The sequence below is a fragment of the Podarcis cretensis genome (genome assembly GCF_951804945.1).
Source record: "Podarcis cretensis genome assembly, chromosome: 6".
Classification (NCBI taxonomy): domain Eukaryota; kingdom Metazoa; phylum Chordata; class Lepidosauria; order Squamata; family Lacertidae; genus Podarcis; species Podarcis cretensis.
Genome location: NC_137175.1, coordinates 16460783 through 16579001, shown reverse-complemented (window position 1 = coordinate 16579001; position 118219 = coordinate 16460783). Strand labels below are relative to the sequence as shown.

The 118219-nt window shown below is 44.4% G+C and overlaps 1 protein-coding gene across 3 annotated transcripts; it reads right to left on the bottom strand.

The window, feature by feature from the left end:
* Positions 1-22536: 22536 nt before the first annotated feature.
* Positions 22537-107295, bottom strand: LOC307217616. Of its 3 annotated transcripts, XR_013839631.1 has the most exons (18): positions 106965-107295; positions 79961-80095; positions 78164-78250; positions 73176-73349; positions 72825-72973; positions 58774-58947; positions 56977-57376; positions 54617-54779; positions 50861-50972; positions 49285-49375; positions 48042-48128; positions 44025-44177; positions 40217-40346; positions 40056-40088; positions 37926-38029; positions 35775-35858; positions 23973-24064; positions 22537-22789 (listed from the first exon to the last, which is right to left on the bottom strand). XR_013839631.1 is itself a non-coding variant. In XM_079979197.1 (17 exons), exons 1-17 carry the CDS (start codon positions 106998-107000, stop codon positions 22685-22687), a joined length of 2217 nt encoding a protein of 738 aa, XP_079835323.1. In that variant the 5' UTR covers positions 107001-107295; the 3' UTR covers positions 22537-22684. The 3 variants fall into 3 exon arrangements, 2 of the variants coding, with proteins under 2 accessions (XP_079835323.1, XP_079835324.1); XM_079979197.1 differs by lacking the exon at positions 23973-24064; XM_079979198.1 differs by lacking the exons at positions 23973-24064; positions 79961-80095.
* Positions 107296-118219: the final 10924 nt, after the last annotated feature.

Genomic DNA, 118219 nt, shown 5'->3' with positions numbered 1-118219 from the left:
AACAACCCTCAGAAAACCAGCATCTCCATGGTTGATGTTGATTTAATTGGGGTGGGTGGGGACATTTTCAGGACAATCAAACTAATCTGAATTCTTGTTCCAGTTTGTAGTACAGATGAGCACTGAAGCAGCAGTCTTGATCTCACTTAAACTGCTAGCATACATATATCTGTATGAACCTTCATTCCAAAGAGTTTGGGGCAGTATGTAGTAGATTTCTCCTTCCTCCTTTTATCTTCAAAGTAACACTGTAGGTTAGATGGCCCAAGGTCATGTAGGCAGGGTTTGTGTGTCTTAGCAAGAATTTGAATAGGTGTCTTTGTCCTAACTGCAATTTTCTGACCATCACATTACTTGGGTTTTAATGCTAAAAGAGATTATTGTCATTGATGATCTGAAAAGAGGCCTATGTAGCCTCCAGGCTTGACTACTGTAATTCGCCTCCAGGCTTGACTCCAGGCTTGACTACTGACTACTTCACCTCCAGGCTTGACTACTGTAATTCGCTCTACGCGGGGCTGACCCACCAAGCCAAAAGCAATCTCCTCACTGACCATGTGTGGTTGGCTGCTGGGTGCTTGCTTATTGCTTGCTAGCTAGTTTGCTCATTGGTTGATTGGGCTTACGTATTGCTTCTTGTCAACAAAACTCCCTCTCAAAGCAGTTTTACAATCAAATAAGCACATATCAATAAAACATCTAAAGCTAGAGTGAAAGAAAGAGCGGGGGTTATGCATAATGACTAGGGAATGTTGAGATATGCACATTCCACTGAGGCTGGTTGGAATATGCATATTAGCCAAAGAATATATAAAATGTGGTCAAGCAATGCAGATTCTTCAAAGTCCTTTGGAGAGTACATATAACGACCAGGAAATGTGGAAGATTCCATCTTCATGAGCAGATTCCCTGTGTGAACTGATAAATGGCTGGTTGTTATGAACATTAACTGCTCAACTTACATTACCCCTAAGACAGGTAGATAAGGAGAGACAGACAGACATAATACAATGCAATACAAAGTAATTCACTTAAATCAGCAGCATAACATCCAGCATCCTAAATTAATCCCTAAAAGCCAAGGTATAGAGGTGAAATTTTAAGGCCCGTTTTAAAAAGACTGAAGAGGGAGCTGGCCTGACATAATGCATAACTGAGTTCCATAATTAGGGGAACCACTGTAGAAAAACCTCTCTTCTGTGTGCTGGAGTTTGGTGGATCAATGGTCTGACTTGGTATACAGGTTGGCTTTCTATATTCCTGTGTTGCTAGGTATTTTTTTTAAATTATAAAAACAGAATTCCATTGGGCTTCATACTTCTTCCCTTTGTAATTTGCCCTACATCTATACGTGTTTACAAATTAGTTACCTGATAAGTTTGGCACATTTTGTGTGAAATGAAATATGCTGTGGTGCTTAGTAAACTGGAATAGATTTTATTTATAGAGATGTATTTTCCAGGTTTTTCTGTTAGGCTGTAAAGAAACCCAAGTTACACAACCTCCTCTTAACCCTGATGCAGCCGAAGCAGCTACTGTCACCAGTGAAAATACACAGGTACATGGCAAATGAGTAGAGAACTACAACCATTCTGGTTTTATTTGGAAACTGGACATAGATGCAGGCCTGCCTGAAGCATAATTTTGCCAGATCATCTCTGAAATCTGGGCAGTCTTCCAGTAGGAAGGTGTCATAGCACAGTGATAGAACATCTACTTTGCATGCAGAAAGTCACAGGTCAGTCCATGGCATCTCCAGGTAGACCTGCGAAAGACTCCTTGTCTGAAATTCTGGAGAGCTATTGCTAGTCAGTGTAGAATCTAGTCAGGCCTAGATTGACCAATGTTTTGACTCAGTATAAAGCATCTTCCCACATAGGACCCAAATGGATTCATTGGTGTAGTTCATGTCTACAGGCAGCCCAGGAGGATCCCCAATAGGAGGTTCTCAGACCAGTTCACTATCTGGATGTTGGACTGAGAGGCACAAACTCTGACTATGGGCATCTCTTCTGATATCTCTCTCCAGAACTTTGGGTCCAAGACAATTGGTTCCCTTTGTACCCCCCCCCCTTCTTCAATACTTGACTCTAGGTCCTAATGTGAAGCAAAATGGCACAACCGCCTCAGCTGGGAAATTTGAAATGCTATTGTGGTGGGATAATGAGCTGCTTGTGCGTTGAAACACGATCCCTCAGAGCTCACTCAGTGTAGTGAAACCCTGCCTTGAGAGGAGCCCTTGAGCATGGCTCCCTCAGTCGCTGGTAGAATCTGACAGTGGGCGTTTGCGGAAGCGTTTCCAACATAAAAGCTGTTTCACAGACATGCGCCTCCTGGATTCCCTGCGTGACAGTTTCCGGCGGGGGGTGGGAGTTCTTAAGGGCTGTTCTGATACCTCCTCGCTGTTCCCACTGGAAGTATCCCAGAGCCTCCCCTCCGACTCCCTTTCCTTTGGAGCTCTCGCACTCCCCCTACTGGTTCCCTCTTCTGCTGAAGAAGAGGCTCTCCTATTCTCCTGAAGCCTTCTCACCACCTGTCCTTCCGATGGCAGTTCCCTGACATCCACCTCCCCCCCAGGGCCCCCTTCACCCCCTCCCGCCTCTTTTCTTACTGGCGGCGAGGACGGAAATCCCTGGAAGGAACTCCCCTCATCCTCCGAGGATTCAAACACTTCTAACCACGGCCTACCGCCTCTTTCCCCCTCTTCCTCTTCTTCGTCGGAATCTGTTTCCACCTCCACTTCCGACTCTGGGAACCCTTCAAATTCCCCTTCCTCATCTGTAGTCCCGAAGTGTTCCCTCCTAAACCTTGCCACTGGTTGTGGTTTACTTGGGAAACGCCGATGAAACGTTTCTATTAAAATCTCGTCTTTGACTTCCTCTGCCGGTACCCATGCGTTTTCTGACTCTTCCTCCCCCTCCCATTCTACCAAGTATTCCACCTGATTCCCCTTCCACCTGGAATCAATGATCCCTGCCACATCCATGTTGCGTTCTCTCTCTTCTATGACGGGTGTCCGGGTGACCTCCCTCTCATGTTCCCCCCACTCACACCCCTCTCTGTATGGCGACAGTAATGACCTGTGAAATACTGGATGCAATTTCATGTGACTGGGCAATCGGAGTTTGAATGCTACTGGGTTCACCTGCTGTATGACCTCAAAGGGTCCCAACCGTTTGGGTCTCAATTTCTTACACCCTCCCTTGAACGGCAGTCCTTGGGTGGACAGCCACACCCGGTTACCCACCCTTATGGTTTCGCCTTCCCTCCTATTTCTGTCAGCTTGCTTCTTATATTCTTCTTTGGCTTTCTCTAAGTTGAGTTGGAGCTGACGGTGGATCGCTTCCATCTCTTCAACAAAATTTTCCGCTGCAGGTACACTCCACCTTCCCCCGCCCTCTCCTGGAAACGCCCGAGGATGACACCCATAATTGGCTAGAAAGGGACTCATCCCTGTGGACACGTTCTCCGCGTTGTTGTAGGCAAATTCTGCCAGAGGTAACCAGTCCACCCAATCCGTTTCTCTGTCCTTTACATAACACCTCAGATATTGTTGCAAAACCCCGTTTGCCCTTTCTGCTTGCCCATTTGTTTCTGGGTGTCTGGCGGTGGAAAAACTTACCTCCACATGCAACATGCTCATTAGTTTCCTCCAGAACCTAGAAGTAAATTGTTTTCCTCTGTCGCTCAAAACCCTCAAGGGGGCGCCATGCAACCTAAAAATGTGCTCCACAAACAACCTTGCGGTTTCTTCCGCTGTCACTGCATGTGAACAAGCTATAAAGTGGCACATCTTAGTTAGTAGATCTACCACCACCATGACCGCGGTTTTCCCTTTGGATCTCGGTAGATCGGTCATGAAGTCTATGGATACCATCTCCCATGGCCTTTCTGGGGTGGGTAAGGGTTCTAATAACCCCGCTGGCGCCAACCTCTCTCCCTTTGCTCTTTGGCACCTGTCGCATCCCCTGACATACTCCCGCACGTCCTCCCGCACCTTGGGCCACCAAAACTCCCTGGTAACCAACCACATGGTTTTGTGCTGCCCGAAGTGCCCCGCCGTGGGGCTGTCATGCAACTGCTTAAGCACCCGCCCTCTTAGTTCCCCACCTGGTATGTAGAGCGCCCCTTTGTAATATAGTTTTCCGTTCTTTTCCTCAAACCCCCCTGCGTTCTCACCTGTCTCCCTGAGTTCCCTAAGTTTCTCTTGGGCATATTCATCGTTTTCAATACCCTCTACCAGTTCTCTTTGCCCCACCAATGCCCCCCCACAAACCCAGTGGTCCTCTGAGATGATATGTCTTTCTTCCGCCCCTCCTTCCCCCTCCAAGTACTCAGGTTTTCTGGAGAGAGCGTCCGCCCTGACATTCTCAGCCCCTGGCACGTAGCGAATCTCAAAATTGAACTTGGAGAACTCTTGCGCCCATCTTACTTGTCTCTGGTTCAACACTCGGGCTGTCCTCCAGTATTCTAGATTTTTGTGGTCTGTCCGCACTTGAACCTTGTGTTGCGCTCCAATCAACAGGTGTCTCCATCTCTTGAACGCTTCGTGGACAGCGAGTAATTCTCTGTCGTACACTGTATAATTCCTCTCAGACTTGTTCAATTTCCTCGAGAAGAAGGCACACGGCCTCCATTCCGACGTATTCGCTCCTGGCTGCAGAAGCACGGCCCCCACCGCTCTGTCAGACGCGTCGGTTTCCACCCTCATCGGCTGCTGCAGATCCACGTGTAAGAGTTGTTCTTCCGAAGCAAACGCCCTCTTTAAACTTTCGAAAGCTCGCTGCGCTTCTTCCGTCCAGACAAATTTCTTCTTACTGCTGAGACAATCCGTGATGGGGGCTGTCAAATGGGCGAAGTTCTTAATGAACTTCCGATAGAAGTTTCCGAACCCCAAAAACCTCTGCACATCTTTCTTAGTTTTCGGTGGCCTCCATTCCAGCACCGCTTGCACCTTGCTAGGATCCATGGCCAGCCCCTTGTCCGACAACCGGTACCCAAGGAATTCCACCTCCCTGGTGTGGAACTGACACTTCTCCAGTTTCACCCACAGCTGGTTTTCTTGCAGTTTGCTCAGTACTTCTCGCACATCTCGCACATGCTGCTCTTCATCCTCCGAGTACACCAGTACATCGTCCAAGAACGCAGCGCAGTTCTTGTACAGCAATGGTCCTAGTACGTGATTCATGAATGATTGAAATACTGCGGAACCCGCCTGGAGGCCGAAGGGCATAACGCAGTACTCAAATGCCCCCAAGGGGGTGAACATAGTGGTTTTCCACTCATCTCCCTTTCTCATACGTATCAGGTTATACGCCCCCCTCAGGTCCAGCTTGGTAAAAATCTTCCCTTTTCTCACCCGGGTCAGAATGTCATCGATTCTGGGCATAGGGAAGCTCACGGGTTCGGACACTGCGTTTAGGGCCCTGAAATCCACAATTAATCTCGGTTTGTCCGAGTTTTTTTTGTCTACAAAGAACACTGGACTACCCCCCACCGCTCGTGACTCCCTGATGAACCCACGCTTGAGGTTTTTGTCAATAAACTCCCTTAGCTCCTGCATTTCTCTGTCAGACATTGCATACACCTTGCCCACTGGCAATTGCGCCCCTGGAAGTAAGTTGATTTGGCAGTCAAAGGGTCTGTGCGGGGGTAGTTTATCTGCTTCCCTTTCGCTGAAGACGTCGGCAAAATCTGCATATTGTCGTGGTACCCTACCTTGTTCCATTGCTTCTATCTTTGCTAACGTGGCCTGAGTCCCTACTTGGCCCCCTCTTTCTGTGCAGTGTCCCATACAATGTGCTGACCCAAAGGAAACCACTCTCTGGTGCCATCCCACAAGCGGATCATGCAGCGCTAGCCAGCTCATCCCCAAAATGATGGGCGCTCCTCCCAACGTGGCTATATTAAACGCTATCCGTTCTGTGTGTCTTGCCACCCTCATTGTCATGGGGACAGTTTGCTGGTCTACTTCTCCCCCCAACAGCGCCCTCCCATCAATCGTGGTCACCTGCAGGGGATTTTTTAAAGGAATGGTTTGTATCTGATGGGCGGCTGCAAACTCCTTACTCATAAAGTTGCAGGAGCTGCCTGAGTCTAGTAACGCCTTCACTTTTAGTGGGTGTCCGTTTGCCAGCTCCAGCAATACCTCTATTACAAGAGCTGGTCTTGGGGGTTCTGGCGTGGGCACATTTACTGTTCCTTGGCCTGGCTGCTGTGCCCCGTCGGTGGCAGCCAGGCGTTGGCTTTTACTTGCTCCTTAGCTCCTTCTCCCTCCTCCCCAACAGCTCCCGCCATTCCTTGCCATTCCTTTCTTTGCGGACAAACTCTGGCAAAATGACCTGGCTGTTGGCAGAGAAAACATTTCTTGGCGCCTTTTCCCTCCTTCTTCCGCCCTTCACTGGGGTTTGAAATTGCGCGCGCGCGCGCTGTTCCGATTTCCATCGGCTCTGCTGGCAGAGAAGGCTGCTCTGGCATCTCTGGAATGCGGAAATCCCTCCAACGCTCCCCTTTCCCTTCCCGCTTCTCCAAGGCTCTGGCCTCCTGGCGTGAGCCTATGGCCAGCGCTGATTTGGTCAGAAGGTCCATAGACTCCGCCCTGGGCCCCCGGGAAAGTTCGTCTTTCACTGCCGAAGATAGTCCTTCTTCGAACAGCATTTGTATCGGTTCCGCTGACAAATCCCATCCTAATTTATGGATCAACATGGTGAACTCAGTCCAGTACTCACGGACAGATCGGTTCCCTTGTTTACACGCCATTAACTGCCTGCGCGCCACTCCCTGCTCAATCTCGCTGGAAAACATCAGATCCATGGCGCGAAAAAACTTCCTTGTGTCCCTTAGGGCTTCATTATTGGCTGCCATTAGTGGTCTCACCCAATCTCTGGCTGGGCCTTCGAGATGCCCAATCACAAAAGCAACCCTCGAATCCTCATCAGGAAAATCATCAAACTGCAGATTGAGGGCATATTGCATCTCAGTCCTGAAGGCTTGATAATTCCTGGGATCACCCCCAAACTTCTGCACCAGTCCTGGCACTTTCCTCGAGAGCTGGGCGGCTTTCCCCTTTTCTGCATCATGAGCCCTCCTCTCCTCCAACCTCGCCGTTTGCAGAGCTAACTGTACCTCCAACATCCTGTACCTTTCTTCCAGGCTAGGACCGGCTGCAGCTGCTCCCCCATCTCCGGCTCCGGCTGGGTTGCTCATGATGCCTCTCTTTGCACAAGCTGCTTTCAGGGACTGTCAGATTGCTGTGGTGGGATAATGAGCTGCTTGTGCGTTGAAACACGATCCCTCAGAGCTCACTCAGTGTAGTGAAACCCTGCCTTGAGAGGAGCCCTTGAGCATGGCTCCCTCAGTCGCTGGTAGAATCTGACAGTGGGCGTTTGCGGAAGCGTTTCCAACATAAAAGCTGTTTCACAGACATGCGCCTCCTGGATTCCCTGCGTGACAGTTTCCGGCGGGGGGTGGGAGTTCTTAAGGGCTGTTCTGATACCTCCTCGCTGTTCCCACTGGAAGTATCCCAGAGCCTCCCCTCCGACTCCCTTTCCTTTGGAGCTCTCGCACTCCCCCTACTGGTTCCCTCTTCTGCTGAAGAAGAGGCTCTCCTATTCTCCTGAAGCCTTCTCACCACCTGTCCTTCCGATGGCAGTTCCCTGACAGCTATCAACGACAGCAGAAGCTTTCATATGCAGGCACTCACATATATTACAGCTTGTTCCACCTTCCATGTGACAGCCCTTCAGATATTTGAAGATGGCTATCAATATCACCTCTCAGTGCTCTCTTCTGCAGGCTCAACATACCCAACTCCCTCAACCAGCGGGCAGACTTTGGGCTCTCAAATTTCAGTGGCACCCTGTGCAATGCTAAAATTTGCCCACCATCACCACCTCTGTTCTACAGCATTGTTGTGAAGCTCCCTGCAGTGCAGCACCCAGTGCAAAAGCACCAGTCATGCTATCCTAAAACTGCCTCTGCCCTCAAACATTCCATAGAAAGCTTGGTTTCCAGAGTAGTTTACAACAATCAATGCATTTGTTTCCCTTCCCTGATCCAAAGGAGCCATACCATGATGACCCACTCCATTGTGTCATAGCACTGTGTCATCTCCAATTAATTTCTACATGACTAGACCCATTGAAATTAATAGGCCAAATTTGTCATGACCATTAATTCCAATGGGCCTGCTCAGAGTATGACTAGCATGAGATACAACCTGCTATCAATAGTATACAGTATGTGTGCATTAGTCATTTCCCCTCAATGTACATTACTTTTATCTAGCAATTATTGAGTGTTAGATCAAGAAAGTGCCTTTAATATTCACAAACTGTCAAATTTCCCTTTCCATCTCTTTGTCTGCAGCCAACATTTCTGCCTAATGTATTATTATTACATTTCTGCCTAATGTATTATTATTATTGCTATTATTGCTATTATTATTAGTGAAAAAGAATCGCCAACCCTTCTTAGCAAGAAGACTCATCTGTTGAAATTATTTAAAAAAGCAAAGCAAAGCAAGACTTTCCAAAGTGAACTAGCCCCTGGCATCCCTTAAAGACTGGCAGAGCGTTGTTTAGCTCAACTGCTGAATACTAATAAAATGGCAGAACTTTTTGTAGCTGAAGCATTTAGCATCCAGGCAAATAATATGCATATTTTGAGTTTTTCATCCACATGCAGAGACTTCCAGTAATACAAGGGCTTTAGCTCTTGCAGCTTCCCTTCCTTCATTTTAATGCATGTTGCTTTTTCTCATAGGAAAACAGCAGTATGAAACAGACTAGAAGAGTGTGCTTGGAGTAGGGATGGTGGAGAAATTTGAATCAGTTCACATTCAAAGCAAGTTATCTAATTCGCATAGTAGATGAATCGAAGACAAATTATCCTTCAAAATTTGCACTTCTCCAATTTGTAGCCAAGAAATGTGTGCAAAAATATTGGGGTCAAATATACATAAAAATGAATATATGGGTGGAAATTGCATGCGCGCACGCACACACACACACACACACACACACACAAAAGGTGTATATTAAGAGAAATTTGCACTTAAGCACTGGTGAATTTTTATTGGGGCTTAAAAAAAAATAATTCTCAGACTGATGTAAAAATGTGAAGAATTCAGCAAATGAGAAACTGAGAGTGGGGGGCCTAACAGATCCTTAAGAATGTAAGAAGAGCCTGCTGAATCAGGCTAATGGCTCATCTTAGTCCACGATCCTATTTTCACTGTGGCCACTCAGATGCAGGACCCAAGCACAAGAGGAATCTCACCTCCTGTGGTTTCCAGCAACTGGTATTCAGAAGCACTGCTGCATCCAGGTGTAGAGGCAGTGCATAGCCATCATGGCTAGTGGAGATCCATACATCCCTAGCTGATATATTGCTGGCATCTGTCTGTCTTGGGAGACAATGGAGGAGTGTGCCTTTGAAGATGAAGTCAAACTGCTGGAGAGTTATAGTGCCAGCTGTAGCTTTAGAGACCAATGCGAAGAGACATGCTTTGTTGCAGCTAGGGCAGATGAAGGCGTTCAGTTGTGGTGCTGCAGATGCACCATGACATTTCTTCTCTCTGCCCTCCTCCCAGTGGTCATTCCTCCTCTGGATTGTCTGTCTCCAGGCCCTGCAGTCATCTGCAAGGGATTCCCACATGGTGGAGTTGATATCGCCAGCCTTCATGTCTCATTTGCAGACATCTTTGTAACGCAGAGTTGATAGCTACAGCATGGTTGGTAGCCCAATAAAAATATGACAAAATAATCTGCAAGCTGTGGAACACTTCATCAGGGAAGATGAGTGGATGGAAAATGAAACCCTTGTGCCTGCATTGGTTCACAGTCTAAAGGTGGAATGGGGGAGGCAATAGTAGACCTTCAAATGAGACTCTTTTTTTGGTTGCACCAATTGAACCAAAACCTGATGTAAACAAGAAGCATAACAACACTGGATTCAGAACCTCTGGGAACACAAGAACTGGTAACCCAGGTCTGCCTCCATTTTTCGGTAAACACACACAAGTTCCACGGCAGGGCAGAAAATGGGGATCAAGAGAAATGAGGCAGTTTCTCTGATGTGGTCATGGATGAATGAAGGTTACACCATTGTCAGGTCTATAGTGAATATTACAAGCAGGATTTAGACAAAACTAAAGCAATGCTAAGTTCCATTGATTTCACTAAGAGAGTTTAAAGCATGTGCTTAAATCAATGGGACAGAAAAGTGCCTAAGTTTGATTATATCGTGCAGATTGTAGAAAAAGAGAAGAGAAGAAGTTGGGGGTTTCCCAAGCATACCGGAAAGAAAGACAGAGAAATAAGGGATAGGGAGAGCAATGTTACTAGGCAGATAAATAGAGGAAGGGGCATAACCCAGGAATAGAGCAGGTGAATTGGATGCAAAAGGTCCCTGGCATCTCCAGTTAAAGGAACCTCATGCATCCAGGAAAGCATGTGCATGATTCTCTTCTCTAGAGCAGTTTCCTCACCTGAAGAAAACAGAGGAACATCATGTGAGAGTCATATGCCCCTTATTTCAAGAAATGGTTCCTAATGTACTTTGTCCATTTGTTATTAGTCCTGTACTGAGATTTTATCTTGCCTCGTCACTTTAACCATTCTCCATCAGTTAATGAGAAAAGAAACTGCATTAAAAATGATCAAAAGTGGCGAGAAAATTTTAGTGAAATTCCCATAGATTCAGGTCAGGTGCTGAGGTTTAGTTGCACTTACTTTCTTTTTGAGGGGGCTGAGGATCGTTTGTGAGTGTCCTTTCTTTCAAAAGAGGGTGAGGAGAATGATACGAGGTGTGTGGAGAGGTGTATAAAATTATGCCCACAGCATGGAGAAAGCGGGTGGGGAAAGGTTTTTCTCCCATAGAACTCAAGGTCATCCAATAGCCAGTGGGAGATTCAGGGCAGACAAAAAAATGCATAAACTATGGTTTTCACTATTGCAAGATGTAGGTAGCCATGGCTGTCATGTTTGTTGTTGTTTAGTCATTTAGTCGTGTCCGACTCTTCGTGACACCATGGACCAGAGCACGCCAGGCACTCCTGTCTTCTACTGCCTCCCGCAGCTTGGTCAAACTCATGCTGTTAGCTTCGAGAACACTGTCCAACCATCTCATCCTCTGTCATGCCCTTCTCCTTTGTGCCCTCCAGCTTTCCCAACATCAGGGTCTTTTCCAGGGAGTCTTTCCCAACATCAGGGTCTTTTCCAGGGAGTCTTGTCTTCTCATGAGGTGGCCAAAGTATTGGAGCCTCAACTTCACGATCTGTCCTTCCAGTGAGCACTCAGGGCTGATTTCCTTAAGAATGGAGAGGTTTGATCTTCTTGCAGTCCATGGGACTCTCAAGAGTCTCCTCCAGCACCATAATTCAAAAGCATCAATTCTTCAGCGATCAGCCTTCTTTATGGTCCAGCTCTCACTTCCTGTCAAGTTAGATGGTTTCAAAAGGGTGTTGGACAAATTGATGGGGAACGATGCTATCTGTTGCTACTTGCCATGAAAGACCACCCCCTGCCCTACAGCAGAGGGGGTCATTTTGGTAGTTCCTTCACCCTCAGAGGCTCAGGGGGCTGGCTGCCTGGGAGATGAAATTCTCTGTGGCAGGCCCTAGGTAATGGAGCACCCTCCCCACATCTGGCACCTTCCTTATGTCTTCAGTATTCTCCAGAAGATGTGTATCTCTTTACCCCCTTGACACTTGGGGTGTATATTTTTAGGACCCACCTTATTTTTGTGATTGTGACTTGCTTTAAATTGTATTTTTAAATACTGTGTTCTAGCATTGCAACCCTCCATGGGACCTTTGGGAGAAGGGCAGGTAATTGATGGTGGTGGTGGTGTTACCTCCAGAACACCCAGAGTGTCTCTGAATATGTCCCTGGGGAGCAACAACAGGAAAGGGCTTTCATACTCAGGTCCTGCTTGTGAGCTTCCCATAGGCATCTGGTTGGTCACTGGAGGGAACAGAATGCTAGACTCAATAGAACTTAGGTCTTGAGTCAGCAGGACTGCCCTTATGTTCTTCTTATTATTAATTATTGAATTTATATACTGCCCTATACCTGAAGGTCTCAGGTGGTTTACATGTGCTCAGCATAAAAATTCTGCATGCAATCCCCGCCCCCATGCAATATTTTACCATGTGCAACTCATGCAGTCAAGGGGAGAGTGGTCCACCTGAGCTGAGCTTTGGTTTGCCTATGGCATTTGCATTCCAATAGAATTTTTTAAAAAAGAAAAAAACAACCCCCAATCATATTATTCTTTGCAGGTTCCAGTTTTCACATCTGATATGCACAGCCTTGACTATATGCCAATGAAATAATTTCATTGTTTCTCCATTGCCTGGTTTCAATGCTGGAAAAAAGTGAGGCAAACACTGAACGCTGGGTTCCTTTCTTGCGTCATTTTTCAGAGTGGGTCCTTCAACTCTGCATTTCGTTAGGGATATTTCCCTACACACACTCCCCCCCTCTCTCCCCTGCACAATAGCAGCCGTTGGTATCCATTTTTGATTGGCTAGCAGTTCCGAGATGCTTTCTGTTGGCCCCCATTCTGCCTCCTAAGGGGAAGAAGTAGTTTTATGTCATGACACACCTTAAATTGTAAGAAAGCAGTTTATGTTCACAACAAGTGGCTTTCTCACGGAATTTGAGTCAAGAGAGTGACCTGCTGCTGCATGATTTACATTGCTTTAAATATACAGAGAAGCTCTTTTAAATTCATTTGCAAATGAACTGATAGGAATTTCTATAGCCTGCCTGCTCCCTGTTTCCTTTATGCCTTTTTTTGTTTGCAGGGGTCTTTCTGCCAGTGTGTGTGTGTGTGTGTAGAAAAACATGCCAACTGGTTTTACAACTGTTAAAAATAAATAAACTCCCCCTCCTCCTTTTCTAAAGGGCCTCCTGGTGGTCCCGATAACCCAGAGGAAGGAAGAAAAAGAAAATGATCGCGACCATAGCTTATGCTGTTTGGGGATGTGGGGAATCCGGATACCATGGAAATAGCAATTGTGCTCAGTGTAGTTTTACATGATTCACATATAAATGAAGAGCATTTCAAATGGGAGGAACTTAATGAGCCACAGAAAATAATGTGCATGCTGAAATCAGCTTAACTTTGATTAAAGGTGGCATATTGCCACAAACAAGGAGAAATATTGGGAAGTGAAAGGCATGGTCCTGGGTGAGGGGAATAACTACTCAGACCCCTGGTGCAGGGCAAAACCTTTGTATATCTGCTTGTTTTTCTGTTGGCCAAACCAACATATTGTTACATGTCACCCTAATCTCCAAGTTGGGAGAGATTCCAGGGGTTCCAGGTTTGGCTTCCTTGGAATGAAGGTCAACAGAGACTGGGGTGTGTCTTTAGGATGTGTGGTTTTGTTTACACATGCAGTCATACCCCGGAAGTCGAACAGAATCCATTCTGGAAGTCCATTCGACTTCCACAACGTTCAGAAACCAAAGCGCAGCTTCTGAATGGCTGCAGGAACCTCCTGCAGCCAATCAGAAGCCCTGTCGGACATTCGGCTTTCAAAAATAGTTCACAAACCGGAACACTCACTTCTAGGTTTGCTGCATTTGGGAGCCAAAACGTTCGAGAACTAAGCTGTTCAAAAACCAAAGTATGACTGTATAGACAAGCTGAGTATAAGATGGTGGGGCTCACAGCATTTAACACCCTGAAACACAACACAGAATAAGCATGTCTCTAGCTTTCACACACTTCTCTGGCTATAGTTCTCCTACCTAGCAGCTAGGTGGGGTAGCGGAAAGACCCACCCACTTGCTGTATGGCACAGGACAACTTCTTTGGCTATGCTAATCATGGTGCTTAACCAATTATGATGTTCATCCAAGCTTGCTAGCCAACCTTGCTCTTATGCATTCTACCCCCCACAGGTACATGATCCCAAGAATTGGAAGGGACTCAGAGGATCATCTGGAGTAACCCCCCTCCCGCAACTTGTAGCATCATGCTTCCATGGCTCCCCTCCACTTCTTTGTGTGTTAAGAAGTTCCAAGGTAATACTATCCATTACTCTTGACCGTAGGCAACCACCTGAAAATAGCATCTTCCTGAAAAGTTCTCTGTTCTCTTGCTCATCACATTTCCCCACCTTGATCCAAGTGCTGGAGAAGAACTGTAGCTCAATGGCAGTGCAGGACGTCCCAATTTCAATCCCCAGCAGATAGGGGGATTGTCTGAAGCCCTGGAGAGTTGCAGTCCATGCGTACACTGCTTGCTAGGGTAGATAATATTAAACCAGGCGGACTGATCGTCTGACTTTTAGAAGACAGCTTCCTAAATCTTACCTTGTCTCCCATTGCCATTCAATATAATTGGCTGGCAAAGAAACATCACATGCAATGAAGAAGGACTAAATGCTATCGGTAATGAGAAGAAAGAAGGGGGGGAGCTCCCTGGGAGGAAAGAGTATCAGAGAACTGTTGTGCTTTGCAGTTTCTGTTTACTTAAAAATATGCAAGTGCAGCATTGGGGGAAAGTGGCTGCATAAATACCTAGACTTTTGAAATACCCCTGTTTCCTCAAAGATAGACACTATGCCTGTATCACACATGCACCCTGCAAGCACAACCGTCTCTTCCAGCTGCAAAAGTCCTACCTCTTTCTCCTTCACTCATCACATTCAAATAACTCAAAGGGTGGTACTCAACTCACTGAAAGTAATTGTCTCACTGAAAGTAATTGACCTAATTCTGTCATGTTCATCCATTTCAATGGGTCTACTCCTGAGTAAAGCCTAGCTGAATAGCGCCCAAAGTTTTGTGCTTCAGCTTTCATCGGTAGTGAAGGCAGAGGGCCTTCTCGGTAGTGGCACCCGCCCTGTGGAACACCCTCCCATCAGATGTCAAAGAGATAAACAACTACCTAACATTTAGAAGACATCTGAAGCCAGCCCTGTTCAGGGAAGTTTTAATGTGTGACATTTAAATGTATTTTTAATTTTTGTTGGAAGCCGCCCAGAGTGGCTGGGGAGACGGGGTACAAATAATAAATATTATTATCTAATTAGCTGCCACCAGCCATCAACGTTCATGTAAGCAAGCACCTTCTAGCCATCAGTGGCTACCCAGGGTACATATTTGAAGGAAAAGGTCATTTGCTATCTTTGCATGATGTAAGCATATGAAGATTTCAAACTTTTAACGTGTTCAGGTTGCAGTCCTAGCGCCACTTTACCTGAGTGTAAGTCCCACTGAATTCAATAGGGCTTAGTTCTGAGTAGGATTCCATAAAGATATCTAATTCTGCTCCCCCACCCAATGGCATAGCATTCCTCATTCATTTGATGAGGAATATGACCCACAGTAAAAGGAAAGCCTAGAAAATCCTGGAAGATTATTCAATATCTGTATTTATGCCAAACATATTTCAAAATGTATGCTGAAAAGCAAAACATTGCATTGCTTCAGATAACTATGTGCATTAAGGCTGAATGCTAATTTTAGGTCTTCAGAACTCTGCTGCGCTTGAAGATTTGAATCTAGTCATCTTAGTAATGCTGCGCCAAAAAAAAGCACCTCACATTTTTCTTCTTCTATCAAACCATTATCTATCAATGGATTAAAAAAGAAAGAAATTAAATTCTAAAATTTGCAAAGGGAAAAGAAAAATGTGGATAACTTCTCTCGGGTGGTGTGAGAGTTTTTTTGTTGCACTGGCTTTACTCTTGAGGTGGCAGTGCCCTCATTTTCATTCTACAAATCATCTCTCTACATCCTTGATGGTCCCACTTAATGAAAACCCTGTCAGTTCCTCAGCTAAGGTTACCTGTAGAGGTTGGAAGGTGCAGAAGTTGTTTGCCACGTACCCAACAGCTGTCCCTGAGTAAAGTCTTCTTTGCTTTTAAAGAAATCACAGCGGTAACCTTTTTGTTTTTAAAACAAAGGACTTCACTTAAAAAAAAAGTTTCCCTGGCTTCCCATCCCTCAGTTAAAGCTTAGAGAACAATATCATGAGACATAACCTATTTCCCATCATGGGATCCAATGTGGTAGTAGTGGTTAGAGTGCTGGACTAGGGCTAAGACCTGGGAGACCAACGTTCAAATCCCCATTCTTCCCTGAAGCTCACTGGGTGACTTTGGACCAGTCACTGTCTTTTAGCAGGGTAGGGATGCGGGTGGCGCTGTGGTCTAAACCACTGAGCCTAGGGCTTGCTGATCAGAAGGTCAGCGGTTCGAATCCCCACGACGGGGTGAGCTCCCGTTGCTCGGTCCCTGCTCCTGCCAACCTAGCAGATCGAAAGCACGTCAAAGTGCAAGGAGATAAATAGGTACCGCTCTGGTGGGAAGGTAAACGGCGTTTCCGTGCGCTGCTCTGGTTCATCAGAAGTGGCTTACTCATGCTGGCCACATGACATGGAAGCTGTATGCCAGCTCCCTCAGCCAATAAAGCAAAATGAGCACCACAACCCCAGAGCCGGTCATGACTGGACCTAATGGTCAGGGGTCCCTTTACCTTTACCTTATCTCACAGGGTTGCTGCAGGGATCAAATGGAGAGGCAGGTAAACCATGCCTGCTGCCATCTTGAGCTCCTTGGAGGAAATCTGATAAATAAAGACCTGCAGTTCCCATCTGAGCACTGATCGGTTCCCATCCCAAGCAGTTTCCCATCCGAGCACGGATGAGACCCAGGGCTGCTTATATTCCTATATCTTCAAACCATACCTCCAAACCAGCTGTGGAGGCTGCAGAGAGCTGGCGATGTTCTTAATGGAAAATCACACACACACACACAACCCTTGGCCATCTCATACCGCTAATGAAAGCTGAACCCTGCACCCATCCTTTTTTAAAAAAATAAAATAAAATCTAAATCACCGTGCAAATGAGGCAGAAAAACAAAGGCCACTTTCTCAGGGGAAGAAAGCTTCTAAAAAATTGAAGGGCGAAGCACAGAGTAGTGCTACTTCTTAATGTGTGGGTAGATGAACTAAGGTCTTCCGAAATCTGTCTACCGGATATAGAGCCAACCTATCCAGCTATCTTCTTAAGTTTAGCGAAGTTTAATTAACACTCCGCTGAGAGTTGAACTTTGATATAATTTAGCAGTTGAGGCTCATTTTAGGCTCATTTTAATTAGCTGGCAAGTAGCGGCTTGTTCCACAAAGTGCATAGGTTCACAGCCAATGATAGTTTTAGTTAGTTAAGATTTACTTGCTACTCTATCCTGAGGGCTCAGGCTGGATTACAGCTAAGTGAAAATTAGGGCTGAGCTAAAACTACTCACTGCGTCATATTCATGATTGCAAGCTGGAAGGATCCTTCAGTTCTCAGAAGTTTAGCAAGTTCATTTTTAAAATGTTAGCATTGCTTTGGTGCTGCTCAGCACCCTTTTATTACTCTGCCTGCTGCCACTTCTTGATGCCCCTTTCTATGCCCTCACTGCCCCTGGGCCTTGCTTGCCTTCACTGCCAATAATGTCACGATTCTATGCGGTGACATCATGGGTAGCCATAAGTAGAATATTGTGGGTTGTTACAACCTATAAAACAGCAATGAAGGGAAAGAAGAAAGCGACGAGAAAAGGTGGTTAGAATGTGTTGGACCATAACAACAATGTTAGTGTTTGGCAAAGTGATTTCTTTATAATAATAATAAAAAAATAGTCCAGCTGCATCACATAAACTACCGTATTTTTCGCCCTATAGGACGCACTTTTTCCCCTCCAAAAATGAAGGGGAAATGTGTGTGCGTCCTATGGGGCGAATGCAGGCTTTCGCTGAAGCCTGGAGAGCGAGAGGGGTCGGTGCAGGCTTCAGGAAGCTATCCGCAAGCCTTGGGAGCCCGCGGGAGTTCCTGCCGGGCTCCCACGGCTTGCGCAGAGCTGCCTGCACCCCGAAGCCCAGGCGTGCTGAGCAGTCGCGCCTGGGCTTCGGGTAGCTCTGCGCAAGCCGCGGGAGCCCTCCCATGGCTTGCGCAGAGCTGCCTCTTATCCCGAAGCCTGGGCACGCTGAGCAGTTGCGCCGGGGCTTCGGGTAGCTCTGCGCAAGCCGAGGGCTCCCACGGCTTGCGGAGAGCAGCCTGTTCTGGGTGCTGGGGTCGGGGGAAGCCCTAGCTTCCCCTGCCCCAGCCCCACGCCTGGGGGGGGGGAATAAAAAAATTTTTCTTTATTTCCACCCCAAAAAACTAGGTGCGTCCTATGGGCCGGTGCGCCCTATGGGGCAAAAAATACGGTAATTTTGAAGCAACACTGGAATTTGGAAAATGATTGATCCCAAAATGTCCCTAGTTTCCCCGCCAGTGCCAAACTTGGGGAAGAGGGTGAGCCAGCGCTTGTCCCAAGCGATGACGATGGTAGCTGCAGAGGATGTGAGGGAGTCTCCTCCCTTGGGAGGGGCAGGGGAGGAGGAGAGGCTGCCGCTGCCAAGGCCCAGCCCCACATGACACACTGGCTCAAAGGGGCAGGCAAGGCCAGGGCCGTCTTAAGCATATCCGGCGCCGTGGTGCAAAGATCCCTCCAGCGCCCCCCCCCCTTTCCCAGTGTTGTTGACCTTTTTCGAAGCCTCTGCGGGGATCACTTTCCTCCCGCGAAGGCTTGGGAGGCAAGCTTCACACCCGCCAACCATATAGTTGGTGGGGCGCAGCTTCCATCCTAAGCCTCTGCAGGGATTACTCTCCTCCCGCGGAGACTTGGGAGGCAAGTTGCACGCCCGCTGGCCATATGGTTGATGGGGCACAGCTGGCAGGCGTGCAGGGAAAGGGGAAGCCACTGGCAAAGCCACACAGCTCTCCCACTCTCTGGGGTGCCCCTGAGAGGCCAGCGCCCTGGTGCAACGCGCCAGTTAGTCCAGTAGGAAAGACGGCTCTGGGCAAGGCCACCCTGGGTGGGAAGAAAGGGGGAGCAGGGCACAAGGAGTCTTTTTTATTTTTAAAAAAATGCTTTGTGCATCCACATATAATTTTGCCCCTTTCTAAAATTTATTATTGGTGTGTGCTTTTCTTTTTGTAAATCTACCAAAGAATAAAATTGGGATTAAGGAGTTTTCTCAGGGTAGGGGAGGGTATGTGTGCTGGGTCCCATGGGTGTAGCAGTGGTGACACTCAACTTTCTTCTGATAGGAAATTCTCTATGGGGGTCATGGACACACACAAAAATGGGGGGGTGGAGGAGGAACAGTTGTGGGGCAAAGTGAGAAATACTCCTATTTTCATCTGAGGAATGTTGAAGGATATGGCAGTGCGGTTTAACAATCCATGTATGACCAACCCTTCCTAGTAGGAAAAAAAACACCAGATTGTTTCAAGTAAATCTTGTATTCTAATGCAAAAGAATGAAAACTTGAGAATACATGGTAGGTGATTGGCTAGACAGAATAGTATTATTGGATTCCATCAAACTATAAACCTACCACTTTCTCAATACTATTTATTTATCTTAAAAAATAAAACCTCTCCCAAGCTTGCCTCATACTATCTTGGAAATGTTCTGTGAACTTCTCCAAAGAGTAGGACTCAGTCAGTCCATTGGTCCATCTATCACAGTGTATATCAAATAGGTTCATGACAGCTACACATAAAACCTCACAATAAAAACCATGTAAGAAAGTCAAAATTGGAAATCAGATATTATGAAAAGATGCATTCTTAATTACCTGATAGAATAGACAGTTTTTCAGAAGGGGTTTAAAAGTTGAAACAGAAGGCACCTGCTGAATTTCTATGTTTTGGGGGTTTTGGATGGTATTATATGAAGATTGCAGTCTCCATTTCCAACCATCCCAATAGGCACCAAATCAATGTTCTTGCATGAACATCTAAGGGTTAGCAGCTGCCCCATTGTTCGGCTGAGGTTCATTCTTCCTATTTCAGGAGCAGAGTAGAAAGACAAGGCAGAACAGCATTTCTCAGTTATCCTTTCCCAGTCTCTATAAATAGCACATGTAACACCCTTTTCCACTCACACGATAAAAATAATTTTCTCTGTTCATTTGCAAGTCCTATGCCCCCTCCCCCTGATCTCACAGGCAATTTGCCGACCTTCCATTTATTGTGTGATTATTAAAACCAACACTCAAACTGGCGAATATTGGGGGGAAGTGCAAATTTCTTTAGAGAGGCAAGTTAGTTAGCTGTAAAATGCATTGTGACGATTCTGTGAAACTAATTGCTTTTGTAACTTTTGCCTCTGTTCCTAACATTTTGCCCCTTCCATCAACATAATACTAGTATATTGAATCACTCTGACAGTGAACTACGCTAAAACTGGTATTAGCCTCTCTCTCTAATTTAAAAAGGTAGGGCAATATCATGCAATTGGAACCAACAATGAGACATTGCAATGTATCTTTAGTTTCAAGGTGCTCCTCTTCAAGGTTTCTTCCTTCCAACCAGCCATGCCCTCATCCAGATACTTACTCTTAAATGGAAGCCCAGGATGGGCATTCCACTCCAAGCTTTTTTTCTGTTCCACCCTGGATCCATAGCATGTGACACTGTGACTGTTCCACTGCAATTCGCCTTCCACACAAAACTATGCTATTCATCTCACTGCCTACTGGTTTGAATTTATGTAACCTACATGATTAAGTGCATAAGTGACCTTGTTGCGTTTTTCCACTCCATTCATTTCAGTGCAAAGGAAACACAATGCCAATGGACAAAGAAAGGTCATCAGTTAGATACTGTTTGCAGACAGAAAGCAACAGCAACCAATCACATTCACTGGATTGATTTCCATTCCAGGCATGGGACAACTAAGCAAACAACAAACCTGAAATGCAATGCCATACAGTGATACCTCAGGTTACATACGCTTCAGGTTACAGACTCAAATCTAATACAGTACTCACCTTTTTGGGGCCAAATTACATTGTGAAAATTAGGGTGCACATTAGATTTGATGGCACATTTACATTCACCAGCAAATACTTTTTTTGGTTTCAAGGTTCTGAAAATTGAGGTGCGCATTAGATTCGATGGTGGATTAGACTCAAGTAAATATGGTATGTATATACAGTGGTACCTCAGGTTACATACGCTTCAGGTTACAGACTCCGCTAACCCAGAAATAGTGCTTCAGGTTAAGAACTTTGCTTCAGGATGAGCACAGAAATCGTGCTCTGGCAATGCGGCGGCAGCAGCAGGCCCCATTAGCTAAAGTGTTGCTTCAGGTTAAGAACAGTTTCAGGTTAAGAACGGACCTCCACAACAAATTAAGTACTTAACCCGAGGTACCACTGTAGTTTGGAATTCACTGTTATGTATTTGTGAATTTTAAGTTGACCTGATATGAGAAATGTATTGCACATCTATCACACATTGACTGCTGCTGTATGTTGGCAGTCAAATGCTGATGGCTGCAAGTGAGATTTGAGGAAGTCTTGAGCCCTAGACCTGGACATGAGTGCTAATAGTGCCTGTATTCAGCAAAACAGGAGCAAGGATCCTGGTTATGCTGTAAAGACCCACCTTGATGTCAAGGTGGGAGCTGGGAGCTGGTCAGCAATAACTCACATGTCAGTGAAGTGAACTCTTTATTCCAAGGAACAAAAGAGTTCAGGCTTAGTGAGCAAAACAACTCTTCCCAGTAGGCTTTGCCACAAAATCTTCCTGCTCCCCAGGACTACGTTTCTCCACCCCTGACCTAGGGATGCTAGGCTCGGGGGTGGAACTCAACAGCTAAAACAACAGTAATTCAACCAATTTTTCTTCATTTGAAAAGATGGAAATACTTACTTTCGTGATCAGCATTGCAGCATTGTTTATTTTTATTATGAGCACATTTTAAAACAACAGTTGCCCATTCAGTGGAATCAGCTTGCATTGAAGTGATCTGTGTGATCAGGGATAGGATGACGGGGACAAGCCATGCACCCAATCTATGCATTAATCAACTGTGCTATGAATGCAGTCAGAAAAATGGTATTCAGTAGAGGGCCACTGAGGATAATAATAATAATAAATTTTATTTATATCCTGCCCTCCCCAGCCGAAGCCGGGCTCAGGGCGGCTAACAACACCAAAACAGTGCAACATTATAAAAACATTATAAAAGTTAATTAAAATCCAAATTGATGCTCCTCACCTGGGGCACTCTTTGGTCCAGGGCCAGCACTGAGGGCACCTGTACACGTGGATACTGTTTTCTCTAGTTCAGGATACCTGAGGTCAGTAGAAAGCACTGCTCTGATATCCACATACAATAAGGGCAAAGTGATAGATTTCTATAATTTATACCAAAGGTGGCCCATAAAGGGCTACAGTAGAACATCGCTGTTCTTCTGTGTCTGAAAAACACTCTGTCAAGCTGATGCCTTCTGGATGTTTTTGGACTACAGCTCCAGAACATCTGAAGGGCAGCACATTGGAGAAAGTGGCAAATCACATATAGTCCATGGTCTTTCACAAAGTTAGGAAGTTCTTGGCTTACATTCAGAGACTGGTTCAGGCCTGATAACAAATCAACTGTCCTGTTCTCCTTACTTTACCTCTAGCTAGAAGAACTATTGTAAATCCCATTTGGGCCTTCTTGGCAGCAGTGGTTTTTCAGCACAGGGTCTGCAAGGTCATTAAGAAAGTTACATTCAAGCAGAAATTCATTGATGTACAAATGACTAAAACAATAACACCACAAATCATCCGATTTCTGCCGGCACCCTCAAGGCAACACTGTTCAGTTTTGCCGAATCAGTGACTGCACTCATGGTATCATCTCGGCTGAGACTCTTCTGAAATCACTGATAAAAGTTGAAATCCAGGCAAAAAGCTCTTCTGAGTCTCGATCTTCTGCTTCCCCAAATTTCATCTGCAAGATAATAACAATAATAATGACTAGCTGTTTAATGTTATTCACATATGAGCCATATAAAGATTATTGTGGATTGGAAAGATCAGGCAAGAGTGACGAGCTGAAATATAGCCTGCTTCCTCTATGTGAGTGTAGGATTTGTCACAATGAAGGCCCAGGAAGCAACATGGCACTTAAACTGTGTTGGAAGGTTCTGTTACAAAAAGCCAAACCCAAATGGTTTACAAGCAGAATTTATTGCTGGAAGCACCTTGAATAAAAATGGTATAAGGATGGCAACTGATGGCAAGAAGGTCAAGATAAGCAGATCCACCACATTGCAGAAATGCTATTCCATCCTCTGTGTTCTCTCCTGCATTTCCCACATGTATCTTAAAGTGAGAATCAGGCCTCTTTATGATCAAAATATACAGGGCCCAACACACTTAAACAAGGACAATTGCCTCTACATTTCTAAGATGTCATGTACTGATTCCTTATTGATACATATTGTTGCATGCCACACAAATCTCCAAGCAAGTGTGAGATTCCAGGGGTCCCAGGCACTCACCCAGGGTTTGTGTTTCCTTTTGGAAATGAGGCACAGTGGTGACTGTGGTGTCTATATGATATATGGTTTATTTATACATATATACAACCTGAGCCTATGCGGTGAAATTTTTCATAGCAGAACAGTTAGGGCCAGAGGTACCAGCTTGTGGGGATGATTGTGGGAGGATGTGTGCATGATGTCACAAAGTTGTGTATGTGAGCATCGCACCTCTTTCCCAAGCTGGGCAAGAGCTTCCGAGGCTTTGGGAACAAAGTGCCAGGGAAACATTTAGGGGACTGGCCTAGTCCTCCTGGTTCACTGACCGCACACCATTGTATAGGTCATTTTGGTCACTGTTTCACAATGATGGAACTCCCTTCTCCTGAGAGTCACCCTAATTTGAGCCCAGGCATCATTTGAAAGAATACTAGATTTTAAAAATTATTTCCACCACTATTTGGGATTAAATACAGTAATGGGTAGTTAGTTTATTTCACTTGCACAACAAAAATTAAAAGCAAGGATTTACTCTTGAATTACACCTGCAATATATAATCTTTGAGAAATTCTAAATCACATCAAATTCCTTTTCAATTATTATTCCAGTAATTCAGAAAGAGGATACTATTATTGAATATATAAGCACACCTGTATCCTCAATGCATTCCCTAATTAAAATCAGGATAGTTAACTTGTCAACTTCATCTGTTTCTCACAGTTTGTTCAACCAATCCACTGCCCTAAGTGAGATAATCACATTAACATTTTTAAGCTATTTGGATAAAGAACAATTTGGCCAGAGTTAACAAGTTAGCCATTAAATCCATACTTGGAATTTGCCCAGTTCTTGGATGCAGCATAAGGAAAAGCTATCTCTGTCTGTCGTTGGTTACATCTACAACATTATGTATGTCTTAACCTGCAATTTCTGCCCCAAGCATTTAGGATAAGAAAAGGGAGGTGGAAATAAATATTGCCATCTTTTTCCTGGTGGAGGCTCTGTGCTTTTCACAATTGCATTATATGGGTGGGATGATGAGAATTGAGGTACAGCTCTTAGGGGTCCAGAACAGCCTTTCTCAACCTACTGCCTTCCAGATGTTTTGAACTACAATTCCCATATGCTCCAGTTGGCATTACCATCCAAACCAGCTGAAGGGTGTGCAGAGTCTATCTCAAGAGAAATGGTAGAACTTATGGGCAGCTCAAAGGAGGACGACAAATATTTATTCATTTAGCCAATGTATATGCCATTTTTTCAAAGGATTCCCCCCCCCCCTAAAAATGGTGACCACTAAAAGAAGTTACATAAAACAATACATAATTCCAAACATCCAAACTGTTCAATACAGTCAAATAAGTACTAATGCAAAAGATGGTGAGGGACCTGGAGAAAAAATGGTGGAGAGGCATTACAAAAGTATTTTTCAGATATGCGGGCTGTTGTGGCATGCCCATGTTAGAATCAGAGAAACTGGAAGTCAGGGTGGAAGGATCTGTTACTTTTGGGTCTCCCAGTTTCTTATTTTTCTGATCTTAAATATAGTTCTCCACATTCTGCAGCCATAAAAAAATAAGCCTCGTGAAAATCCATCAGTGTTTTAGTGCAAATTTCACCTAATAAACACATCTTTATATGAAGTTTTCACTAATGTACACATTTTTTCCAAACAATTTGCCCTAATATAATGTATTTCTTTGTTATGCTCTCACCAATATATTTATTTATATTTATTTATTGTATTTATATACACCATTGCCCTTAATATATGCATTTTTAAAAACATTTCTTGGCGAACTGCATAGCAAAATTCAGATGAGTGCAAATTTTGAAAGGTTCAATTTTGTTTCAGTTCACATATATTTTGGGGGGAAAGTGAGAATTTAATAGATTCTGCTTCAGATGAAATCAAATTTCTCCTTCATACCGAGTTGGAACCTCACTACTGAACCCTCATCAAATAACCATACAGCACTGCTTAAAAAGCAAACTCACACTATGGAATTTGTTCCTTTGCTGTTTAAGCGAAGTTGCATTATGGCCCATCATCAATTGCACAGAATGGTTTCAGCAAAGTCTCCTTATCCTTTGTTCTGATGGTCAATTGATTATTCATTTGCTCTGTTTCTCTTTATTTTGGCGTATCAATAAAACGCATAATCTGACAACCGACTCTTACAGGGACCCAAAGCAAAGAGTCACAAATCATTCCAAATCTAATTCACTCACCAATCAACTAAACTTCCTCTATCAGTGACTAATCAATAGCTCTCACAATGAGCTCCTAATTGCACCTCTGGGGTGATGGAAGCCTGTAGATGATAACACAGCCCATGAAAGGCTTGCCAATAATTAAGCAGTAGTGAAGAAAAGATACTATTTCTACAGCTAACGACCAAACATCTAGAAGGTGTTGATCTCCAGCAGAGTAAATTGAAGGCAATCCTACGCAAATCAGATGTTAATCCCATCATATTGCCTTATGATGAAGCACGCACACATACCCCAAAATTGGGGAGTAACAAGTGCAGCAACCAATAGATTTATCTACACTGTTGATAATGCAGTTGCTACCAATAGCTGTGGGATACTCTTAGGAGTATTGACAGGCTTGGGAACTCTGTTTGCTATAGACGTTCAGTGGAAAGAATAGCACATCCAACCAATGCATGTGCTTGCTTGGCTGCTTGTTTTATAAACAGTCCCTTATGAGCATCCTATCAATAATAATTAATAATTTTATTATTTATGCCCTGCCCATCTGGTTGTGTTTCCACAGCCACTCAGAACAAAATGTTCAAATCCAAGTAGCAAAACAAACCCAAAAAAAATCTGAGCATTAAAAAATTGAAGGGATGCAGAGAAAAATTGTGCAAGACAATTTAGACAAACCCCATCCAGCTTTTGTTTAGAATGCTAGTTGCTTAAAATGTGATTTATTTGTTTTTTTAAAAAGTAGTCATTAGTCACCAAAATGACCACCAGGTAATTCTGTTCTGGGAAGGCTGTTCCATAGCCAGAAGAGTACCAACCTCAAAGGCTGTAACATAGTAGTCTGTAGTTGAACAGTTTAATTCAAAAGCTATAGTAATGAATCATAGAATCATAGAATTGGAAGAGACTACAAGGGCCATCGAGTCCAACCCCCTGCCAAGCAGGAAACACCATCAGAGCACTCACTCCTGACATATGGTTGTCAAGCCTCTGCTTAAAGACCTCCAAAGAAGGAGACTCCACCACACTCCTTGGCAGCAAATTCCACTGTCGAACAGCTCTTACTGTCAGGAAGTTCTTCCTAATGTTTAGGTGGAATCTTCTTTCTTGTAGTTTGGAGCCATTGCTCCATGTCCGCTTCTCTGGAGCAGCAGAAAACAACCTTTCTCCCTCCTCAATGTGGCATCCTTTTATATATTTGAACATGGCTATCATATCACCCCTTAACCTCCTCTTCTCCAGGCTAAACATGTCCAGCTCCCTTAGCCGTTCCTCATAAGGCATCATTTCCAGGCCTTTGACCATTTTGGTTGCCCTCCTCTGGACACGTTCCAGTTTGTCAGTGTCCTTCTTGAACTGTGGTGCCCAGAACTGGACACAGTACTCCAGGTGAGGTCTGACCAGAGCAGAATACAGTGGCACTATTACTTCCCTTGATCTAGATGCTATACTCCTATTGATGCAGCCCAGAATTGCATTGACTTTTTTAGCTGCTGCGTCACACTGTTGGCTCATGTCAAGTTTGTGGTCAACCAAGACTCCTAGATCCTTTTCACATGTACTGCTCTCAAGCCAGGTGTCACCCATCTTGTATTTGTGCCTCTCATTTTTTTTGCCCAAGTGCAATACTTTACATTTCTCCCTGTTAAAATTCATCTTGTTTGCTTTGGCCCAGTTCTCTAATCTGTCAAGGTCATTTTGAAGTGTGATCCTGTCCTCTGGGGTGTTAGCCGCCCCTCCCAGTTTGGTGTCATCTGCAAATTTGATCAGGATGCCCTTGAGTCCATCATCCAAGTTGTTGATAAAGATGTTGAATAAGACCGGGCCCAAGACAGAACCCTGTGGCACCCCACTAGTCACTCTTCTCCAGGATGAAGAGGAACCATTGATGAGCACCCTTTGCTTTCGGTCAGTCAGCCAGTTACAAATCCACTGAATGGTAGTGTAGTCAAGACCGCATTTTACCAGCTTCTTTACAAGAATATCATGGGGCACCTTGTCAAATGCCTTGCTGAAATCAAGGTAGGCTACATCCACTGCGTTCCCTTCATCTACCAGGCTTGTAATTCTGTCAAAAAACGAGATCAGGTTAGTCTGACATGACTTATTTTTCAGAAATCCATGCTGACTATTGGTGATCACAGTATTCCTTTCTAGGTGCTCACAGACTGTTTGCTTAATGATCTGCTCCAGAATCTTCCCTGGTATTGATGTCAGACTGACTGGGCGGTAATTATTTGGGTCCTCTCTTTCCCCCTTTTTGAAAATAGGGACAACATTTGCCCTCCTCCAGTCTGTCGGGACTTCGCCTGTTCTCCAGGAATTCTCAAAGATGACTGCCAGTGGTTCTGAGATCAAATCTGCCAGTTCTTTTAATACTCTTGGATGCAGTTCATTTGGCCCTGGAGACTTGAATACATCTAAACTAGCCAAGTATTCTTGTAGTATCTCCTTAGTTATTCTGGGCTGTGTTTCCTCTGCTGAATCATTTGCTCCAAATTCTTCAGGTCGGGCATCGTTTTCTTTATCGGAGAAGACTGAGGCAAAGAAGGCATTGAGGAGTTCAGCCCTTTCTGTGTCCCCTGTTTGCATTTCACCAGCTTCTCCTCTGAGTGACCCCACTGTTTCTTTGTTTTTCCTTTTGCTACGAACATACCCATAAAAGCCTCTTTTTTTGTTGCTTTTAACCTCTCTAGCAAGCCTGAGTTCATTCTGTGCTTTAGCTTTTCTGACTTTGTGTCTACATGTGCTGGCTATTTGTTTGAATTCCGCTTTGGTGGTTTCCCCCCTTTTCCATTTTTTGTACATATCCTTTTTTAATCTTAACTCAGTTAAAAGTTCTTTAGATAGCCACCCTGGCTTCTTTAGGCACCTTCCATGTTTCCGTCTCATTGGTATTGCCTGAAGTTGTGCTTTTACTATCTCCCTCTTAACAAACTCCCAGCCATCATGAACTCCCTTTCCTTTTAGTATTACTGTCCATGGGATCTCACCCAGCACTTCCCTAAGTTTTATGAAGTCGGCTTTCTTAAAGTCAAGAAATTGAGTCCTAGTATGCTTGGCTGCTCCTTTCCGCTGTATAGTAAACTTCAGAAGAGCATGATCACTCGCGCCTAATGATCCTTCCACTTCTACCCCACTAACCAGGTCATCAACATTGGTTAGGACCAGATCTAAAATGGCTGCTCCTCTTGTTGCTTCTCCCACTTTCTGGACAATGAAGTTGTCTGCAAGGCCAGTGAGGAATCTGTTTGACCTTATGCTCTTGGCTGAGTTTGACATCCAACAAATATCCGGGTAATTGAAGTCCCCCATTACTACTATCTCCCTTCCTTTTGCATGCTTGGCCATCTGTTCCAGGAAGGCATCATCTATGTCCTCCGTTTGGCTTGGGGATCTATAGTAAACTCCCACAATGAGGTCACTGTTATTCTTCTCTCCCTTAATTTTGACCCAAATGCTCTCACTTTGGCTTTGAGGTTCTAAATCTTGGATCTCTTCACAGGTATACACATCCCTGACATATAACACCACTCCTTTCTTGTCTGGTCTGTTTCTCTGAAATAGATTTATCCCTCCATTATTACATTCCAATCGTGGGACTTATCCCACCAGGTTTCAGTGATGCCTATTATGTCATATTTAGTTTGCTGTACCAAGAGCTCAAGCTCATCTTGTTTATTTCCCATGCTTTGCGCATTAGTGTACAGACATTGAAGTCCATTAATCATTCCCCCGTGTCTCTTATTTAAGGATTTTTTCCTCCCACCACTAGGTCTGCGTGCTGTTTGCTCCATTTGGTCTATGACATTTGGATGATCATCTTGATCAATTGATAGACTCCTACCTTCAGGAGCACTGTCTCCCTCCCCCACATTAGTCAGTTTAAAGCCCTCCTGATGAGGTTTCTGAGATTTTTGGCAAAAACATTCCTCCCAACCGTTGTGAGGTGCAGCCCATCACTTGCCAGACGTCCATCTTCAAGAAACTGCAGTCCGTGATCTAAGAATCCAAACCATTCCTGTTTATACCATTTGCGAAGCCAGCTGTTCACTTCCACTATTTTTCCCTCTCTCCCTGGGCCACGTCGTTCAACTGGGAGGACAGATGAGATGACAATTTGTGCATTTAATTGCTTCAATTTCCTGCCCAGAGCCTCATAGTCTCTTTTGATCTTCTGGAGGCTATTGCTTGCAGTGTCATTGGTTCCCACATGAACCAAGAGGAAGGGGTATTTGTCAGTGGGTTTTATGATTCCTTGCAGTCATTCAGTTACATCTTGGATCTTAGCCCCGGGGAGACAGCACACTTCCTGAGACATCTTGTCAGGCCCACAGATCACTGCTTCTGTTCCCCTCAGTAGGGAATCCCCATCGCCACTACACGCCTCCTCTTAGGTCTGGTCGGGGTTCTTCCGTGAGCTGTCCATTCCAAGGTTGCCTGCACATTCCCTGAGGACTGACTTTGCTGCTCGTCTTCATATACCTGATCGACTGTAATGAGGGAGAGATCCTCAAATGGAGTCTGCTCTTCGTCTTCCATGCTAGGGGAGAGGACCTCAAAGCGATTGTGTATTTCTAAACAATCAGAGCGAACCCTGGGCCTCCTACTTCTTTGAGTCACGTTTCTCCATATATCTGGCTCCTGTGTTGGTGAACTAGCCTCCTTCTCAGGGGAGTCCCCTGTCTCCTCCTTGGTGGAGACGGTGTGCTCTGTTGCTTCCAAGAAGAGCTCCAGCTCTCTAATTCTTTGGAGCGTAGCTACACGTACCTCCAGTTGCTGGACTTTGTCTTCTAAGAGGGCAATCAACATGCAATTGCTGCAGGTAAAGCTGCCTGCAACCTTTGGCAAGATGGCAAACATTGCGCAGGAACCGCAGGCGACTGCAGCTGTTCCCTCGCCCTCCATCTTGAGAACGTGTCGTTGGGGGTGGCTACAGCCATCCTCCATCATAAAAAGCGTGAAAACAGGACAAATAACTCCCCCCCAAAAAAACCTAGGTCTCCCCCAACAAACGTTTGAGACTAGCTCCCCTAAATCTAAAAGATGGATCAAACACACACACACACAAGAAAACCCTTTTTGCTCCTTCTTCAGCTGCTGCCCTGCAAGCCATGATATGGCTTGAAGCTTCTGAACAGCTGCTGTGTCAGTGTTCTGCAACAGATTTTTAAGCACCCATTTGAAATGGGTGGAAAATCATAGCCTCCAGTTACAATCCAACAAAGATTAGTCATAACTCATGCTGCAGACTTAGGCACACCTACTCAGAAGTAAACCGCAGTAAGACTCAATGGAAATACAATCCACTAGTGATGTGAAGGGGTTGGATCAGCATGACTGATACTTCCTGAACCAATAAACAAACTGAAACACATCTACCATTTGAAATTCACAGTTCTCTGAATTTTGTGAAGAAGGTCTCCATTATTTGAGTGAAAACAATGTGATAATTCAGGAATGTTGCTTGCAAATGTGTGCATAAAATGCACTTAAAAAGCAAATAATTTGTGTGTGAGAGAGAATTTTTAAAATAAACTGATGCAGAAATGAGGGGGAAATGAAACAGAGAGAAACTGAAATCAACAGATCCATCCAACTTTGCATTCTGTTGACTTTCATAGCATTGGTTTCCTATCAAGCATGCGCAGGATTGCAACCTTAAGGTATGGTTACCAGATTTTTTTCAATGAATCCGGGGACCTTTTTTTTTTTTTTTTTTTTTTTGAAGCTGAGTAGCAACAGGGAGTCAGTAGTGGGGATGGTGTGGCAAAAGACCCTGGGCCCAAGCACACATGCATATTGTATAAAGGTGCAAACCCCTTCTTTCGCACCCTGTGAAGCATAAATGCACAGAGTTTTTAAAAAACTGGGCAACGGAAGATTAAAGCAATGCTGGACCCAGAAAAATGCAATTAGTGAGGTTTTACTGAAAATAACCTTTTCATAAGAATATGTCAAGGTCTTTTTCAGTGTCTCTCTTGTCTTTTATTTTAAAAAGTGTAGCTACACAGTGGCATAGCAAATTAGGTTTGAGAGTTATCATTTGTGATCCAAGGCTGCATCCTCAGTACATGTGATGTGGGGAAAGGCATGGAGATACATGGAGTGTAGAAAAAGCTTTAGTGTAAGCAGTTGCCTTTCACATCATCAGAGAACCCACACAAGGGAGAAAACATTTAAATGCACGCAGAGTGGAAAGAGCTTCAGTGTAAGCAGTCAACTTACTTTACACTGAAGAACCCATGCAGCGGGAAAACCATATAAATGCATAGAGTTTCAAGAGAGCTTTAGTGGGAGCGGAAACCTTACCCAACATTAAAAACCACAGATGGGAGAATTCACCTAAACACGAGGAGTTGCTGTGGTCTAAGGAGTGGCTTTGGGTCATAGCCCCAGGAGGTAACCACCTCTTGGAAAAACTCTTGCCCCAGTGGGCTCCCCAGAGCAAAACATTTTGAACCAGGATAGTATTTCCTTGGCAGGACGCCCAGGAAAGGAGGAGGAGTTTGCAGGTACTAGGGAGAGACTGAGGGAGTGGGAATGAGATCCACCTGCTCTCCCACCTTTCTTTTTTTTTTAAAAAAAAATATTTATTACCTTTTCCAACAGTTTAAACACTACAAAGAATAAAAACCATACAATACAATACAACACAATACAATACAATACAAAACAAGAACAACAACTATACATTACACTAACAAAACACTAACATTAAACTAACAAAACAAAACAAACACAATTTAAAACACATCAAATAGTTTCAATATCTTATCTTTCATTCAATTATTTCCATGACCTCCTCACACCTCCCTTTTTGTATTCCACTTCTATTAATTCTTTCCGCAATACCTTTCCATCTTCCTCTATTTTTAATCCTATAATATCTTAACACATTCTAACCTTATTTTCCCTTTAATACTCTATTAATCTATTTGTCCTTAATTCCTTATAACATTTCTACTAAAGCCATATAACTTCATTCCAACATTTTTCTAACATTCATTAATTTTACAGTATTTCCGTAAATAGTCTTTAAACTTTTTCCAGTCTTCTTCCACCGACTCTTCTCCCTGGTCTCGGATTCTGCCAGTCATTTCTGCCAATTCCATGTAGTCCATCAACTTCATCTGCCATTCTTCCCAGGTGGGTAGATCTTGTGTCTTCCAATATTTTGCGATGAGTATTCTTGCTGCTGTTGTTGCATACATAAAAAATGTTCTATCCTTCTTTGGCACCAGTTGGCCGACCATGCCCAGGAGAAAGGCCTCTGGTTTCTTCAGGAAGGTATATTTAAATACCTTTTTCATTTCATTATAAATCATCTCCCAGAATGTCTTAATCCTTGGGCATGTCCACCAAAGGTGAAAGAATGTACCTTCAGTCTCGTTACATTTCCAACATTTATTATCGGGCAAATGGTAAATTTTTGCAAGCTTGACTGGTGTCATGTACCACCTGTAAATCATTTTCATTAAGTTTTCTCTTAGGGCATTACATGCCGTAAATTTCATACCTGTGGTCCATAACTGTTCCCAGTCAGCCATCATTATGTTATGTCCAACATCTTGTGCCCATTTAATCATAACTGATTTCACCATTTCATCCTGAGTGTTCCATCTCAGCAACAAGTTATACATTCTTGACAAATGCTTAGTTTTTGGATCAAACAATTATGTTTCCAATTTTGATTTTTCCACCTGGAAGCCAACTTTTTTGTCCGAATTGTATGCCTCCATTATTTGGTAATAATGAAGCCAATCTCGCACTTTATTTTTCAGTTTTTCAAAGGTCTGCAATTTTATTCTGTCTCCATCTTGTTCCAAAATTTCCCAATATTTCAGCCATTTGGCCTCCATATTGAGTTTTTTCTGTGCCTTCGCTTCCATTGGTGACAACCATCTTGGGGTTTTCTTTTCTAACAAATCCTTATATCTTATCCAAACATTAAACAATGCTTTTCTAACAATATGATTTTTAAACGCTTTGTGTGCTTTTACCTTATCATACCACAAATATGCATGCCAACCAAATACATTATTAAAACATTTTAAATCCAACACGTCAGTGTTTTCAAGAAGCATCCATTCTCTCAGCCAGCAAAAAACAGCTGATTCATAATATAGTTTAAGGTCTGGCAGGGCAAATCCACCTCTTTCTTTAGCATCAGTTAATAGCTTAAATTTTATTCGAGGCTTCTTGCCCTGCCAAACAAATCTGGAAATATCTTTCTGCCACTTCTTGAAGCAATCCATCTTATCCAAAATTTGCAATGTTTGAAACAAAAACAACATCCTTGGCAGCACATTCATTTTTTATCACAGCAATTCAGCCTAACAATGATAACTTCAAGTTTGTCCATATTTCTAAATCCTTTTTCACTTCAGTCCAACATTTTTCATAATTATCCTTAAATAAATTCACATTTTTGGCTGTCATATTTACCCCTAAATATTTCACTTTCTTAACCAATGTTAATCCTGTTTCCTCCTGAAACTTTTCTCTCTCATTCACAGTTAAATTTTTCTCTAAAATCTTAGTTTTCATCTTATTCAACTTACAACCTGCTACCTGTCCAAATTCTTGAATCAGTTCCAATACCCTTTTAGTACTAGATTCTGGCTCCTGTAAAGTCAACACTAAGTCATCAGCAAATGCTTTCAGTTTGTACTGTTTAACTCCCACTTGTATACCTTTAACCTCTTGGTCCTTTCTAATCATATTTAACAAAACCTCAAGGACTGATATAAAGAGCAATGGAGAGATTGGGCAACCTTGTCGTGTCCCTTTCTCAATCTTGAATTCTTCTGTCACCACATTGTTCACAATTAGTTTTGCCTTTTGTTCTTAATTTGCCTTGAATTGTGCTTGGGAACTTTGGCTCACAGTCTAAATAGTCAAGCACCATGGAGGTTATAAAGGGCCCAGTGAAAACTAGCCATCTCAGGCTGGCTCAGATGTCTACAGCAGAAAGTAAGAGCCATGAACATCCATGATGGGGCTCACCGGATCCTAACCTTGAAACCTCTTCCCAACAATATCAGAGTTCATCCTTGGGCTGCATGGAGTGGTAATAAAGAAGAGAGCATATGTGGAGCACCTTTTCTTCTTTATGGAATAACTAGCATCCACCCTGCAAGCTCGTCATCCATACTTTCTCCACTGACAAACAGAGCGGAAAGAAGAGGAGGAGGAGTTTGGATTTGATATCCCGCTTTATCACTACCTGAAGGAGTCTCAAAGCGGCTAACATTCTCCTTTCCCTTCCTCCCCCACAACAAACACTCTGTGAGGTGAGTGTGGCTGAGAGACTTCAGAGAAGTGTGACTAGCCCAAGGTCACCCAGCAGCTGCATGAGGAGGAGCGGAGACGCAAACCCGGTTCACCAGATTACGAGTCTACCACTCTTAACCACTACACCACACTGGATTTGGAGCTTTGCTGCAGCAGCTCTCACATTGCTAAAGGCAACATCCAAAGTGGCCTAATCCCAGCAGTCATTGCCACTGCGAGAACATGAACTTGAAACATAAAGTAGGTACAGCATGTTCAGTTAAGATGTGCAGAGAGAGTGCAATTCGTTGAGATTTACCGCAGCTGGAAAATTATGGACAATTGTTTTGCATCCTTCTTGCATACTACTTTGCATTAGCCATGCATTCATCATATTTTTTTAATTGGATTCATCACCCGTGAAAGGAAATTCAAAGATAATAAGTGTTGATGCAAAGAGTCACTTCATTCAGGAAATGCATTAGGAATCTCCATACAGTAAAGGTTTTTGTCTGTGTCACTTAGTGTTATTTGCTAGAAGTCCCTGTTACTTTAATTAAGTATTATTTATTTATTTATAAAAAGCCCTGAGACACTTTAAGGTAAACTGTGCAAGCTGATTAAATTAACAGCAGCAATCTGATTTAAAACTTTGATGGTGTATTCCTAAGCATAGTTACTGGAACAGAAGAAATGCCTCCTATATGCAATGAGATTTACTCCCATGTAATACATGTATGCAGGACTGCTGCCTTCAATAATTACCTAATCCACGGCACATTTACTCAACAGTGCACTGTTCTCAAGAGCTTGCTCCCTAGAATGGGTGTTTGAGAATGCAGCCTAAACGCTGCACTATGAATCGTGTTTGTCAAAGGTGATATTTCTCTGCATTTCTAGAGGTCACTGTTGATAAGAAAACAGCTTATTTGACACTTATATTTTAAAATAAAACGTACCAGTATGTTGTGATAGGCCTTTTTCATTTCTTGACAGCTTCTAAATAACTGAGAAAGGTCGCCTTCATATGCCTGAATCAAATCCTGAAACATAAAGCACAATCTGGAATGAGTGTCACATTAAAGTCTAATGCGACCTCAAAGCCACTTACAAACATCAATAAAAAAAATCACAAACACTGGGCTGGAGGGAGTCAAACTTCAATGTTCAGAATTCGCACACACATGCACCACACACAGACACACACAGACACACACATATGCAGGCATCCTCCACTCCTTTAACTTCTCCATCATAGTGGTGAGGTGAGAGGAAGGCTTAAGCAAGAAGTGGAGAACCTCTCCTCTCATACCAGCACCAGGAAGGGGCACAAGCCCACCATGTTATCTACTAACAACCCTAACCAGAGGTCCCGCTCCGAGGGCCTTCTGGCTGTTCCCTAACTGTGAAAAGTGAAGTTACAGGGAACCAGGCGGAGGGCCTTCTCAGTAGTGACGCCGACCCTGTGGAACGCTCTCTCATCAGATGTCAAGGAAATAAACAACTATCTGATTTTTGGAAGACATCTGAAGGCACCCCTCTTTAGGGATGTTTTTAATGTTTGATATTTTATCATCTTTTTAATATTCTGTTGAGAGTCACCCAGGGTGGCTGGGGAAAGCCAGCCAGATGGGTAGGGTATAAATATCATCATCATCATCATCATCATCATCATCATCATAAAAACAACCACATCTGCTTGGAAGTAAGTTCTATTCTACTCAATGAGTCTTGCTCCCAGGTAAGTGGTACTAGGATTGCAGCCATAGTATTTTATTTTTTTAAAAAACATTGTTATGCTGTGTATCTTTCTTCTCTGTATTCATTTGATGATGATGATGATGATGATGATGATGATGATATTTATTTTAGCAAATTGACACATGCTAGCCAGCTGCTTATCTCACCATGGTATAAGTATGAACTGGGCTGTAAATAGATAATAAATTCAATTCCAGTAATAACCCTCTGAAATGCTATTCCTCAAGGTCAGAGAACCCTCTGGTGTGGCATTCAAAGAAATGCATATGGCTACAGCTACAAGAGAAATTGGCAACACACAATCACATAGAAATGAATCTGTAGCATATGCAGAGGATTATTGATCAAGACTGACAATTGGCTTGGCTATACCAAATTACATGACAGGTCATCTTCAGATCCTGGACAAAGAAGGAAAATGCTCCACTGCAGTGATGTCTTGGATGGTGGGCTTAGATGGAACATAAACTTTAAGCAATAGCAGTAACATGTTCTCCTGGAGCAGTAGGGTAGTTGACAGCATCTCCTTGCTCTGGCAAGTGATGGTGAGGCTTTCAAGCTTTCTTCTTATGTGTGACAACTTGAAGCTAGTCATAGGATGAGGGAAATAGCCAAACAGAGATTGAATACTTATTTCCTTCTCTTTAACGTTGTTGCTACGTCATGCTAGGAGTTGTAGCCATGCAACTTTCTAGAACAGGAATCTACAACATGTAACATGAATGGCATCAAACTGACATGGATCATGACCAGTCAGATGGCCCCTGTGTGCAGAGACTCCCAGGCAGGGACAAAATCCAAGAGGTTTGCTGAGTGCATGGTAGGCTGCCAAATATCACTAGTGGACATCCCAGAGTCTGTGGTCTAGATCTTGCTTGGTTTTTTCATTTTTTTGGTGACTTGCAGACAAGTTTCTGTGAATGAAGAGTGGGGAATCTTTTGCATTCCCCCATGGGGAATTTTCTGGGGGACACAGACTATGGAGGATGCAAAGCCTTAGGCAAAAATGGGCAGCTCTGTGGATGTGACCCATACCTACATACAGCAGGACACATTTCAGCCATGCAAATCTGTTCATGCCTCTTTATCCTCCATCTAAGCAAGCAAAATGCATTATCTCAGTTCAGTTATTCATTCATTCCAGAAAGCATATGTACTGTGAGAAGTGTGGCTTAGAAAGAGGGTGAGTGGTCCAGGAAGAGTCGCAAGGGGCTGTAGGGCCACATTCAAAATTTCCCCATTCTTGTCATAAAACCTTCTTTCCCTGCATCCAAAAAATCCCTTCACATCTGATCTCTGAAATTCTGCATGGTATATACCCATTTAAACAAAATCCTGACCACAGTTACCTTCAGCTCTTTGTAGAACTGTGACTCCACAGCTCCTGCCTTGATAACCTTGGGTTTGATTAGTCTTCTGCACTCAGCAATGCTGTCTAATTCTTTCCGTAAAACTAATCACAAAACAGAGAGGAAGAAAATGAGGCATTTTGCCTTTCACACTGCTCTGACTTTATTCATTCTGTTTGTTTCAGGAGCTGATACTTCTCATGCATGCACTCACCAATCAATCAATCAATCAATCAATCATCAATCAGAGAAGAATGCTAGCTTAATGCGAACCTTTAAGTATGTCCTTTGAGCATGTGGTGCTTCTCCCTGCAATATCCTATTCAACACTTGAGGACAGTAGGCATCAAAATGGGAAAAGGACTGTCCATAGTGAGCTTCTCATAACATGCATAGTATACCTTCTGTACAACACAATAAAGTAGGCAACTGGCTTTCCCCCAAATCATTGCTTTTTCTTCTTGATCTTTTCCACCCCACCCCAGTTTGAAGTTCTCTGACAGTTTTATGCCTTTGGTTACTTGCAAGCATCTGATCAATATCTCACTGCAATCAGTCAAAGGGAGTTTTCCCATCAAACCTTATGGTTTTTCAATTTGGTTTGAAATTCTCTTTCATAGCACTCCCAACTTCTATCTTGCATTTGGCCAGCAAATTTGGTCCCTTTTCAACTGGGATTGGATATAAGCACTGGGACCAAATACATATTCAAAAATATGAAACACAGAAATCCTTGCACTTCCAAAAATACTTTTTGAAAAGTCAAAGTCAAAAGAAGCTGGAATTAAAAAGGAATTAGTAAGGAAAATTTGGATATGGATGGGGATCATTAAACTAACATTCAGAGACATCCAAACAAGGCAGCTGGAATGTGTGAATGGAATCCAACAATACAGATTATTATAAAGGAATTTGATATATTGCTGATACAATAATTGATTATATGTTGGTATACGTTATAGGAAGTTTATAGTTAAGGTAAAAGTACTGTAATTGTATATTTGATTCTCGGCATCTGACAGGATGCATTTTTGGAAATGGTAAATTATTTTGTTGGTTGGTTAATTAACTACTCTTTCTTGCATGTAATACATTTTGTAAGATACACACACACATGCCTCTTTGAATTCTTTCTGACTGTTCCATCTTCAAAGGTTTTTGGGCTCTGAAATCTAAACTAAAGTTGTTAGTAGATCTTTCCAAGTGGAATTTTGAGGACAATCATAAAGTTACATAGGAAGGTGCCTTATGCCAGCCGGTCAGACAGTTTCTCCATCTGGAGAAGTACGATCTACTCTGACAGGCAAAGTATTTTGGCAGCAGTACCCTGGAGATTTGAACCTGGGATATTATGCACGCAAAGCAGGTACTCTATTACTGAGCAATGGAAAATAAAGACCATGATTCCTTCAACCTCCACAGTAGGCCTCCTGCAGGGATTGGCACTACTTGGGTGCCTTCTTCAGAATGAGACCAGAGAGATTTTCTGTAAGGAGATAAGAAGAGCCCTCTGTTGGAGGCACCATCTGGTCCAGCATCCTGTTTTCAACAGCAGCCAGCAAGATGTCTCAGGAACTTTCCTTGCATCCTTGGCCAACACTAGCATCTCTTCCTTACATGCCTAGCAGAGAGCAGAGAGCACTGGAGCCAGGATGGGGACACATTACCTGTTAGTCCAGGGGACAGGAGAGTTCTGGGATGATTTGCTGCATATTTCCATTATCTCAATGCCTAACTCAAAGTTTTGATTTAAATTACTTCCCGAGTCTTTGTTTCTCAAACACACTAAGTTTCTTCTGCCTCCCATACCTCTTCTAAAGGTCAATGGAGCACTGGTTTAAGGCAAAATGAAATTGACTTCTCTATGCGCAATTTGGAAACTTCATGGCCATTACTTAGATATTTCTCCTCAAATTCCCTTGCAGAGACATGACGGGTTAAAATATTGCCATGGCAACCAGCCCCCTCAGTAGTTTGAATGTATTTTATTATTATTATTAAAGAATCAAACAAACCCTAAAAGCTCTTCTCTTTGAGACCTACAAGCTCAACACGATGGAACCCAGTTCCAGGTGACTTCACAATGTGTGAAAAATGCTTTCGGTGAATTCTGAAACCATATTTACATACCTTCAACCTCAGCACTGAGACCTTTGATGGAAGCTGTGGCAAAGCAGAAAAGAAGTCAGATGGTGAACCCAGATAAGTATCACACATATCTAATATGGAAATGGGTGTTTTGAGAAAAGCAATATTTGCAAGAAAGGAGGGAAGGGAAACAATCCTCTTACCAGCAGAAACAGCTTTAAATTCTGTCAACTCCTGAGGAAATGTAGCCAAATCAGGCTCATGTAAGAAGATCTGTTCCACAAGGGCATGGAGCAAGGTGAAATTCCTCTCCTTCCCTCGTAGCAATGATAACTACAAACAGAAGACAGCAATGTAATTGACAGGCTTGCCTAGATTTGGGGTGTATTATTTTCAAAAATGGAGGCAGCGGGGAAATGTTATAGCTCCAAGGAAAATTTAATAAGAGCAGAAAAAGTGGGGTTAAGATTGCTTTAAGTTTCTATACAACCTAACAGGATTCAGAGGTCTTTCTGCAAAGGGGTTGTACTACCTTTCTCACTGCATCCTCATGAAGTATGTTGTGAATTCAGTGGTACCTCAGGTTACAAACACGTTAGGTAGTACCTCAGGTAGTACCTCAGGTTGAGAACTTTGCCCCAGGATGAGAACAGAAATCACACGGTGGCTGTGCGGCGGCAGCAGGAGGTCCCATTAGCTAAAGTGGTACCTCAGGTTAAGAACGGTTTCAGGTTAAGAATGGACCTCCGGAATGAATTAAGTTCGTAACCAGAGGTACCACTGTATACCAGCTTGGCTGCAGGATTTGCCAGAAGGAGGTGTACAGGGCCCCATCCAACCGCCTTAGGGACTCCAATCTGGATTCATGCGTAGGGTTTACTTCTTAGCGTTTTCTTCTCCTGAAGATGTTCCACAAGGCAGCAGAGGCTTAGGATCAGATTATCCTTCTCCTAGATGGGCTTCCTTCCCAGGTTGGCAAGCCCCACCTGTCCCTTACTTCCCTCTACAGCATGTGCAGAAACCACCGTCTAGGCCATTGGTCTTGTCCGCTCAATCTGCCAGAGCCAAGGGATGCAAGGGAAGTCCCTAACTCATAGACGGTTTGAGATCCAATGGCTACGCTTACTTGTTTTAGTTGGCCAGCTGAAGCCATTCCCAGGGTATGGCCACTGTTGCGTGCTGAGAGCTGAGTTCAAGGTGGGGACCAAAGGTGGATGAACTACCTCAGAAGGAGCACCCCCACCAGAGGTGTCCCCCACTACTACCCAACACATCTAATGCACAGCTCTGCTTTCCCTGGGAAGACATCAGTGAGGCCGAGAGAAGTCCTGTCATCTGGGCAGCCCAGGACCTCCATACACCCTGCCCCGGCATGTGTCCTGGGGAGGTCACTTTGGTTCTGCTAATGCAGTGGTTTGACTTTACCCCTGGAGGTGCACTCCATTGTCTCTTGAGACAGACAGGTGTCAACAATGCCACTTAGGAACTAAAGCTGAGAAATACTACCATAGCTAAGAACCAGCCTGGCTATTGCAATGCTCTTCAGAGACCCTTCAGTGTTTTCACTTGCCTTCAGAAGTGAGGTAGGTGGTGATCTCAGACAGGACCTTCTCCATTGTGACACCCATGTCTGACATACCTTTTCCAGGGAAGCTTGCCATGAGCAGTATTCTACTAACTCACTCCATCAGCTCAAGACTTTCCACTTTCATAATGGGACTCCCCCTGTCTCCTCACCCGACTTGTGTCCTCCCCAAACCCACTCCAGGAGGTTAGAGAAACCCTTAAATTTAGGGAGCACAGGAGGAGGGGGAACATTGCATTGTGAAATGCTTCCACTGACAGAAACAGAGACTTAGCACCACATTGGATTCTATCCCTGGTGTTGACGTTGATGTATTTTTGGTGCCAAATGAAGACCTTTTTATTTGACTTATAAATTTTGTTTTTGGGTTCTGCTTTAACATTGCCTCTGTTTTAAAGTTTATTTTACACTACTCTACTATTTTGGGCTTTTGGGGGGATGTTCTTATCACTTTTGAGCTGCTCTGAGAAACCTTTTAAAGGTTGAAGAAAGCCCTCTGCCAGGCTGCCACACACACACCAAGCTTCTGAGGGCAGAGGAACTACCAAGAGGGTCCTCTCTGCTGAGTAAATATTACTCCTGGGAATAATTCTTCTGAAGGTTTTATATTTTAAATAGATACAATAACCTATGCATTTTTCACCTTTTGGTATTTGTCCCATTCCTCCATTTTTGGGGGGGTGGGGGGCTTATGCACTAGAGAGACAGAAGCCCCCTCCAGAAATTATTCCTCCACACCAGTTGGCAACAGGGCACCCTCCCAAAATTGAATAACTTCAGCTCTCTGCACCCGACCTTTGGCCATGCTGGCTGAGGCTGTTGAAAGCTGGAGAACAACAATATCTGGAGGGCATCAAGTTGACTCCCGATGCTTCACAGGTTCTCTGATCTTCCACAGAAAACTTGAATGTATTAAGATGTTGCCAGCAGGGATGGAGGTGTTGAGGGTGCTACTCCCTCACACATGCATTAAATACAGAGAGGGAAAATGTCTGAAGGGGGCTTGACTGGCAAGAATAGCTGTACACCCATGTACAAAAAGGAAAGCAGGTAATGTGATCTTGGGAGTAACCCACTGGGCGATTTTAACATTGAAAATGGGACATATATATTTCCTAGACAGTGACAAAAGGTTTCACACTCCAGTGTAAAACAGTAAGAACAGTTCATGTAAAACAATGCTTTAAGTCTCCGTAGTGGGATGGAGAAAGACGTCGTCTGGCACAGTAAGGTTTTGTAGATATTTTTCATAATGATAAATGTGGTAGTTCAGCAGAAATATAAAAAAAGGCAAACATCCAAATTGGGGCTCTGAATTGTCGCTTGCATCATAAATCATTCACTCAATATACTGAAATCCCTGGGAAGTGCCATGGTGGGGGGAAATAACTTCCACTTCTATTTAGAGATGTGGCAGAATTTGATAATATGCTTAAAGGTTCAAGGCTGCCTAGAGAATATGCAGTCAGTAATAGGAGCAGCCAAACACAGAGTTTGAGGCAAAGGAAACTGCTCTTATTGCCAACATTTTCAAAGGCAAATCATCAGTCCTGCAAATCGATCACAGATAATACAACCAAAAAGTCACTTTTACATGGGCATATCCTATTGCATCTTAATTCTGGCCAGAAACTGTTGTTCATTAATTTCTGTTTCGGACAAAATTTTGTTATTTGCAGATGTCCACACATTTTAAATGATATTCCTACAATGTGGAAACTACCAGATGGAAGCCACCATTCTGGGCAACTTCCAATATATGGTATTTACTCAAATCTAATACAGTACTCACCTTTTTGGGCCAAATTACATTGTGAAAATTAGGGTGCGCATTAGATTTGATGGCATATTTACATTCACCAGCAAATACTTTTTTTGGTTTCAAGGGTCTGAAAATTGAGGTGCTCATTAGATTTGATGGTGCATTAGACTCGAGTAAATATGGTTTGTGTATATGTGTGTGTGTGTGTGTGTGTGTGTGTGTGTAGGCATTAAACATTAAAAAACTTCTCTATATAGGGCTGCCTTCAGATGTCTCCTAAAGGTTGTATAGTTACTTATCTTCTTGGCTCAGGGGTCACATAACTCCATACCCTCCAACATTTCTCTGCTGAAAATAGGGACGTCCTAAGGAAAAGCAGGACGTTCCAGGATCAAATCAGAAACTGAGGCAGCTTCTGTAGATCTGGGACTGTCCCTGGAAAATAGGGACACTTGGAGGGTCTGGACTTAGCCAGAGTAGTTTGCACTGAGTCTCAGCATTTCTTTGAAGGGTTTGGAGCATCTAGAAAACATTCATCTGAAGGGAATGACATTGCTGTATTATTTATCTGCACTCAGGAGAAAAAGAGAGAAATTTAAACACTTTTTTTAAGGAAAATTGTACTCTCCTACAATCCAAGCCTTTCCCCAGCAAAACCACTTACTTTAGCCAGAGAAGACAGCTGAAAGCCTTTGGCCTTCTCTCTCCCAGCATTTTCATTTAAGTAGTTCCCAATGGCTAAGATATATTCCAGCACAGCAACAAATCTCGGGTTGTCCTGCAGCTGTTTGCATGCCCTGATCTTCTGGTTTATGAGCTGGAACACAAGGAGGCATCGTTTGATTAAATTGTCAAGGGTGACTAAATGGGGCTCTCTGTATTGTTTCTGGTCAGTCAGGAATTAATCTAGACCATGGGAATCTCAAGCCATAAAAGGGGCCTCTGTAGGGATCTGCCATGAAGACTTCATAGTCAAGATTGCTACATTCTCACGCACTGTAATGGCAGGGATCTTTGGCATTCGCTTGTGGGCACATTGTGCAACATGTCACTGATGCAATAATAATGGATTAGTGGTAGATTTATACTGGACCACTTTATTAAGAAGAGTTTGGATTTGATATCCTGCTTTATCACTACCCTAGGGAGTCTCAAAGCGGCTAACATTCTCCTTTCCCTTCCTCCCCCACAACAAACATGCTGTGAGGTGAGTGGGGCTGAGAGACTTCAGAGAAGTGTGACTGGCCCAAGGTCACCCTGCAGCTGCATGTGGAGGAGCGGAGACGTGAACCTGGTTCCCCAGATTATGAGTCTACCACTCTTAACCATTACACCACACTGGCTCGCAATTATTAGTTGTTCCTGCAATGCTTCCCAAATATTAATACGTTTATTGCTATGTGGAGAGGCACTTTTGTGCTATAACAGGTGAGGAAACTGGTAGGCCAAGATTGCCCCACAGGCCTCCCCATTTGTCCTGCAAGGCTGCTTTTCTGTTAGTCCTGTGGGCAACATGTTGGCTACACCAGTGGCGTAGCGTGGGGGTGCAGGGGAGGCCGGCCGCACCAGGCGCAACATGGGCGGGGGGTGCGCTCACACTAGCAGCTCTCTGCCCCTACTAAAATCCACGGGTTAGGGAGCCCGCGCTCGCTCGGCTTGGCGAGGAGGTCGCGGAAGGGGGAGAGTGAAGCCTTCTGCCGCGGGCCAAAAAAGGAGAGGAAGCCGGGCGGGCGGGCGGGCTGGCTGGCTGGCGGAGGTCTGGCTGTGCCTGCTGCTGCCGTTGCCGCTGCTGCCGGGCTTTGACAGCTTGGCGAAGGGGAGGGAGAGGAGCTTTATGGTAATTGCGGCTCTCTCTCCACTGGCCTTCTGGGTGATGAGCCGAGCCGAGCCGAGCAGGGAGTCTGGCGAGGGGGCAGGAAGAGACTTTTCCCCCTTTTTTCCACCTCGCCTGGTCAAAAAGGAGAGCGGAGTCTCCTCAGGGCGCCCTCAGGCAGGGCAGGGCAAGGCAAGCAGAGCAAGGAGGAGAGAGAGGGGAAGGGGGGGAGCAGCCAGGAAACGCCGCGGTGTGGAGGGGGAATCAATTAAGGAGAGAAAGCGAAAAGCCTTGGAGAAAGGGAAAAAAGGAAAGAAAAGAGGCAGCTCCGGGAGAGTGCGGGGGAAAGAGAAGCCTCGCTGCTGCTGCTTGGGAGAGTAAATTACTGTACTTGCCTTGCCCCGGGTTAGGGGGCGCAAATTACTTGCCTTGCCCCGGGTGCTGACAACCCACGCTACGCCGCTGGGCTACACTTGACTTGGAAAGTAATTACATACAATAGCAGCTTCAGAAAGGGCAATTTGGAGCAGTAAAAGTGGTGAGAAGGGGTAACTGGACTCTTTGTGCTGCTTCTATGTTCCTAATCTTCCCTCCCCTTCCCTCCTCTGTAGGGTGACAGACACAGATTGAGGGATCTGTGAAGAAAAAGTCTGCTTTTTGGACCTCACAGGCAGAATAAGAGCTGTGAAAGGGCAACTCTGAGCAGAAAACCAACAGGCAAGGAAAGGGTTAATATGCCACCATTGCTGCAACTTTCCCACTTCATGTTACCCCTTTGCAAAGCTGCTTTTGCTTAGAAGTAGCAGCCTTTGATGGCCCTTGACACATTATTGGCAGGTAATATGCCAGTCATTTCATGCTTTGTGTTCTCAAAGAGATACACTGTTAGTTTCAAAAATCAGCAGGAAGAAATAGCAGCCTGAATATTCAATACAGGCAGTAGCTTGTCTTCCTGCTTATCTGCCACTTGTGTGCATAATCATATGTCCCCCTGCACCCAGAACACAGGTGTCTCCCTATGGAGGGTTTGTGCAAATCACTGCTTCTGCAACTACACAGTAGGGCAAAAACAGGGTGCAAAAGGTTACTCTCTCTTACTCTCCCAGTGCACACTTGTCAATAATCCCAACTCATTCTTATTTTGACCCCAGTATGCTCTTTCAAAACTGATTTCCATAATGAAAAAAGGATGTGCAATTTTAACTTGTTCAGATCTTGTTGGGTTGGATATTCTTTTTTCTTTGTTTCTTTTGTCTCTCCCAATATGGATGTATATTTTTCACCCTTCCTTATATTGAGCTCATTAATTAAAGAAGGATTGCCTCCCTAGAGCTCCTATTAGCCATAGAGGGAGAAACATGTGGACTTTAAAAATTAATTTTTCATATTTTCCCATCCACAAGTAATAGCAGCTCCAGTTAAATAAGGGGTGTATGTAATCTGGACCAGGGCTATGGTGTGGGGAAAAGTGTCTCTCTCCTCATGCTGTGACCCCAATCAAAACCGGTGCCCCATACCTGCTTTTCCAAAAATAGAATGACATTGGGAGCACCCAACAGAGAGCTGTTATTTTCAACCAGTATCTGGGAGCAATTGGCTCTAGTTCGGGTTCAAGGCTCCAGAGAGGTTTTAGCATTGATGCTTAGTTGCAATTGACACAATGCAGGAGGTTCTTTGAACCAGCCTTTGTGGTTCAGGTTAAGTTCAGCTCCCTCCCTGCAGCCTCTTCAAACTGGATGATTGGCAGTCTTTTTGAGACTGTGGACACCTTGAGCCCCAAACCAGATTTTCATTATTATGTAAAACAAAACAGTCAATGTTGGATGTATTGCTTGGGCACCTAGACTGTGTTTCCATAGGTAAACAAGAATGACAAATATCTCGAAAATTAAATCTCAAACAATATCTACAAGGTATCAGCTGTGTTGATTGGCATGGACTGTGTCATCGTTCATGAGGTATTACCTTCTGGAGGTGCTATTTCCGCTAATGAACTCTCTCAGGTTTTGACTTGCCCAAGGCTATTTTAGATACCCCAGCAGGTAGTGCATATTGTATTTCAAAATCTAGACGATCTCAAATTTACTTTCATGCTAGTTATGACTCTCTTGGCTATCAAATCCAGGAGCAACACATAGATCATCAAAACCTTTCCCCACATTTCTTTTGAATAATGCAGTGAAATGACAACTTATACATCAGGCTGCCCGCATTATTACAATATGAATGTCAACGACATGACGGGTGAGTTGCTTTTTCCAAGGAAAATCTCTGCTCACACACATACGTAGATAGACATGCCAGATTTTAAAATTGACATGGAGGGCATCTGGTGCTTTACAGTGCATCCCTAAGCATGTTGACTCAGGAGTAAGGATGGCGGGGGGGGGGAGGAATTCAGTTTAGTTCACATTTAAAGGTGAACCTACCTAATTCTCACTTCCTAGAACAAAATGCAAACCAAAATACAGCCATCCCTCAAAATTTGTGCTTCTCCAAAGCTTGCAATGCAGTTTTCCAGCCAAGTAACATATACAAAAGAAGGTATTGAAATGTATAATTCTTCTGTTTATTTTATATTTGCCTGTTTATGTTTGGCTATAACATGCATTTGGTTCCCTTAATGATAACTTCGATTTAGCATATCCAAACTGATGTGCTAATGTGGACTTACGACTGGGGGGAAAAACAAAAACACCAAGAGAAAGCAAGTTTGACAGATTCACCCCAGTCCCCCGAGTACAAAGGGACTTTATCCAATGTAAGTATGGATAGGATTACAGCAAGCTCAATGTTTAAATTTATTTAAGGCACACACACAAACAAATATAATATTCTTACCCACAGAAATCAAGGTATGATACTTACTGGCCGCAGTTCAGCCATGGATTCTGGTAGTTCACGAATGGAATGCAAGAGGTCAAGTTTCTTGCATAAATTAGGTATTTTACACATCTGCATAAAGGAAAGGAAACTCAGAAAAGATTCCTGTTGTCCTACATAAGAAAATTTTAAGCTGCCTTGTTAAATCTGTTCTAGGGGTTCCCACAATCCTCTGAAGCAGATTTGAAGAGGGTTTGGAGTATGCATGGAGGAAGGGGATGAAGGGAAGTTCCCCTGAGCAAACATAAATCCTTGCTCCAATGGAATGTATTCATTTGATACCACCTCGTCAATTCATGAGAAAATTGTGCTCAAAAATGATCGAAATGGAAAGGGAGAGGGAAATTGGTGGAATTCCCATGCATGAGCTACAGGGTTGTTGTTGAATTTCTCTCACTTTCAAGGCACCCATTTACAAGGTAGTGAAGCAGCATTTGTGAGTGCCCGTTCGTTCAGTCTTCAGTTTAATTCTCCAGTGGTCTGCACTCTGCAGCCTTCCTGAGTGTTTCCTGAAAACCCCTGAAGTCTGCTCAATGGTCAGCTTACTCAGAGTAAGATGACAGAGCTTTGCCCATATAGAGCCAAGAGACTACAAAGTGCTGGAGAAATGGAAAGGAAAAATGCATGTATGCCCATTCTACCCACAGCTACCTTGCAACAATAATGAAAGCTCGATTCCACAGCCACAAAATGTTTAAAAAAATTCTAAAGTGTCCTGAGAATGAGGCAGCCTCTTTTGCAGTGGAAGAAAAGTTTTGAGAAATTTGGGGACACGTTTTGGCATAGCACCAGCAAAGATGAGGCTGAACCTGGGACCAGACATATCCATATTGAACTATAACCCTAGGTAAAAGCTCCCACCTTGGGGCATATCAGCTAGACATGCATCTTCAACAATGCATTGACCTTAAGTCACACAACTGCTGTTCTGTACTTCAAAAAACACAAATGAAATATTTTAGAAATGCTTTTTTAACATTTCAGTTTGAACTTAATTCTAATAATCTAACACTGTGTCTTTTGCACAGTCTTCTGTGTTAAGGAGACAGATAAGGATGTTTGAATAAATAAAGCAACCCAACTGCTGCAAAGGATTTCTTTGTTCCAAGAAAGTTCAATGAGTTGCATTGTCCCAAGTTTTAAACTCAGCATAAAATCAACAGAGAGCAAGAAGCAGACAATATGGCATGTACAAAACCACAACTTAAACCATAGGTATACTTCTTACTTCTAGCATAAATTGATCCACCAGATGCAGTTCTGAAGGAGACCCTTTGAACGACGTGTACATTTCTATATCTTTCGCGGTGGGCTGGTATCTATGGGAAATCGATACAAATTAGCATTCCTGGTTCCAAGACATCAGTGTCAAATATGGGCATTTTGTAGACAATGGTAACAATTTCAACAGAATACTTAAAAACATGGGCTCATTTGTGTGCTAAACCAGAGTAAACAACAATGAACGTTTGCCCATTTTAATTAATTGGGGGGAAATATAGCATTTTTGTATTGGCTTGTTTCAAATCCATTAACCACTGCCATCTTGAATAATTAACTACATTCCATATGTCTATTTTTCCTCTTCTGCCCACATTCAGATTGGGAAAACAACAACAGCTAGAACTGTTTCATTGGGCCTTCCCACAGGTGGAACAAATTCTAGCAGTGTTCATTTGTTTGTTTGATGTAATACATTTCTATGCTGCCTCATAGTCAAATTGCCTGCACTGTTTACAAAACTTAAAAGCCACAATACCCACCATAATGCAATACAAACATAAACGTGGCAGATAAAAGCACAGTTAAATGTCAGAGTTTAAAACAATGTCTTGTTGAATAAATAGCCCTTTGCTTGGCATTCAGAACACAGAGAGTTGGCACCAATCAAACCTCCCTATTTATTTAGACCAAGCAACACAAACTTGTTCTGACACGCAGAGAGTTCTTTCAGCAGTCTCTGTATTCTCCTTTCCCCTTGTGACTGCTAGAGTAGGTACTGTGGTACAGGGGTGCCCACCATAATGCTCTTCAGATGCTGCTGTATTTCAACTCCCATCATCCCTGACCTCTGGCTAAGTTGGCAGGAGTTGGAGTCTATCATCACCCAGAAGGCACCACTGTAAATCCACATGCCTCTTTCACCTGCCTCGGATAGTCTGCAATGCAGCACCATGGAATCTTCCCAGTCCAAGCACACAAAGCAAGTGGAGAGAGGTGAACCACATTATAAGGAAGGGCCATAGCTGAGTGCTAGAGCAACTGCTTCGCATGCAGAAACCACAGATTCATTCCCCAGCATCTCCAGGTAGAAATGTCCTCTGCCTGGAACCCTGGAGAACTCTTGCCAATCTGTGTGGACAATTCTGCATTAGATGGACCCAATGGTCTAACTCAGGAGAAGATGGCTTCCTATGTCCCTAAGGCATTGTGGAAAGTTATTTCAAGCTGTCTCTGGATGGGTTGGGGAAAATAATGCAAATGGGTGGCCCATAATCATGTCAAGCATGGGATTAATTTATTTTAAATCCAAGCCATTTGGCTCAACTGGATTGAATTGTTTTGTTGCTCACTTTGCTTAAAGCCCAGCATTACAATCAGAAAGGTGGCTTACGGTTCCTCCAGAGAACAATGAGCATATGTATTTTTTTTAAGTTACATCCCTAATTTCCAATGCAAGGAGCTAGGTACATCAGGTGCTTCAGTAAACACATCCTTTTGCTTCTCCTTTCATTTGCCCAAAATGATGCTGTTTTCAAAAAGTAATATCTATCATAAATAAAGAATTCTATCCAAAAGGTTACCTTCTTAGTGCTGTAATCTGCTCAATGCTAAGTCCACCACTGTCTTCATGTATAATGTATAATTTTTCTTTCAGCTGGCTTGGCTTTATGCGGAAACTTTTAAGAAAAATGTCTGGAGGGGGAGAATGGTTCTTTGATTACTTGTAGATAAATGCACAGGGGAGCGGAGGGGGGAGAGGAAGCAGAGAAAGAACACTGGGACATTTATACTGTTGTTCAGCCCACAGAATTAGCTTGTGCTTGTGCCCACTAAAAGCTAAGATGAGTCAGTGCTCTAATATCTTGTACAAATAGTATCCTAGCATTCTAGTACGAATGGCATCGATGTATCCATATGGATGTATTTGATTGAAGTGCAGTCAATCCATTAGTCAGAAGAATAAATCAAGAGAGTGTCTCCTGATGGCACTCAAAACCTTACTTTGAAAATTATTTTAGTTAAGAATACAAAAATTGTGCTGCTGATTCTGGGATTGAGTTTACAGAGCCCACTGTTTCGTTCTCCAGAGTGACCACTCAACTCCCCCTGGGAGCTCACAAACAAGGTGGAAAGGTGACAATCGCTCTCACTGTCATGTGATCAAAGCATCAAGTAAACAGGGGTACACTGCCTCTGAATGAAAAGTGATACCCTTATTGAATTACCCACACCTGAATTTGTCCAGTTTTCCCCCAAGCATGTTTTGAGTCGTAAGTTTGCTAAAAGCAGGGGCTTGCCCAATTTGCCTAGTAGAAAAGAGTGGTTTCCTGGAAGAAACAAGACTAATTTGGAGGATTAAAAAGCACTGTTTAAAGATGTCTTTATCCTCACTAACAACATCTTAACATGTACTTTCCCACCACCACCACTTTACTGCCAGTCAATGGATGCAATAATTTCCCAGCCCAGGTGTCCCAATTAACATAATGATTAAGGTAAAGGTAAAGGTACCCCTGCCCGTACGGGCCAGTCTTGACAGACTCTGGGGTTGTGCGCCCATCTCACTTAAGAGGCCAGGGGCCAGCGCTGTCCGGAGACACTTCCGGGTCACGTGGCCAGCGTGACATCGCTGCTCTGGCCAGAGCCAGAGCCAGAGCCAGAGCCGCACACGGAAACGCCGTTTACCTTCCCGCTGGTAAAAGGTAAAGCTACCCCTGCCCATACGGGCCAGTCTTAAAAGACTCTGGGGTTGTGCGCCCATCTCACTTAAGAGGCCGAGGGCCAGCGCTGTCCGGAGACACTTCCGGGTCACGTGGCCAGCGTGACATCGCTGCTCTGGCCAGAGCCAGAGCCAGAGCCAGAGCCGCACACGGAAACGCCGTTTACCTTCCCGCTGGTAAGCGGTCCCTATTTATCTACTTGCACCCGGAGGTGCTTTCGAACTGCTAGGTTGGCAGGCGCTGGGACCGAGCAGCGGGAGCGCACCCCGCCGCAGGGATTCGAACCGCCGACCTTTCGATCGGCAAGCCCTAGGCGCTGAGGCTTTTACCCACAGCGCCACCTGCGTCCCTAACATAATGATTACACCCTTCCAATTTTAGTTCATGCAAATCCTTCACAGGTTTATACTTCACACAAAGGATTTCCAGTTGTGCTTGCTGGAGGCCCCTTGCATAGCTGCCTCAAGTGTTACAAAGGATCCTGGGAAGTACTATAAAGCACACATACACTTAGTGTTGTGCCAAAATTTTATCCCCCATTTCTTCTTGACCATGTTCCAATACTGAGAGGGGAAATGCATTCAAAAATTATCAAAGAGAAAAGGAAAATTTGGAGTAATTATAAAGGGCAGGGTGAACTGTTTTGGCTGCGTTTAGCTTACTTTTGAGTAGGCATGGGGAAGAAACTTGGTTTTGTTTGTATTTTAATGAGAAACTACCTAAGGTGCAGTTTTCAAGCTTACACACGAACTATCCTTTGAAATTTGTATTTCTCTGAATTTTGCACTTCTCTGAATTTTACAGTACAGTCCACTAACCAGAAAATGTGTACAAAGTGTGCCTGCATGCATTAAAAAGCACACAGCAGTGAAAATAACATGCAAAAGTGCAATATATAGGAGAAATTTGCTTACGAAAATATGCGTATTTGTCAAAACTGATAACAAAATGTCTACAAATTTTCATGTGGATTTTTTAAAATTAAAAATTAAATTAAAAAAAATCACAATTTGATGGAGAAATAAAAAGGTAAAGGGACCCCTGACCATTAGGTCCAGTTGTGACCGACTCTGGGGTTGTGGCACTCATCTCACTATATTGGCCGAGGGAGCCTGCGTACAGCTTCCAAGTCATGTGGCCAGCATGACTAAGCTGCTTCTGGTGAACCAGAGCAGCACATGGAAACGCTGTTTACCTTCCCACTGGAGCGGTACCTATTTATCTACTTGCACTTTTGCTTTCGAACTGCTAGGTTGGCAGGAGCAGGGACCGAGCAACGGCAGCTCACCCCGTCGCGGGGATTTGAACTGCTGACCTTCTGATCGGCAAGTCCTAGTCTCTGTGGTTTAACCCACAGCGCCACCCACATCCCCATGTGGGATGGAGAAATACGGAGAACTGAAAACTGGAAAAATGAGAAACTGTTGTTGACAGACTCATCCATTGGTACTTGAGGGAAGGACCAAAGTTCAGCAGTAGATCATCTGCTTTGCATGCTGAAGGTCCCAGATTCAATCCCTGGCATCTCCAGAAAAGGCAGGGGGTGACCCTTGTCTGAAATTGTGGAGACTCGGCCAGTCAGTGTAGACAGTACTCAGCTAGATGGACCAATGTCTGACTCAGAAGAAGGCAGCTTCCTAACTCAGGGTCAGCAGATGAAGCTGAATGGCAAGAGATTCAGGACAACAACAAAGCACTCATTGACACAGCACACAGCTAAATTACATAAGTTGCTACCACTAAATGTAGTTATGACCACCAACTTGAGTGGCTTAAATTGGGGATTAGAAATGGAGGATAAGGCCATCAATGACTACTTGTCACGATGGTTGTGTACTACCTCAGGATCAAAGACAGTTGTCAGGGAACTGCCATCGGCTCAGAGGTGAGAAATAGAAGGGCAGTTGTGTTACAGGGAGCCTCCGAAAATCTTGCGGAGCAGTTCCTCTTCCGGGGAGGAGTAAAGCCCCACCTCCACCGGGGAAGAGATGCAAGGACCAGAGGATGCTGGTGGGAGCCTTCTGGGCAAGCTGGACAGGAGGGAAACATGCCCTTGCCATCGCCCATCCTGCACAGTAGTTTGAGGTGCAGAGAGGGGAGGAGACATTTGGGGGTAATGAAACTCTTATGTTGGGGAGGTCCAAAAAAAGACCATTCCCGGATTCTGCTAGCGATTGAGCCAGACATGAGCTTTGGGGCTCTTCACTATAAATAGTTTGCACCAAAATAAAGCCTGTAAAACACAGGTCGGAGTCCTGCCTGGTTACTCTCAAGCAACTGCAACAGCCACCTGACAACAGTATTCCTTTAAACATCTGTTACAGGAGAGCTATTGCACTCATGAACTGATTATGGGCTTCCTACAGACATCTGTTTGATCACTAGGAGAACAGAATGCTAGACTGGGTAGACCTTTGGCCTGATAAAGATGTCTCTCCTTATGCTCTTACATCAATGATTCTGTGATCACGGGATAACATTTGATGGACTGCTCTTCATATAACTATTGGAATTCAGTTGAAATTCTGCAGCATTTCCTTCTGAGCCTCTTAAAAATCTTAGGAATCACGAGTAAGGGGCTACTTCTAGTAAGCAAAGTGACATTTTCACACTTACTGAAGTTATGCGCAACTTTTGGGTTTAACATAATTTGTTGTGTCAGGAGAGGCTCATTGCCATGAGTTCCCACCACTTCTTGAATACGAAACTGGTTGTGAAGCCGAGCCACATCTATGGTTTTCTGGCCCAGGTGGCAGGATGTCCAGATTGATTTCTCTATCTAAAAATATTAAAAAGCTGTAAGTAAATATGTCATGGCATCTCTATAATTAGGACGGGCAAGTTGCCAAGGCTTGATTTGGAATGAGCTTACCTAATGCAAGCTACTTTGCATGCAGTTCAGCTCATGTCCAAAATTAGTTCATTTTAAATTCACATATTCCAAGCTCCAGGTTTCGTCATATTTTCAGGGATGCTTTTATAAGCACACAAAGCAATGAGAAGTATCCCCACTCCCAACACATCCTCCAACCACTAGGGAATAGGATGAGTCCTGCAGGCCCTTCATACTCCTCTCTGACACATTCCCCCATTCCTGAAAAAAGCATGCCTGCAATGGTGAAATGTAGCCTTAATGCAGCAAAAGCACCAGGAACCCTCAGAATTATAGATACCCTATGTATCTTTTGGTAGCTGATTTCTGGTGAACTGTAGTTTCCAGGATATTTGTGAGGACCTCAAAGGCCATAGAAACAACATTTCCCACCAGTCTTGTCACTTAATAATGGCCTAATGAAGGTTGCAACAGCCCTCCTTACCACTGCTGCCAGGTAAGTTTCAGCCAGAAATGGAAAGGGTCAACCATGGAAGTGTAATATGCTGGTTTTGAAACTGGGGCTAAACTAATTATGAGTGAAGACCAAACTTGGCTAATAATTGGCCTAGAAGCCCAAGACTAGAGAATTCCATGATTCAAAAAAATGGGATTTGGTGAAGTATAACTGTCTTATAGGACATTCAAGTAGGATCCCATGGTCCTGACTGGGTATTGTAACACCTAACTGAGCATATAGGAGGAGTCCTAGGAACTGCAAGTACCTTCTTCCTGAGGTCACCCTGTGATGTGTAATGGTAGTCATGACATTCTTTATGGACAGTCATAACCATAAAAAGACAATATATTCCCATGGGGCTAAGAGCTTGGGGATTCTTCTTGAGGAATCCATGTAGAACTTGAATTCCATCATAGTGTTTTTCACTGTATTCCTCCAACTGAATTATTACCAGGGGACTGTATGTGGGCAGGGTGAAGATTCCATCTAAATAGGCCATAAAAGAGCTTGACTCATGAAATAGGATCATGACCTCTCTGTGGCTTGGTGCTACCACATTCCTCAATGGGGTAGAGGGTGATTGTGAATTATGAGTCATTACATCTAGGACAGTGGTGGGGAACCTCTGGCCTATGGTCCTAATTAGGCCCACAAGTTATTCCCACTTGGCCCAAGGGCCATGTCAGCCAAGCCACAGCCACTTGTCCATCACCCAGCATCAGATGACTTCAGCTATGGGACAGGTAAAAGCATGACTTGGAAAAGCACCATATTCAAAAGGGAGAATCAGGAGTTCACTCTAAATGGACCCCTGGTTCTTCTTTTGCAGACCTGGCTTGAATTCAAATGAATATTCCATTGCAATTCAAGCCATAGTTGCAGGGGTAGAATTTTTGCAGCTGTGGTTTGATTTCTAGAATTCAGGCCGTGTTTCTTTGCAGTTCAAGCTGTGACTGCAAAGCAAGAATCTTGCAGCTGCATATTGAAGTTACCATTTCCTGGCACCTGATGCCATCAGCTGATTAGCAGGTGGCCAGATCCACCCACCTGTCACATGATCTATGGAATTCTGGCTGCTTCTGTTCAGCCCTCCTCTAAGAGGATAGGGACTATGGTTATAGATTATTCCCAACATTTATTTATTAACCAATGGTGTTTGTCTCTTACCCATTTTACCTCCTAAGGGACTCAAGACAGCAAGGATAGGTTCCCCACCCGCCAATTTGATTCCATTAAATGCCTACCATGATCACAATATTCTTCTTTGCAAGGAGGCTTACATCACTTGTGTTGTCAGGATTATCTGAATGGGCATGTGAGGGGGACATGGTGGATGTACTACAAGGGTAGCCAACTTGGTGCCCTCCAGGTGTGGATGATTTCTCCCATACTCCCATACTGAGAAACAATGGGAAGCTTGGTCCAAAACATCTGGAAAGAACCTCAGTGGTCACCCTGGTATACTACTTGCTTTCTCTATTTTGTTGCTAAATTCCAACATGGACAGCATTTCTATTCTGTAGAAGGATGAACAATCTTGTGTTAAATCACATTATGATTATGATGATGACAGCTTGCAACAACAGAGAATCAAACACTCATGGATTTTATGCGCCCTGTTCTATGCAAAATATAATTTCAGACCTTTTCCTGAGGAACTACTTCCCAGTGGAACGCTTTTGTTCTTGTTGATTTTGGAGGCTGGCTGGACAACTTGGGAAAAGGAGGCGGGGCTTTCCCACCTGCTGTTCTTCCAGGAAGCTGGCCCAATGCTGGAACCAAAGGACGGTTCTCCTGGAGAGTGTGGGCTAAGGTCACAGCCTCTGGAGCTGTAGGAGATTCCAAACCGAAACAGATGGTCTGTTCCATCTTCCCTTCATTTAAACAGTGAGCTTCCTCACACACCGCTTCTGAGGCGTTCCCCTGAGTCAGGGATTCTGCCTTTGGCAATGAGCAGTATCTGTCTATGAGCAGCATCCACTCATTTCGGAGCTTGGTAATGTCCTCTAGTTTGTTGTTCTGGACAGTAAAGGGTATTCGGAATCTACAATTCAAAAACGGTGAGTCTGTGAACCCAAAATAGTGCACATGAAATGCCAATAAGCACAACCACAACCATTTCTGTTTCATGCCCATTGATGTTACAGACAGTTTTACTTGTCAAGAAGGCCAGCAGTGCTGACTCTGACCTTTTCAGGCTGACTTAATTGCTAAGACTTTGAAGGAAACAAGAGTGCTGAGATATAAAGATATATATTGCAACATATTGACTCAGGTGAACAATTTACGTATAATTTTGTGGCCTCTGGGGTCAAATGGAACATTTCTACATTCTGAGAAGACACAGCTACAGCTAAACACTGTCTCCAGCATTTAGATTTTTCATGTGAGCCAATTTACTAATTAATCCTTCTTTGGTTTGTGAGCAAGGAACAGAATGCTTTTGACATTGAGATACGCCGACTTGGCTAGCCACTAGGAACTGGAACTGAAATATGTCCAGCATATTAACATGCTTTTGAGCATGTGCAGAGTGTTCTTCCCACATCAATAAGTGATGAAAACTTAGCACCTCTTATTTTAGATATGAAACATACACATCCAATCATATATTCAATGCCAAAATTGTGTATCTGCATTCAAGTGACTAATCTGACATGCCTAGCTTTACTTTTAGGGAAACTAAGAAAGCAAAACTTCTAAGAATTCATTTATTCCCAAGCCTTCAGCTCTTTCACACAATCTCCAGGGTAATATTAGAGCCTATTGAATTTGGGTGTACATGTATATGGATGTCACAATGTGTGGTAACTGATGTGTGTGCAAACTACAGCTGGCAAGAAAAGGTGATCAAACTTATGTGAAAATGATGCAGCAATTCAAGGAGGAAACGGCTTCATGAATGACTCCCCACAGCTTTGTTTCACCAACTCATCTCACTGATTCCTATTCCCCCTTACAGAGCTATAATTTCTAGACTGGTTTAACAGTCAATCTCTCTTCCCAGCAATATCTGCATATTGTAGCTCTGTGAGTTCCTAACAACTCTCAGCACCCTTAACAAACTACAGATCCCAGAATTCTACAGAGGAAGCCATGACTGTTTAAAGTGGTATCGTAGTGCTTAGAATGTATGGTGCAAATGTAGCCAGAGTAATTTTCAGTTTTTTGTTACTCAGCAATCTTGGTCTGTGTGTGTGTGTGTGTGTGTGTGTGTGTGTGTGTGTGTGTTTCTCTTCCTCCCTACACAGCATCCACAACAGAACATTACGCAAAGCTCACTAGCATAAATTAGCATGGTTGGTACCACTTCTGCAACCTTGACTTAGACCTTCTGGGCTGGGCGGGGAATAAATAATAAATTATTATTATTATTATTATTATTATTATTATTATTATTATTATTATTCCATTTGTTTCCACTGTATTAGGTTCACTTACAAGTACTTGGCTTCCTTTGTTCGAAGCATGAAGGTGCCAGAACGATCCTCCTCGCTAACAACTGCATCTCCACTTGACAAGTTAATTGTTTTTGCTACAGGAGCTGCTGTCTCCATCTGGCGTTGGTCAATGCAATGTAAGCTCAGCTCCCATTCGCTCAGCTGAACAAAGTGTCTAGAGGACAAAAAAAGAAAAAGAAAAGAAAAAGTGCTGGCACACCTAGGTAGTTAGGTGCATGTAGATCCTTTGATTCAATGCAAAAATACACATTTCATACTGGTGAAAATAATTTCTTTTAAAAGGATTTGCGAAGGACCTTATTGTTTTATGGTTTAACCTTAGGAGGTTAAAAGATTCCTCATTAATGGAGCCTAAAACATTTACAGTGTTTTGATGTATCTTGGTCCTTTATGCTTTGTATTTATTAGGTTAAAAGGGTTTGTGAATTGCTAGTCTGTCTTAATGGCATTCAAAACATTTGAAGTGTTCGGGGTTTCACTAATACGGCACTATAATGCTCTGTGCTTTCTCAATTAAATTTATTAAGTGAACTATGTTTTTCTAATTGAAATTAACACTGTAATTAATAAGAGGTTTGGGTTTTTTTAAAAGAACTTCAGGATAGAAATTCAGGGATAGGCGTCAGACTGAAAATGAAGAAGAGATATTGCAAAACATTTTCTTTGTTGCACAAACCTGGGGATGAGGAACCTGCGGCCCACCAGCAGACCCTGTGGGTCTCTGATGGTTTGACTTTACCCCCAAAGGTACACTCTTCCATTATCTCCCAAGACAGACAGGTGCCAACAGCAACAGCTCCAGCCGGCCTAGCTTATAGTCAGGGATGTAGCCCAGCAACATCTAAATAGCTATAGGTTCCCTAGCCCGAAAATAGAGTAGCTGTGTTTAGTTATCTCCAAATCTGTCTTTCTTTCAATGGTTAACTGTACTCTTATTCTGGCTATTAAAAGTGGGGAGGGGTCTTCTCAATGACAGCTCCCTGGTTATGGTATAACCTAGGGATGGGGAGCCTCTAGTTATCCAGAGGTTGTTGGACTATAACTCCCATCAACCCTCACCCTTGGCCATATTGGCTAGTGTTGATGGAAACTGCAGTCCAACAATATACAGAGTGGCACAGGTTCCCCATCCCTACATTAAAAGATAACACTCAAGATAGCTCCCATCTGACCTTCTCGCCCTTAAAGGTGGTGAAGGTCCTGTGTCTGGTGTGCCTGGAGGTGGTTGGAGGATGGATGGCGGCTAACAGATTGAGGTTGAATCCTGACAAGACTGTAGTACTGTTTTGGGGAGACAGGAGGCGGGCAGGTGTGGGGGACTCCCTGGTCTTGAATGGGGTAACTGTGCCCCTGAAGGACCAGATGTGCAGCCTGGGAGTCATTTTGGACTCACAGCTGTCCACGGAGGCGCAGGTTAATTCTGTGTCCAGGTCAGCTGTCTACCAGCTCCATCTGGTACGCAGGCTGAGACCCTACCTGCCTGCAGACTGTCTTGCCAGAGTGGTGCATGCTCTAGTTATCTCCCGCTTGGACTACTGCAATGCGCTCTATGTGGGGCTACCTTTGAAGGTGACCCGGAAACTGCAATTAATACAGAATGCGGCAGCTAGACTGGTGACTAGGAGTGGCCGCCGGGACCACATAACACCCGTCCTGAGAGATCTGCATTGGCTCCCAGTACGTTTCCAACCACAATTCAAAGTGTTGGTGCTGACCTTTAAAGTCCTAAATGGCCTCGGTCCTGTATACCTGAAGGAGCATCTCCACCCCCATTATTCAGCCCGGACACTGAGATCCAGCACTGAGGGCCTTCTGGCGGTTCCCTCATTGCGAGAAGTGAGGTTACAGGGAACCAGACAGAGGGCCTTCTTGGTAGTGGCGCCCGCCCTGTGGAACGCCCTCGCTTCAGATGTGAAGCAAATAAGCAACTATCCTCTTTTTAAAAGACATCTGAAGGCAGCCCTGTTTAGGGAAGTTTTTAATATTTAATGCTGTATTGTTTTTAACACTTGATTGGAAGCCGCCCAGAGTGGCTAGGGAAACTCAGCCAGATGGGCGGGGTATAAATAATAAATTATTATTATTATTATTATTATTATTATTATTATTATTACCTCTCTTAATTGTTATATTTTGTACTGGTTTTAAAACTCTTTTCAGTTGTTTTTAGATAACTCACCTTGGGACTTATGGGAAGGTGATTCATAAATTAATGAAATAATGGGTGGTAGCAAACTAATTTGTCCCTTCAAGTTACTGAACTTTCCCTGCTTCTCCTCCCCCACACCCACCCCCTCCTCAGATCTGCTCCGGAGGGTTGAGGGAACCCCAAGAACAGATTGTGGGGACATACAGGGAAAATGTGGGAGTTCAACTGCAGAAGCAGAAATAATTTGTTTTCATTAACACCCGTGTTCGTCACATGCAGCGCTGCTTCCATTCCACTGCAGTCTGGCTTCCAACAAAAACAAAAACAAAGTTATTCATCTTGCTATCCACCGTGGCAGAATTTTACATACTTAAGTAATAAGAAGAAGAAGAAGAGTTTGGATTTGATATCCTGCTTTATCACTACCCAAAGGAGTCTCAAAGTGGCTAACATTCTCCTTTCCCTTCCTCCCCCACAACAAACACTCTGTGAGGTGAGTGGGGCTGAGAGACTTCAAAGAAGTGTGACTGGCCCAAGGTCACCCAGCAGCTGCATGTGGAGGAGCGGAGACATGAACCTGGTTCCCCAGATTACGAGTCTATCGCTCTTAACCACTACACCACACTGGCTCATTTCAGTGCAAAGGAAATTCAGTGCAAAGGGAAGGTGGCAGGAGTCATCAATTAACCACCATTTGCAGAATGAAAACAACCACTGATTGTATTTTTGTATTTCCATTCTGGAGATGGAACACATAAGTGAACATCTTTGACATCTTTGCACATAACTCAGACTCACAATCATGCAGAGTTCTGGATTACATGGGATGCTTTGCATGTACAGGTACATGTAGGAAGGCCCTGTCACTACAGATGGATATGAAGTCTAGGGCTCAAGGGTGGATTGGCAAGCCCCACTCCAGTGTGGGGCAAACACTGGAGCATCAAGAGGGCTCCAGTTGACTACTGATTGTGTGGGTTCTATCCAGCTAAGCATTATTAAGCATTAAGTAAGTAAACTCACAAAAATTAATAGGCCAAAGTTAGTCATGGTCATTATTTTCAATGGGTCTAGTCTGAATACAATTAGCATTAGATACAACCCTTTGTGTTTAGTTCTGATTTATTTAGTGTCTCTCCTGAAAGCTTAGCTGAAAGATAAAGAATTCAAGTCATTTTGGCTACCACTCCTAACTGAAAGCATCCATTATCTCTACATCTGTGTGCAGAGTCAGAGTTCTCCGTATTGTTGAACAGAGCTGGCCGTCTTATTGCATTCGAATTCCTTTCACAAAGAACTTGCAGCTTAATTGTTCACTGTTTAACAAACAGTTGCTTTGATGAAGGAAGCAAACTTGGGCTTTGCTCCACAAGGTGAACAACAAAAATCCATTGTGTTCCCATGGCCATCCATGTATGGGGAGAGAGGTGTGGTGCAATGGTTAGAGCATTGGTCTAGGACCTGGAGGACCAGAATTCAAGCCTCCACTCAAGTCATGAAGCTCACCTTGGACCAGTCACTGTCTCCCAACTTAATCTACCTCACGTGATTGCTGTAAAAATCAGAATCATGCTTGCCACTCTGAGCTCCTTAGAGGAAATCTGGGATATAAATGAAATAAATAAATGAATGAAGAGCCTGCTCTATATATGTAGGATTCGTGTAAATGTAGAACCCTGTGCAACCAGGGTGCTACATCACACAGGGAGCTACATAACTCCCTTCTTCTCAAACACATTGAGGGCAGCTGGGCTGGGAAACAGGGATGTGATGGAGAAAGAGAGGCCAGCAAATATAGACTCACTCTCCCACTCATGCGAGAAACTGAGAACACCTCAATAGGTCTATTGTGTCCTCTGCTTTTCAGACACTATATGATTATTCATCAACGCTAATCACACGAAGCGTGCTTTTAGATGGGGCCTTAACCAAGGTGAGAAATTGCAAAAGGATCGCTTCCAATACATAATGTTGTTGTTGTTTATTGTATTATATATTCAACCAGAAAGGGTAAATCCACATGAAGGGGAGTGGGCATTTTGATGCCAGTGGTGCTACATGGATGCTGTGAAAAATATTGCATGCTCATCCCACAATTAAGAAACATTTGGAAGCACCCAAGGCTGCTACTTCGCTGCACAATGACTTTGTTATAAGAAGCCAAACGGGATTAAGGGCCAAATTAAGGTAGCAAGTCCTTCTAGTGGAAGCCCCCCATGCAAGGACCTTCACTAACACAATTGGGCTTTTCCGCACTCTCCCCCCATTCTCCCCTGTGCCCCCCCCAAAAAAAAGCAGCTCAAGTGGGTCCAGAGAACAGCATCTTGGGGAAGGAGACTGGGGTCATTTGGTCTGGCAGGCTGTAACTCTGGTGCCAACAGAACGATTGCCACAGGGCTATACTGAATTCTTCCCTGTGTATGACAAATGCACTTTCTATTAGGGAAGGCAGAAATCCGCCTAGGGAGGGAGGGAAGCCCTTTTGTTTTTGTTTTGTTTTGTTTGTTTTCTTACAATTTATGTCGATGGCATTGCTATATATTTTAAAAAGTAATCTCACCAAATGCTCCTTTTATGTTATTAAAAGGTAAAGGTAAAGGTACCCCTGCCCGTACGGGCCAGTCTTGACAAACTCTGGGGTTGTGCGCCCATCTCACTTAAGAGGCCAGGGGCCAGCGCTGTCCGGAGACACTTCCGGGTCACGTGGCCAGCGTGACATCGCTGCTCTGGCCAGAGCCAGAGCCAGAGCCGCACACGGAAATGCCGTTTACCTTCCCGCTGGTAAGCGGTCCCTATTTATCTACTTGCACCCGGAGGTGCTTTCGAACTGCTAGGTTGGCAGGCGCTGGGACCGAGCAGCGGGAGCGCACCCCGCCGCAGGGATTCGAACCGCCGACCTTTCGATTGGCAAGCCCTAGGCGCTGAGGCTTTAACCCACAGCGCCACCTGCGTCCCACATTTATGTTATTAAAGGAATATAAATGTACACCTAGACAAAGAAAAGAGGGAAAACATAAAATAATAATAAATTACAACTACTGCCATATGTTTATACAGTATATGGTGTTCAACTTTATGGAGGGCTTTACTCAAAGCAGGGCCATTGAAATGAATGGACATGACTGTGTTAGGCCCATTGATTCCAGCTGCTCTGCTCTGAGTTGAATGCCACCCTAGATTTCTTCTTCTCATCTCTCAAGGAAATTATGCTTAGCCATTTATCTATGTCCCCCTGAGCTTATTTTTCATTTCAACAATGAGAATGCATCAAATCATATTGAGTTGTATTTAGTTTTCATATAACTGATGGATCATGGACTTTCAGACTGCTCCGGTTTATGCCGTCCTCTCAGTCTTACTATCTCAGTAATCTCTGACACGTTCACAACATGCCAAGCTTTATTCAGCCGTTCGCATTCTCTGCTTAGTGGCCAACTACATTTCGGCAGATCTTATTAAGTTCCCAATCAATAGTGTATAATGCTGCTTAATACTGGCTTGAGACAAAGGTCCATCTAGTCTCACATCCTGTTCTTGCAGTGGCTTACCAAGTGCCTATGGAAAGCCCACAAGTAGGACATGAATGAAACATCCCTCTCCCCACTTGTGCTCCCCACAGTTCCCAGCAACTTGCATTGAGACATGCACATTGTCTCTGATACCAGAGACAATGCACAGCCATCATGACTTGCAGCCCTTCGTTAGCTATTATTATTATTATTATTATTATTATTATTATTATTACCCCACTCATCTGGCTGGGTTTCCCCAGCCACTCTGGTTAGCTCCCAACTGAATCTTAAAAACACAATACAGCATTAAACATTAAAAACTTCCCTAAACAGGGCTGCCTTCAGGTGTCTTTTAGAAGTAAGATAGTTGCTTATGGACTGCAAGATCAAACCTCTCCATTCTTAAGGAAATCAGCCCTGAGTGCTCACTGGAAGGACAGATCGTGAAGCTGAGGCTCCAATACTTTGGCCACCTCATAAGAAGAGAAGACTCCATGGGAGAAAGGCGATGGCAAACCTAGACAGCATCTTAAAAAGCAGAGACATCACCTTGCCAACAAAGGTCCGTATAGTTAAAGCTATGGTTTTCCCAGTAGTGATGTATGGAAGTGAGAGCTGGGCTATAAAGAAGGCTGATCGCCGAAGAATTGATGCTTTTGAATTATGGTGCTGAAGGAGACTCTTGAGAGTCCCATGGACTGCAAGAAGATCAAACCTATCCATTCTGAAGGAAATCAGCCCCGAGTGCTCACTAGAAGGACAGATCCTGAAGCTGAGGCTCCAATACTTTGGCCACCTCATGAGAAGAGAAGACTCCCTGGAAAAGACCTTGATGTTGGGAAAGATGGAGGGCACAAGGAGAAGGGGACGACAGAGGACGAGATGGTTGGACAGTGTTCTCGAAGCTACAAACATGAGTCTCACCAAACTGCGGGAGACAGTGGAAGACAGACGTGCCTGGCGTGCTCTGATTCATGGGGTCACGAAGAGTCGGACACGACTAAACGACTAAACAACAACAACAAGTTGCTTATTTCCTTGACATCTGCTGGGAGGGCGTTCCACAGGGCGGGCACCACTACCAAGAAGGCCCTCTGCCTGGTTCCCTGTAACTTCACTTCTTGTAGTGAGGGAACCGCCAGAAGGCCCTCGGTGCTGGACCTCAGTGTCCAGGCTGAACGATTATTCTCCATTGATTTGTCTAAACTACATCCTGCGGCCACTACTGTTTTTGTTTAGATTATGGAGTTTGTCTCTTTTTCATCATTCAGCCTTGAAAGTTTCCAAGAGCAGGCCTCTCACTAAGAATCTTGCCCTCTCCACTGAAATCTCTTGCATTTAGTGTTACAAAAAATGGCATCCTTGTCAATTCGCTTGTGTGTTGGGGGACAGTTTCATGTTTCTGCTTTTGCTGTTACCCAAAACTGGAATCAGAGAGATACCTGTTCCAATCTAGGCATGCAAATTCAGGTGTTTTCTCTCCAAAGAAATAGTTTTAAGATTCAAGACAGGGTTAGATATTAGCTTCAAGAGAGGTATTAGCACAAGAAGGGTTTACAATGAAGTTCAGGAAATGACGGGGGAGGTGAATGTTTGGGAAAAGGTGGGGAGATGGACTGGCCATAGGAACAATTCATCTGGTTCTCTTGTCAGTTTTTGTTTTTTTGGGGGGGGGAATCAGTCTGGTGGTACCTGGCCTAGGCCCCTTCCAATTCTTGGGATCCTCTATCTGTGGGAGTAGAATATATAGGAGCAAGCTTACCATATCAGTTCCTTTGTCAAGGCAATGGCTTTGGCCGGTTGGTTAAGTACCGAGATTTACAAATCCAAATAGATTGTCATAGAAACAAATGGGTGGGCTTTTCCCAGCACCCTCACTGGGTTTAGCCAGAGTTGTGTTTGTGTGTGTGTGTGTGTGTGTGTGTGTGTGTGTGTGTGAAAGATAGAGTTGAAAAGCTGGATGCTGAAAACTGGAGACAGGGAAATGTGTTTTGGTCTGTACTGGATTTTGAGAGTCCCTAAAATGGAAGCAAAATCTGTCCGAGTGTTAATGCTGTGAGCCCTTCCATCCTATGCCAAGGTTGTATATATGTGTAAATAAAACCATATATCCTAAAGACACCAGAGTCTCTGCTGACCTTCATTCCTAGGAAACCAAACTCTGAGTAAAGCTCAGCCCCATCTGGTGTCTCCTGGAGACTGGGGTGGTGCATAAAAAACTCTCTCCAGTGACAGATTCTCTACTTCTTGAGTTGGAATATATAATGTCCAGGAATACTCTGTAGAAAAGCCAGGGAGGTAAAGAGGACTTCTAGGGCTCTAGGAATTCAAATCATAACCCTTGTCTTTCTTCTAAAGGTTGTTCTTTTTCCAGGTTTCCTCCACACCTCCATTCTAACACAAGGCAACAAGCTGCAAAGGGAACTGGTGGAGACAGCAAAGAATACACCCTGGGTTTGTGGGGCAATTGACTGAAATCAAAGGCGGCTAGTTCTGAGTTTTGGGTGGCCTTGGGAGCGTTTGGTATATAAACAGCTATGTAGAAGAGCCCGGTGGGACAGTGAGTGTTTTCTCCTCAAGCACCCAAAATGTGTTTGAAGACATGTCTGGCTCAATTAACTTTCATTCGGTATTGCAGAAAAGCACACAAATAATAAAAGTCTCCCATTGCTCCCATGAGATACCGCTTCGCTTGAGTCATTCTTTTTTTAACAGTTGGCTTCAGTGCATGAAACCACTGCATTTTGGATCAGATCTGCAGAAAAGGACCAGAAACTCAAGGCCAAGCTACAGGAATGGAGGACTTGTTGCCGTCTGGACGCTGTTGTACTCCAACTCTCATCACCCTGGCCAAAGATCAGGGAGGGTGAGAGCTGGAACCCAGCAACACCTAGCATGCTACAGGTTGTTCATCCCTGCTACACACGTTGGATGCATCTTTGAATCTAACATGCAAGATTTTTTAAAAATGGAATTGTGTCAGCTGGTGGGGGGCTGATATTGAGTGGGACCACAGCAAGCAGGGAAGGGGGAATTTAACCCTTTCTTCCCCTGCCACAGTCCTGAAGACAATCCATCTTCTGCAGCTAGTATTTGCTTTCAGAGGAAATCCGCCATTGGCACCTGACTTCATGTCTGCTCAGATCCCATTTATTCATTCTCTGTCTGTCTGTCTGTATCTCACACACAAACACACAGTTAAGGGAAATTACATTTGTTAAAACCTGCACATGAGATGCAAAGACCATTGAGAAGGGAGTGACAGAGGCAGGCAGAGACACCACTGTAGAATCATGGAATTATAGGGTTAGAAGGGATCCAAGCAGTCATCTAGTCCAATCCTCTGTAATGCAGGGCCTGCACCACTCATACTGTTCCCTTCCCCCACACGGCTGGAGGAACATTATCTGCCCTTTGAGAAGGAAGAAGGAAGGCTGGGAGAAGGGGTTGGTTGGGTTGGGTTGGGTTTTATTTTTACCTGCTGGTGAATGATGGGAGAATCATAACATTGTAAACCTCCTTGGGCAAAAGGGTGATATATAAATGCAGTAAGTAATTTAACATCTAGGAGGCCATATGTCCTGCTTTACAAAGGAAAGTCAACTATTTGAAGGGCTATCTGGTTCAAGTCCAATTTAAAGACGAAACTACTCTAAGAAAGGAGAACAGGGTCCCTACAGATGGGAAGATGGGAGCTTTATTGTGGGTGTATTTTGCAAGATGCTCTTTACACAATAATAGCACATTAGTGGTGGGTTTATTCTGCTTCAATTTGTTCTGGGATGCTTCCCCACTGCTACCACATTACTGCTGCTCAGAGGGCCTGTGGACCACAACAAAAGCAGGAAAAAACAAACCCCCAGAACATCTGCAGTATAAAAGGATACAGGATTTCAGCTGGAAGTTACAGGTTATGCACAAATTGGAAATGAAGCAGTGTGACCACCCAAAAACTTTTGCAGTTGCAAACAGCACTGAAAGCAGGGTCATTTGAGACCCCCCGGTAGCATCATGAGAATAAAGCATCATGGTGCACAATAAAAAGGGTGTTTGGGGAGCCCAAAGTTACCCATCAGTGTTTAGCAGTTGGACCACAGGCACTCATGTCACTTGGTCACAGTCTTCCCTGTGAATGGTTTCAGAACTCACAGGGTTAAAGAGTTCTGTGTGACGTCCCTCAATTCCTGTCGCGTGACTCAGAAGGAGGGAGGAGTTGTTCTTCACTGTTCCGTCTCTGTAGCTGAAGGAGACGGTGGCCATGGCTGCTAACAGCCCAGGGGAAATCTGAGATTTATTATTTTACTGCTGTAATAAAGACTGATAACTAAACACACTAAAGACTGGGTGTGTTTGCATCTTTTACACCGGGACGCAATAGCTCTGCTGTGTTTACTCTGCACTGCGTGGCGAACAAAGGATCGGAACAGCAGGAGGCACAGCTAGAGGGAAACGTGCCAGGCTGAGATCGCTGTAAGCTGGTGCTAATTGGGGTCATAAACCAATTAGCTACGCCATGCCCTCTAACAGGTTATGGGCGCTAATTACTGCTTTGATGCTGTTGCGTCGTGTGCCGGTGTGTGTTTAAAGCCAGGAAGCCAGGACGCTACCGAAAGCTGAGGTCTGCGTTCTGAGGCAGAGCAGCTGGCTGGAAGGAGCTGAACAGGAGCTGAGAGCTGAGAGCAGCTGAACACCGGGTGCTGGAGAGCTGACTGGTTACGTGAGTACAGCTGGGGCCCCGGGAAGAAAATGGCAGACAGCAAGGTCTTTGAGGACATTCCGTTTGAAAAGCTCACTGTCCAAGGATGGGCAACCTGGTCCAGAAGAGTGAGGGGTTGGTTTTTGGCTACTGGGCTGTGGAATCCAAGCCAGAGGGAGCCAGAGGAAGAACCCCTCAATCCAGGTACGGCTGGGACAGATGCTGCAGGCTTTCAGGCTGCGTTGCCAGAATATAGCCAGCAGAGAAAGCAAAGAGAGCTTTGCATGTTGAAGGCATGCGTACACGCATCGCTGAAGCCTCACTTGGAGGGCGTCAAGTCAGCAAGGGCTGCCTGGGAGGTGCTGAGAAGTTTGTGTGAAACTTCAGCAGGAGGCCAGAGCCCTGAGAAAGTCATAAAGAGCCCAGAGATGGCTGAAGCCCCAGTTCCTGATGAATTAGCCTCAAGGAGCGCTGATGAGCAAGTCGGGGGGGGGGGAAGAATTCCAAAGGCAAGTTTGAAAAGTTTTCCACTGAGAGTGCCGGAGTGGAATGCAGTTTCAGAGGGGGCAGGGCTGGCATAGAGAGCTCTTCCGGAAGAAGGGGGGGCCAGGCCAGCTGAAAGGAGCCCTGGGCAGTGTTTTTCCACTGGTGATCGTCGACGCTGCTTTGTTTGTAATTCAACTGAACATCTGCGTCGCTCCTGCCCCCACCGAAGCAGGGAGACGAGGCAGGATGTTGTCAAGGTCGCTTCTCATGGGAACCAGCCAGGTTTCCGTGGTAACCAGCCCGGCAAGGGGGCCAGGCGTGGGAATGCGCAAGGCGGACGTGCTGGAGTCAATGAGGATGCTTATCAGCTGACAGCCAGTCTTGCAATGTTTGAGAACAGCTCTGAGAGAGACAATGACCTATGCTTTGTCATCGACTCAGGAGCTAACCGCAACCTGATTCCAGAGACCCCTGCTGTCGAGATGTGGAATTGCACGGCAATTCCAGGTGGAAAAACTGTTCAGTTTGCAAATGGAGAAAAGAAAAATGTGACTAACGTTGCAAATGTCTATTTTTCTGTCTTGCAGGAGCAGATGGAAGGTTGCATTGTACCTGGGTTGCGTCACTGTATTTTATCTGTCCCTTATTTGTTGAAAAAGGGGTTTAAGGTGTACTTTGAACAAGATGTTTGTAAAATCTCCAAGGGAGGGAAGCAACTAGTCAGAGTTGAAAAGGGGCAGAATGATCTCTTTATTCTTAAAACGCCTCTGAGGGGTGAGGGGAAGGCTGAGAGGGCACAAGCTATGCGTGCTACAGTTCCCACTCATGTTTCATGTGCATGTGCATGGCACAAGAAGACAGCCCATAGTTCTCTTGAAGAAATCCAGGTGTTACAGGAGTGTACCAAAGGCTGTAAAATTTAGGAATGTGGAAAATCCCTAGATTGTAAGGCTTGCAGAAAGGCAAAGGTAAAAGGGTGCAGTTACCCCAGGGTGGACAGGGTAACCACAAAACCTTTTGAGCTTGTTCACATAGATCTGTTGGGTCCCATGGCAGAGCCAAGTCTGGGAGGGGCCAGGTTTTTGCTAACAATTTTTGATGACCATACACAGAACTCCTGGACACATGCTCTGAAATCCAAGGAAGATGCAGCACAACTGATTAAAAATTGGGTTGAGGAGGTGGAACTAAGGTTCTCCACCAAGGTACAGGGAGTCCGAAGTGACCGTTGTGCAGAGTTTACTGGGTCTGCTCTGCAGAAGTTCTTTCACCAGAAAGGGATACGTCACAAGGTGACTTCTCCTCAAGAGAGGGGGGTGGCAGAGCTCAGAAGTGAAGCTCTGGTTAAGGCTACACAGGTGTTGCTGTCAGATTCTGGGTTACCTCCAAGTTTTTGGATGGAGGCAATTAAGAATGTGAATTTCACCTGGAATCGGTCCTACAATTCAGTGGTAGGTGACACCCCGTTTTTCATGCTTCACGGAAGGAAACCTCAGGTTCACTTCCTCCGTTCGTTTGGGTCACCAGCCTTGGTGCAGGTGCCAAAGGCTTTGCAAAGGCCAGGTGGACCCAAGTTCCAGAAAATGATCTTTTGTGGGTATGAGCCAGCCACTAAAGGATGGAGGTTTGCATATCCAGGAGGTGACCAGACCAAGCTTCTGGTCAGTAAACATGCTGAGTTCTATGAGCAGGATGGTTGGTCAAAGACTCCTGCAAGGCATGATGTTCTCTCAGAATGTCTGTCTGAGGATGAGGATGAGGGAGAGCCAGGGGCTGAACCTACTGACGACCAGGTCACTGACCAGGGTCAAGAACAGGGTGGGGCGTCTCCACAAGATGTTAAAAGAGAGCCCAAGAGTGAGCCTGCGTCTCCTGTTAGCGTGATGCAGAGAATTCGAAGACACTTTAAGTCAGAGGGGGAATCCCGTGATGCAGAGGACTCACCTGCTGACCACAGTGAGTCAGAGGAAGTACCTGAGTTTGTGCCCAGACGGTCAAGTCGCACAACAAAGGGCATTCCACCTGAAAGGTATCAGGCCACAGGTGTGTGGGTTGGTTCCGCACAATGTGAACCTGGGAGTTGTGAGGAGGTTCCACAGGTGCCTGACAGAAACGCCAAGAAAAGGCGCAAGGCATTGGGGAAGGGATTGATCTCACAGAGGTCTGTAAAGGTGCATCCACAAGTCACCTCAGGAATGGAGGGAAGAGGGGGTGTGAATGGTTTCAGAACTCACAGGGTTAAAGAGTTCTGTGTGACGTCCTCAGTTCCTGTCGCGTGACTCAGAAGGAGGGAGGAGTTGTTCTTCACTGTTCCATCTCTGCAGCTGAAGGAGACGGTGGCCATGGCTGCTAACAGCCCAGGGGAAATCTGAGATTTATTATTTTACTGCTGTAATAAAGACTGATAACTAAACACACTAAAGACTGGGTGTGTTTGCATCTTTTACACCGGGACGCAATAGCTCCGCTGTGTTTACTCTGCACTGCATGGCGAACAAAGGATCGGAACAGCAGGAGGCACAGCTAGAGGGAAACGTGCCGGGCTGAGATCGCTGTAAGCTGGTGCTAATTGGAGTCGTAAACCAATTAGCTACGCCACGCCCTCTAACATTCCCTATAATGAAAACATATTCACTAATTAATATTGGCTTTTTATCCCAGTTTATCAATGTGATTTATTATTTTATATGTTCTCATTATTCTTTTAACGCTGTTGTTTAAAATGAGTGTTTTAATGGTATTTGATTTTGATTTTTTAAAAAAACCACAAGCCACCTTGGGAATTTTATTAATTTAAATGGGGTTTTAAAACATTCTCAGTAAATTAATTAACTGAGGCCGGAGTCCTAAAGAAACTTAGGGATTATACACACCTTCATTTGCCCCACTGTTTTCCCCCAGGGAAGCCCAACCTTCAGTGCTAAATCGGGTTTTCCAAAGCTTGGTGTTAGAGAGCAGGTTTTCCAGGGGGAAACAGCAGGGCAAAGGCAAAACTGCTGGGACCCATGCCTTGAAAGCATGCGATAAGCAGAAAACTGCTTGGGTCCATGCTTTCTAGGGATAGGGCAAGCAGAAATGTAAATGAGCCCTTTCTTGAGAGCTTAATGGGACTCACTTGCAAGCAAACATTCATAGGACTGGTGTAAATAAGGCACTGCCATTAATTCAGTTATCTCTAAGTTTCGTACTTCACCCATTTAATGGACTTTGGCGTCTCTAGCTGTAGATCCAAAATTCCTTCGTGGATCACATCACATTTTTCAGGCTCACCACAGCAAGGTTCTGCCAGCCCTCTGCAGGCGTTACTCTGTATAATCTTACTCAGGAGATGTGTTATCTGCAAAGCAAACATTGGAAGAAGCAGGGTTCATAGAATCATGGAATTATAGAGTTAGAAGAGACCTCAAGGATCATCTAGTCCAAACCCTTGCAATGCAGGAATTCTGCCCACAACCGACCCTGGGTGGGCTTGAACCACCAACCTTCTGGTTAACAGCCAGACTAAATGGAATTGCTGGGAGCTTTTCAACATCACTTACCTTATTTTTATCATCCACCGATGCTGCTTCCAGTATATAGTCCTCGCGTCCATGGAAGTTAATTCTGAAACGTCTTCCTTCGCTGTATGCACAGGATTTGACTTGGGGAAACGGGAACTGTTTTTTGATTATCCCTTTCTCTATGTTAAAAATTGTCTTGGTGCTCAGATCAATCTGCGGGGGAAACAGTGATTTTTCTTGGTGAGGTATTTTTCATGGCCAGTCTTTTCTCCCTAGTGAAGAGCCAACAGCCTCTCCTCAAATTAAGATGCGCAGCCATTTGGTTTTTTTTTAAAAAAAAAAAAGACTGAGAAAATGTATCTTTTTATTGATGATAATAATCAAGACAAACATTCTCTTCATCACTTAGTCACCATAACATATTTATTTAAGTTAGTGACCGAATAGAGATTGATTCTGTCTGCTGCTTCCTTATCCCGTTTTCTTGTGATAAATATGCATCGATTTATCATTTTGAAGTGTTATATCCTTTGAAATTTTCCAGCCTCTTGCTCTACCTAAGGCAAGAACCTCAGCTTGTATGGAAGGATATTAGCCAGATGCAAATGCTTGATTCAGTCTAGTACCCTCACTTGCACCATCAGGGAAGGATTTGAGGGCAAATGTCCAGGGGCCCTTTAACAGAAAGGACTCCAAATGCAGCTAGGCTGGCTTGCCTCGTTCTGAAGTGAAGCAATATGCATTGCAATCTAAAAGAGGGAGACCATTAAGTCTAGACTCTGAATACCCTGCCTCACAAAGAGTGGTATGGACACAGGGCTGTCTTCAGCATATGCGGCGCCAGGGTGCAAAGATCTGCCTGGCGTCCGTCCGTCCCCGGTTGCTCAGTCCCAGGCGTGCAGGAAAGTGGAGCCAGCCAGCCACCTCAGTGTCTCGCTGGCTCAGTTGCCTCCAAACTCGCGGCATGGAGCCGCCTGCAGCAGAAGAGCCCACTGCGGCACTCCAACCGATGGGCGGACTCTTCCCCGGACTCTCAGCCTGGCACCCCTGAGAGCCCCACGCCCGGGCGCCCCACACCCCTAGCGCCTATGAGTAAGACGGCCCTGCATGGACATACCTGAAGATGTGGGGAGCAGTTGATGGGGAAGAACACACAATTTCCTCTGTGTTCTCTCTCCCCCCCCCCCCAGTTGTTTGTATTTAGTTGTTGGCATCTGTCTTTCTCAAGAGACAATGGAGTGCACTGCTCCAGTCAAACCACATTGTTAGCAGCACCAAGACTGGGCAGTGTGTGTGGAGGTCCTGGGCTGCCCAGATGACACCCCACCCCCACCCCCTCAGCCTCACTGATGTGGTCAAAGTATGGCAGAGCAATACGTTTGGCAAAAGCACTCGACACACATAGACACCCTATCTGCATCTCCTCTTTGTCTCATTTCCCCCAAAGCTGAACACACATTCGGCTCATTCTGGGAGAAAAATGAAATCTGAAGAATCACTCTAGTATCCCATGCTAGCACATTTTCTGAAAAGCATCCTTCGCCAAGGAATATCCTTCACATATTCACCAAGGCGCTTATATTACTATACTGCTTCTATTACGAGGACATTCATTCCTTATGTATCACACCCGTTTTACAAATTCCCAGGTAGATAACTTTTACAACTCCTTCCCCTTTTGTCGCTTTGAAATCACTAACCAAGTGGCACTATTCTGTGGCCCCAGGGATGGTTAAATCTCTCTACCCACCAAACCAACACTCAGCGATGCATTCTAAGAGTGACAACACACACACATTACTTAGTCCTTTTTTATGGTGTGCTGCTAATTCCTAACACTCTTTTGCTGCTCTGTAAACTGCAAATCACAAATTGCATTTGTTTGACCATAACTTAGTTACTGATCTGTGGCCATAATAATAATAAAGATTGAAAGATGTACCAATGTGAAGAAAACAGGGATCATTGGAAGGTTGGGTGGGGGTTGTTATCTCACCTTAGTAACTCATGAAAGTTTGTTTGCTTTTAATTGAACTGAAATGAGCTGCATTGGGCTGCAATATTACACAAGCCTCATTGAATGCGCTGGAAATTTACTCCCTCCACCTTACATAGGATCAGGCCCCCTGCTTGCCTGTTTCAGCAAGAAGGCAAAATGTGCTATGCTCCACCCGCTTAGAAACTACAGCTGAGCAGGCAGCTTCCAAGCGAGCCCCTATCAGCTGAAATCCAGGTGCTTCAGATCTTGGGTGTCTGTCTTCTGCCAAGCCCAGTGGGCTTGTACACCACCAGCCATGCTAAAGGGCAACCTTTTGCTGCTTTGTTTTTGCTTTGATGTTGAAAGCTGAGCCTCCCCACTGAGCCTCCCTGCTGAGCTCAGTCCGGAACTAAATTAACCCAGTATTTGCTGGTGCTTACTATTAGCAAATGAATTATCCATTTGCCATCCGGCTGTGAATACTTGAAGGCCTACTCTCTGCCTTGCAGACCATTTCCCACCTGGCCTAGAAGGGAAGGACCCCAACTGACTGACTACAACAGCTGAGGTTGCTGAACAGACTCTTGGGCCAAGATGTTGCGGCTATTGGGGTTTTGCATCTTTATTTTAGTTTCGTTGTGATTTACGTGGAAATGGTTCAGTTTGTTTTTGCTTGTTTTTTTAAGTTTAATTTATTGCTTACGACTGCTTTTGCTATGCTGTAGCTGTGTATTTTTTATGTTGTAAACTGCCTTGAGAGGTAGGCATCTGAAACCCTGCTGTGGGAATTTGCGGGGGGGGGGGCAGAGAGGTGGAAAGTTACCCTTGAATTTGTAATCTTGAATTTGGATGGGCAGCTGCTTAAAGATCCAAGACGGCTTCCAGAGGGAGAGGAGATTGCCAACTCTGCTCCACTCCAGAATGGCTTCCTTCCATTTTTGTTGTTATATGGCAAATGAATTTATTGTGGTTGAGTTTTCCTGGGCAACAGATACATGCACTGAGTACCGACTGACAAGCCATTCTGACTCTAGTTGCTATGCAGAACCTGAAAAGAGGTTAAGGAATTGATTATGAGTGTACTTCCCAGGACAGTAGTATTTGCAGGCTGTTGCTTATAGCTAGACAAGCCATTATAACACCAGTCGGTTGCTATACTTTCGCACAGTTTGACTTCTGCTTTCCAAGATAGATACCATGCAGAAGCAATCTGATTATCTGAAGGCAGCTCACTGGAAGATTATCCATGATGCATTGTTCACAAAGGGCCAGAATATCTTGTTTCGGTGTTGAATAAAAGTGATGACATCATGCCTCGCCCTAAGGTACTTTCCACCTCTCCACCAGGGTAATTCTGCTAGGAAATGACCAATGAAAAGCAAGCTAAGGAGGTATCTTCAAACAAAGAATTCCCCTGTGCTGTGAGTTGTTTGCACAGCAGGATACAGTCAGAGATGAAAATCACAGCCAGGAGTATTGACTGTCTCACTCCAGTACACAGCATTGATTTCTAATCATGTGTGAAAATGTAGTAAGTGGCTGAAAGAGAGAACACACTCCAGGCTGGACGGCTAAGCAGTAGCACTAAACCTACACACTGTGATTTCCTACCGACTAATTATTAAATACTTCCAAATTTCAGCAGCAAGGGAGGCAGAGCTTCTAATGAACCTGATGGCAACCAAAGGTTTGGTTGGTAAGCTATTGACTGGAAATTGATTAGGGGTCAAAGTATGAATGATGAGAAAGGTTCAGTTTTTTTGCTGTTTGTGGGTGTGCATTACAGTGAACATTCACGCTGTGCTGAATGCCAACTTTAACAAAACAATGCTAAATTAATTTTGTAGCTGCCTGATTCTGTCCAAAGATGGATGTGGAAGATGCCTGATTATTATGGTATGATTGCATCTTAAATGGGTTTTCAGTTCCAAAGGTTCTGTATCTACATGAAAATCACATATCCAACCCTTGGAGCTGCCCCAGTGCTAGCAGATGAGGGGGTAAGAGAGAGAGAGAGAAAGCTAGGGATGCTCTCACAAGAACTCTGAGCACCCTTGAGATCTTGCAAAAGCATCACAGAACTAGCTTGCTGAGCAAGCCTTGAACTCCACACACACCCCGGCCCAAAGTAAGGCAGAGGGCTTAAAAGTTCTTTCTGCACCAGTAAACCCAAGCAGGCCCAGTGCAAATAGAGCTTTCAAGGTATGAAATCGCACAAGTTAAACACAAGTGAGATGCAGTTGTACTGTGCATGAATTTGTTGCAAAGATTCAGGTCAGTTTCTCCTACTACTGGGGAAATGGTGTGAGGTTTGCTGCTTTAGTTCCTTTTCCATGTCTTGAAACGCGCACACTGTTTTTGGATCAACACTTTTGACTGCATGCATGCATGAAAAACTAAAAACCCTGCATAGAAAAAGAGTAAATCAGGAAGAAACGCTTTCATTGGCATGCCTGTTCTGTAGGTGCTGAAATGTTTTAGATGGGAAATTCCATAGAAACACATACCACCTGCAACTGGAAGTCCAGGAAGAGATTTATGTTAGCAAAGTCACTTAAATAACACAGATGGAGACAAGAGAGAAAATAAATCCTGGTTACACTGTACTGTGGTAACACAGGAAATCTGGACAAAAATGTATGATTTGAGGAGACATAAGCAAAGAGCTTTTGTCTTTCTTACATTGCAGGCAGCCATTCAACCAAACATACAGAAGAAAAACTCCCTCAAGGTGCATGCTACCTCAGTGAAGATCACGCCATGCTGCCTGGTCACTAAACACCACCACCTCTACCCTCTTGGGTAGTTGACTAATACTATGAAGGCAATTAACCCTTAAATTACACACTGAATAATCCCTTCTGTTGCACTTCCAACACTTTACCACTTATAATTCGGTGGAAAGGAATGGCCTGGCCCTTTGACTTTGGCAAGATTCATCATAGATATCCATCACCTAACCTGCAAGTTAGAACACACGAATCATGGGGAGTTTCACCCATAAACTGTTGTGTTTAGAAAAGGGGGAAAGTTACATTTGTAGAGTTACCTGCAAAATCCTTTTCTGCCACCGGTAGCGGTTATATTTGTAGACAATGAAGTTGAATTGCGAGCTGTTTGGCAAGTCCAGGGAATCCTGCAAGAGATTAGTGTACTTAAATAAGTCATTGCTCCCCTTCTGTTCATCTTACTGCACTTTTCCCTTTTGTGTCTCCATGATATGCAGCACATCTGCCCTGGGATGAATTGTAGCACCTTAATGGATTGATTTTTGGAAGTGTTCAGCATCCACAAATCCTAATGATTTGTGAGCAGTGGGAACTTGGAGCATAAAAGGGAGAGGAAGGGATCTGTAAGCAAACCAGCCAAGACAGATAAAGGGCAGGCCGATAGTTCAAAATAATGCAGAAACAAGGTGTTCCATATTCACAAATCAAAGTTGCCTATTTAATCCTATTTATGTTTGCAATCTGAGTAACTTGGTAAATTGTAAACACTTTCAATAGTTCTCCTAAGAGCTATTGAAAGCACTCCCGATTCCATGGGCTGCTGTTGGAGCCAATTACTGTGGCTGCTGTATCAATGCAGTGGCGCAATTTTATGTACTGTGCTTGCAATTCAAGCTGACCCAGAGCTGCCGAACACGAGCCATAACTTTCATCGTCAGGTAGGCTGGGGCGACACCACACAGCACGTGCAGCAAACAATTGGTGGAAGCAGCAGCAGCAACAACAACAACAACAGAAATGAAAAGAGGGCTGCAAAAAAGAAGGGAGGAGGAAAAGGAACAGGCAATGAACAATGATAATCAGTAGCTGCCATGTATGAATTGCAGCCATGCCTTATTGGCTTTCCCTGTAGCATTTCCCCAAGGAATAGAACATTGAAACAGAGCAAAATCTCAGACTGTTCAGAGCCCCTCTGAGGGATGGGTGAGAGGCACCTTGAAAGGGGAGGAACGGCTCAGTTCCAGGGAAGAATAAGATTCTACATCAGAGACAGTCTTCCTTCTCTCACCAGGCAAGATCTGGATGGGTTGGATGCAGCCCTGCCATCAACATGTGGAATTTCTTGGGCAGTTGTTTGGGTCCCATTATGGTTGGATGCAGAGGAATGGTGGGAGGAACCAGCTTGGGAATCCCCGAGGGAAGAAGACTCAGAGGCCGGGGTGGTGGGATGACAGTGAATAATCAGAGGGAGAAGAGGGAGAAGGTTGGGAAAGAGCAGGTGTCAGAAGATGAAGAGGTAACCGGGCTTAGTGTCAAGGAAGAGCCAGAACGCACTGCTTCGTCAGTAGTAGGGGAGGTTTCTGAGCAGGAACTGTCAGAAGAGGAAGACAGGGAAATGACGCATGAAGCAGAACAGGGGGTGGAGAGCAGTCAGGTGGAGCAGGGGGTCAGAGATGGGGAAGAGCCCTATAACCCACCAGAGCTGGGAGAAGGAAGTTCAGACTCAGAAAGGGGGGGATCATTCACATCAGCACAGGCAAGGAGGGAAATGAAACGTAAAGATCAAAGACGTCTCGCGAGGTTTCCACGCCTACTTTGTTGGCGCCGGAATTGAAAGAAGCCACTCCCCAAGTTTGACTCGACAAGTTCAGACACATGACTGTAGCTGTTCTTTTGTATATATGTAATAAAGACTTTAAATATCACACTGAGTGTACTGGAGTGCTACTGCAAAGAGGGAACACCACCTTGACACTTAGTGAGTTGGGAGAGTCTGTGGCAGAGAGAAGTGGCAGCTTCCGAGTATGTATTATTACTGCATAAAATCATACATAAATATAAATAAATAAAATATGTTTTGTTAGTAAACATATTGGAAGGAAGGTGAGGTACCTTACCACCCACGATGCAATCTGCTTTTCTTCTTTTTCTTCTTCATTTCTCTCTCTTTCTGCTAAATCCAGGGCTTCTTCGACGCTCAGTTCTTTGTTTTTCACCATGTTCATAATTTTCAAGATTTTTCCTTGGCTTAACTTGAGAGAGAGAGAGAGAGAGAGAAATGTTTTTGAACAATAAAAAATCATTGAGCAGGGAGAACGATGTTCGCCCTACCCACCTGGCAAGTCCGGCTACAGCAAGGCTTTTGACAACTGCATTGGCAGTGTATCGGTCATAAAATTACTATTTCATTCATATTTTATGTTTTATCGACAACTTGCCCAGCAAATATAATCTCCCTTTGAAGCCAAGCAGGAGCCTACAAGATATCAAATATACAGGGCTTTGTATGTTTTTGAAAGACAGGGTGGTAGTATTTGGTGCTCAGATTGCTCCGAGGAAATCTCCCTGGCTTGGCTGAGCCGAGCGAGAAGGAAGGATATCAATTCTGAATGCTTTGTGCCGGAGTCTCTCTCTGCTTGCACAAAGCACTGCATAACATATAGCAAGAAGCTAAACTGGTAACATCAGATATTTAGAGGGGACACAGCTAGTTTTGTGTATGGAAATGCATTCGCTCCGGGTTTTAGCTGTCTCTGAAACTTGTCGGAAAATGTTGCCCGTCGAACATAAATGAAACAAAAAACCAGGGGAAGCTGTTCATAACATTACTCAACAGGGATATTATTTATTGCTCTTAAATCAACAAACACAATCCTATGGCCCCTGGGAGAGCATCCTGGGGGCAATAGGATTTTTGCAGACAATGGAAATCTTTTTTTAAAGGAACAACTTGGCTAACTCACATGCCACCTAACCTTCTGGTCTACCATGGCAAGACCAGCAGTGCTTTGGATTTGGGGGGGGGGGGTCATCTGCCTTCAAGTTCCCCCTTTCCTGGCCAGATGTTGTTGTTGTTTAGTCGTTTAGTCGTGTCCGACTCTTCGTGACCCCATGGACCAGAGAACGCCAGGCACTCCTGTCTTCCACTGCCTCCCACAGTTTGGTCAGATTCATGTTTGTAGCTTCGAGAACACTGTCCAACCATCTTGTCCTCTGTCGTCCCCTTCTCCTTGTGCCCTCCATCTTTCCCAACATCAAGGTCTTTTCCAGGGAGTCTTCTCTTCTCATGAGGTGGCCAAAGTATTGGAGCCTCAGCTTCACGATCTGTCCTTCCAGTGAGCACTCAGGGCTGATTTCCTTCAGAATGGATAGGTTTGATCTTCTTGCAGTCCATGGGACTCTCAAGAGTCTCCTCCAGCACCATAATTCAAAAGCATCAATTCTTCGGCGATCAGCCTTCTTTATAGTCCAGCTCTCTCTTCCATACATCACTACTGGGAAAATCATGGCTTTAACTATACGGACCTTTGTTGGCAAGGTGATGTCTCTGCTTTTTAAGATGCTGTCTAGGTTTGCCATCGCCTTTCTCCCAAGGAGCAGGCGTCTTTTAATTTCGTGACTGCTGTCACCATCTGCAGTGATCATGGAGCCCAAGAAAGTAAAATCTCTCACTGCCTCCATTTTTTCCCCTTCTATTTGCCAGGAGGTGATGGGCCCAGTGGCCATGATCTTCGTTTTTTTGATGTTGAGCTTCAGACCATATTTTGCGCTCTCCTCTTTCACCCTCATTAAAAGGTTCTTTAATTCCTCCTCACTTCCTGCCATCCTGGCCAGATAGGATTACACAAAACAAGTTAAATGTTATTCAGTAGTCCTTGATGAACTTAGTCTTTGCCAATTCCTGTTCAAAATGACCTCTAATCTGCACATCTTGAAACTAATAGGCAAATCAATATCCACTGGGTTTCACACTTCTCAAGTTTTATTGAGACAAATATTCCTGCCTGTTCAGATATAGAAGAACCCTGTCATGTGGTCCCCAGTCCTCCAACTGGCAAGAGGTTTCAGGGACACAACACTACTTGGGTTGGGTACCCATTGCAAGGTGGCCATTGGAGGGCTACTGGCATCTTGTAATATTTTTTGTTTGTTTGTTTTTGCAGTGTAACAAGCTTTATTAATAGTCTTACAATACATTACATATATACAATCATACCTCATGTTACGTCTGCTTCATGTTACGTTCTTTCAAGTTACGTCCCGCGGCAACCCAGAAGTACCGGAAAGGGTTACTTCTGGGTTTCGCCACTCGCACATGAGCAGAAGCGCAAAATGACGTCATGCGCAGAAGCGGCAAATTGCAACCCGCGCATGTGCAGACGTGCTGCTGCGGGTTGCGTTCTTTTCATGTTGCGAATAGGCTTCCGGAACGGATGCCATTTGCAACCAGAGGTACCACTGTATAGTACATCTCATAGAGTAAATTGAGATTTTGGGCTGAAACAGAATGGATTAGAATAAATAGATATTTTAAAACATTTTTTTTAAAAGCCCAGAAGCATACTGGAGCAGAATAATGGGTAAGAAACAGGCAAAAGTGATCCTGATCATAAATAGATAGATATCTCCATCCCACAGCTTATTTTAAAAAATAGGATGGAACTAGATGTTATCTTGGCAGAGATGTGCTGCCCAGTGGCGGAGAGCAGGTGGGGGCGGGGCTGGTGTGCGTCCCAGGGGCAGGGCGGCATCCCAGGGGTGGGGCGCATCGGCCGCATGGGTGTGGCGTGTGTCCTGGGGTGGGGCAAGCCGTATGCAGGGGCATGGCACCCAGTGCAGGCGGGGGGCAGTCACGATGGCACCCCACCAGGATCGCGTTCCTGGGGACAGTGTGCTCCCCCTGCACTCCTCTTCCTCTGCCAGTGGTGGTACCAGTTCAGGGGGCTCAGAGGAGCATATTTAGGGAAGGATAGAGGGGCAAGAAAGTCTCATTTTGGAGTCTGCTTTGGAGGGCAGGTATGAAAATGCACAGGGCAACATTTCCATGACAGAATTGAAAAGGAAAGAAGCATCCCTTCTTCCTGCTCCTCCTTCAATTCTTCTCTCAAAGGGAAATCCTTTTGTTTAGGTTTGGTAAGACCTCAGTATCAATCTTATAATCACTGAGGGCTTCAACCTTTGAAAGGGGAGCTCAAGACTATGGCTGCAGGCTAATTCTTCATGGTGTGCACAGCCACACACAGGTTGCTTCCAGGCTGCCACTATTTGGAGGGGGTATTTAATCGCATACTGACAAATTCAAGTTGTGCAAAAACATACTTTTTGCAGTAAGTTAAGTGACAGGAAAACGCACTGGGAAGTGTGGGATAGCACTTTTTGGAGGCAACATCATCTACCTTCCCCACAAACAAATCAGAAATAGATGCTCATTAAATAGGCAATATCATCTAATCTCCCTGCAAACAGATGAGGATGAATGCTCAAGAAACTACAGCTGCTTATAAAGGCATTATTTTTTCCTTTTTTAAAGAAAACTATTTATTATTATTTTCATTAAACACTACCAACAACAAATATAAAACCACGCAGAATCATTTCATTTGCAAGCCCGTACAAAGCAAAACACAGCAAAGAACCAGGAAAAGTATCTACCAGTGTAATATTGGTAAGCACTCTGCTCTCATGCATGCTGTGATTCATTCTGTTGAAAGAATCCTGTGCCTCATGCATTACCCTACTTTCAGTCAACCCCCATACAGTCTCTCCATGACAGGTCGGAAGATATAGAGTACGCTGTCCCCTCTTTATGAAGCAAAAGAACAGAAATCAAAGCTGCCCCATTCTGAGACACCCTTTAAAGCCCTCCTTCTCTGTGTAAGGCGATCCATGTCTGTGTTCCAGACGGGATTAATCCAGGTGTCCATTAGGGGCTCCAACTTGGCTTTCCAAGGAGGCACAACGGTCAGTTGCGCTGCGCCAACAATGGCAAAAAAACAGGAGGTTCTTTTTCTAATTGCCACTTCCTTATATTCTCCTCCCTGGGGAGGGATCGGAGCCCATGCTCAGAGTGCAAAAAGTGATGGGGGATGTTATATATTCAGTGGTCTGTGTTTGCCTAAGCTTGAGTCTGGACTAAGGATTCTGAGCCCTGTGTTCTGATTTGATACATGATATCCAATCACAGAACATTTCAGGATTTGGGACTCTGACTTATGATTCGCAGCTTGGAAGTTTGGAGAGCCAATCACGTTGGGAGTGGGAGTGTCCGAGGCCTTAAGGAATTTATATAAGTGGTGGCTTTGCCCCTGTTGTCCGGTTCTGTTTGTTCTTGCTGTTATCACTGTGTCTTGTCTTGTGGGAACCCACCTACACTTCTACCCGGGATCCACAGCAAGTCAGAGTGGAGAATGGTGAGCTAGCTCTGGTGTAAAGCAGATGAGAACAGACGAAGTCCCTGATGAAGAAGAGAAGAAGAAGAGTTTGGATTTGATATCCCGCTTTATCACTACCCTAAGGAGTCTCAAAGCGGCTAACATTCTCCTTTCCCTTTCTCCCCCACAACAAACACTTTGTGAGGTGAGTGGGGCTGAGAGACTTCAGAGAAGTATGACTAGCCCAAGGTCACCCAGCAGCTGCATGTGGAGGAGCGGAGACTCAAACCCGGTTCACCAAATTACAAGACTACCGCTCCTAACCACTACACCACACTGGCTCTCTGAACTGAGCCAAAGGCCCATCTACTCCAACTTCATGTCCTCATAGTGGCTAATCAGATGCTCATGAGAAGCCTGCAAGCTGTTTGTTTGGACTAGATGATTGCCAGGGTCCCTTCCAGTTCTATGATTCTATGAAACGGGACCTGAGTGAAGTGGCACACTGCCCAACTTTGATTCCCAGCAACTGATATCCTTTTTCTCTTAGTCAGAGATCCTCATACGTTTAATTGAAACGGTTCTGCTTCCCTGCAGTGTGACTGCAACATGGAATGGCCTTCTTAATTCTCTTCATAATGTATGAAGACAAAGCATTTTCAGGAAGGAAACAAGTCTCTCCCCCCCCTTTTGTAGATCCCCCCCCCCCTTGAAAGATTAGTTATGAAGTTTGCTTACTGCTGTTGGAGGCATTCCCCAGAGACAGAGGAAGGGAAAACAATGCAGGGGGGGGGTTCTCTTAAAAAATGTCGCGTTTTGTTCACAATCTCAGTGCACATCTGTAAGCAGATGTTGGAGGGATAAGAGAGGGTTTTGGTGTGTGTGTGTGTGTTTTTAACAAAATAAAAGAAGGAAATGACACTTCTGTCGGTGAGATTTCTCAGAATTATTTGCCTGAAGACTTCTGATTTAACTGATCTTTCTGACAGCAATAAATTAATTCAGTATTTCTTTTTAAAACTTGAAAACAAGTACTTGAAAGGAAGAAGTACGTCCTGACATTTTTCATTTAGCAACTAGATGGTGTGTTTTTCTTCTCCGCTCTCCTCTCTGTTGTGCTCAGAACATTTCTTTTCCTCCCCCAACCACCCCGTTCTTCAATGGATAACAGGTTTCTTCCAGTGAAATGTCACAAAGACTGGTGATTGTTCAGAGGTCTAACAAAATGTGACTGGTGAAACCAGATGTAATGAACCAGACACAGGGCCACGAACTGAACTCAGTGGCAACTTGTTTTCAATCGAGCAAGCCTTGAACTGTAGCGCCGGGAGGCATCTGAAGGTCTTCTAGCTCAACCCCTGGAACAGAGGCTGGCTGACTCACACTCAAACCTCATTAACTGACAGGCAATTTAAAGCATCTTCCATACTGCAGTACAATCTGTCACTTCTGCAGCTCCCAGCCACATGCATTTCCCATCCCTGCCCATTCTTTCTCCTACCTTTCCTTACAAAGTCTTATTTCTGTTAAGATGGCATCATAAAGGTAAAGGTAAAGGGACCCCTGACCATTAGGTCCAGACGTGACCGACTCTGGGGTTGCGGCACTCATCTCGCTTTATTGGCCAAGGGAGCCGGCGTACAGCTTCCGGGTCATGTGGCCAGCATGACTAAGCCGCTTCTGGTGAACCAGAGCAGCACACGGAAATGCCATTTACCTTCCCGCCGGAGCGGTACCTATTTTTCTACTTGCACTTTGACGTGCTTTTGAACTGCTAGGTTGGCAGGAGCTGGGACCAAACAATGGGAGCTCACCCCGTCACGGGGATTCAAACTGCTGACCTTCTGATCGGCAAGTCCTAGGCTCTGTGGTTTAACCCACAGCGCCACCCGCGTCCCTGTATGGCGTCATACACCTCACCAAAATGAAAAAGACAAAAAGAGGGGGAGAGACATCAAGGCACACTTTCCCATAAGCTTTGCTCATTTATATGTACAGGTGCAAATTTAGTAATAATTGCTGTCCTTCAGATAGAAATGCAGTGTGTAGAAGGCATGTGTAGAAGGCAATGGCCTGTGGGCCAGCTGTTGATTTAGAAGACATCTGAAGACAGCCTTGTATAGGGAAATTTTTAACATTTGATGTCTTACTGTGTTTTAATTTGTTGCAAGCGACCCAGAGTGGCTGGGGTAACCCAGTCAGATGGGTGGCATATAAATAATAAGTTAAAAGGTAAAGGTAAAGGTACCCCTGCCCGTACGGGCCAGTCTTGACAGACTCTGGGGTTGTGCGCCCATCTCACTTAAGAGGCCAGGGGCCAGTACTGTCCGGAGACACTTCCGGGTCACGTGGCCAGCGTGACATCACTGCTCTGGCGAGCCAGAGCCGCACACGGAAACGCCGTTTACCTTCCCGCTGGTAAGCGGTCCCTATTTACCTACTTGCACCCAGAGGTGCTTTCGAACTGCTAGGTTGCAGGCGCTGGGACCGAGCAGCGGGAGCGCACCCCGCCGCAGGGATTCGAACCGCCGACCTTTCGATCGGCAAGTCCTAGGCGCTGAGGCTTTAACCCACAGCGCCACCTGTGTCCCAATAATAAGTTATTATTATATTATTATTATTACTTCAAGGTGCTCTCCCGTCCAAGTTTCTTTACCTTTAAACCAGACTCAAACCCCACAACCCTTCAAAAAGAGGACTAACCTTTGCAAAGTAGGATGTGTGATCCTCATCCCTTTCACTCTCTGCCTCATTTCTTTGGCAATCACTTGTAGCTGAATAAGATTGTCTTCCATAAGCACGGTTTTAACAGTGGGTCCATAAGTGACTGTGGAGGCCAGTTCTGGATCCACACGTCCCACAGTGGGGACATAGGTTTCTGGGCAGGAGATGATCACGGTGAGGGTTTGCCAATCATGCCTTCCTCTTAGCACATTTCTCCCTTTCATCATGAGTTTGAGCATCTTCAAAGTCTTTGAAGAGACCTTTGATAGAGGCTGTTCTCCAATTGGAGTGCTCACAGGCCAATGTTTCCCAGTTGCCAATGTTTATTCTACATATTTTTAGATTTGCCTTGAGAGAGTCTTTAAATCTCTTGTTGACCATCAACATTACGCTTTCCATTTTTTAGTTCGGAACAGTTGCTTTGGAAGACAATAATCAGGTATCCAAACAACATGATCAGTCCAATGAAGCTGATGTTGAAGAATCATTGCTTCAACACTGGTGATCTTTACTTTTTCCAGTACATTGGCATTAGTTTGCCTATCTTCCCAAGTGATGTGTAAACATTTTCGGTCACACTGTTGATGGAATCTTTCGAGGAGTTAGATATTATAAGTGGTCCATGTTTCTCCATGCCTTTTTTACAACCCTCTAATCTTTGGCACTTTGTCCCTTGGTCTGGGGCCTGGTGTCTTCTCTAACATCTCCTTCTATTCTGCCATGCCTGACCTACTGTGAGAATCAGGCAACCCAACCAATCACTGCCACAGGCTTTTTCACGACAGTCAACATCACCACTAAGGCCACGAAATTAGTTGGGATTCCTGCATAGCAGGGGGTTGCTCTAGATGACCCTTGGGTCCGTTCCTACTCTATCATTCTATGATATCCATTACAGCAGGAGTGGCTAATCCTCAGCCAAGGAGCTGGATGACCACCCTTTTCCCCATCAAAGTATATGTAGTATTGAGTTGGGATGAGAGGTTTAAATCTGTCCTGATAGGGATGCATATTGTCCCCTCCTCAGTCATCAGATGTCACATTTGATAATTATTTGCTGCATTTGGGGGGTCTCCAGGTCATTCTGCTGAGTGTGGACCTGGGCTTCTGCCCTGAATTTCTGCTCTGACAGTTCCACTGCGCAATTTGCTTCTTAGCCAGATTGCCTCCATGAAGCATACAAGCAGACCAGGAAAACTGAAGTGTTTGTCCTTGGCATCTGCTACATCAGGGTATACTGCCATGGATCAAGGAGGTTCTACTTTAGATGCAAATGAGCAAATGCCTTTTGTTGCTGTCCTTTTGTAACTCTGGAGAAGTAATGAGTCTAGAAACAATGATGCCAACAGACTGCAGACAATGAGAAGAGAACAAATGTGGAATTGTCTGGCAAACAAACGTCATTAATATCAACCAGCTTTTTAAGCAAGCAGATGAAGCCAGCAGACATGTATATAAACAGTGCCAGAAATGTTAATAAATGTTGCTTTTCATATCCCAAGACTATAAAATGTAAAATATTCATGCCAAATGTGTGACTCATGTAGATATAACAATATCTTCCGTTCAGTGATCATCAAGCCACTTTAGTCCATTAAAACCATTTGGATTACAAAGCTATCACTGAAATTGTTTGTAGATTTGATCAGCGTGTCAGCTGAGTGAGGAATTAAATGTGCAAAGTTTTTTTTACCCTTTTTTAATATTCAAAGCACATCCTAACATGTCACTGAAATAAGAGGCAAACACATGCGAATGGTTTTTTAATGGAATGGGAGAGCATCAACAATAGACCAATATGTGTGGTCCTTGCTCCAGAAGTTGCCAATTCCCATTGTGGCAAAAGCCCACAGTGAGCCCTCCAAAATTAAAAGCCCTCCAAGGTCTGCTCTTCTATTTCATAATCCAGGTGGGAGGTGGCAAAGCTGGCTCCATATCTGAGTGGGCCTTGGGGCAAAGGACTTGGGGATCAGCACTCCCTCTTATGTGGAGGGACACCCTCCGCCAGACTTAGCTGCAAGTGATGGTGGCCCCAATGGCTGGTGGCTGCCATCTTAATTTCCCACGTTGCTCAGAGTGCTTAGCACAGTGTCATTCCAAGGCATTGTGGGAAATTTAAATGGCGCCTGCCCACTGTAAGGGGCTCAAGGCACACATCAGAACTGAGGGGCTCTGCTAGGGTACTGGGGTCCAGGCAGCTGCCATAAGCTTCCAGGTGCTGCTGGCAGGCCTGGGAAACTGCATCGCTGAGTAGCCCCTTACAGCAGAGCTGGATTTAGGTGGTGCAAGCTATGTAGTGAGAGCTGGAACATAAAGAAGGCTGATCGCTGAAGAATTGATGCTTTTGAATTATGGTGCTGGAGGAGACTCTTGAGAGTCCCATGGACTGCAAGAAGATCAAACCTCTCCATTCATAAGGAAATCAGCCCTGAGTGCTCACTGGAAGGACAGATCCTGAAGCTGAGACTCCAATACTTTGGCCACCTCATGAGAAGAGAAGTCTCCCTGGAAAAGACCCTGATGTTGGGAAAGATGGAGGGCACAAGGAGAAGGGGACGACAGAGGACGAGATGGTTGGACAGTGTTCTCGAAGCTACCAGCATGAGTTTGACCAAACTGTGGGAGGCAGTGGAAAACAGGAGTGCCTGGCGTGCTCTGGTCCATGGGGTCACGAAGAGTCGGACATGACTAAACGACTAAACAACCACAAAGCTATGTAGTCGCACCAGGCTGCAGCCAAGGAGGGCACCTTCTGAAATCCCAGTAAGCACTTGCTCGGCTTCAGGAAGGAGGTGTGAGGGTTCTGACAGGGTACTGGAGTCTTCCTTCCTCCATCCCCAAGCTGGACAAGTGCTTATTGGGCATTGGGGAGCAGATGGGAGGGCTCTAGGACCCTGTCATGCCTCCTTCCCAAACCCCAAGGGCAGCAAGAGCCCATTGCATATTACATATACACCTGCTTACAGCAAAAACAACAACAACTCCCTGCATATAGAAAACTAGCAAGGAAGCACTGCACATTCAGGTCACCTGAAGGTGGTGCCTCAAAAGGCCTCAGTCTACTTCCAATCCTTTTTGGAGCAAGTTGTTCACGAGGCGCTTTGCTCCTCATCCTCTTCTTGGCCATCTGAACTCCCTTTTACCATCATTTTGGGTTTGCCCTAATGTCTTCCCCTCCCTCTGCATTTCACTCTAACTTCTGGCTCTAACTTCTCTTGCCACTTTTCAGTCCCAGAAAGGTTTTATTTTATTTTCCTCCCCCTGTGCATGGAGGAGTCGTTTGCCTACATATAGAGACATGCATCTCACGCAAGGATGGCAGCAAGGAACCCAGGCTGGGGGCACCACATTTAGGAGAGTTTTAAGGTGATGCACCCTTCACTTTGTGCATTTATTGTATTTCCATTTGTCAAATGGTTTTGGCAGGTTTTTGAAGTGCTACCCAAAAAGCCTGCAAAGCCTGTAAATATGAAATAAAGATTCACTCCATGAACACTGATGCTTCTCTGTGGACAATAGTGCTTCTATCCTATCACCTTTGGTTCGCACACTGCAGTCTGTCTCCTGCCATGGAGAATCTGCCAGCCAGCAGCAACCACCTTCAACAGCATGAATCAACACCATGAGATCAACAAGCAGCTCATTCAGTAACCCACATTGCAGCATTCTCTGCATATGAATTAAGTCTTAGACCTGAATACCGTACTAAGATATGACCATGGGTTCCCCATCTCCACCCCCAAGCAAAGCTTCTGTAAGATTTTCCCTGGCAGATCGCCATTTATTATACCAGTGCACATTCTCTGTGCTGTCAGAATGGGATGCAAGGGACAGTGTGCTTTGCCACAGTAACAACAAGGAGGAAGAAGTATGGAAACAGTTTTGTTACAATTGGAGCTACAGAATACTTCATCAGAGCTGACAGGGCATGGCTGGGTTTTACGCTGCCTCAGCATTGCTGGCATGATAAAATAGCAAAGAACAAGGCCCATTGGAAAAGCCCTTTGCAGCAAAGTGACCCATCACAAGAAATATGCTGAGGTTCCCCCACTCTCATTCCACACGGACCCAGATCCCACTTGAACATGGCATGAAATATAGCCTGGGCAATAGGGAGCAAGGGAGAAGAAGATGTGCACTCCCCTTTTAAAAATAAAAATGGAGGGGGGAGAACCTCTTTGAAAAATTGCATTTTCATGCACAAGCTCCCAAGACAATGCTAGTTTGCGCTGCACGATTTATATATAGGTGATCTATTTAAAAACAATCTCCCCACAGGCAGGCAGAAGGATGGGGAGGAGGGTTGCAAAGGAGAATGTGGTGGCTTGTAAATTGTCTCCATCTTTCTTTTGCCCTTTTCCAGGATCATGTTAAAAATGACAAAATACAACCCCAGTTGGACTCCTTGCTGCAAGGCCTAGGAAACTGCTGAAAAATGCATCCAACTATCTGTCCATCCAGTTCAAGGGATGCGGGTGGCGCTATGGTCTAATCCTCTGAGCCTCTTGGGCTTGCTGGTTGGAAGGTCGGCGATTTGAATTCCCATGTTGGGGTGAGTTTCCATTCCTCTGTCCCAGCTCCTGCCAACATAGCAGTTTGAAAGCATGCCAGTGCAAGTAGATAAATAGGTACCACTGTGGTGGGAAAGTAAACACCGTTTCCATGCACTCTGGCACTCGTCACAGTCCTCCATGTGCCAGTAGCGGTTTAGTCATGCTGGCCACTTGACCCGGAAAACTGTCTGTGGACAAATGCTTGCTCCCTCGGCCTAAAAGCAAGATGAGTGTCACAATCCCATAGTCGCCTTTGACTGGATTTAACCATCCAAGGGTCTCCGTGGACAATGGTGCTTCTATCCTATCACCTTTGGTTTGCACACTGCAGTCTGTCTCCTGCCATGGAGAATCTGCCAGCCAGCAGCAACCATCTTCAACAGCATGAATCAACACCATGGGATCAACAGGCATATGAATTAAGTCCCAGACCTGAATACCATACTAAGATATGACCATGGGTTCCCCATCCCCACCCCCAAGCAAAACTTCAAAAAGAATCTCCCTGGCAGATCACCATTTATTAAGCCAGTGCACATCTTCTGTGCTGTCAGAATGGGATGCAAGGTACCTTTTTTACCTTTTACCATCCAATTCAGTACTTTGTGCGCTCCAACCTACAGCACCTCTCCAGAGCTACCTGGTCCTTTAAAACTGAAGGTGCCAGGGATCAAAGCACACATTCTGCCACTGAGCTATGACCCCTTCCCTAGTACTGCTCACCCTTCAGCAGACAGAGCTACCCAATCCAAACTGCAGTGTGCCATGAGCAAGCCCTCGTCAGAAAAAGCGCTTGCAGAGCAAATTGCTTCAGGCATAACACAGTAGGCGAGACAAAGTCAAAATATAAATGAATGGAGATCAGACATTATTAACACGATGCTCGGTTGCTGGTTGGCCATTTCTGTGTTAGGTGGATCAGAGTTTGGCAGGTAGCAACCTAGGGATCGCAGAATCAACACTTGCTTTTAAGTACTGCAAGAGGAGGAGGAGGAATTTGGATTTGATATCCCGCTTTATCACTACCCTAGGGAGTCTCAAAGCGGCTAACATTCTCCTTTCCCTTCCTCCCCCACAACAAACACTCTGTGAGGTGAGTTGGGCTGAGAGACTTCAGAGAAGTGTGACTGGCCCAAGGTCACCCAGCAGCTGCATGTGGAGGAGTGGGGAAGTGAACCCGGTTCACCAGATTACGAGTCCACTGCTCTTAACCACTATACCACGCTGGCTCTCATGACGTTCACTCACACTTTCTGACACTGGGTGGTGCAGCCACCAGCACAGATTCCGTGGATGTTCATAGAATGCACAAATTGTACCCCCCATAATCGCCTCCACAACTCCACATATATCCAGACCATGATAACAATGAGCATTTTGCTAGTGATCAAATAATAAACAGGCAACTGAGCATTCAATTAACAAAATATTGACTGGTCAGCATGACCGGCTTCCTATTACTATCTTTTTCTTTCTTGCCAGCAGACCACAAACTTCATTGATTTTGATGGAACAGCCACAATACCTCTATAACACCCCTTACATATTTTTATTTTTGTTTTCATTTTCTGTAAATTTTAACCCTGTCTCCGAGGCAGAAAGCGGCGTTCCGTAATTGTTTGCAAACTGCCAAACCTTCTGCTGCTGGCTCCTTGAGCCGTCAGAGAGTCCCCCTGTGCAGTTTCAAATGTTTATTACTTAATGAACTATGCATAAAATAATATAGAAAGCTGTTTACATATCACTGCATCTGTTCATTACCTAGGTAATAATGCCCTGTGCCTTTTAATGAGTGATTAAAAGTAATAAGAACTGTATTATCATATTGCTTATTAACATGATAATCCAATTAGCCTTGTGTTGAAACAATGATTATCAGGTTGTTAAACAGTGGCACCTAATTATTTTTAGAGACAGTGTGGTGCACTCTTAGCTCACAGGTCTGTATACTTGACCTGCCTTGTTCAGTGGAAAAGAACCAGTACTGTTAAGCACTAAAACAGATACTGTATGCGAAATTACAGTTCTCTGGATGTTATTGGACTACAGCTCCCATGTTCCCTGACTGTTGGCTGTTTTGGCCGAGGCTTTGAGACTTAGACTCCTGGAGGCACAGAGGGGCTGCTTAGAAGTTCACTCAAGGCATTAAACAGAAGTTTCAGACCCAAAATCAGGAAGCCACAGGGAAGCATTAAAATCCCCACCCAACCACGAAACTCACTGGGTGACCTTGGGCCAGTCACTGTCTCTCAGCCTAACCTACTTCACAGGGTTGTTGCAAGAATAAAATAGGGAGAAGGACAACCACATACAACATCTTGAACTCCTTGGAAGAAATAAGATGTAAATGTATAGCTTACTTGGGCAAGTGTCGGAGGACCTGTGTAACTTAAAAGAAAAAGAACAAGATCCAGCCTAACTAGGTCTCAGCAATCCAGTTTTCATTTGGCCACTCACAGTTAATCCACTGCAAGATGATCAACTGGAGATCACCTTTTCAATAGTCTTGTTGAAGTGTTCAAATCAGCATACAGTGGTACCTCAGGTTACATACGCTTCAGGTTGCATAGGCTTCAGGTTACAGACTCCACTAACCCAGAAATAGTACCTTGGGTTAAGAACTTTGTTTAGGATGAGAACAGAAATCATGTTCCGGTGGCGCGGCAGCAGCGGGAGGCCCCATTAGCTAAAGTGGTGCTTCAGGTTAAGAACAGTTTCAGGTTAAGAACGGACCTCCAGAATGACTTAACCCGAGGTACCACTGTATATGGCTAACATAATCTATAAAGAAACTGGTTCCAGGCTGTTTTATATATCGATAGCAGCTTGAACTCAGCCCAGTAGTTCACTGGCAGGCAGTGAATATATTTGAGCACAAATGTCAGTGTGGCATACTGGTTAGAGTGTCGGACTATGACCTGGGAGACCAGGGTTCGAATACCCACTCAGGCATGAAGCTCACTGGGTCACCTTGGGCCAGTCACCATCTCTTAGCCTAACCTACCTCATAGGGTTGCTGTGAGGATGAAATGGGAAGGAGGAGAACTCAGCAGTGGAGGAAGCCTATCGGGCATCTGGGGTGGTCACATGCCCTGTGCCCAGCGGCGGAGCCAGCCACCTGTGGGGTGGGGCGAGCTGGGGCAGGACACTCCACAGGGACTCTGAGGAGTCTGCCTGCCTCCTCCCATTCAGCCGCCCTATAGCTGAGGGGGAGGTGGCAGGCGGACTGTTTGGGGCAGCGCAGGGCCTGTGGGCACCCAAGCTACCACGTCACTCCCAAGAGAAACATGTGGCTAAGGTACACTGCAGGACCCACAGTGAGTGCCGCCCGCCATTTTGTCACCCCCCTCAGTGGTGACACCTGAGGCGGATCACCCCCACCCCCTTCCTCCACCCCTGAGAGAACCATGTACACCACCTTGAGCTCTTTGGAAGGTAAAGGATATTATAAATGTAATAAACAAACAAACAATTGTGCTGCAGCATTTTGCACTAACTGCAGTTTACAGGCCAAAAGAACTTCAATTTCTGTTCTTGGTGATCCTTCCTGTTCTAGATTTTCCAAACCTATCTGTGCATGACTCCTGTTGTACAGTCTCATCACTTATGAAACCCTGCTCAGCTTCTTAACTAAGGCAATTTGTTGTATTGTTTCTTAAGTTGTCAGAATGCCATACCACTCCCAACACCCATTTAACCAAGCAGCAGAAAAAGCTCAACAACTTTGGGGAAAACTAAAAAAAAGCTCAACAACTTTTTCTGTCCAGAAATATGACAACCCTAATTTTGAGCAACCAGTGTTTGCAGTATTCTTTGTAACTGCATTTTCCAGATCCCAATCTGACAACAAAGCACAGTTGACAACAGAGATTAGTGTGTTTGGAATTGGGCAGGGCACCCGATATTTATTCTCACCTTGAGACCACTTTAAAGCCTGTCTAGATCCAAGAATCACCCAAAGCCGGAGCCAGTCCTGGTATAATGCCAGAGTTGAGAGAAAAAATGTTATTTTCTATGCCTGACATCCAGCCATCTCTACAAAATCAGCTATTGCTCACTGATCAAACTGAATGTTCAGATTAGCAGTTCAGCATCTATTTATCACAAGAGATTGAGGAAGGATCTCCTTGAAATTACTAAGCATTCACCAAACGAAGCTCCCTCCAATATTTCATTCATAGTTCATTGAATCATAGAATTGTAAAGTTCAAAGGAGCCCAAATGAACTCCCTGCAATGGGGAATGACAGCTAAATAATCCCTGGCAGTTGACTCCCTGTATCCCATCACCTGAACTGGGCAAACCTTTGGAAAAGATCCAACAGCAACCAGCCTAGCACATTCAAGAACCTGTGATTCTTCCCAGTATCTAATACTCAAAGGTGTGCTGTATGTGCTTTATTAGCCTTAACAGTAGTCAATGACACTGTCAACATAATGGGTTCTTCCAGGCAACCTGTTTATGGAGCACTCCTTCTGATTTGCTTGTGCAAAGTTTTCAGAAAGGTTGTATTAAGTTAGTTGCTTATGGCACAGTCATTCTGATTTGTTTGGCAGGGAAGGCTTAAGTCATGTCACATCAAGCACTGGCTGTCCCACACTCTGCAGGACACTTTCTGCCTCACTTTCCTTACTGCAAAAGTCCATTTTCCCTTTCTTTTCTTGGAAGCAGGTTTGTAGCCCCAGAGTGCCAGATCCGCACTAATTGTGCACCCCAAATCTGGGCATGAATCCCACCCATGAAGCAAGGACAGTCTGGAAGTGTGCAATGTTTAAGCATGGCTAAAGCAGTCGGGGAAATTTGCACTCCTAAAGGGAGGGGAGGGGTTTTCCCATCCCGCCGTGTCCTCTTTGAATTCTTAAGCAGTCAGTCAACACTACATCCGATCTGGCTCTATGAGCAAAGTAATAATGACAAAGGACCTGCAGGTCTCCCCTCTCTTTTCTTAGTTGATAAAGGCTTGGGATAATCTAGTCAGGCGTAATAAAACCAGAAGGTGTATCACATCTGCTGGAACATAGCCCTGACACACTCACAACACCCTGTTTGCTGATACTCGCTGCTTGCCTTTCTGACACTAGTGGCAAGCAATTTCCTTGGAGATGTTTGATCATTATTTCTTGCTCCGTTTGGCCGAGCACTTTAGCTGCCAAATGTTTTGACGAAGTGCAGCTGCCGACTAGATTGGCATCATAACTCCACTCATGGAATGACCCTGTTGCAAAAGGTCATGTGACACCTAACCAAGATTCGCAGTCCATCTGGCTTATGAGCATTGTAGAATTGTGAGTAAAGAGACAGGGATGGATTTAACAGCCAGCCCAGCGCTTGAGTTTAGCCGAGTCATTTTCGAGGGGTATTAAATGCTTGTCTCATTAGACATCTTGTCCAATTTCGACCTTGTTGCCACAATCAGAGTTTGGTAAAGAGATATAGATTGCAGTGGAGTGCAGAAATAAATAGTCTGGGGAGACTGCAGGTTGAAAGAATAAAGAAGGTTTAATACTACTGGCAAACAAAGCCATTCTGAGTACAGGCTTAACTATGGCCATCGTGGAGTGATGAGGTTAATAAAAGGGTGGCTCAACACTCACAGGCTGAAGAAGAAGCAGGAAAGAAGTAAAGAGAAAACAATGTGTAAGAAGTTAGGAAAGAATCAGCAAGGAAAGAATAGCTACTCAGCTCATTAGTAAAGAAACGGCGAATTGGATGAACTATAATTGGATGCACTATAAACATGCAACACCAGATGGCACCAGAGAACAGGGAATTTTAAATGCAGTTTTCCACATATATATATATATTGCAGATGGTGACAGCAGTCATGAAATTAAAAGACACCTGCTCCTTGGGAGAAAAGCAGTGACAAACCTAGACAGCATCTTAAAAAGTAGAGACATCACCTTGCCAACAAAGGTCCATATAGTAAAAGCTATGGTTTTCCCAGTAGTGATGTATGGAAGTGAAAGCTGGACCATAAAGAAGGCTGATCGCCAAAGAATTGATGCTTTTGAATTATGGTGCTGGAAGAGACTCATGAGAGTCCCATGGACTGCAAGAAGATCAAACCTATCCATTCTTAAGGAAATCAGCCCTGAGTGCTCACTGGAAGGACAGATTGTGAAGCTGAGGCTCCAATACTTTGTCCACTTCATGAGAAGAGAAGCCTCCCTGGAAAAGACCCTGATGTTGGGAAAGATGGAGGGCACAAGGAGAAGGGGACGACAGAGGACGAGATGGTTGGATAGTGTTCTCGAAGCTACCAGCATGAGTTTGACCAAACTGCAGGAGGCAGTGGAAGACAGAAGTGCCTGGCGTGCTCTGGTCCATGGGGTCACGAAGAGTCGGACACAACTAAACGACTAATCAACAACAACAACATATTTTTCTTTTGTTAAAACGATCTAATTTCTGACTTATTTAAAGCTGTTTTTCCTGTGTTTAGATCCACCCTAGATGGGGACTTCCGAGCAGCTCCTGAAGCCAGCCAGAGACAACTGCTCCGGGCTGCTGAGACTGCCGCTGCTGCATTTTCCGGGGACATTAGATGAAATCTGGGGACATTCCAGGGATGGAATATGTCCGGGGACTTATTTGCAAATCCGGGGACTGTCCCCTGGAAATGGGGACGTCTGGTAACCCTTCCCTAGATTGCCTTTTCTATCGGTCCCCTACTGGTTCATGTAATGTACTGCAAGCACTGTTGTTTTACTTCCAACAATCAGAAGGGTTGTAGCTCAGTGGTAGAGCACCAGCTTTAAATGCAGAAGGTTCCAGGTTCCCTGTCATCTCCATGTATGGTTGGGAGACCGCTGTCTGAATCCCTGGAAAGCCATTGCCAGACAGTCAGTGTGGAGAATACTGAGCTAGATGGAGCAATGGTCTGACTCTGTATAAGACAGCTTTCTGTGTACTCTAGCAAGTGATACCTGTGCATTCACATGCATATGGATGCAGATGTGCATTGTCATTCATATCCAGTCCCTACAGAACTTAATGGATGTGTCTCTTGCAGACATCTTGGAGGATGTTGTTATCCACACTATTAGTGCATGTGCACATGTGAACCAATATCTTACAGATCCTTTCAAAGAAATATCGGTCTGGGTATCTTTTCTGGAGATGACTGAACTCTGCGGACCTAGTTGCAATGCACATTTTTAGTTTAGAAACACCAACATTGCTTATTTCTCTTATAGGCAGGAAGCAACAAGGATCAACATTGCTTATTTCTCTTATAGGCAGGAAGCAACAAGGATCAACCTAAATAATAATAATAATAATAATAATAATAATAATAATAATAATATCCCGCCCTCCCCAGCCTAAACCGGGCTCAGACCGGCTAACAACAGTAAAATAATACAACATTCTAAAATTATTTCTTTATAAAATCACTTCAAATTAAATTAATGGCAACCATTGAGTTAGAGTTATGTGAGGATTGCAAAAGGAGGGGGTCAGGCTGTGCCCTGGCCAAAGGCTTGGTGGAACAGCTCTGTCTTGCAGGCCCTGCGGAAAGATGTCAGGTCCCGCAGGGCCCTAGTCTCTTATGACAGAGCGTTCCACCAGACTAGAGCCACAGCTGAAAAAGCCCTGGCTCTTGTTGAGGCCAGCCTAACCTCCCTGTGGCCTGAGATCTCCAGAGCGTCTGCATGTGAAACTGCTTTATCAGCTTGAAGCACCAATACTGGAAGTGAAAATAGCAAAATGGATAATGGATGTAATTCACACAGGCTACCTACTCCCACATGACATGGACCATAAACTTCTAAAGTTCATCTCATCAACCATGCACACTAGTTTATGGTGGGAAAATTCCCCAGGGAATTCCCCAACTATTATGGATAGGCTATTTTGTAGGAGCCACTAGAGCTTCTCTGGATGGGAGTTTACTTAGCTTGAACTATCACATGGTTCCCTTCAATGGTGCCATGCTCATTGCTCAGAGTAGAGCCAAAGTAAAGACATTATTTGAGAACATGAGCAGAGCTCCAGTTGAACTGAGTTTCTTAATACCAACTACTAGCCCATCCATGGCTACTGGTCACAAATTCAACCTGCACATTCAGATTCTGCATGGCACTGAATACCAACTGCTGGGACCAAGAACAGCAAAGATCTGCTGCCTTTGTGCCCTATTTATAGGCTTCCCAGAAACATCTGGTTGGAGAAGAAGAAGCACTGATCTGATCCAACACGACTCTTGTGTTCTTCTGTCACTATCTGGAGCTGCTAGCTAGGTACCACAAAAGATAACTAGAGTTGGATAAAGACCTTCAATGCATTGCATATACATTATTTCATCAATCATTCTAATGCTATAAGGCTGGTCAGTATTGTTGCAATGTAAGGGGGGAAGGCAAAAGTGGCACCTTCTATCATATGTAGTAGACATGTAAGGTAGTAAAAGAATTTTGGGAAATGATATATAATGAATCGAGGGGGAAATGTTTAAAATAACTTTTTGTAAAAAAAAAAAAAAAACAGAACAAAAGAAAACCCTGAAGCCTTTTGTTTAGGAATTCTAGGTCCCGAAATCCCAATGGAGCAGAAAATACTATTTATATATGTGACCACAGCTGTGTGGATGTTATTGGCCCAGAGATGGAAAGACGACAAAGTCCCGACCAGAGAAGAATGGCAGATTAAGTTGATGGATTATCCTGAAACGGCAAAAATGACTGGAAGAATCAGAAACCAGGAAGACCAAAACTTTAATAAGGAATTGGGGAAAATTATAATTTACCTTAAAAACCATTGTAAACGGTTGAAATCGTTAGTAGGATTGGAATAACACTTGTAGTTTAATGGTGGATTTTGGATATAATGAAGATGTAAAAGATTTGGGTTATTATAAAAGATGCAGGAGGAAACGATAAATAATAGGACCCACAAAGGAGGAGGGAGGTCCAGGAGATTCTTTGGAATCTTATTTTTACTTTCTATGTTGGATATGTGATTGTAAAATTCTAATTTGAAAAACCAAATAAATAAATTTATAAAAATAAAAAGTGGCTTTTTAAAAAAGCTAACAAGTCCATGACTGTAGTGAAATTTGGACTCCCCAGTATATACTCTGAGCCATCATTCATTTACAACACTCTCCCCAATGTAGGCTCCGCTGCCACAGTCAGCTGCGGTCTCTGCTTTGCCAGCATCCTGTTATAGCACACCAGACCTGACTCTTTAGCGCAGTCCAGCCTTGGCTGCTTCTCTGAGTTAATAAGTCCGTTTGGTGTCAGCACCAGCTCCCTCAAGGGGTTTAATAAATTGAAAGCCTCCATGTGAAATGCAAGTCACGCCCATTATGTCAGTGGAATGTACTTCCAAGTGTATTTAGGATTATATCTCCAGCAGTTAAATCAAACATGGGCAGACTTTCTGGAAATAGGTGTAATGCTTCAAACCAACTTTGGAGCCACAATTATCTAAATGGCTTTTAACCAGCGGTCTGCCAAAATTGCATCAACACAGAAGCACTTTCATCAGAGGGGATTATGCGTTGAATGATCTACTTGTCACATGGGGGCTTTTCTGTCAGTGATACAACCCCAAAATAGCCCCCTGCCATTTTCTTGGAGAATTATGTATCGGAAAAGAAATGTCTCCACTTTATCCAAAAGTTTGCAGCTTGGGATGCAGGAGAAATCTGGTTTAGTTTGGATTTTAATGCAAACCTACCAAATGCTAGGACAATATGCAAACTGAAAAACAGCTATCTTGCAGAATTTCGTGCTGCTCCAAATATTATGACACAGTTCTCCAACCAAATAATGCGTACAACAATGTTCATATTGGAGGGGGGAATATAAAAATGCATACATTCGTGAAAGTAGCACATAAGAATGCCATTATATTACAGGAAATTGCATGCAAAAAAAATGTGTAGCAAGCAAAATGACAAACCAAAATGTGTGCATTGGGAGAAATTTGCACTATGATGCTTACAAGTTTTCATGAGGACTTTAAAAGAAATATTGCAAAGCCATGCAGAAACTGCAAGAAACCAAAACTTGACATATCCATCCCTCCCTGATTACCACTCAGTGATATTGCTCATTTTGTAATGCTAGACCAGCCTTCCACCAAGCTACTGGCCTTCAGATGTTTAGGGCTACAACTCCCATAATCCTTGATTATTGACCACCCTACCTGAGACTGTAAATCCAAAAGTACTGGAGGGCACAAGGTTGGGAAAGCCTGCAGCGGACATTACTCTGGGAGGGAGTCCAGTGCTTTCAGCATCAGCCACACATCTCCCAGCATGCCTAGCTTTGGCCTCACTGTTGTGGTGATGGTTGCTTTTGTGGGTGCCCCTACAATGCTCAAGTCACAGACAAAGCTTCCATCCGCACGATCACAACAGATTGTCTGGTTATGCACAACAGATTATTTGGATATTTCGTGGCCTCATTTGTAGATCTCTTCCCTTAACCCTAGTGCTCTGTATCTTGCGAATGCTGAGAAGACCGCAGCTCTTGGTATCAGGGCTGTAAGCCAAATGACCTCTTCCTCCTCCCTTTATAGTTCACTTAGTTTTAATCAACCACTTTGCAGCACCATATTCCCCAGGCTTCTTATCAATTTTGTTAGACTTTTAGTTAAAGGCCACCTCTCCTATGCAATTGATTTCCCCCCACCGGTCCTTGGCAAGGTTGTTTGGGGTTGATTTTTCACTGTATATATACAGCAAGTGATCGATTGCATTTAAATAAGGCAAAATTAATCTATATCTCTTGGGTATGTATATTCATGGACTCCAAAGAGATCTTTTGCAGCTCGATTCATAGACTCTCTTTTTTTCATAAACGTTACATTTCAATGTAATTTTGTTCAGGGACTGGAGAAATTGTTAAATAAGACCTTCCAGAAAAGCTCAGTTAGTAGGGAGGTCTTGTAGTGAACTTAAATGGATGCTCACCACTCCAGATTCACATGAAGAAGCCAGTTTACATCTGGTTTACCATGGGTCAATCAGGTATCACTGTTAACGTTGATTGGTGCCTTCTGTGCAGGCTCAACAGTGGTCGGTCAATGGTAGATATGCTGTCCATGTTCCTCTAATAATATTTGCTTCAATGGATATTGTTTGGCTGTTGACTTTGCTGCTGGTGCAATATATGATTGCTTTATATCACTGTTGGCCGTGGCAGAGTGACCACCAAGCAATCCAGGATCTTTGGATCGATGTGCCCAGTTACCACTCATTGTTACAAGAAAAGACCATCTTCCAAATTTTTTTTTCCCTTTTCAATTTACTATGACAGTAGAACACCGGGAGCAAAATAGAATCAAAGCATAAACCGGAGTACCCCTATTTCCCAGCCCCACCAATTAATATTTGTCTTCGCAACTAAAACGAGTGTACATTTTTCAAGATAAATCATGGCAGATAAGAAGTTAAGGATGCTACAGTTTACAAAGTGGGTAAGCCAGTAATGCAAAAATAAATTTAAAAAATAAATCACAGACTGTTAGCAAAAAGGTAGCCTTGGCTAACAGGACAGGATCATGAACCAGCATGAAGCAGAGATTCACCAGCTCTCCACCATCCAGCAAAGAAGAAAAAAAGGGGGGGACAATTCAGAGACATGAGTACTCTGTAAAATAGATAAATAAAAGTTAAACTGCAACCCTGGTTTAAATTAAGCTGGTTAAAAGCTATCGGCACCCAGTGTTTTTTTTCTAGGGGGATGCAGGGGTACACATACCCCTAAACGTTTTGTGAATCTAAGTTGAGGGGAAGTATTTCCATATGAGTAGGAAAATGAGAGTACCCCTAAATATATTTTTTTTGGGGGGAGCACTGTTGGCACCAATAGGATTTAAGCAGCCAGTGTACACATTGGCAGCTGAAAGCTTGATTAATCTACTACTGTATAATCTGGGAAAATCCACCATCCCTGATTTCAGCTAGTTAGAAAGTACATGGGGATCAAGACAGTGTGGGGCATTTGCTTTGGTGGATAAGGGAACTGCAGAATGACAATTGGAAAGGCGGCACAAAATAGAAAATTTAAATGTTTGCATTGCAACACAGATTAGCTGTGGTATTTTGAATTAGTGCATTTTCTAATCTAATCAGCTGATCTGCACAAATATGTTTTCCATCATACCAATATGATGTTACCCACTTAGAGGTTTTCTAACCATCAAACGTGTGTGTGTGTGTGTGGTAAATAAGATAAATAAATAACAGAGTACAAAACCCAATCTTACTAGTTAATTGGAAAACCATTTAAAATGCATCACCTAAGGCAGCAGCCCAAGAACCAGAACCAGCCCTGCGCAAAGAGGGTTTGGAATACTCCACCAGCAAACATTCTGTTTTAGTGACACTGACTCCAACATGAAATACTATCTCGTGGGGAAGCATTTCTGATTAAAAACCAATTTTAAAGCTCTCATTTTTAATCCGTGGTTAATGAAATCATGGGCCCGCTGCCACAATTAATCAGATAATAGTAATCTGCATTAGGGATCGTATTTCAAGTAGCCCTGAGGGAAACTTTGCATCAGCTCTTTGCACAAGGGAATATTCTTCCCCTCACATGCCCCGCTACAGCTGCTCTGTGGGAGGGTGCTGCACATGTGTGGGGTGGGGAGTGGGGAAAGTCCCATTGTGCAAGCAGAACTTGGTCCATTTCAAACATGGCTCCATCTAGCACAGTATTGTCTACATTGACCAAAATCGGCTCACCTGGGCTTCAGACAGAGGCCTCTTGTGGCCTTAGTCTGATATGGTGGAAACTAACATGGCACCTTCCATATTCAAATCAGATGCTCTCCCTACTAAGACCCTAAGTAGTAGTAGTTGTAATAATAATAATAATAATAATAATAATAATAATAATAATAATAATATATTATTTGTACCCCGCCCATCTGGTTGGGTTTCCCCAGCCACTCTGGGCGGCTTCCAACAAAGACCAAAAATACACTAAGATATCACACATCAAAAACTTCCCTGAATATGCCTTCATATGTCTTCTGAAAGTCAGATAGTTGTTTATCTCTTTGACATCTGATGGGAGGGCGTTCCACAGGGCAGGGGCCACTACCGAGAAGGCCCTCTGCCTGGTTGCCTGTAGCTTTGCTTCTCGCAATGAGGGAACCACCACGGCGCGGGACCTCAGCATCCCGGCAGAACGATGGGGGTGAAGACACTCCCTCAGGTATACAGAACCGAGGCCGTTTAGGGCTTTCAAGGTCAACACCAACACTTTGAATTGTGCTCGGAAACGTACTGGGAGCCAATGTAGGTCTTTCAAGACCAGTGTTATGTGGTCTCGGTGGCCGCCCCCAGTCACCAGTCTAGCTGCCGCATTCTGGATTTGTTGTAGTAGTACCAAAGTACCAAAGATTGCTGATGATCTTACAGCTGTTGCACTCCTGGATCTGCACACTGGAAGATGAAGGCACTAATGGTGTTCTTAGGGCCAAATTAGATGTGAGGATCCAGCCATATCCATATATCTGTTCAGCAGAAAGTGTATCTTTCAGTTTTAAACATGTAATGGAACTTGCAGGTCCATTGATCCAAACATTATATATATATATATATATATATATATATATATATATATACACACACACACCATATATCTATATACGGTATATCATTAAAGATTTTTTTGTGTTAAAAAACAGATGGACAGGGAAAGGTACATTTATCATCTCCACTTTCAATTCATAGTTTCCCCTTATCTGTCCCCCCCTCTCTTTTCTCCCAACCAATGTCTATGATAAAAGTGTCTCTCACTAAATGTGAGTGCTCCAAGCATTGTAACCTCCCCACTCCCACCCCAGCTCAGCTCACTTTAGTCAGAGAATCCAACTAAACATTAGGAAGAGCTTTCTGACAGTCAGAGCTGTTCTACAGTGGAGTTGGACTACCTTGGAAAGTGGTGGACTCTCAACTGGAGGTCTTTAAACAGAAGTTAGATGACCATCTGTCAGGGATTCTTTAGCTATGGGATTGGACTCCATGATCCTTGGTCGGGGCAGACTTTGGCAATCTTTGTTAGTGCAGCATCCTGTTTGAGGCCAAAATCTGACGCCCCAGAAGGAACTTCTCAATCATCTCATCTCAACTTTGCGCCCCTCAGTTCGGTGCCCTATGCGGGGGAAACTGCCTGCACTGCCCTAAATCTGACAAGGGATCTTGGGGATCCCTTCCAACTCTACAATTCTATGATTCAATGAGTACAGTGGTACCTTGGTTTATGAACTTAATCTGTTCCGGAAGTCCTTTCTTAAACCAAAACCATTCTTAAACCGAGGCGCACTTTCCCTAATGAGGCCTCCCACCACCAGTGCCCTTCCACCGTTCGGAATCCGTTCTTAGACCAAGGTAAAGTTCTCAAACCAAGACACTATTTCCCTTTTTTTAAAAAAAATATTTATTTATTAAAGTTCTTATGTTACATCGGTAAACATTATCATATTACATCACAAGACTTATTATACTATAATTTTCAACATATATACAAAGTTTATATACTAAAAGAAAAGAAAAGGGGGAAAGGGAAAAAACAAGGACAAAAAACTATTCCAAAATCATATATGTACCAACACTTTGGACTTCCTGTCTATCCCGTTGTATATTCCTTTTTTACAAATGAATGTACTCTTATTATTGTATATTTCTTTACATTTTATCTAATACATTCTCATATCAATATGTACCCTTGGTCTTATTTCTCAACTCAGTCTCTCTCCAACATCAATAGAATGCTAGCATAGATAGTGAACCTTTACTGTATTTTTGAACATATATCTTATATCTATCTCTCAAGACACTATTTCCAGTTTTGCAAAGTTTGTAAACCAAAGCGTTCTTAAACCGGACTGTTCTTAAACCGAGGTACCACTGTACTGAAGCAAGGCAGAGAAAATACAAAGCAACAGTGAGCAGTGAGGAAAGAAAGCAGAGGTGGCCCTCACTCGACTTGCCTGCAGGATCCACTTAATGTAAAGCATAGGCACACGCACACGCACACACATACACACACACACACACACACACACACAACTCTCACTTGATACATGAATGAAGCAGACACAGGAATAAATGCACATGTGCCCATCACATCTACTTTGGTCCCTAACAGTTACTTAATGATTATCTAGGCTCTTAGGCTGCTATCTCCAAATCACTTAAGCTTGCTTAATCTTGACAATGGGACAAAAGTGGATCTTGTGAAGTATATATACTGCATTAAGAAGTCTGTATGATCGCTCTGTAAGGAGCTAACTCAAACTGATACTTCTTATCCCCCAGCAGCCATGTAAGTGAGGTGCACAGGATTGCAGTCATAATTCTTAATTGATGGACTCCTCTTCCTATGTTAGACAATCTGTAACATCCCAGACAATGCTGTTTACAAGCTGCCTGCAAGCAGGCTCATATTAGTTGTGCCTAGCGAATGCCATTGGCAGCTAAAGGGAGAAAGAATGTATTCCTTTACCTGTGGAACGACATCTAGAGCTTTTGCATTCTCCATCGCTTCTCCTTATTTCAGCAGTTTCCCACAAGAGTCCATTCTGTTGTTTATTTATGAAGAACACTTGCTTTTCCACAATACAGCTTTTCCCTTTTCCCACTCTGCTTCTCAGAAGTTCTCGACCAGAACAATTATTAATTAATTGACCATTTCTTCCTCGTATGAGCTCATATCTCAACGAGAAAGGGAAGTTACCCAGGCGGTTTCTGGTAATTACCTCTGAAGGGAGGGGACGACAAAGCTTGTTTGCTTTATTTCTGGTTTCCCTTTTCGTTACTTCCTTTTAGTGGATATATCAGAGACATAACCTAGTAATACACCCAGGTTTATTTGAAAGCAGTGTCTGTTGGTTGCTGGAGCAACATTTGAATAGGGAGAGCTGTAATCTATGGGTTTGCTCAGTTCTCCAAGCACAGGTACACTAACATCTTTAGCATATGCGCTGCCAGGGTGCAAAGATCCACCCAGTGTCCCCAAATTTAGTTTAGCTGCCCCCCAAGGTGTCAAAGGTGCTGCTGACCTCGCTGCCGCATAGCAGCTCAATACAATATGTAACATAATATTTTGATGTAAGAGTTAATTTTGCATGCACGGCGCCATTGAGAATGACAAGCACCACCAATGAGCCTGACAAACACCGCTGTTGTGAATGACAAGCGCCGCCTCTGGCACAGCACGTCTTTGGTAAATGAGTGCACAAAGTCGAAAGTCCTTTAGTAAAGCAATATAGTAACAATAGTAAAACATTTCGGTAATACCTAAGTATATATGTATTTTGTTTTTCTAGCTTCATCAAAATTATTTATTATTTCATAACAGGTAGATAGTTAAGAGTTTAGACGGCTTCAGCGGTGGGTGCCTGGCATGTTACAGTTGTTTTCCAGCTGTGGAGAAGCCATGTAGCCCAGATCTTGACCTACACACCAGGGGAAGGCATGCATCTATTGTGAGTGGCTATCTTTTGCAGACTGAAAGCAAGAACAGCAATTACTGATCATATTTACTGGTCTGGCTTCTGTTTGGTACATGGGATGAGACCTGTATTTGTGGAGGCCTGATTTGTACAATCAAACACACACCCATTCTTTAGGGGAAGAAGGACAAAGTCCCCCAGAAGTGGGCCTCTGAGTCTACCTGAAATACCTTCCTCCAATGTATATTATCATTTGATTGCAAAAACTATAATAACTTCATAAACTCTGACCCAGAGATGGAGAAACTTTAGAGAACACTTAATCCAGGCAGGTGAAACTCAAAGGCCCTAGGCATGTATAGAATACCATTCAAACAGTAGCAGCCGGTGGGGTGGCATGGCTTTCTTCCCAATGCGGAAGTCATTACTGGCAACAAATAGGAGGAGGGAATGAGGAGTGGAGGTCAGTGTGGTGTGGACACAGTGGCAGAACCAACCCAATGCTCCTCCCACCGTGCCTGAACCACACCAACCTCCCTGCTGTCTCGCCCCTCTTTCTCATAGCAACTTCCACATTGGGAAGCCAGGTAAACAATGCTGTTCCACCCCACCAACCACAACTGTATTCATATATTGTAGCCCTTTTCAGAAATCCTTCTTCAGATTCTCATTGTAGGACATCTCGGTGGAAATCTCCACCTTTTTTATTTTATTTTATTTTATTTTATTTATTTTGCTAATGAACTCTTGAAAAGAACTAAAATGCTTATCCTTGGGTTTTACAGACTGCTGTTTAGGGCCAGCGCTTCCATTAGGCAGAGGGAGGCAGAATCCTCAGGTGGATGATTTTGAGTGTCACAAAGGGACAGCAAATTGTTAATTATTTAGTCTATTTTCCTTTTCAACCAGGGAAAGGAAGAGGCTTGTGGGGTTTTCTGTTTCAGGTGCCAGAATAACTGAGTGAGGCTTTGGTATTGTACACCTTCCTGTTCTGCTTCAGGCAACTAAATGTTTTGGGACAGCCCTATCACTGTTGCAACAGGCTTCAGGGGATGGCTTCTGGTTTTTCGGGGAAACAGACAGCCAGGTAAGAAGGAACAGGGCTCGTGTTGTTAGAATACACAGCTCAGCCAGAAGGTCTGCTCACTACAACTAGAGCTGCCATTAAAAAATAAATAAAAACAAAAAAAATGTTTAGTATGTCTAGGCAAGTTCTAACCTGAGCACATGGTTTGCATGCAGAAATCCTCAGGATCATTGGCTAGCATCTCTGATTGAAAGGATCAGGTAGAAGGTGATGGGAAATATTTTTTTGCTGGAGACCCTGGATTGCGAATACCAGAAAAAGCAGATAGTAGTAACTGCTAACTGAACTAACAATCTGAGTTGGTACAACAAACCCCCTCCCGATGTTGCTGCTGACAGGGGTGTCTTACCTATAGAGGCTAGTGGTGCAGGGCGCCTGGGCGCCAAGTTCTGGACGGCACCAGGGAAGAGGCGGAGGCTGGACGCGGCACCTCCTGACATCAGCTCACTGCCCACGCCCTCCTCCGCCATGCCGCGCCGCACCCGGAGCCTCCGCCTGCCGTGGCCACCATGGCACAAAGCGGCCAGCTGAGCCGGGAGCTGCCGTGTCCAGCCTGTCTCTTACCTGACGGAGGAGCTGTCTTCCAGCCCCTGCCCACCTCCCCCAGCCCCACAAAGCTGGGCACGTCGCCGGCAGCACCATCCTCCCTAAAAAAGGTCGGCAACTCTGGGAAAGGGGGGGCACCAGAGGGGTCTTCGCACCACTGCGCCAGATATGCTTAAGACAGCCCTGGCTGCTGACTTAAAAATGCATCATTCTAATAATGAATATATATATAGGGACGCAGGTGGCGCTGTGGGTTAAAGCCTCAGCGCCTAGGACTTGCCGATCGAAAGGTCGGCGGTTCGAATCCCTGCGGCGGGGTGCGCTCCCGCTGCTCGGTCCCAGCGCCTGCCAACCTAGCAGTTCGAAAGCACCTCCGGGTGCAAGTAGATAAATAGGGACCGCTTACCAGCGGGAAGGTAAACGGCGTTTCCGTGTGCGGCTCTGGCTCGCCAGAGCAGCGATGTCACGCTGGCCACGTGACCCGGAAGTGTCTCCGGACAGCGCTGGCCCCTGGCCTCTTAAGTGAGATGGGCGCACAACCCCAGAGTCTGTCAAGACTGGCCCGTACGGGCAGGGGTACCTTTACCTTTACCTTTAATAATGAATATATAGATATACTACAGGGTAAGGTGACTCTCCCTTTAGAATTAAGCTTCAAATATGGAATCATATAATTCCATGTTGGAAGGGACCCAGGGGCCATCTAGTCCAACCCCCCGCAATGCAGGAATCTCAACTAAAACATCTGTGACAGATGGTCATTCAATCCTTGCTTTAAAATCTCCAGCGTAGGGAAGTCCACCACCTTTTGAGGGAGTCTGTTCCATTGTCAAACAGCTCTTACTGTCAGAAAGTTCTTCCTAATGCTTTGTCTCCATCTCCTTTCTTGTAACTTGAATCCATTGGTTCGGGCCCTACCCTCCAGAGAAGGAGAAAACAAGCTTGCTCCACCTTCCACATGACAGCTCTTCAGATATTTGAAGATGGCTATTGTATCTTCCAGGGAGTCCTTTAATGCAGTTCACCACAACCACCTGAGGTCAAAAAAACACAGTACTCCTAGTTACCAGCTCAGTCTCATAGGGCTGTTGTGAGTCTAAAATGAATGGTGCAGAGGGATCATTGAAAGGGCAACATAAAATATATTTCCTGTTCATCAGGATACTCTATGCCGGGAATGCAGTGTGTGGAACACGATGCTTTAATTCTTCCAGAGCAGCAAAAAAGCTTGAGCTGGGTTTTCCCCAAGCGCAGTCTTGGATTGTTTTCCCCCTAAGGGCTTTGTGTCAGTGGCGTAGCGTGGGGGGTGCAGGGGGGCCGGCCGCACCAGGCGCAACATCTGGGGGTTAGGGTTAGGGGGCGCAAATCCACGGGTTAGGGGGTGCAAATTATTTGCCTTGCCCCGGGTGCTGACAACCCACGCTACACCACTGTTTTGTGTGTGTGCTTTCTCCTGCTCAACCTGTATTTGCTGTACCTAAAAACAGCATTATGTGTTGGCTGCTGAAGATCTTCATTTACTTCCTCATTCCTAACCTGAACTTCATCTGTTGCCATAGGCAGTGCCTTCTGTTTTGATCAAAGTGGAAGGCAATCTCTGTCATGGGTGCCTCCCAGCCAAAGGAATGCACACAGCAGATAGTTAACTCTTTATTGTCAAATGTGGACAACTACAGTGGTTTCTACAGCTCCGAACACCCATACACACCAGTCTAGCATCCAGGATATAATCCCTGGTCTGCCCTCTATGGAGCAGTTGCAGCAACAGGGAGCCGCTCTCCTTCCACCAGCTTATGTACCTCCCCCTGACAGACTGCTCACACACATTTTGGACTCACAGCTGTCCATGGAGGCGCAGGTCAATTCTGTATCCAGGGCAGCTGTCTACCAGCTCCATCTGGTACGCAGGCTTAGACCCTATCTGCCAGTGGACTGTCTCACCAGAGTGGTGCATGCTCTAGTTATCTCCCGCTTGGACTACTGCAATGCACTCTATGTGGGGCTACCTTTGAAGGTGACCCGGAATCTACAAATAACCCAGAATGGAGCAGCTAGACTAGTGACTGGGAGCGGCTGCTGAAACCATATAACACCAGTCCTGAAGGACCTACATTAGCTCCCAGTACATTTCTGAGCACAATCCAAAATGTTGGTGTTGACCTTTAAAGCCCTAAATGGCCTCGGTCCAGTATACCTGAAGGAGCGTCTCCACCCCCCATCGTTCAGCCTGGACACCGAGGTCCAGCGCCAAGGGCCTTCCAGCAGTTTCCTCTCTGCAAGAAGCTAAGCTACAGGAAACCAGGCAGAAGGCCTTCTCGGTAGTGGCGCCCGCCTTGTGGAACACCCTCCCATCAGATATCAAAGAGATAAACAACTACCTGACATTTAGAAGACATGTGAAGGCAGCCCTGTTCAGGGAAGTTTTTAATGTGTGACATTTTAATGTATTTTTAATCTTTGTTGGAAGCCACCCAGAGTGTCTGGGGAAACCCAGACAGATGGGCGGGGTACAAATAATAAATTACTATTACTATTACATGTGTGGAAGCTGTCTCTGTTCTTCCCTCTTCAATCCCCTCCTGGTTCTGGAAGACAGGGATGCAGGAGGGGGTGGGGAAGCACCTGGCCTCTCTTGGATGCCCTGCCTCTTCCTCCTCTTCTTACGACCCATCCTCTGCTCCACACTCCAGCTCTGAAGCTTCCCCTGTCTCTGTTTCTTGCCTCCTGGCTGGTACAGGTCTCCACAAATCACTGGCCTCCAACCCCCCTGCCCCCGGTGCGCACTTGTCAGTGTCCTTCCAGTCCCTGACACTCATGCACAGCTAAGGCTGAAGAAGGGAAGACTTTCAAGATGGGGTTATATTTGACATCTTTTCTATAACAGTCAGGGTTTAATGTCTTGCAGCACAAGCCAAACCCAAGATCCGCTCAAGTCAATGTAGATTCTGCCAGCTTCTTAAACTTAGTATTGCAACGTTCACCTGTAGATTGCATCATTCATATATTTATCAATTATATTTTGTTGTTCTCTGGAGGGCAAATTGTTCCAGCAACAGTCATCACCTGCCTTGTCTCCTTCTTTACAACCAGTCCATTGGGTGGTACTGTCTGTCAGACATCCCCGCCTTAGTGTCAGTCTTGCTCTTGCAGAACTCAACAACGAAAATGGGGCCAAAAACAAGGAATAGTTGGCTCTGCCAGTATCATGGGCTCTTCTACTTCTGAGCTTCCTACCATTCCCAATAGCCATCACCCCCACTTCTTGTTCTCCATGTTGATAGAGGACTCTTTCTTTCTATGCTTCCATAGAACTGGTGGCTACAGTTGATTATAAAATGCTTGCTTAAAATAGCATTGATAGCCGGTGGCTACTAACTTTAGTTTGCGCCCAGTTTGCTTGGAAGAGTGCTGGAAAAGAAGAGATAAACTGTTGCCAGACTTCAGTCCAAGCAAATACATCTGGGAGGTGGTTGTTATGAGAAACATCCCACAGTAGAAATAAGCTGAAGGGTTATGTGGCTGAGCTGCCCTATTAGAAAGAGCAATCCTTGTTTCAAAGGCACGTTATGTGACTCTTTCCCACACTACCACCTCCTCTAGGCATCATTTATGCAAACAGCCAAAAAGGGGTGGGGAGGGAGGTTTGGAGGAGAGAGAGGTGTCTGGACTGTTTTATTTTTGTTTCCTGATTCCAGTGAGGAAAAACAAAGCTCAGCTAACAAGGATCAGATGGGGAGCCTACATGTACTGAAGCAGATACATATTGCAAAAAGAGGGGGGGAGAGAAAAAATCCATCAGTCAGTCCTGGCTAATAGGTACTTGCTGCGATGCAGGATACCAGTTCAGTGACACTGTGAGTCTCCAAGGACGGCAATATCACAAGGAAGGCTGGCAATGGACCAGGCACCAAATAAAGCAGAGGTTTTGCATTGAACTTCAGCACACAAAGAAGTGGAAAGCAATACATTTAGCAGTTATGGATCTCCTGGGCAGGATAAAGAGGCAGGTCAAGAAACATTTACAGGAGGAGAGAGTGTGAAGGGCGGCAGGAACATCCCCCCACTCTTTGGGTTTGCTGTACTTAAATGCCACAGTTCAGCAGCCGAGCTCCAAATGGGATAATCACTGGCCCAGATCTCTTCACTCAGATCTCGGCTTTACCACTTCAGAATGCAGGTTGGGGGTCACACTATTGGATTTCATCTCTATACAAAAATAAATAGAAAGGTGACATGTCAGGAAGAATCTTTGTTCTCTTTTTTTTTTAGGGGTGAGGTTTTGACTTTAGTAGAGGAGCAAGCATTCAATCACTTTTTAGGCCTTTTAGGATGGTGAATTTTTACACAGAGCTTCGCCGACTACAAGGAAACTTACCAGCTGACTGTATCCTAAGCCCCCCTCTGGCAGCCATGGACTCGTCCCACGTTTCACTCTCTGCTGTTCCAGAGTGGCTGGGGAAGCCCAGCCAGATGGGCGGGGTATAAATTATTATTATTATTATTATTAGCCACCAAAGTCACAAAGTAGGTGGCCACTTATGTACTGCTTAAAAAAAGTATGCAGATTTCATAAAATATGCATCTGACCATTTATATATCTAGCTGCAAATTTAGAAACAAATGGAAATGCAGTCCCTTTTATCATAGTGGGAAAGACTGTAGCTGGCTTGTTCTCCAGCTGCAGCTACAAATATCCATGGTATCTCTTATTATTTTGTCTTTAAACCAGCCCTGGACTGGGTGGCCCTTCTGAGGGAATAGTCTTTGAAACATACAACTGTCATCTATCAGCCCTTCGAGTAGAGGACAGCCCTCTGTAAAGATGAGCACACGGACAACCTACAGATGGGCTGCATTCAGATTAGGAAGCCACAAGTTATGAAGGTTTATATCTTCTACTGGGTTGGGGTAGGGCATGCAGAAGCACTTTCCACCCAAGGGCTGGATTTGAATCCAGCCAACCTTTTGAGGGCCACATTCCAACATTAGGAAGGGCAAAGGGGGGGGGGGAGAGATGAAACATTCTCCTAACTATCAGTTCCATTCATTCATCCATACATGCAACATTCCAAGCAAATCAAAGCTGCAATCAGAACATAGACCATGTTCTACATTAGATGTAGCATCTCTAGCCAGTATGGCCATCGGTCATGGATGATGGGAACCACAGTACCACAACATCAGGAGGTCCACAGGCTCCCCATTTCTGCCCTAGAAAATGTATGCACATTTATCTGGAAGCAAGTCTGAATTCAGAAGACTTGTATAGAATTGTGCTGCAAGTCCCATTTACTTTAATGGGAAATATAGGCTTGCTTTTATCTCTTTCCTATTGAAATCAGTTGGTTCCTGATCAGTATGATATCCGTGCATTACATCTTACATTTTACACACACACACGTTTGTCTTGTCAATGAAAATGTAGTTTGAAAGTTCATCCATGTGTGCAGTTAAATTATGATCCAATTTTCCCCAAAGAATCTTGAGAACTACAGCTTATCCCTCACGGAGCTACAATTCCCAATGCCTTTAACAAACTTCAGTTCCCATGATTCTCTGGAGGACACCATGTGTTGCCAATATACTTTTAAGGAATCACGTGTGTGTGTGTGACCGCATTTTGCATTACAGCTTGAGGATGATTGAATCAGAGGGATTTTATTGTGCATCATGTCTGAATAAAGAAGAGGAGGGGGGGAGAACCTGGCATTTAATTATTTAAATTATTGTGTGTGCCTTGTTTAAATGTAGAATAAACTTTTGGCAGAGCTTGTGAGAATGAATATGGAAAGCCAATAGAGACATCTAGTGGACAAGGCATTCCATACCATTTTAGATAATAATAAAAAATCACTCAGGATGGCCACTTTTTAAATAATAAAAAATAGGGAAAAGGGGGAAAGAGGTGGAGGGGGGAGTGTTGAGTGGGGGTGGAGTCGGATGGTGATGTTTCTATTTTACTTAATCTATGTGCGGGGTTTTGTGTCATCGTCGCTTGTGCAGGTTCTCTTTACCATTTGCTTGTGTTCCTTTAGTGGTGAGAGAAGTTGGGGTTGGCCTAGGGTATGGTTGTTTGTTTGGGATTGGCTGTGGTAAACTTTGTTTTCATGTGTGAGTGGGGTGGGCAGGTGTTTTTGTATCAGGTTAGCCATACTGATTTGTATGCTGTCAGGGGATTCTTGTCATTGTCTTGTTGGGCTGTGTATGTTATAAAGAGGAGCCATACCATGGTGAAGTCATCTTCTTCTATTTGTCCCCGTATAAGTTTCAGTTTATTGGTTAGTTTTTCTAATAAGACTGTTTCCCGTACTATTTGCTACCAATGGTCCATGCTTACTCCTGACAGGTCTCTCCAGTGTCTGGCTATGATATTTCTAGCTGTTGAGTGTAGGTGGGTTATGAGCTCTTTATGATGTGAGTGGGCATTATTATCTTAGAAGATGTTTAGTAGGGCCAGTTCTGGGGTGACTTCTAATACATGCTTAGTTATTTTGCACGTTTCTTTTATGATTGCTGTCCAGAAGAGTTGGATTTGGGGGCATTCCCACCACATGTGGAAGTATGTGCCTGTGAAGGTGCATCCTCTCCAGCATTTTGCTGAGGTTCCTGGGCATATTAGCGCTAGTTTCCATGGTGTTAGGTATCATCTGTAAGTGAGTTTCAGAGTGAGTTATTTCCTTTTCACTGATATGTATTTAAAGGGAGGTCTAGACCACATTCTGGTCCATTGGATGGGGTTAATCTCATAGCCTATGTTGTCCTCCCATTGTTTTTTTTATCATGTCTAGGGGGTCTGTGGGATTTTGGAGTAATATTTTATATATTGCAGATACCATCCCTTTGCCATGGCCTTTTGTTGTTAGGAGGAGGTTTTCGGAGGTGGTCAAGGGCCTAGCTGCTGATTTTACTACTGGATTGTTTAAGAGGGCATGCAATTGGTGATGTGTTAGCCAGGGCATTTGGGTGTCTCCTACTTTGTCTTTTATTTCTTGTGTTGATAAGGGTTTGTTGTTTTTGTAGAAGTCCGCTAGGCGGTATAAGCCTTTGGCCTGCCAGGTTTTTATCTGGAGGTTTTGTGCTGTGTGGTGGAATAATAGGTGGTGTGCCAGGGGTATTAGTGGGGATGGGGTTGGGGACAGTTTACCTTCTTTTTCTTTCCATGCTTTAAGCACGGTCTGTGTAAGCCTGTTTGTTGTTGTGGGGATTTTCCTTAGTTTGTTTGGGAGGAATAGGTATGTTGTGATGGGGGACTTAGTTGGTCTGTAGAAGTCCCTGCCTTCTCTGCCCCCTGTTTTTCTACTCTTGTGGGTCTAATGCAGTGACTATATTATCCGTTCCCAGGAAGTTGTCCTTTAAAATAACTGTGAAAGCCAGAAGATGGCACCAAACCCTTCTTTACTGTCATTAGAACTGGTGTGAAAACTGAGCTGACAGAGTAGGCAGAGGGCAGAGTCTGAGACTAAGACATTTAAACCACAGTGTCTTCAGATGACTGCAGACATTTAGGGATGGTGCCAAAGCTCCTTGGCAGAGTTATTGCTTTGCATGAAGAAATGAACCCTCTGTAACATTAATTTCCATCAGCAAACCATTCTGGACTATTAACCAGCAATTTGCCTAAAAACGAAATTATCAGCCAGAAGGAAACTGTAAAACATAAAAGGAGCCCTGCTGGATCAAAGGAAGCAGTAAAGGTAAAAGTACCATCTGGCTGGTAGCTAAAAAAAACCATAGGAGAGGAGTTGTGGGTGAGCTGAGCTGAAAGTAGGCTGAAAGCTGGGATACAGGCTCAGGCTCGATTTGTGCTGGAATCCAAGGGAGAAGCAAGACCTTTTGGGGTGTTGATGCAGTGAGCCCCTTATGTTCAGGTTGTATATAAACCATATATACTAAAGACACCACAGTCTCATGTGACCTCACCTCCATTCCAAGGGAACCAAACTCTGGGTAAGTGCCTGGAACTCCTGGAATCTCACCGCTTGGAGATTGGACACTGGGTCTCCTCTGCACTGTTTGCTTCCCCTACTTGGCAGAGTGCATTCTTTTCTCTAAAGCTTTAGGATTTAGGATTATACTATTAATGTCCTTGGAGGGTATGTAAATCTAATAGCCCTCTATCAAAAGAAGATTGTCCATGCCAAAGCCCCACTGAAATCCATTAAAATAATTGTTACTAACTTGTCTCATTGTCTGTTACAGGACCTGAGAGTGACTGGTCTTTTTTGGATAAAGGCCATTGGATTTAAGCAGGGCCATTTAATAATTGATTTTTGCATACTTATTCCTTGATTGGAAGCTACATAAGTGTGTTTTTGTGTGTGAGAGCTGTTTACGCGCCTTGTTTGTTATGGTTTTTTTAATGATTTGACGATTGAATTGTGCTGTTGTTTAAAATGATAGGAAATCCAATATGTGTTTAAAAATTAAATGTGATGGCTGTCAGCATACAGAAACTATTCCTCTTTGGGAGGAAGGGAGTCAAAGGGTTGAATATAAATGCCTTAACCTGCTCCACCACCACCCATAAAATTACTCTCCACCATTCCAAGGCTGTGGTAGACACTTATTTTGCAAACATGAAATCGATGGAGCTTAATTCTGAATTAACATTGTATCTGCCTCGCGATACAATGAAGGAGTGTGCCTTACGGGAGGGAAGTCAAACTGTTGGAA

Coding starts and splice junctions, on each gene's coding strand:
- LOC307217616 (XM_079979197.1), bottom strand. CDS start 107,000: ATGGAGAATGCAAAAGCTCTAGATGTCGTTCCACAG. Junction 72,974..73,175: donor CGGTGGATGATAAAAATAAG/GTAAGTGATGTT, acceptor TTTGCTTTGCAG/ATAACACATCTCCTGAGTAA. Junction 48,129..49,284: donor TGGATCAATTTATGCTAGAA/GTAAGAAGTATA, acceptor TCCTTTATGCAG/ATGTGTAAAATACCTAATTT.